We start from the raw sequence: 144,179 nt of genomic DNA on the forward strand, positions 1-144,179 counted from the left end.
GTTACCACACTGTGTCAACTACTCATGAACCAATGACATGCCACCACCACCCATGAAGAATTCCTTCTAGAGTTGTGGTGTATTTCATCCTGATAGTGCAATAGATTCCATTTTGGCCATTAAATTTAAGTCATTAGTCACAAAAGCTAATGTATACATGCTGACAAAAAAACAGATGTATCATAGTATGAATCCTTCAGTTTTACATCTCCTATGGAGTAGAATCCTAGTTTATCTGACAAAAAGGCTGAAAGTATAGAAAGTATAATTAAAATCATGGTTTATAAAAATAGCTAATAAAAGTTATCATTGCATGATCACATTAATTTATTTATTCAATAAATTTTGTCATTTATATTAAATTCTAAAGTTACAGATGTATTAAGTGTTTCTGAAGGAATCTTTTCTTACTGAGCACTTAAAATCCTACAGGGGATTGACCTTTTATGTTTAAATACCAAAGATGTTCATGTTAACCTTGTGAAAACAAATACACAAATACTGAACAATTTCCGAGAATCTGGCATCTGGAAAGAGCATTTCAGAAGTTCTGATTTATTTTTCAGTGAAAGAAAGAGATTATAAAGAAAGATTTAGAAAAGTATATGACTGGTTTTTTTTTCTTCCACAATTGTAGACTTTTACTGAAGCTCCCTTAATAGAACATTGGTAAAACATGTTCCACTGATTCTTGTACTAGTTATCTGAAGAACAGTACATTTAAAAAGATATTGGAGTTTGTCAGTCCTTATAACAATCAGATAATAATCAAACCCAACAAAAGAGAAATGTGACAAAAATAGTACAAGAAATAAAATAGTCATTCTGGGCTGGAGCGATAGCACAGCCGGTAGGCGTTTGCCTTGCACACGGCCGACCCGGGTTCGATTCCCAGCATCCCATATGGTTCCCCGAGCACCACCAGGAGAAATTCCTGAGTGCAGAGCCAGGAGTAATCCCTGAGCATCGCCGGGTGTGACCCAAAAAGCAAAAATAATAATAAAATAAAACAGTCATTCCACAAGCCAACTATCTTCAATAATCATTTAATTTAAAACATTTAAACGTTAAGAATGTAAGAAGTAAAACAATAATGCTCAATTTAATTGCCACAATAAATAACTCACAGTGCAGTTTTAAAGATAGGAACTGTTGATATTGTTTCAAAACAGCGTTGACAAAATTAAAGATTCTCTTAAGGAACTTCAATCTGTTGTTATGTAGGATAAATTGTATTGAGAAACCATCATAGGATTACAAACTATGAGTTCACATCACTGTGGTACTTAGTTTACTCACAGAATGAGTAACCTTAGAAGCCTCCCAGCTGTTTCCTTTCTACCCTCTATGTGCAAAATGAAGAAAAGGGCCAGGGAGATGGAGTGATGGAGCTTTGCATTCAGAAGGTCTGGGTTCTATCTCTAGTACCACATGGTCCCTAGAGCATTGCCAAGAGTGTCAACCAAACAACCAGAGTCAGAAAAACCTTTGAGCACTGCTGAGTGTGATCAAAAAATAATATAAGGTTGATCTATACGATTCTCGTGGCTCTTTGTAGAATCAATAAAAACAATAAAACTTGTGAACTCTCTGGTGTTCTATGAACTGAACTCAAAGCAGTATTTGAATAGGGATTCTTTAAAAAGTCAAAATAGCCTTGGAAAGTGTTACTCAAAAGAATGTCTCTTTTTATTTTAGCCACCTCCTAGTGCAAAAATTCCATCTATATAATAGTTGGCAGGTGGTTTTCAGTGTTTTCTTGCAAATCTCAAGTGATGAGGAGCTCACTCTATCAAAGGTTATCACTTCATTCATTGTTGGGAAGCTCTCATTCTTTTCTTTGGCTTTTAGGTGGAAGTAAATTTTGCTCATTGTTATCTGTGTTGGGCTGGAGTGATAGTACAGCGGGTAGGGCGTTTGCCTTGCATGCAGCCAACATGGCCGACCCAAGTTCGATTCCTCCACCCCTCTCGGAGAGCCCGGCAAGCTACCGAGAGTAACTCGCCCGCATGGCAGAGCCTGGCAAGCTCCCTGTGATGTATTCGATATGCCAAACATAGTAACAACAAGTCTCAAAATGGAGATGTTACTGGGCCCGCTCAAGCAAATCGATGAACAACGGGAGGACCATGACCGTGACTGTTATCTGTGTGAAATTACATTGAAGAACTCCAATTTTTCACCTCAACCTAGTCCCTCTCAGTTAAAATTTCTAAAGCATTTCTAACTACTTTCTGAAAAGTGTTTTTGAGCACCTTTGCCACCTTGAACTTAATATTGATATAGGTGCATCTGCAAATGCATCAGTGCCTGTAGAACAGTCACCAGGATCTCCTTCCTATCGGCATTAGAGCATGACCCCCAGCTCCTTCTTCTCAATCAAAAATCATGACTTCCCAGTATTTGGACCCCATAAGTTAGCCTGGGGAAATGAACTGGTGACCTCTGTTGGTCGCTACTCACAAGCTGGTGGGAAGTAAAGTACCCTACTTTCCAGGGGAACTCACTATCCGTGTGGAAATACTGGCAATTTCTTTCGTTCAGCAGAAGGGTTCGTGAATTCTCATGGATTCGAAATGTCTCCAGTTCCTGAAGCTACACAGTTCTACGATCTCCCCTAAGTCAACAAGCAAATAAGTGTATACTGCTTAGCAGTTCCAAGGTATTCAGTTCCTCAGCCCCTCCCCACACTGTCTAGACTCAAGCTTGCATCATAAGGAGGGCAAAGGTCTTCAAATTCCTTTGGATCAGATATTTCCTCTTTGGATTATAGATCTTATCCCTATTCCGAAGTTGTAGAATACACCCTGTCTGCCTTATCACAGAGCTATTTTGCTGTGCATTTGCCTGCACATGCACTCACACAGTCGTGCACACACACACACACACACACACACACACACACACACACACACACACAGTCATTTTCTAATTCTATCCCTTTGCTGACCATACTGATTTAAGAATTGGCTGTAACGTCTCTTCATGACCTCATACGGACTGAATTTTTCTTCATAGAGTTTCTGAGAGCAAAGCTTTAATTCAAACCTCCTGTGTCTCTTAATACACTCTTAGCTTAAAGGACAAAATATTACCACCAAAACTCTGTCGACTAAGATAAGATGTGGGGAAAGCAGGCACAAGGACCTTCCAGCCCTCTAAAATATTCCTTTTCATCCATCTGGCCTTGGGAGCAGGACCAAACAGATTCAAGGCCAATCGTTGTCTGAGTAGGCCTGTAATTTCTTTTTTTCTTTTTTCTTTTTAGTATCATATCAAACACCAATCTCATCACCATTACACCTTCCCACCACCAAATTTGGGCTTCCATCCCAAGCCCTGATCCCTGTCCCAAAACACAATAGAAATAACATATTTTGTATTGTTTGTTATGAAAAACCACTGAAAATGCTCCAAAAAAGTGTCCATAGAGGAAACAGTGTGAAGATTGTTCTATTTTGGCAGGAGCCATTAAGACATTCTTTAGGATATCACTATGTTGTTAAAGATTGAGTGATGTGAGCTTTTGTATATATATATATATATATATATATATATATATATATGAAAATATGTATAGCACTGCAGCACTGTCCTTTTGTTGTTTATCGATTTGCTCGAGCGGGCACCAGTAATGTCTCCATTGTGAGACTTGTTACTGTTTTTGGCATATTGAATATGTCACGGGTATGACATGGACTCTGGACTCTGCGCCAGGCTGTTTCACTATGGGCGCCCCAGAGAGAGGTGGGTGAGATTCTTCCCCACCCAAAGGGACCCAGCCCCAGCAGCCTAAAATCTCCAGAACCCAACTACTGCCACTGCTCTAGGCAGCTCCCCACATGTTTTGGCCAAGCCTAGCGCATGAGTGAATGTATTCCTGGACCGTACTGCTGAGACACCTCATAAGACACTCCCTACCCATTCTCCATATGTACCACGCCACATTTGATGTGGTGCAAATAGTAGGCAAAAAATCATAGAGGAAAAAATATATATGCATATATACATATTTTGGGTTGGAGCAATAGCACAGCGGGGAAGGTTGTTTGTCTTGCATGCCACTGACCCAGGTTCAATTCCTCTGCCCGTCTTGGAAAGCCCGGCAAGCTACTGAGAATATTCTGCCCGCATGGCAAAGCCTGGCAAGCTACCCGTGACGTATTCAATATGCCAAACACAGTAACAACAAGTCTCAAAATGGAGATGTTACTGGGCCCGCTCGAGCAAATTGATGAACAATGGGAGGACAGTGAACAGTGGACATTGTCTGTTATGGCCTTTGATTCTGTTGAGACTGAAACGGTCATCGAAGCCCTAGCCAAACAGGGCGTTCAAACTCAATACATCAGCATTCTCCATGAGCTGTATTATGGATTCACTACCAGGATCTCACCATTCTACAAGGAAATGATCATTGACATAAAGAGAGGGGTTCTGCAGGGTGATACCATTTCACTGAAACTCTTCAGTGCCACCCCTGAGAACATCATGTGACAACTGGAATGGGAAGAAATGGGAGTGAAGATAGATGGTCGGCAACTACACCACCTCCGCTTCACTAATGGCATCGTTCTAATAATAACACCAAACATTAGCCAAGCAGCACAAATGCTGGCCAACTTTGACCGTGAGTGTGGAAAGATCTGACTTCAGCTGAATCTCAACAGGACAATGTTCATGAGATACGGACTAGATCCTTACGTTCCATTTTCTCTCAACAGAAAGAGCATCTCCAAATGCAGCAGCTATGTCTACCTGGTTCCAGAACTCCACATGAGGAATGACCTGGCACCTGAGCTGCACAGGAGGAAGAGAGCAGCGTGGAATGCCTTCAAGAGTGTCAAAGAAGTTGTTAAGAGGACGAAGAACCTCTGGCTCTGGGCACATCTTTTCAACTCCACTGTTCTTCCTGCACTAACATAAGCCTCAGAGACCTGGGCCCTACGAAAATGCTATTTGGGTATCCCAAAGAGGAATCACAAGAGCTATGCTTGGAATATCACATTTCACTCAAGTGAGAGAAGGAATCCAGAGTTCTGACTTCCGTCAATGATTGAGAATAAGGGATACTGTCTCGTTTGCCAAGGCGTTGAAAATCAGATGGGCCAGACATGTAATACGATTTAGAGACGACCACTGGACTAGCGCTGTTACCGACTGGATTCCACGGGATGTCAAAGGGACGGGTGGCCACCCACCTACAAGATGGTCGGACCACTTTGTCAAAACCCTGAATGAAAGGTTTGAGGCTCTTTGTGTTCCTGGAGAGAGAAGATGCCATTGGGCTACACTAGCACACAACAGGGATGAATGAAGACATTTCTGGCACCCATTTGAACAATTAGATCAACGGGATGACAAGTGATACAAGTGATTGTCTGTTATGAAGAACTGTTGAACATGCTTAGAAGAAAGTGTTCATATAGGAAACAGTGTGAAGATTGTTTTATTTCGTCAGGAGCCATTAAGACATTCTATAGGATATCTCTAACATGTTGTTAATGTTTGGGTGATGTGAGCTTTTGTATATATATCTGAAAATATGTATCTATTCATACATATATTTCCCTCTATGATTTGTTGCCTACTGTCTGAACCCCATCACTTAGGGTGTGGTAATTCTGGAAAATGGGTAGGGAGTGTCTTATTATGTGTCGTGCAGCTGCAAAAGCAATATTGCAACTATTTTTAAGAAGAAATCTCTTCTAGACAACAGAAAAGCAAAAAAATCAAACAAACAAACAACAATAATAACAAAACCATTTTCTAAGTTCCCACTATTTTTGGGGTAGTTTTCTAGAATTTCCTTTTTTTCCATTTTCTAAAGAAATTCACTTATTAAGTATTTTATTAATAAGCTTTTAATAACCTTAGTTTATTAATAAATTTAGCCTAGGTCTCTGAGATGAAGCTAAGAAAAAATTCTAAGATGAATTCCCTGTTCCACTAGTAAAAATGCAAATTCTAAGATGAATTCCCTGTTCCACTAGTAAAAATGCAGAACGGCACTGACTATAGCCCTTACACACAGCAGTGCTGTAAGCATTAGGTGTCACCTCTCTCATCCTGTGGCCCCTCCCCCTCTACTTCACAGCATTTCTTATGTGCATTTCTTTTTCTTTTTTTTTTAAATTTTTATTAGTGAAACACCATGAGGTACAGTTGTAGACTTACAAATTTTTGTGCTTGGGTTTCAGTTATACAATGATACAGTACCCATCCCTCCACCAGTGCCCATTCTCCATCGTTTACATTTTTTAAAAAAATTTTTCTTAGTAAAACACCATGAGGTACAGTTGTAGGTTTACAAATTTTTGTGCTTGGGTTTCAATTATACAATGATCAAACACCCATCATCCCTCCACCAGTGCCCATTTTCCACCACCACGGGTCCCAGTATCCCTTCCACCCCCCATCCCCCCATCCCCCATCCCACCCTGCCTCTGTGGCAGCATATTCCCTTTTGTTCTCTCTCTTTTTTTTGGGTGTTGTTTTCAAAAAAGGCATTGAGTGGCAATCATGTTTTCTTAAGTGACTTTACCATACCTTATAGTATTAATGGAAGCTTTTGTAAGAAAATATCTGGGAACAAAAATTGTGCCATCTTTTCTTCCTCCATGAACTTCAAGTCCAGCTTTTTTTTTTTTTACCTAATTCAATTAAAAAATATTTGTGTAGTTGAATAAAACTGAATTGAGGATGAGGGAGGCAATTTTTATTGCAGAGACAGGCTCACTCTTGCCAATTCATACAAATCTTTCAAGTTCTTAAATAATGAGCTGTTAACTTCCTTAGTTGCTAAGCCTTTTGGGAAGGAAGAAATGAGCTGCAACAAGCAAGTACCTGCTTCAGTTCATCAGAGGAGGAAGGACCTTCTTTCAGACATGACAAGTTCCCCAAATATGCAGTGTTAATTCCAATAGTGTGTGTGAATTCAGCACAACTTGCAGTTGCATCAGTATGTGCAACTCAGGAACAAAGAGGCATCCTAACCCAAAGGTAACAGACCAGAATGTATTAGAACACCACAAAAGCAACTTAATATTAATAGTATAGGGCTTTTGCAAAAGGAAATATTTTGCTTGGAAATCTTTTATCACATGCCATGTTTTTACTTAAAACAGCGGTAGGGTGTTTGCCTTTCGCGTAGCCAGCCTGGCCGAGCCGGGTTCGATTCCTCCACCCCTCTCAGAGACCTTGGCAAGCTACCGAGAGTATCTTACCCGCATGGCAAAGCCTGGCTAGCTACCCGTAATGTATTCAATATGCCAAACACAGTAACAACAAGTCTCAAAATGGATATGTTACTGGGCCCACTTCAGCAATTCGATGAACAACGGGAGAATAGTGTTTAGACCGTATTTGGACAGTGTCCAGTTAGTCTGTATTTGTTGTATGCCAGCTGGTCAAATAATTAAATAAGTAACCCAAGACATTGTGTTCATTCCACCATTGCTGTATCATTTTGTTCCCTATATATATATATATATATATATATATATATATATATACATATATATATATCTTTTAAATTCCTGAAAAGAAACACACACAATTATTTTATATAAAAAGGGCAAGCCCTTTCCTCTCTCTTCAAGACATGCTTGAAAGCCATAATGATAATCCAGACATTAAGAAGAGCAAACAAATTTGAAGATATTAGAATTCTGTCTTGTCCTCTCTAAATGACTGAGAAAAGGAGTGGCTTTAGGATATGTAAACTCAAAGCTGGGAGATAGTGCAGCAGCTGGGTCACACAGATGCTCATTCCATCCCCAGCACAACAAGATCTACTGAACATTCCCAACTGCACCCGTGGAAGCCACTGAGCACTGCAAACATGCCCAGGTAGGCCCCAGCACCACAGGGTCCAAGTAGTCTGACATCTTCAGACCCTCATAATGAACCACTAACAGGGTTGGTCAATTCATCAGTGGCACCCAAGTGCTTTCTGAGTACCATTTGGGAGTCCACCCCTAAGAAAATGAACAATATGCAAAATACTAGGGGAACAAAAGAAAGGGAGTATTTTATTCATTGTATAAGAATACATTATACATCGGACTGGAGTGATAGCCCAGAGGGTAGGGTATTTGCCTTGCACGCGGACGACCCCGGTTCGATTCCTCCGCCCCTCTCAGAGAGCCTGGCAAATAACCGAGAGTATCTCCCCGGCACACCAAAGCCTGGCAAGCTCCCCATGACATACTCGATATGCGAAAAATAGTAATAAGTCTCACAATGGACATTGGGCCTGCTTGAGCAAATAGATGAGCAATGGGAGGACAGTGCTACAGTGCTATAAGAACACAGGGAATTCAAGCTTGCATGATGTGGTAGATATTAAATTTGAAATGACAGAAGCTATATGTGTGAGTGATCATTTTCGGGGAAAACTCAAATATAGGGAGACTAAGGGAAAGTTTGCAGAAGTTGGCTTAAAGGTGATAAGGGAGCCCTAGGAAACAAATGACAAGGCCGTAACTAATCTGGCAAGGACATGGAAGGTGCTGGAGAAGAAGGGCTAAGGACGTGTGAGGGGTCAAGGATGTTCCCTTTTCTTTAGACCTGCATGACAGATTGGATAGGATTGGCACCACTGAAAAAGAACACAGAGTCAGTAAGAGGGGTGAGGAGAGAACGACATAGAAATTCTAGCAGTGTAAGACTGCTTCCAGTTTTCCGGAAAGCAGAAAGCAGTGCCATCTGCTGATAATGGAGAAGTGACCATGTGCTAGGACTTTAAGAATGACGAAGGTTAACCGTGGCAAATGAATTTAGAGGAATTGCTGACCAAAGACTACACAAAGCGTGAAGGGCAGAACTGAAGAGTAAGCAAGGAATGCAGAACACATATTGTCAGGATATTATGATTTTCTCCAGCAGTGCCACATGTCCAGCTGTCGGGAGAGAACTGAACATGGTGAAAATAGAGATAGATACACACTAATGGATATAAATATATACAAATAAATATATAGACATTAATATCAATAAATATATAAAGTAAATATATGATTGTATATAATATATGTACTTTGTAAAGCATGATGATTAGTTGAGATATAGCATATTAAGATTACTAAACTTTTTAAAATTTATTTATTGAATCACTGTGGGAAAAGTTACAAAGCTTTCAGGTTTAAGTCTCAGTCATGCAATTATCAAACACATTTCCCTTCACCAATACTTATTTTTCACCACCAAGAACCCCAATAACCTCCCCCAGCCCTCCCAATACCTGTGAGGCAGATGAATTCTAGTTAACACTCTATCTACTTTGATTAGATTCATTGTTTCGACAAAAGATGCACCATTATTATTTAGAGTTTACACCCCCAAATCAGACATGCTGAAAAGGCATAGTGAAATAATTTGTTTTCTACAGCTGGTTACAAGAATCAAATGATGTCGCGGCTGCGCGGTTTTGGATTTCTGGTTTTTTACTTATTAAGCCTGGAAGTATTTCTGTTGAGAGTCAGATAATTATGAGATTGGTTTCTGTGGCTATGGAACCATGGCCCTGCTGGAGAGCCGCTTGTGGGGGCAACTCCTGACTTCAGTAGGGCATGAAGGACGAGCTGGGAATGCCGCCCTTCCCATGAGGTTTCAGTCGCCCCGTCACGACCAGCTCATACCTGGCTTTCCATAAAGCTCCGAAGCGGCTGCTATCTTTCTTTCCAGAGGGAAAAAGGTGAAAAGGAGCAACACCCTTTCCCCTCTGGGCAGGCATGGTGGCGTGGATTAAGGCATAGTCCATTCACTTTTCTGCTGCAAGCTGCCGGGCTTTGCATTAAGTCCTTGTGTTTCTGGAGCCATGGCTGTGCCGGTAAGAGCCACTCATGGGGGGCAACTCGTGACCTCGGCAGGGTGTAAAGGACGAGAAGATTACTAAACATTTGACTGAGATCACTAGGTTAGTATCAATCTAGAAGAGACACTTATATTGGGGTGCAGTTTTTCCCCAACCTGCCCAGACACGTTGCTCACTAGGTCTGGGCAGACATGAGTCGAAGGATGACGGGCTTCTGGAGAAACCACTCTGGGAGACAGCTGATGACCTTTTACTTTATTGACAAATATACACTTATTTTATGGAGGGTCTTGGCTCAAGAGGATGGTCTAATTACATAAAGTGTTAGCAGTACTGTCCTATCACCCTTCCAACTCTGCTTTGCCCCAGCCCAGTTCCAATTAGGGCTGGATGCTGCAGTTAGGAATGACTCGCTAAGTGTAGGTGACAATTCCCAGAGGGGGGTGGGTGAGACTCAAGGTTGGGTACCTGGTGCTTCTCAAATGTGCCCAGACACTCCTGTCTGGGTTGCTATGCAGGGACAGGTCTTATCTGCTCTGACACCTGTTGTCATGCTCCACATACACTTACAATAATTAATGTGAGAAATACTTGAGGTAGAATGGATGTGGAAAAGGAAAATTAGCCAAAAGAGAAGAGGATCTTTGCAAATATATGGTTCTGACCTCCACCAATATTATTTGAGATTTTATGAAGTCAACAATAAAGCAAGAAGTTTGTTTTGTTCCATGGTTCTTTTTAAAAAAATTTATTTGCCTGTCTAAATGTGTAATTGAATCTTACAAAAAAAATGCTGTTATAACATTCTAAGAGAGAATATGTTAGGGCAGATAAAATTATAGACTTTGGTAAATCAACTTAAAAAGTTCAATCTCTGACCTGTAATCCAAGGGCAAAGATTTGCCATTGCTTAGACTACCATATAGTGGGTGGCATGGTAGAATGACGAGGTGAACTAGAAGTTTTGTAAGGATACTGCTGATTGGTCTTGGGCACTTTGATGGCAATAGGGTGCATTAACTGCACATTAATATCATGAAAGTTAATACAACCAAAACCAAGTACCTAATCTATAAAAACAAATCCCAAATCTTTTATGGCAGAGCAGTGTGATCTCCATCAATTACCAAATCTTCATCAGTAAAATGAAAAAAATTTTTACCTTACTTTACTTATAGTTGAAAGACTCAAATAGATTAATTGATAAGAAGAATTGAAAAAACTGTTAGAGACATATTAAATATTGGATAAGCCCTGATGTCATTTTTATTTAAACTTAACCCAAATTTTACTATCTTAAAAATCATCGTATTAGGTTGGAGCGATGGTACAGAGGGTAGGATATTTGCTTTGCATGTGGCCAACCTGGGTTAAATTCCTGCCATATATGTATCACTGTATCACTGTCCTCCCGTTGTTCATCGGTTTACATGAGCGGGCCCAGTTACATTGTGAGACTTGTTACTGTGTTTGGCATATCGAATACGTCATGGGTAGCTTGCCAGGCTTTGCCATGTGGGCATGATACTCTTGGTAGCTTGCCGGACTCTCTGAGAAGGGTGGAGGAATCAAACTCCGGATATATATTATCGTGTCATATTTTAATTTTATGTTTAATTATTACTTTATTAACTTATCTTTGGCTTACAATACTAAAATCTAATTTATTCTCTTGGGGTTGGGGAAGCCCACAAACTCAGGGGGATCTGGAAGTTACTTCTGGCAGTGGTTAGCCTACCAAGCCTGATGGCTTAATGTTTGAACTGACATTGCTTTACCCTTGGACTTTCAGTGTGACAGGCCATCAGAGTCACTTCAGCAGTACTTAGGGGCCTCCAGGTCAAACTCAGGTGTTATAAATGGAAGAATGGGTTTCGTGTTGCATCAGGGCTTGAATTCATGACCCTGCAATGCAAGGCATTCACTCCTGACCACAGTGTTTCCTCTTCAGTTTCATGTTTTCTTTCTTTCTTTTTTTTCCTTTTGGGGTCACACTCAGTGATGCAGAGGGGTTACTCCTGGCTCATGCACTCAGGAATTACTCCTGGCAGTGCTCAGGGGACCATATAGGATGCTGGGAATTGAACCCTGGTTGGCCGCATGCAAGGCAAACGCCCTACCCGCTGTGCTATTGCTCCAGCCCCATTATTTCTTAATGTAATAACTGAGATTATTGATTTGGGGACATCTTTGCTATCCAATACATTCAGCTATATAAATTTCTTCCTTGACATTCCATTATGCATATACATGCTTTGATATGTAGTTTTGTTATATAAATCCAGTTTTTATTAAACCACCATGAGATACATATATATCCATTTTTGCCTAATTTAAACTCCCTTTGTACTTTTTCTTTGACTCATAGTTTATCTAGAAATATTTTCATGCCTATGACAATATTTGTTATAGAATCTTATTGAATAAAAATGGTCCACTAAATTATTTGCTTGCATGGCAAAGCAGATTAATCCTTATAATTATTTTACTTTCCTTCTCACCTTCAGGGGTGATTTGTGCTATCAGAAGATTCAGATATTTCTCATTAGTTCTAGTTAAATAATGTTGATAATTCTATTACATAGAAATTATTAGGGGCCGTAGTGATAGCACAGTGGGTAGGGAGTTTGCCTTGCATGAGACCCACCAGGGTTCGATCCCCGGTATCCTATATGGTCCCCCGAGCACTGCCAGGAGTAATTTCTGAATGTAGAGCCAGGAGTAACCCCTGAGCATCACTGGGTGTGACCCAAAAAGCAAAAAAAAAATTTATTATAATAAAATGAGGGAGGAAACTTAATAAAATTATATGTCTTTCCAGAATCATGGAGATGGGACCCAAATTCTAGGCTACAAAATAGATTATACCATATTCTTCAAGTCATTTTCATTTCTTTCCCAGACTACCACTGGCTTGAGTCTGCCCTGTTCCTTTAGGTTCTGCTGCAGTCATTGCATTCGTTCCCACATGTAAGCTACATATAATTATAGCCAAATTTGCCTTTTATATAAAGTTGTTAAAACCTAAGGAAACTGAAAGCATAGTTTAGTTCTTTCTTTCTTTCTTCCTTCCTTTCTTTCTTTCTTTCTTTCTTTCTTTCTTTCTTTTTGTCTGTCTGTCTTTCTTTCTTTCTTTCCTCTTTTTGGGTCACATCCGGGGTTACTCCTGGCTCTGCACTCAGGAGTTACTCCTGGCAGTGCTCAGAGGACCATATGAGATGCTGGGAATCGAACCCAGGTTGGCTGCAGGCAAGGCAAACACCCTACCCGCTGTGCTATTACTCCAGTTCTTTTTCTTGAAACTATAAATTGGCAGAAAAAAATTTAAAGTTCTCATAACTATAATACGAATTTATAATTTTGTAGAACTTTAGAAAATAATAGAAATATGGAGATAAAAACTAACATAATTCAACAAAAGTGAGGGGTGAAAGAGTGGGAGCAAGGGTAAAGGTGGTATAAAAAACATACAATTCCTGTTATGTAATAAGTTCTGAGGTTATAATGTTCAGCATGAAATCTACTCTTTTCAAAGCTCTCATCACAAAAAATATTTTTGACTATGTACAGTGACAGATATCAGCTGAACTTAAATAACAATCATTTTGTGATAGGTAAAATACCTATTTGTAAGAATAAATAAAAGCATTTCTATTGCACACCAACAACTATAATATTATGTCATATGTCAATATTATATCCATTAGACTTTCATAAAAATGTTTAAGAAACCTGACTACTGTTCTACAATTAGTAATCTTCTTCCTCTTATTCTTTATGTTTTCATGCATTTTAGTAATAAATTAAAGCAATAGCTCATCTTCTACTTTTCTGGTTATTTAAAAACATTATGATCATATCATATCTCAACTTCATATCATATACTCAAAGTATAGGAATTTATACTTTATCATTTCACAATTTTGAACTATTGCAATGTTTCAAAATTGCAACACATTATACATTGAAAGAATACATTAGCATTGAAGATTTAATTCACTTCTCTGATAATTTTGAGAAATAATTCCAAGAATGAAAATTAATAAATCAAAATACATGAATATGTATGTTTTACTTTTCTTTTGCTCTCCTAAAAACTATCAAAAATATAACAGTAGGTTCAGTCCACAGACTCAGGAGACAACCCTGCTTAAGGTCTTACAAACTTCAAAGAAATGTGTTGGTGAAATAGGTTCATTTAAGTTATAGACAAAATTCATTTCCTTTTTCAGAGTTCTAGATGACCACAACCATCTTCAAGTCAGCAATGGTAGGTTGAATCCCTGTTGAGTCTTTTAAAATTTCAGCTAAAAACATTTTCTGATTTTAGAATATTACACCTCAGAGACTGGCAACATCCAAAAGAACAAAAGCAATCAGTGTTGGCGTGGACGTGGGGAGAAAGGAACCCTCCTACACTGCTGGTGAGAATGCCGACTGGTTCTGCCTTTTTGGAAAACAGTATGGATGCTTCTCAAAAAATTAGAAATTGAGCTCCCATTTGACCCAGTAATACCACTCATATCCCGGAGAGGCAAAAATGTATAGTCAAAATGACATCTGTACTTGAATGTTCATTGCAACACTGTTTACAATAGCCAGGATCTGGAAAAAACCCAAGTGCCCAAGAACAGATGACTGGTTAAAGAAACTTTGGTACATATACATAATGAAATACTATGCAGCTGTTAGAAAAGATGAAGTCACGAACTTTGCATATAAGTGGATCAACATGGGAAGTATCATGTTAAGTGAAATGAGTCAAAAACAGAGACATTAATAGCACAGTGGGTAGGGCATTTGTCTTGCACATGGCCAACCCAGGTTCGATTCCCAGCATCCCATATGGTCCCCTGAGCACCGCCAGGGGTGATTACTGAGTGTAGAGCCAGGAGTAACCTCTGTGCATCGCTGGGTGTGCCCCAAAAAACAAAAAATAAAAAGAGAGACAGACATAGAAAGATTGCACTCATCTGTGGAATATAACTATAATAGAATGGGAGACTAGCACCCAAGAACAGTAAAGATAAATACCAGGTTTGCTCCATGGCTTGGAAGCTGGCCTCCCATGCTAGAGGAAAAGGCAGCTCAGATAGAGAAGGGAACACCAGGTAAAGTGTGGTTGGAGGATAGCTTGGGATAGGAGATGCACGTTGAAAGTAGACTATAGATCTAACACGATGGCCACGCAAACCACAACACCTCAAAGGAGAGAGAGAACAAAAGGGAATGCCTTGCCACAGAGGCGGGGTTGGTGCGGGTATCGTGTGGGGGTGGGGTGGGGTGGGAGGGATACTGGGACCATTGGTGATGGAAAATGGGCACTGGTGGAGGTATGGGTACTTGATCATTGTATGACAGAAACACAAGCACGAAAGTTTGTAAGTCTGAAACTGTACCTCACGGTGATTCACTAATAATTTTTTTTTAAAAAGAAGCTTTGTAATGAGATTATTTATGACAATCCGCTGAACCAAGATTCTGCCACCAGCATTGAATGAGAATGCTCAGTTCCCCACACCTGCCTACACAGAATATTTTCCTTTCTTTAATTTAGTGATCTAACAGAAAAAAAAAAAACTGTTGTATTTAGTGTTTTTCCTTACATGTCTTTGATTCACAATGAAGTCAAACTCTTGTAAACACTCATTTTTCTTCTGTGATATCAAATTCATTTCCATTCTTTTATTTTATTCTTAGTATTTTCCTTATTGGTTTACATTTCTCTTTATATATTAATACTGGGTTCCTCTGTTACTCTATTGGAACAGAGGAACCCAGGTACGTGAAAGCCAGAACTGAGATCTCCAAGCCTGCTCGGATTGGGACCAGGCCTCCTCCACTCGGATCCCCAGGCTGTCTTCACAGGGGCCCCTTGGAGGTCCCTGCATGAAGGAACCGGAAGAGGAATCCAGGTATGCGGGGTGCATGGCTGAGATCTCCAGGCCTGCTCGGATCGGGACTGGGACCCCTCCACCCAGATCCCTCGTTTTCCAGTAGGTTGGCAGTCACACCCACAAACTGCCCCCAAAGCCATGTAATCTCATCAAAGGCCAAGATCCAGAGACTATAAAACAAAGCTCCTGAAAGAGAGCAATGGATTTTCTCCCGCTCAGAGAGCCCGGCAAGCTACTCGTGACATATTCGCTATGCCAGAAAACAGTAACAATAACAGGCCTCATTCCTCTGACCCTGAAAGAGCTTCCAGTACACCATTGGGTATGCTAGCACGTGATAGGAACAAATGGAGACGTTCTGGTGCCTGCTCAAGTCAATGAACAATGGGACGACAAGTGACAAGTGATACAAGTGATATTTATACTACATTAGTTTGTGTTCAAACTAGCTTAGTCTTTAAGGAACAGAATTATTTTCCACAATTGTAGAATGTTTGTGTGTTCATTACCACTGCTGTCTTGCCCCCCCCACCCCGTGCTTACGTTCACATGCAGATATCAAACAGGGCCTCTGAAGTTGGTTAAGTCTCAGTTTTCATATTGTATTTTGTCATTTTGATGTGTGTGTGTGTGTGTGTCTGTGTGTGTGTGTAAAGTTTCTGTATTTAGCTTTTTGGTTTAAGGTTCCTCATCATCATCTTTGAGATAATTAAATGTATTTGATTTTAAGATTTGCTCCAGAGCAAGTCTTACAACTGCACATGAAAGAAAATGGAACCAACAGAATATGGGTTTATGATGGTAAATAAAAACCAAATGAATTGATTTCTCTTGCCTTGCCTTTATATACCTGTAGCAGGGGTTAGAAAGATAAAGTTTATTACAGGTAGCCAGAAAGAGGTGTTTACATTCTGAGACTAATGGTACTAGGCCTCATAACCAAGATTCAAGTAGACTTAGAAATGTTGTTTCAAATCAAATATATTTATAAAAACAAGAACCAGATAAGTACAAATAAAGCTAACTTTAAAAAAATGGAAAAGAAAGGAGAAACACCCTTCAAGTTTGAAAATCTAGTCATTCATTAATTACAACAATGCCATTCCAATTAATCTTATCCTAGTAAGTCTTGAACTACAAAATTTCAAGCTGTGAAGATCTGATCCAAGAAATACTGCGACAGATGCATACAAATGGATTTAAGACACATTTAAGAAAATGGGTAGGCATTCCCATAGAGAAGTAAACTATGTTCATAATCTGATAAGTGACACATACACAGAACACATAAAGAGTTCTGAGAAATTTGTAATGAAAAGACAAGCTAATTTTAAAAATTAGAGCAAAGAATTTGAATAGACACTTGAAAAAAGAGATGAACAAATGATCACATGAAACACTCTAGCACTAATTTTTAGAAATAGAAATGAAAATCAAAATGAGATATTTCACACACATTAAAAACAAATAACAACGCTATATTTCTAAGAATGTGGAGCAAGCAAAACTCTTATTTTCCCAGTAAAAACAAAGTGGTAGAACCTCTTTGCTTGATGTTTACCACTTTAGGGAAATTTTACTTAAGACTGATAAGAAGCATCAATATTGTAAAATAAAGATATAGAAGATTTGGAGCAGAGGAAAACATCAAGGTGTTTTGCCATAAAGAGAACTATTTCTTCTATATTGTTTCAGGGAATGGTATGCATATGTGACATAAAATAAACATAATTTAGGTTTATTTATTTTGCCAAAAATAAAACAGCTTTTTTGAATTAGTTGTTGATTCAAGTTAGATATCAAGAATAATGGTGAAAATTGGACTATTACTAGTATAAAAAAGTATTTAGATGTAAAATTTTATAAAAATAACTCAGACCTTTTTATAAGACATCAGTCATTTGAATAATTCATTTATTATATATGAATATACACTTTCTGTAATAAAAAAGCCTTCTCATACACTGAACCACCTTATAAATGAAATAAGAAAATAAAATTTTCATCTGCTTACAAATGGGGTTGAATTAACTAGTACAATATACCCTATGTATATCTGACCTGCAGTCAATGTATATTCCAATCCTGAAAATAGCAATGAGGAAAAAAAATGGTGCTTTCTTATTTGGCACTTGTATTGCTCTTGAATGTTGATATAATTACAGACTTGATATTTTCAAGTTAGTCATTCAAAATATATACAGCTCTTACAGTTCTCCATTTTCATTAATGTTTTATATTTACATTTAAATACATTTAGATGATATATTTTTAACCCTCAGAAGTTATTCTCACTTTCTATTTTGATACACCTTCCAATGATTGAAATTGGAAAAACACCTTAAATACGCTATTTATCATTTTTTCCCAGTAAGAAGTAACTCAAAAGCTATGAAAGTTTCTAGTAATGCTCAATATCTATAACAAAGTGCACCAGTATCATGCCTCTAGAAAATAATACATAAAACATATTTTCTAAGGCACATTTCAGAAAATCTATTAAATATTATTTAGTATTGTTATACTTATATACTTGTGCTTTAAACTTAGTTTTGCTAAATATTTACTATACAACAAAATCCTTGCTGTTTTTTTTTTTTGGAGGGGGGATTACACCCAGTGATGTTTGTGATGCTCAGTGATTACTTCTTGCTCAAGGATCACTCCTGGCAGTGTTTGGGGACTATAAAGGATGCTGGGAGTTGAATCCAGGTTGCCTGTGTAAAACACAAGTACCTTATTACGTACTATCTCTATTAGCCCTTGCTATTTTTTTTAAGTAGAAAATTCCAGAAATTCTAGATTCAGAGTCCAGAGTGCTAACCATTACATCATTGGGACCTTTGGCTAAACTCCAGAAATTCTTAGCAGAAACTAATTTTAAGGCCATTTTATATGTTACAGAAGTGAGGATGAATGATAGTTTGCCTTTCTTTGTAGGTCTGGAACTCTTGTTTTCACGTGGAGCCACTCAATATTGTGTAGTTCAAGCAAATGAATGTCAGCAAACATAATTTTAAAGTCATTAAGAAATGCTAGATAAAAGGAAAAATCTTAGTATTGGTAATTATTTTTAAATAAGGACGTGAGTTCTATTTTTCTTATAGGTGATTATATTATTGTAAACATTGTAGAGCACCACTGAACTCTCTGTAACTTAGGTTTTAAATTTGAGATATCCCCAATAGACAGATATATACAAGTGGATGTTGTGGCTAATCAACTTGACTCCCTGCCCCCACCCCTAATAGAATAAATGTATTGACTGTGAAGAGAGAAACCACACACATAAAAATAAAAATCAATGTACCATACTTTAAAATTCAGATGACTACATAATAAGATTATATACATAACATAAGTAAATCACAGTTTCCTGCACTGAATGTTTATCAAAAATGTACCAAACAAATACGGGGTAGTTTATGTTCACATGAATCGTGGTCTTCAAAAAATTTTGATTGATAATGGAAGACGAGAGGGAGAGCATTGTTCAATGACAGAAATTGACAAGAGGACTAAAAATACCAAACAACTGCTCCCAGAACAAGCAGTTCAGCTATAAATGTTATTTTCGTTGTTGCTCTGTAATTTAAATAAAGCCCCTCTCTCTATGTTTAACAAAAGATTTTAACATGTATATTTTTTTAATGAAATCACTAAGACAATCTAACAAAGAAGATGCACAAACTCTTCCTTTACCATTGACATTAAAACTGTCCTTTCATGGACAGTTTAAGATGTATTTTTCTTTTGTCACTGAATAGATGTAGAGTATTTGGTCTGAGCTTAGAAAGAATTAAGTGGTGATTACTTTGCTATCAGGGCATTTTTAGTTGATATTTTAAGAGTACAAATATTCTTCTTCTCTCTCTTTTTTTTTGGTGGGGGGAAGTGGTAACTATTACATATGGTTATCCTTTTCTTTATGCTGTACAGAATAAAAACATATCATCTCACGCTACTCTAGTAAAACCGGGTAAAAATATGCACCACAGTTTTTAAAGTCATGAGCAGAGTTCTTGACAAAAATGATTTTTTTCTTATGCAGGTAGCTGGTGATCTTACTAGTAAACAGATGTCTTTGGGATCTTTCTGTTATTTCCTATGAATAACATTTCAGCAAAGAAAATGCAAATGTCTTTTGCAGCATAAATTCCAACCATTTTCAATAGAAAAAGAAAAGTATTTTTTCTTGGTTAGTGATGCCCGTTGGAACTTGGGGGATCATAAATCCAGTCCATTATAATGAGTCCCATGCTTCCAATCATGAAGATGATTCCAACCACAAGAAAAATGAAAGCCTGTAATTCAGACAGAATTTGTTAGGGAACACAGAAATCATTCTTTAAGTACAGTTTATTTTAATGTTGTTTATCTGAGGCAAAAATTTGAGTTTTTGTATTGAATTGCATAAACTTTAAAGCTCTAAAATTTTCAGTCAACTTAGAAACTCCCGTGGGGATAAAAGACGCATACAAAGAAGAGAGAGAGTCAAAATAATCAAAACAGAATAATGATTAATTGATTTGGCACATCCAAATGATAGAATGCCCTACGGTCATTAAAAATCATATGACAAGAGATTCAGCATACTGTACATGCCCTGCATGTAGATGATACTGGGCATCACATGATCCCCTGTGAACCACCCAGTGTGGCTCCTGTGTGGTCCACTACTGGGGTAGCCCAAGGGCAATCCTTGGCACTGAAGGGTCAAAGCTAGATGATATCTTCAGTCCTTACATTAAACTATTAACCCCAAGGTCTCCTGACCACCATTTGGGAGACCATCATCCCCCAGCCCCCCCCCAAAAAAAAACCACATACATAACAAGAAAAGGCTTAATGGACTAGAAAATACTTAAAATCTTCTAGGTGAAAAGGGTATGCCATAAATAATATCTGACATTACAAAAAAAACCCAAAATAAATGCTAAATATATGCTCATATACTATAATAAAAACTAAGTGTGCATATATATATATGTGTGTGTGGGGGGGCGGTATTTTATATTTAATATTTTCCATAACATTCCAGTATTATAACACTGGAAAGGATCTTATACATTATTACACAGACCAACATAATTCTATTTATGAGGTGCAACCATTATTATTTTATTAATTATTTTTAAAAGCAGATATTTTTAGTTAGTTTTACGTATGGTTGCAAACTGGGTTCAACCATGTGATGCCCGAGCATCACCAGGAGTAATTCCTTAGCACAGAGTCGGGAGCATGTCCTAGCACTACTGGGCATGACTCCCCAAACAGACAAAAAAAATCAAGAAAAATTAATTGCATAGCATGTAAATTTGGGGCAAGGTGATTAGAGAAGTTACTGACACCAAACTGTTCGGGAGTCCCTGAACATTATCAAGAGGCAAATGACTTTCAGGTAAATTTGAAATTAACTCAGTCAGGAACAGTCTTTTTAAATCTTAGTATAAGGTTTTATTAAGCAGTCACTGATAATGTATAATTATTAGAAAATCTTAATTATTTCTAGTATATGCTCTTTAGTAAAATTATGTAAAACGAATATACCATGTAGTTTAATATGACTATAATTTATATCCGGAGTAGTTAACTGGAAGATAAATGGCTTTATTCTATATTTTAATTCACACCAGGGACATCAAGGTATCACGGAACCACTGTAGCACTGTAGCACTGTCCTCCCATTGTTCATAGATTTGCTCGAGCGGGCACCAGTAACATCTCACAAAAAATTGTGAGACTTATTGTTACTGTTTTTGGCATATCAAATACACCATGGGGAGCTTTGTAGGCTTTGCTGTGTGGGTGAGATACTCTCAGTAGCTTGCTGAACTCTCCAAGAGGGGTGGAGGAATCGAACCCGGGTTGGCCATGTGCAAGGCAAATGCCTTACCCACTGTGCTCCAGCCCATCATGGAAATGAAAGGAAAATATTTTCTTTTGGTCTTGCAAAACTAACTTATAAAACAAAAAAATCTTTGTTTTATATACTTCCAGGGAGTCTAATTCCTTCTGCATAATTTCCAATAATAAATAGCACAGAAATACTTGGTAATGAAAACTAACAATTAAAATCTATTAGGTAAGAAGGACTCAAGACAAGATATTTGAAGGAAAAAATTCTGACTTCTTCAGCTATCATAAATTCAACTCCTTTTTCATCTTTTGTTTCTGGTTCTTGTTCATCAATTCAATTTTTCCTGTAATCAGAATATTTCTAATTTATGCTAACTAGTCAAAGGACAACTCATAGGGCCAGCGGGATAGTATGTGAGCGAGCTCTTTCACATGGCCAATCCCAGTTTGATTTCTGGCACCACACAAGATCCTCTAGGTCCCAAACACCTTCAAGAATAATTCATGAGCACAGATCTAGGAGCAGAAACTCATCATAGCTGAGTGAGACCTTACAAATAACAATAGGAACACCAAAACACAAGGAATCACTTATAATGAAGAAAATTCAAAGTCTTACTTACCCCAATCTTTTGGGGTGATCGAAAAGATTCTTTCTTGACAAGTTTAATATAAAAAGCTGCTGGAAGTATGAAAATCAACATGGTAGCAGAAGAAGCCCCTGAGGAGAGAAACACGGGACAGGAAGATGTTTTATTTAGCAATTCTAACTCATCAGGGCAGAAATTTAGAGAACACATGCTTTTTAAAGAACCCAAATATAAAGGAATCCTACTCCTAGCACTAAGAGCACCGTAAACTCATCTTGGCTGTTTACTCATAGAGGATGGTAACTTGGCGCTGTGTAATCCCATCAATGGCCAAGACTCAGAGACTATAAAACCCAGATCCTGGAAGTGTGCGGCTGCATTTGCAGCTGCGCGACATCTTATTATCTTATTCCCACTTTGGACAACCTGGCAGGCTACCGAATGTAACCTGCCCACACAGCAGAGTCTGGCAAACTCCCCGTGGCATACCCAATACGCCAAATACCAGTAACAATGATGGGTCTCATTCTCCTAACCCTGAAAGAGCCTTGAATATGGAATCTCAGGGCTAGGACGAAGGAGATGTTACTGGGGCTTGTTCAAGGCAATCGATGAACAACAGGATGGTCGTGATCGTGATCGTGATGGTGACGTAGCACTGTTCTCCCGTTGTTCATTGATTTGCTCAAGCGGGCCCAGTAACATCTCCATCATGAGACTTGTTGTTACTATGTTTGGCATATCGAATACGTCACGGGTAGCTTGCCAGGCTTTGCCGTGCGGGCAAGATACTCTTGGTAGCTTGCCAGGCTCTCCGAGAGGGGCGGAGGAATCGAACTTGGGTTGTCGGTTGCATAGGCCGCGTGCAAGGCAAATGCCCTATCCGCTGTGCTATTGCTCCCGCCCTTATAGAGGATATCTGTATATAAAACTAAAGTATACTTGAAATCATAGTTATATACTAAGTACATCTAAAATAAACAAATAAAAGACAATATTAATGTTTACAGGAAATTAGTTACATAAATTCATTTGTTATTTTTTGAGGGGGGCACACCCAGCTATGCTCAGGGCTTACTCCTAGCTCTGTGCTCAGAGATCACTCTTGATAAGCTCAGAGGACCAGGTGGAGTGCCAGGGATCATACCAGGGTCTGCCATGTGCAGAGCAAGCACCCTACCTACTGTACTAGCTCTCCAGCCCTGTTATATAAATAAATTCTAATAAAGCTGAACTCATCATGGATACCTTCCCCATTTCTAACTTTTCATGTTGCTTATAACTCACATTTATTTTGTAATTAAAAATTTTTAAATTCAATAACTCAAACAAGTAGGATAAAGGTTTAAATATATTAATAAACAGGCTTTACAGGCTTTACAAAAATCAAACCTCCATCTCCAAAGACACCCTTTAAAGCTTAGCTGGTACTCATAGACTTGAGGGCATCTTGTTGTCAATGATATTTTTCTTATTCTTTTGTTCCCGTTATTTTTACACAGGATTAAGATTGAAATCAATTTCAAAGCATATAATTGTTCTCATTGGATGAGGCAGCCTTAAAGGTAGCTTTTAGTGGTGACATTTTCTCAAGTTATCCAGGAAGGAGGAATAGTGACCAACTGGAGTCCATTTAGTTTAACAAAAATTCTGTGAGCTTGAGAAGGACCAAGGATCTGTGAACTCCAAGTACTGGCTCCATGTCTAAAGTTTAAGGATATAAAGGATATATTTACTGTGTCGATAATAAATGCCTTTCTGACACTTACCTATGAATCCAAAGATGTATTTTATAGTTGGCACGAGGATGACCAAAACATTATTTACTACGATAATTATGAGTGCAATCAGAAAATGTCTTATCCAGCTAAAAGGTCTTTTTGGAAATAACAGTGTGATCACTGATGTACGAATCTGCAAGAAAGTTCAAAGGTATGGTCACAGCTTTGTTACTTATCTATTATCTCAAGAATCTTCATAATTTTTCTTTCCATTTTTCTCCCAGAAAAGATTTTGATGCTGATTTTTATGTTTTTATTGTGTTAAAGTGCACATGGCATACAACTTACCATTATAACCATTGTAAGTGCCAGTATAATTTCAAAGCCAGTATAATTTCAAAGTTTGCACATTGTACAAACTTAGATGGTGATTTTTTGGTTTGAAAGTGTTCAGTTTTCTTTATAATACATTTTAAGCTTCCTTTCCAATTAAATTTTTCTTTAAAAATAATCTCGTCAAAAAAATGTAAAAGTAAAATATATAATTCAGATACATCATTAAACTCTTGTTGATTTCAAATTATGTCTCATCAAACAGGATTAATTAATAAGGAAAAAGCCTGAGTTTATTTACACTTACTAATGAATAAGAGTTTTATAAATCTGCTTATTAATTTTGTACTTGTTTAACATTTTTGTCACCTATTATTTAAGAAAAAAATAGCATTTTTGTTTTTTTCTCTTTTCTATTTAAATGATTAATACATAAGGGTCAAGAACAGAGCCTAAATCTTAACATTCCTCAGTTTCTGGTGTAATGTTTTGCAGACAGTAGTCACTCAGTAAATGTTGGATTACACTGAATAGGGAAGTCTTTTTCTTCTCTCTTAGGTCCTTGATAGATTTCAGCTGTTTCAGCAGCTAAACTAAGTTGGTGAAAGGTCAGAAGAGGCTCCACTGCTCAAGTTACTCTGATGTAATGTAATAAAAAGATCCTTGTGGACAGAGGGAAGGAATGTTTCTATTTGAACAGCTTAAGGAAGTTGAAAATACTCTTATCACTGGAATCTTTTGAAGGACACTTCTGACTTAATGGAATTAGTCTATTCTAAGTGAACACTTCAGTTAAGTTAGGACTTCAAATTTTCAGAAATGCTGAGATTGACTTTTGCTTTAAATTTTTTACACCAAAAGTCTCTTCATGGTATACATGAGGGAACTCATTTAAAAGAAAATGTAAAATATATTTTGAAATACATGAATGGCAATAACTCTGAGCTAAATTGCTTGCAGTTTCTAATGTAACATTCCTTTCATACTACTCCACTAAAAATTAAAGCCATCTGTTTAGGTTTAAAAAGCAATTTCATATCCAAAATGACAAATCAGATAGTATCTGGAAATGGTTTAAGAATGACTAAAAGATTTTAAGAATTGCAATCATAAAAAATTATGAAACTCACTCTGGAAAATAGAAGTAAATGGTTTGATTTTATTTTCCATAGTAGTGTATAAATTCTACATTATGACCAGCAAATAGTGATAATTTCATTGCTAAAATGTTCTGATTCGTAAGTTTAAAATTAGATCTCTATGGAACAATGTAGTGTTTAAGAATTTGTATGTCTAGCAGTGCTAAATTTATGGAATAAACAAAGTAGAACAAACAAATAGGCAGGTTATTTCCTGGTAGAGCTACATTTTTTGCGTCCTTTGTTAAAATAATGTATTTAATTCACTATACTGAAAGAGAAGCATTCCTTTATCTACAGAAACTCTGAACGTAGAGTTTTCAAAGAAACCAAGGTTTATTCTAATGGGGCAAGAGTTCAGAAAGTTTACAGGAACCAAGTCTGGAGCAAAGGATTAATGCTCATTACTTGTAGAAAATTAGGAAGAACTAAATTGAAACAGAACAGAAGACATAAAGATTTGCCAATGCATTAATGAAGCAGCAACAAGATAACAGGAGGCTGTAAACTGATCATATTAGTGATGGTAGAAATGATTTAGAAGAACATTTTCTGGTCCTATTATATTAAAAATATGTCATAAGGAAAGCACCTGACACACAAATGTCCTCAACAATACTATTTATCTAGAACAGGAAAGAGGCAACAATGACTTATTCCCCACAAAGAATATTTTACTCTTCCAGATAATCACAATTTTATTGCCCCCACACTGGTAATCTAGAAATGTGGACCAGCTGCTATGGGTAGAGGCCGACTTCAGCAACATATATGACTTTTGACACAGAATATCTCTTACAACGTTTTGTTCACAGCTCTAAAAAAGTGTTTACTACTCCCAGAGAGCATGTTTTGAATAAGAACCCTTTAGGGGTTGCTGTACTCTGATGTGGAGACCAACTGTGAAAGGCAGAATGTGGAGGCAGTGTGGAAGCTTGGGCTCTGGAATTGAGAGAAAAGGTCATTCTTTTATTGCTTAGGAGCGAATCGGTTTTATTTTGTATGACTGCTCTTAACAAACATATGGGATATACCTACAGACCACTACTGTATTCTAGACCCTAGCAACATATGCCATATACCTATATTTATGTCTACATAGACTTCAGAACAGGAGATCTGAAGGCAACATAAGAGGTATGTATTATTTAACGTGGTGAAATAGAAACACCTGGAGAAACTGAGAGATTACTTTTTAAAAGGTGTGGCAAGTAAAACGTCAATTTCTGTAATGTTTGTTATTTGGCCATACCCAGCAGTGCTCAGGACTTACTCGGGTTTGCATTCAAGAATTACTCCTGTTGGATTTTGGGGACCCTCTTGGTTGCCAGGAGTGGAAACTGAGAGAGCTGCAGGCAAGGCAAATGCCCTACCCTATGCGGTGCTATCAGTCTGGCCGTGTCAACCTGTAGTTTATTGATTATCCCACTAGTATTTTTGGTTTTCTGTTTTTCATTATGATATGTGTACTTTACTGCAGACATACAAGGAAACACAAGTTGAAATTAGAGTAGGAATTCTGGGAAAGAGGTACGTTTCACAATATATACTCCAGCCACCAGAGAAAAATCTAGGGTCTTGTTCACTTATTTTATTCATTTGTTCGCCAAACATTTCAAGCAGTTATGTGCTTTTCATTAAGAGGAAAAAAATCTAAGCAGAGGAATAAATGAAAGTAAATGGAGTAATCAGGGGGAAAACTATCTAATCAACATATATTAACAAAACCTTTCTCATCTCCTGTGCTCCTAAGAGTTCAGTTATCATTTTTGTGGGTATGAATATACAAAATGGATCTTAAATTGATATATTTAATTGTAGGCTAGGTTTCATTTGTTTTATTATTTACATGTGGGAACATTGAGACAAAATAAACAAACTTCTTATTGGTCACAAATTTATTAATTCAAAGACACCTGTAGGGAGAGTCATAACTGTAATTCATTGTTTAACTGAAAATACTGACTCTACATTGGAAGAAACAGATTAACAAAAACACCACTATTTTAATCATGTTAGGGAAATGTCTGAATTTAGTCTCTCAGAAGTTGATTAGAATAAAGAAGTTGGACTACTTTCATGTCATCTATTATATTCACAGAAGCTGGATTCATTTAGCCCAAATCCTCACCCAAACTGAAATTCATGATAAATGTCAAAGAGGAACAATGTATGCTTTTGCTAGCAAAGGCATTTCCTATGTCTTGCTAAAAGGCAATATTCACATGACCACTTTTCTGTATAAATACTGTTCAGCACATCATGTGGCAATCATTGTGCACACAATGTATATTCCTACCTCTATGGACCTCTAATGGGGAAAGGTAAGCATTTAGACCATGACAATATGACACTGTGACATTGTAAGGTGAAAGACACACTGCAGAATATCTCATACTGATACTGAATGAAAGTGCTTAATAAATAACATTTTTCTTTTCTTTTTTTTTTGTTTTGGTTTTTGGGTCACACCCAAAGATGCTCAGGGGTTACTCCTGGCTCATGCACTCAGGAATTGCTCCTGGTGGTGCTCGGGGAACCATATGGGATGCTGGGAATCGAACCTGTGTTGGTCATGTTGGCTGTGTGCAAGGCAAACGCCCTACCTGCTGTGCTATTGCTCCAGCCCCAATAAATAACATTTTTCATGAAACTTTGTTCTAATGGGAAATTTTGGTTCAAATGGGTATCTATTAGCAGATGTTTACAAACTATCCCTGTTCCTGATTTTCAGATTTATACCAGTTCCTTAACTATCATGAAGGGAAAGGATTCTTAGGCAGTGATGTGGATTTTTAAAAACTGAGGTGAAAGGACTATCCATAACTGAAAGCTTCTCATTCTCTCTCCCTGATCCTCAAACTGTTGTTACTGCTTTAATTCAATAGTTACCAGCTTGCAATGTGGTCACAGTTACATCTATTTATGTCTGGGGACAACCAGAAAGCATTACAGTGAGGACTTTAGAGTAAAAAAATAGAGCAACACATGACAAATTTCCTCAAGAAAATGCTTTTGTTCAGTAATGATGTAGTACTGTAGCACTGTCCTCCCGTTGTTCACCGATTTGCTCGAGCGGGCACCAGTAACATCTCACAAATTATGAGACTTGCTGTTACTGTTTTTGGCGTATTGAATACGTCACAGGGAGCTTGCCAGGCTTTGCCATGCGGGTGAGATACTCTCGGTAGCTTGCCGGGCTCTCCGAGAGGGGTGCAGGAATCGAACCTGGGTCGGCCGCATGCAAGGCAAACGCCATACCCTCAGTGCTATCACTCCAGCCCAGTAATGATGTGAATGTACCAAATTTTGTTAATGATATATTTACACACACAAAAAAAGGATGGCTCCAAATATTATTTTCTAGTGATTCAGTTGGCTTCTGACTACCACTATCTTCTGCCTTGTACTCAAGATGGAACTGAATTTAGACTAACATGGTCACGGTCCTCCCGTTGTTCATCAATTTGCTCGAGCGGGCCCAGTAACATCTCCATTGTGAGACTTGGTTGTTACTGTGTTTGGCATATTGAATATGTCACGGGTAGCTTGCCAGGCTTTACCATGCGGGGGAGATACTTTCTGTAGCTTGCTGGGCTCTCATAGAGGGGCAGAGGAATCGAACTCGGGTTGGCCATGTTGGCTGTGTGCAAGGCAAATACCCTACCCACTGTGCTATCTCTCTAGCCCTTAGACTAACATATGTCCATATAATTTAAAATGCTGTCAAGATGCTGTCAGAAACGAGACATCATTTAAGAGTAAAATAGTTTCCATAGTGATAGGGATCTAATTTCATGCTCTCATGAAAAAGGACACGATTCCTCCGCCCCTCTCGGAGAGCCCGGCAAGCTACCGAGAGTATTCGATATGCCAGACACAGTAACAACAAAGTCTCCAATGGAGACATTACTGGGCCCGCTCGAGCAAATCGATGATGAAAAAGGACAGTGTCCCAATAATCTTACAGCTCACATGTTGCATTTAAAGAGACCACAGTGTCATTATATGTCTTCATGCTGGGCCCAGTATAAAATATTTTGTACTGAACAGTTTTGGTTATTGCTTACTTACTTTCATCTGTAAAATGAATGAATAAAAGCAGTGTTTAGGAAAGAAGAGTTGGCAGGAGAATACAGACCAATGTGTTTCAAAAGGAGGTAGTTTAAGTTCATGCAGCCCAAGCTCTACCAACTCTACTCTGGGATGATAGAATGTCTGATGTCAAACAGTTAGCCCCGGTCTGAATCTAGTAAAGGGAATGTGTCATGAAGGAAACATATGTCTAATTATTCTACAAAGAAATTGTTGTAGGGGCTGGAGAGAAAGTACAGCAGATAGGTCATTTGCCTTGGAGGCAGCGAACCAGCTTTGACCCTTGGCATCCCATATGGTTCCTGGAGCATTGCCAGAAGTAATACCTGAACACTGCCAGCTGTACCCCCTCTTCAAAAAAGAAATTTATTATAGTGTTTGAAGCCAGAGTGATTAGAGTGCATCATTGCACATGGAAACCGGATTCAATCCCTGGCATCACGTATGGTGCCCCAAACCCACCAAGAGTGATCACTGAATACAGATGCAGGAGTAAGACCTGAGCACTGCGAGGCATGGTCTCCAAACAAAAAAACAAACAAAAAGAAATTTTTTATAGTTCATAACTTTCTTAGTATGATTTTCCTTCTCAATAGACTTCAATGTGACAAATTAATAAAGCAAAATGGGGGAAAATCAAAATATTTTTTAATATGTGATAAAGATGCAGCATGGTTTAAGAGTTAATACATGTTGCCTTTCAAATTTCAGCAGTTAAATAAAGTCTTATTTATTTTTTATGAAAATTATTTATTTATTTTAACTTTTTATTAAAGGCTGGAGCGATAGCACAGCGGGTAGGGCGTTCGCCTTACAAGCGGCCAACATGGCCGACCCGAGTTCGATTCCTCCGCCCCTCTCGGAGAGCCCGGCAAGCTACCGAGAGTATTCGATATGCCAGACACAGTAACAACAAAGTCTCCAATGGAGACGTTACTGGGCCCGCTCGAGCAAAACGACGATCAACGGGAGGGCCTTTACCTTTTACCTTTTATTAAAGAACTGTGATTTATAAAGCTACTGACAGCTGAGTTTTAAGCATATAATATGTACACCAACCACACCATCAGCATCAACTTCCTTCCACCAGTGGACCCGTTAATCCCTCCACACCTGTCAACGTGACAAGCACACAACAAAGTTTCAGTGGTTGCAGCTTAGATCTCACGTATTCAGTTTTGTTGAGTCTGTTTTTTTTTTTGACATATAACTATACTTACTCATTCATATCACCAGTATAGCTGAAGCCCTGATGCCTGTTCACCCACTACTTCCTTTTTCTTCTCCCCTTAATTTATTTCCCCTCTGTCCTTGTCCTCTCTAAACACTGGGGTCAGGGTGATCTAAGCACCCCCCTTTTTACTATGGTATATTTCCTCATCCAGTATTCTATGTACCACAGACAAGTCAGATGGTGTTTGTTGTTCTTCTGGCTTCCTTCACTCAGCAAGATAATTCCTATTTATTTCTATTAGTCTGCAAGATAGAAGTTCAAGTACTGCTTTTTGATTTGAATTTAGAAATAAGTTTGGGGGGTAGGATGTAGCTCAAGACTAGAATATTCTGTCTTTCAGATGTGAGGACCTGGGTTTGATCCCATCATCACATGCAAAAATTAATTTAATTAATTAATTTTGACCTCTAGAGTTGAAAAATAAATACCTATACATTTTTGATTCTTTATTTTTTCCTTTCCTTCTATGTTTTTAAACTCTATCATCATCTGAATGTGTATGTTATATCTGCATGTTAACTGGTCATTTTTAGGTGACTCTAAAATGCTCTATCAGGAAAATAATGTCTCTGGGCATTGTAATTATAAACTCCGATTACAATTAAATCCAAGCAAGTCAGGAGTTGAGTGCTAACGTGTGAGTGCTAATGTGACGTTGTGCAGGATTCTTTCACAAAGTTTTGTATACTTACTGGGAAGAGGACAATGGGGACAGTTAGTGTTACTGCCACAAGGACTGCCAGGCGCACCATGAGCAGAGGCGTGTCAAATGTGTACACTTTGCTGTAAGCATGAAGTAACTCATCTTCAACTTCTCCTACAAAAAGAAAGGAGAGGATGGGTATAATTAAAATTGTCAATTTGGCACTCTTTGCCTTTATACCAATTTGTGAAGGGAACATTATGCACAGTGGAAACACCCAAGTCTGGGAATCCAGATACTTCTTTTTCTAGACATTGCCATTATTTTCCTTTCAACTTACTATGTTGTGTGAGCCCTAGTCAAGTGAATAAAAGACCCTTAACACTTACAAACTTGCAGGAACCAATAAAATTGCCGAGACACTTCTCAAGCTCATTGCAATGAAATGAACCCATTTCTAAGCATAATCTCTGCTATAGAAATATCCCACAATAACGACAGACAGGTGTCCTAACCAAAAGGCATGAAATGAAAGGTCCAAGCTCTTCCAGTCTTTTCATTACATCCTGCTACCCCCAATCTCTTCCTCTCATCTGCCCAATGAGCCCTTACAAAAATCTTTATGAATTCAGTATGAAAACCTTAAGACAAAAGATGATGGTTAACACTTTTTGAGAACTTCCCATTTCCTCCTGGGCAATATTCAGGGACCAACACGCCACTTCTTATGACCCTTGACTTGGCGGCTCTGGGGTAACAGTAACCACCCAGGAAATGTTTAGGGGAACTCAGAGCTATATCTGGCAGATCTAAAAGGTGGGAAAAGAAAGCAAGAGTATGTTCCAGCTCATTGAGCAATATCTTGGCCCCCTGCTAACATTTCAGGCTCAATAATTATGACTTCATGTGGCACTGACAAACAGAGTTTTGGATTTTAAAAGAATCTTTTGCCTATAGAACACTATGAAGCTGTTAGAAAAGATAAAGTCATGAAATTTGCTTCAACATAGATGGACATAAGTATTATGCTGAGTGAAATGAGTCTGAGGGAGAGGGGCACACATAGAATGATTGCACTCATTTTGGGATATAAGAAACAAAACAAAACATAGTATGTGAATAATGCCCAAGGCAATAGAAACAAGGACTGGGAAGACTGGCTATGGTAGGAAGCTTGCCACCACAGGGGAGATGGAGTGTTATTAGGACAGAAAAGGAACCACATGACAATGACAGTTGGAAGTGACCACTTGGAACAAGAACGGAATGCTGAAAAGGAGGTAAAGTGATATGCATGATACCCTTTGAAAACACAATGCCTACATGGAAAATAAGATATGAGGAAGAGAGAAGAAAAGTGTCTGCCATGGAGGCAGGCATTAGGGAAAGGGCAAAGGGCCAGTGTGTGGGAAGAAAACGAGTGAGATTTGTTGTGGGAAATGTGCACTGACGAAAGGACAGGTTTTGGGGCATTGCCTGGCTGAAACTCAATCATAGATAACTTTGTAACTGTGTATCTCATGGTGACTTTATAAAGAACTTTTTAAAAAATTCTTTTGTCTTACAGAACTTATCAGTAAAAATCACATGAGCAGTTGAATTGCTATGATTATATGGCTTCCCAATGAATACTGCTTTAAGATTTAAGATGCTAATTCCAAATGCCAATCAAATATAACAAAATCCAAGCAAGTGGTGCTTCCACAAGCTCTTCTGAAGATAGAGGCTTATGCAAAAGAATACATTTATGTTAATAAATGATTGTTATGAACAAATAAAAAATATTAGGTCAATGTTTTATGGCCTGAAATATGCCCATAATCGCATATTTCATAGAAAAAGTAACAATTCTTCTTTTGTATCCCATTTATCCCATTAAGCTGCCAGAGTGAACTATTTCAGACTTAATCTAATGTGACCATCATCTGTTTAGTTGTACGTTCCCAGGTAGAAAGAATGTCTGTCCTGCAGTTCTCTTTTCTTAGAAAATGATTCAGTATTACAGAATAAAATGAGATCAACCAGGAAATCTGCCTTATGCTTCAAATCATCAAATTCAACTTAGTATTTTTTCTGCAATTTGCTTGGTAGCATGTTCTTTCATCAAAAGTCAAATATTCCCATTGTTTTCAACCTAATATGACTGGAGTTGAACCAAAGAAACATACTAACTCCCCCTCTGTAGGATATCATTCAAGTTTGAGGTGTTTAAAAATATACAATGTGTTTTTATAACAAATTAGGCTGGTTCAACTACCAGTTTCTTAGGTGAAGCCTATTAAATGAGTACATCTGTCTATCACAGCTCACAGAGGGCCATTACAGCAATTTTAACTCCCAAATTAATGATCACTGAGGTAGAATTTGCATGGAGAATGATTTTGACAGTGACCTACCATAGAAGGTTAGGTAACCGAACAGGCCAGCAAGCAGGTACATGATGAGCATTCCTGAGATGGAAACATTAGACACTGTTTGCATCTTCCTCCGGGACCGGCTAGAAAAAAATTTTTTAAAAAGAACCCTGAGCTTTCTTTTTTTCTAACTTATCGCCTTTTTCACAATATAAAAATAATGAAAACATGTATGCTTGTGTTGATTATTATAAAGCCACTTTCCTAGTGCAGCTATAGTATTTATTTAATCTTATCTTAGTCATAAAGGAATTATAATATGGAATTTTTTTAAAAATTACTTCTTCAATATTAGTAATCATTTGCCTAGAAGAGAACCAAGTTGTTTGGTGTTGATAAGTAAATTTGCCTGCTGAGTATTTAACAATTAAATTTACATAAAAATCAAATTGGTTCTACTACTAATTTAGAAAGCTTTTCATGGTTCATGAAATGTGGATTTAACAAGGATAAGAATCTGCTAGAAACATCAAAACACTACTCCTTGAAGTTCAGATTACCAGCTAGCCTAATAATATTAGTTAGGAAACTTCTGAAAACCATTCTAGAGGATGTTTAGCAATTGTCAAGTACTTAGTACTTGTGGTTTTCTGTGGTAGTCAAAAACATCATAATTGTGATTATTCGAAAATTATAAGGTAAGTCAGAATTTATGAGAAGCTCTTGATATTTAGTGAGAATGAATACAGTATTGTCTGAGTTAAAGAAAATGCAAATTATTTTATAACGACCCCCTTATGACTTAAGAAGAAAGCTGCTATGTTGAGCTCAGACCCACTTCATTCCCCAAAAGATGTCAAAAACCTCAAAGGGAAACAAATATTGATGAATCACAGACTACAAGCTAGAATACATATTAAATAATAAAGGCCAGGTATTGGAACAAATTGGTGATAAATTTATTGTGGAGAAGTGTTAGAGTCTGACCAATGGTTTCAATCAGTGGTGCATAATCGTAATCATCATAATCATAATCTTTGGTCTTAATCATTCAGATAAAAGTCTTCAAAATTTAAACTTTCCTTACTTCCCCAAGTTCATGTAGCTATTGGCTCCTCCTCCACCTACTTTAAACCCTGCACCTGAACCCAGAGGATATAAGATTAGTAAAGTAAAATTTGATAGTGCCAAGGCTGGTTCACACCTTGTTGGTCGAACCACACTACAAATGAGTAGCACAAATTTTGTGTAAAGAGAAAGCTATGAAATATGCTTCCGTATGAAACTCCGTTTTAACATATTAGCACATTTTTTAAAGCAAATCAGAATGCTAAACTGATGGCTGCCTTACTCTTTAAGTTCACTGTAGATGGGAAGGACTTCAGGGTGGCATACAAAAGCAAAGGCTAGGATAGGAATTGTATAGGCCGTCTGAAAAACAGAGACAACGTGTTTAGCATTCCAACAAAGATGTCAATCCCAGCTCAGCTCAGTTTATGACAAAAACTCAGTGGCCACGGTTACTTACTCACCCGGTAATTGAATATAAAGTACTTGGGTTGACACTTGTCATCATCATTTGCTTCAAACTCTATTCCACTGCCATGAAAGGAGCTCTTGGCCTGGTTCTCATCTATCCCTGCAGGATTCTGGTGGGTGTAATCCAGCATGAAGTTCACACCACTACTCTCAGAATTGTTAGGTAACATTACCAAGTGCTTCGGAAGTGTATTGTTGAATGTCACATTTCCAGCATGGTGATCCAGAATAGGGAGAGGGCAGGGTATTTGAAATTTCTTGTAAATAACCTAGATTTAGTGATTTTAAAAAATAAAAGCAAACAAACAAATGCAAAAATCAGCTTTTGAGGAAAAATATGAAAAATTCCTATGTGTAGTTTGTGAGGTGGTTTTAGGAGTCTCTGCTAGGGATTTCTTCAGATTAATTTAAAATGGAAACTCTTAAGCCTATCTTAAGGAAAGAGGAGGAACTATGGTTGATAATCTTATGCCTTATTAACAGCAAAAGAGTATTTTGCATAAGTTTATCCCAAGGTTTATTTGCTATCTATGAGAAAGCTGATCATATATTTAATTTCTTCAAACTAATGATAGTATTTGTCACAAAAGTATATGGCAATTCTTTGCTTTTGTTGGGAAATACCATACAAATTTTTGTATCCATGGTATTATAAAAAATTATTCCTTTGGAAAGCAGAAAGGGTTGGTGAAATTTCTTCTTTTATTCCACCATGGTTATCTTTTGTTCATGGGCATAATATAGGATGATTCATATGAATATGGCAAATTCTATAGTCTGGTTATTTACTTTCTGAGACACCTATTAATTGTATTTCATTTTTTGGATAAAATGAAAGGAATTATTCACAGCTCTGTGTTTAAGAGTCATTCCTAGTGGTACTTGAGAGACCTTATGTAGTGTTGGGAATCTAATTTGGGTTAGCCATATGCAGTCAAGCACGTCACCCATATTATCTCTCTGTCCTTAGCAGTCTTATCTTTATTGAAACAAATCACAAGCCCACTGGAAATCTTTCTTTTTATCTACTCTGTTAAATATAAGATTATTGTCCTCTTGCTTTATATGAAATGATACTTTAGTCAAAATATGTCTCCACTGTTCCTAGAATATACTTCATGAAGTTGTCTTGATATTCTAGCTAAACAAATTTTAAACTCATGGCAACTCCTATTCCAAATTAGAACATAAGAAAGTTGCTTGTAAGGCAGTAACTATTTCATGCTAGTAAAATACTTGAATAAAAACAAAGACACTAATCCAGGCACTATAAGAACCTCATGCACACTAAGCTACACAGATTAAGTCAAAAAATCACTTACCACACTGACAAAAAACACCATGCAGGTAAGAGAAAATCCGCTGGTATAACCAAGGTAACCTAGCAGTTAGCAAGGAAATTCCAAAAGGTGAATATGGTGTGAACAATCAGATTGCCTTTTAGAACATGAAATTTAAAAAATTTAAATTTGATTTTACCTAAACTTTTAAGAAGAGAAAGTGGAAGAATGACTCCGATAGACACAAATATGATGAGGTAGTTGCCATTGAGGTACCATTCTCTACAGAAGAATGAGAAATGAGGATGTTAAGATCCAAAGAGGTAGCTGGACAAGTCACAACATCACAGGGAACACCAAAAACCTACCCGGTATTTTCTTCAAGTCCCATGAATGCTCTAATTACTTCAGGTAGTTCATATTTAATGATAAAGAGATAGCTTGACATTGCTAAAATGGAAAATGCCATATGTTAGTGGTGCACATAGCACAAAAGTCACAGGCAAGCCGTCAGAAGAGTCGGTATGTGGAACATCCTTACACAGTAAGGCGAGACAGAAACTGAAACCACTCACAGTGTTTCCTACTGCTTCCAAGTTCTTTTCAAAGATAGACTTCTGGCTCTTGTATTGACTCTTTGCTAAACACAGCTCTGAGGTTTTCAATAATGAGGCAGTGACAGAGCTTTTCCCTCATGAATGATAAATCATCGTGATCTATACCAAGTGGGTCTGTCTCAGTGTGGGCCTAGGATTCATTCAGCAACAAAAGGAATGGCTCAGAAAGGAAGCAGAATTGCAAGGTCTAGCTGAATCAACTCTTATTTCTCTCCGACTTTCCCCAGTTGGGTGCCATTTTAAATCTCTGTGATCTCCCTGAAGGGCACACAAAGTTTCAGATACCAGTTGTTTAAATGGAGCCATCCTGTAGAAGAATAAAAGAGCTATCTTTTCTCACTGTCAATCCACGTCCTCCAGTATTCCCATATCTTGGCAACATAAAAAAAAAACCTGTCCAAGGTAGCCAAATTTTTCCATTTATACAAAAAGTAGTATGTATGTAATCTTATACTCTTTTGAAAATCTGATGAAATTTAGAAACTCCATGGAAAAACGCATAACATAAAAATTTTGCCTACAATTGTAAGGATTTCTACAATACTTCATCTCTAAATCTTCTACTTAGTGAAGTAGAATGCCTACTTAAAAATTAAAAAAATCAAACTAGTGAATTTTGCGTTAGCAATTTTAATGATATTCTACATGATTCTGGTGAATTTTTGCTGATACTCAAAACAAGTACCTAAGTTATAAATTAAACATAATAATAGCTTTAAGGGGGGTGGAGAGATAGTATAGCGGGTAGAGCATTTGCCTTGCACATGGCCGACCCAGGTTTGATTCCCAGCATCCCATATGGTCTCCTGAGCACCACCAGGAGTAACTTCTGAGTGCAGAGCCAGGAGTAACCCCTGTGCATCGCTGGGTGTGACCTCCCAAAAAAGCAAAATAAATAAATAATAAATAAAAATGTCTCCTTAACTTCAAATACACAAGTAGTAGTAGAATACACATTCTTGGTTTCTGCACACTACTCTATTTATCTGAAAAGCCCCATATAAAGGGAAGATGTTCATTATTATCTTTGTTTTCAGATGAAAACAGAAAAATTTTACAAACTTTAAATGCCCAAGAAAAGGAGAGACCCTATCTAAAATATATTACCTGATTTAGGACTTGTATTTTTCTATATTATAAAGTGAAATGATTTTAATAACACTTGGTGTGCCTCCTGTAAATATTATTTGGTTAATATTTACAAAGACTTTGGCCAAAGCTAAGTTTTACAGAGTGTAAACAGAGAAGATATTTCTGATTAACTGGCTCAGTGAGGCGCCATTTGATGTTAGAGCTATTAATTGCTGACTTTCAATGATGTCACCACTGTTAATGTGTTTGGTCTTTGAACATTCAGAATGGTCCAGACGTGTCTGGGAAATGTCAACAATATCCTGCTAATGTTGAAATATCTCTGGCAAATGTTAATTTTTAGGAGATTGAAAAAAAATATATATGTTCTAAATGTGGAATTGCTAAATACAGAACTACAAGTGATTTTCCTTATGCCAAAATAACCAGCAGTTATGTAGAATAATTTAAGTAAGAGCTATCTCCAGGGATACTTATAAAATTTTGCCTTCTTCCCTAAAGCTCCACTTCTAATGCATGTGCAGCTTGATGTAGAGACCACTTCATGGTTTATTTCATATGTGAAAGCATAATAATAGTGAACATTGTGAAATTTGAACAATAGATGATCGCTCTCAATCTATTCAATTTAGGAATCTGTGTGTGGGAGAGAGAGAGAGAGAGAGAGAGAGAGAGAGAGAGAGAGAGAGAGTGTATTTCATGAGTCTGAAGAAGTATACTAGGTGAAAATTGAAGTAGTTCTATGAAACTCCAAGACGTTAAATATTGATAAGGATTAAAACTGGAACCAAATATAAAGCACTGCATTCAATAGACGATATAGAAATTATTCTCTTTTCGCCCTAACCCAATAAATGAAATTATTCTACTCTTCTAAATACCATTCAAGATTATAGTCTTAATCTATGGAAACAAATAAAAATCACAAAGTACAAATGAATTTTATTTATCTGGTTATCAATAAGTCATCAGAATCAATTGTGGTTTGATAAAGGTTCTTAAAACAATTGTTGCATTCCAAAAATCCTATATAATTCTAGATATTTTATTAAAAAATGGTTACTTCTTGCACATTCCCTATGCAATTTTTTCATTGCTCTTTGTTTATACTAGCAAAAAACTAGAAAAATTCAACATTTGTATTAAGGGATTTTCTAAATAATTTATCATACAATACAAATTTGAAAACCAGTAAAAATAATAATATGAGTATGTTTTACGGCATTTTGTTGAATGAAAGAATAAGGCATAAATTGGTATATATCATTTATACCAATAATCCCTAAGCTCCTTGCTCAGAGATCACTCGTAAAGGAGCTCATAGAACCATATGCGGTGTTTGGAATCAAATCTGGGTTAGCTGCATACAAGGCAAGAGCTCTACCTGCTGTACTATCACTCTGACCCTAGTATTTCTTTCTAAGGGTGGCTTACAAAAATAAATATATAAAAATAAATTTATCTCTCTTAGTTTACACAATTAAATTTTAAAAGTAACATTAAAAAATAGGATGGCTCCAAAGACATTGCTATTAATTGTGAAACTGATTAGGAAGCATGTACCAAACCCATATTATGTCCCATGTTCTTATTTAATCTTTACAATGACCTTATGTGTATGGACAGTGACAATGACTCTCACTAAAAAATTAAACTCAGCAGTAAAGTTATTTTCCAAGGTTAAAGGTTAAAGTTATTTTCCAACAGCAGAAGAGAGATTTAAGAAGCATGTCAAAGAAAAAGTGGGCAGAAGTTAGTAGTTGATTGAATAACCAAGTTTAGAATGACACCCAGTTTTCTGGCCTAAGTACTAGATCTTCATTGTGTTATTTATTGTGAGAAGAGAACAGCAAGCTTGTGACTCAATTGGTGAGGGAGTAAGTGACACACTGCAGGATATAGTATGGTTCATGCAGAGGACACACCAGTGTGAGATCTGAAATATGGGTCTACTTGTCTAATGAGACTAAATGACACAATAAGATAATAAGATCACAGGGAGACTAGTGTGCTAACATATCACCTGTGACATTATTAAAACACATGTTTCTAGACTCTACTTTAGAAATGGTAGTGAAATAGGAATTATAAATTTATAGAATCAAGGAATCTGTGGATTATAATGTTTCTTATGCCTCGCCAAATTTTTGTGTTGCCACAATTGTAAATACTCTTCAGTGAACTGGTTCTATCTAGGCTGTGACTCAAGAACCACAAAATTTTTCTATTCCTTCTCAGAAAACTGATTTTTAATTTTATGGAGTTAAGTCAAGGCATATAAAACACCTACTATTCTGGAAGTGACAGAAACAGATGCTTTAATTTTTCAAATCTTTTAAAATGTATTGAGTGTTTTTTAGAAAATGTAAGTAGTCTATTGAAAGCTTTATCTCCTTACCTCCAATATTCTGCAATATAATGGAAGAAAAAGCTCCAATTTTCCCAGGCCATCCAAATGCTTTTTCCCCTAATTTTTCGTAAATTAAAGACCCTAGAGCCAAAGAAATATAACGGTTAAAACGGTTGATTTAATGAGTAAAATATTTCTGATATAATTCTACACTGGAGACTCAAACATGTAAATAAACACTATGTGAAAATTATAAAAACAAATGATGCAATCTCAAAACCAATACAAAATAGGCTAAAATGTTCTCCAAACAGCAAGCAATAGCTCCATTCATCTTAGCTCCACACAGAAAGGCAAAACTGGTATTTATATCATCAACCAAAAATCTTTTTCTATTTGGCTTGAAGCTGGGCCAGCTCACTTTCACTCCTCTCACCCAAAGAGCTAAAAACACTGAGAGCCTGTGTCATTGGGCTTAGAAGAAAATGAGGCACTGGCTTGACTAACACAATCCTATAGTTATAGACTAAAGACTGAAACATGCTTTCAAAAATGTGAAATAGAAAGTCAAGTTCAGGGAATAGCGTACCTCCTTCCTTCGCAGTCTTTAGCAAAAGGTGAACGGAATAGAGTGATAATATTGCCACAGTAAGCAGCATGATTCTGTGAAGGGAACAGAAAGTAAAAAATAAAGTCTCTATAATAAATAAAACAAGAGAATGTCAGATGAAACAATAAATGATCATAATGTTCTTTTCAGTCATTAACTTTCAGAAGGGCTGGAGTGATAGCACAGTGGGTAGGGCATTTGTCTTGCGCACAGCTGACCCGGGTTCGATTCCTTCATCCCTCTTGGAGAGCCCAGCAAGCTACTGAGAGTATCCCGCCCACACAGCAGAGTCTGGCAAGCTACCCATGGTGTATCCGATATACCAAAAACAGTAACAAGTCTCACAATGGAGATGTTACTGGTGCCCACTAGAGCAAATCGATGAACAATGGGAGGACAGTTCTATAGTGTGGTGTTATCTTTCAGAAATATGTGAATTTTGAGAAAACTGAGAAACTCACTTGAGAACTTCACATATTCATATTGCTAGAATTTTATTTGCTGAACTTTACAAGACCCACTATTTTTTTTTCCCCTGTATTTTATTTTATTTTTTTTAAAGTTGTAGATTTACAATTTTTTGTGCTTTGGTTTCAATTATACAATGATCAGATACCCATCCCTCCACCAGTGCCCATTTTCCACCACCATGGATAATATCCCTCCCACCCCCATCCCCCCATCCCCCCGTCTCTGTGGCAGGGCAATCCCCTGTGTTCTCTCTCTCCTTTTGGGTGTTGTGGTCTGCAAAAGAGGCATTGAGTGGCAAACATGTTCAGTCCATAGTCTACTTTCGACATGCATCTCCCCTCCTGGGAGGATCCTCCAAACATCCTTTATTTGGTGCTCCCTTCTCTATCTGAATAGCCCTTTCCTCTAGGATACCCGGCTGGCCTCTAAGTTATGGAGTAATCCTCCTGGTGCTGATCTCAGCTATTCTTGGGTATTAATCTCATACTTTGTTACTTTATATCCCCCAGATGAATGCAATCTTTCTATGTCTATCCCTCTCTTTCTGACTCATTTCGCTTAGCATGATACTTTCCATATTGTACCACTTGTATGTAAATTTCATGACTTCATCTTTTCTAAGAGCTACATAGTACTCCATTGTGTAGATGTACCAAAGTTTCTTTAACCAGTCATCTGTTCTTGGGCATTCAGGTTTCTTCCAGTTTCTGGCTATTGTAAAGAGGGCTGCAATGAACAAACAAGTGCAGATGTCACTTCGACTATACATTTTTGCCTCTCTGGGATATATTCCCAGGAGTGGTATTGCTGGGTCAAATGGGAGCTCAATTTCTAATTTTTTGAGAATCATCCATACTGTTTTCCAGAAGGGCTGAACCAGTGGACATTCCCACCAACAGTGAAGGAGTGTCCCTTTCTCGCCACATCCACGCCAGCATCGGTTGCTTTTGTTCTTTTGAATTTGGGCCAGTCTCTGAGGTGTGAGATGGTATCTCATTGTGGTTTTGATCTGCATCTCCCTGATGATTAATGATGTAGAGCATATTCTCATGTGCTTTTTTGCCATTCGGATTTCTTCTTTGAGAAAGTTTCTGTTCATTTCATTGCCCCATTTTTGGATGGGGTTGGATGTTTTCTTCTTGTGGAGTTTAACCAGTATTTTGTATATCCTGGATATCAACCCCTTGTCAGATGTGTATTCGGTGAATATCCTTTCCCATTCTGTAGACTGTCTTTGTATTTTGGTCACTGTTTCTTTGGAGGTGCAGAAGCTTCTTAGTTTAAGATAGTCCCATTTATCTATCTCTGTTTTCACTTGCTCGGCCAGTGGCGTGGCATCTTTGAAGATACCATTAGCTTCAATGTCATGGAGGGTTTTGCCAACTTTATCTTCAGTGTACCTTATGGTTTCTGAAGACCCACTATTATAACATTGCATTATAACATTTTAAAATATTATCCCGGCAAGCTACCGAGAGTATTCGATATGCCAGACACAGTAACAACAAAGTCTCCAATGGAGACGTTACTGGGCCCGCTCGAGCAAATCGATGATCAACGGGAGGGCCTTTACCTTACCTTTACCTTATCCAGTAATAGAATTTATAACTTAGAAGTTAAACTCATGGCAAAATCAGAAAATATTATGTCTACTTGTTCAGCATAGGGTATAAGTACCCCATGTTGACACAATAATGATGTTTATAACTGAAACACAATATTGATGTTTATAACTGAAAAAAATGATTCAATGACCTGACTAAGCATAAACTTAGAAAGCATGTGGAATTTGAGCTTCACTACTACTGAACCTCAACATCAGATAACAAAATACTTTGCAAACCAGAGGGTCAGGCAATTACCAGTGTAATAGAGAAAACAGAAAGATAAGAATCAGGATTGAGTACAAGAAAGTGTGCCTTTGCAATCACAAAGAAATATTTATAGTTTAGAAATCCCCCACATATCCACATACATGTTTTATTTCTTCATGGATGAAGTGATTGATGTTTCTCCAGAATCAAGAACTGGAGAGCAAAATTATAGCACAAATTAAAGAGAAAATATAGAATGCAAAAATAAAGAACAATATCAAACTTTATCTGAAGATTTTTTTGATTAAACTGTCAGAGTTATCAAAATTTTCTCCCACAATTACACACATTTTTTCCCACAAGTACAAACTTATTTGGATATTCCCAAGTAAATCAGTACTTCAAATATATATTTGGACCATGAATTATAATTTTATAATAACTGTAGCTATACTGTGCCCTGAGTTCTCACAAAATATATTTACCAGAATCGTCTAATTAGCGGCATTTGTTATTATATTTTTTCCATAAACTCTGTGGTTTCCATACTTTAAAGAAGTATATAACTCAAGTTAAATCATTCTGTATCCTACAAAAAGTATGAGGCTTCTCTGTATTTGAAAAATATTCTTGATTTGGAAAAAATTACTAAAAGAAAATCATGAAGTGCATTGTCACTTACTATGCATTTACAGATAGCTGAGTTGACTTTGTAGTGACTTGGAAAAAAAACACATGCCATAATGTCTAGGAAATTAATTTTTCCAATTTAAGTTATTCTGCTAAACGTTTATAGACTTGAAGTAAGGTTGTTGGTTTCAAAAATGTAATTTTTTTCTTCTATAAAAATGAGTTGTATGGGCTGGAGCGATAGCACAGCGGTAGGGCGTTTGCCTTGCAGGCAGCCAACATGGCCAACCCGAGTTCGATACCTCCGCCCCTCTCAGAGAGCCCGGTGAGCTACCTAGAGTATCTCGCCTGCACGGCAGAGCCTGGCAAGCTATCCGTGATATATTCAATATGCCAACCACAGTAACAACAAAGTCTCCGATGGAGATGTTACTGGGCCCGCTCGAGAAAATCGATGAACAACGGGAGGACAGTGACAGTGACAGTGACAAAAATGAGTTGTATGCTATAATATTGCAGAAAGTCTTCTTTTCTGTTCATCAGTGACCTCTGATAACTTGCTAATTAATTTTAATGGTATTGTAAGTAATAAAAGGCAATCTTTTTATCTTAAAGATGGTAGATATTTAAAAATTATAAATAAAGTATATGCAAAAGCCTTTCTAGCCATTAAATCTTAGAATGAAAAAAATTATTTATCTCAAACTAAAAATTAAAATTGATCTAAAAATCCTTATGTCTGGAAAATATTATGCCCAAAAAAGTTCAATTCAAAATACCAAAAGAATATAAATATGTATAATTCTGCTAGAACCTTCACATTCAAATAGCTGTGTGATAATCTAATATTGTTCAGTGTATATATACTATATATTTATCATAGAGATGTAGTACTTTTAGATAATTCCATAACTCTCTAGCATTGCATTAGAGTTTGTATTCTCTATCAAAACTAATATCTGACTACCATTAGACTTGAAGAATCCCATTGCAAAACTGTGTTTTGGAAGATAAATAGACATCTGTGGTTATCTCTCACACATAGCAGCATTTGTCCTCCAGGTTGTATTCTACCCATATTCACTGTTCCAGGCATACTGATAGGTTTAGAAAATTAGACATTCAGTGATCAAAATCAGCATGGCGGGCCTTGGCACTCAGACAGCTGGTAGGGCACTTGCCTTGACATGGTCAACCTGGATTCAATGTCTTATTTGTCTCCCAAGCCTGCCAAGGAGAGCTCTCTGAGTGCAGACTCAGGAGTTAGCCCTTACTACTGCACGGTGTGGCCCAATAAGCAACAAATAATTAAATAAATACATTTTAAAAATTAAAAAAATAGCATGACCTCTACTCTTTGAAGTCTAACAAGGTAGGTAGTCATGAAGTAAATGAATCAGACAATTGTAATAAAGTATTAAAACTAAGATGAGTTCAGAATTAATATTTTCCAGTCAGATTAGAGACTCAGTAGCACTAAGAGGTGTCTAAGATAAGCTGCAAAGAGCTTAGCTTATAGATAAAGAAGAAAAGGAAGAAGATACCAAGACCATGTGTGAATATCCTATAGCAAAAGGCACCTGATCCCTTCGTGAGATGGAGACAAGGCCAGTGTTGCCCCGTTTTTCAGGCCAGGGTGAGAGATAGGACCTGTCTAGAATGAATGGATTACTTCTCCTAAGAGTGTTATAAAATCGTATTTACTTCTGGAAAATACCTTTGTGATAAGCAAATGCTAAATTATTTTAGGCACTCATTAGCAATATATTATTTGTTTTCCATGAATAGATTCCCATATAAGCAAATGCTAAATTATTTTAGGCACTCATTGGCAATATATTATTTGTTTTCCCTGAATAGATTCCCATATGACCCAGTGATACCATTTCTTGGCATCTCTTCCCCAAACACACAATCATTTATTTGAAAAGATGTATGCCTACATTTGTTCATCACAGCTGTTAGTATAATAGCCAAGATATGGTAAAAACCTAACTCTAAATGGATGAAACACGATACAGTCTGAAGAAGGACAACAATCATGCCAGTTGCCAGGGCACAGATGGAACTAGAGGATATCATGTTGAGTGAAGTTATTCAGTAAAAAAAGAGGTAGATACGTGTTGATGTAGGATAACGATACTGAATGGTCTCTTTTAGACATACTAGTTAAAGATATACAGCCAGGTAGCAACAAAGGGACAATGGCAAAAGAACTGGAGAGGTGATTGATCCACAGACGGAATTAGCAAAGGCGGGACTGGGGAAATTTTGTAAATGAGAGCCATCTGGGATCTTGTGGAGGAAATAGTTACTCTGGTGGTGGATATGGTGTTGAAATTATATATGCATAAAATTATCATTAAAACTATTGTAAATCACAGATATCAATAAAGATTAAAATAGTTTTAAAAATTCATTCCCCTGGACTGTTGGGGTCTCTCCAGCACATTAGGTCATTGAGAACATAAACTTTCTACTATGTGGCTAAGAATGTTTAGTTGAACAGACACCATGATTAGGCATATACTCCTATTGTTCTTCAAGCCGCTGATTCATCTAACAAGCAAAAGAAATATACTAATCATTCAGATTATTCCTATTTATAAAGGACAAATTTCATACTTCTAATGGAAAGAATACCAGGCATACACAGGCTTCAAACAAAATGTAGATATGTCCATCCACTTACACAAAAAGTATGATTCCTGTATTGGCCATGGCGTAGGACAAGCCCAAGATTCCACTGCCCATGATGGCATTGCTCAAATTGAATGAAGACATTCCAAAGGAGGTGTGTCCGGGATGCTTAAAGAAAAGAGAGTTCCAATATAAGCAAATATTTGCAAAGAATGAGCTTATTTTGATTATTTTTATTCTTGAATACATTATCTTTTATAGTGTTTACAATCTAAATATGAAAAACTAAGATAATTTCAAGGTAAATAAAAGCCATTTCTTAGCCTTAATAAAAGCATACAGTTTTCAATGGAATGTGTGCTTGGTTTCAGCAGTGGTCTCAGTAAAATTTAGAAATGTAGGTCAAAAAAGTTAAAGCAGGGAAAGTATGTGTGATTGTAGATTGCATTTGGGTTAGAACGATTTTTCAAAAAAACAAATAATTTCATAAATGATTTATGCAGCCATATGGCGAACAGGAAAAACAAGCCCTTATTCCCGTAAGGGCCTGAATAAACAGAGAATATGCTGATCAAGGCTTGGAAAATTTCAGTCAAATTGTTTTCCCACAGAGACTGAGGTAGATCAGACACCCTCAAGTCGTGTTTACTGCCTGGAAGCAGAGACTCACTTACATGTTCATCATCATGATCTGCCAGCTTCTTTTCCCCAAAAAATCCATTTGTCAGGAATTTCTGACTTTCAGCATCATCATTGGCAAATTGACTGAATACACATACAGAAAGAAAAACAAGAAAGGAAAAACACTGAAGTAAATGCTCTGGATTGTGTCTATGTTTCAGGTGATCTTAGAAACTAAACTAGGGGAGGAAAAACAACACTTCACAAACATTTTTTTTCCTTCTCCTATTAACTAGCACTAATTCCAAACCAATGACAGAGCTACATTTATGACTATAGTTTGGGAGGGAAGAAGGTAATTGCAAAGGAAGAAAATATTTTTGTTGGATTTTTGTTAAGCATTATTTCTTCTCACTTTGACTGTGTAAGAAATAAAATGATAAAGGACTGATTTTGTTCCTATTCAGAGCACCTTCCAAAAAAGAGTGCAGGTCCCTGACTGACTTTCCACAATTGTGATCAAATAATTTTATTAGTTCAGCAAATATTTATTACAATCCAGGCACAGTGATCCTCATCAATCTTGAAAGTGACTTTCATATCTCCATGCTAGAAATAAATGATTACACGACCTCTTCAGAAAAGTGAAGTATTGTGCCCACATCCACCAGTCTCTAAGATCAGTGTCACCCATGGCACCATTGAAGTCCTAGCCAAGGACTGACAACTGGCATTTTCTTATTCTTTTTTTCCTTCCACTTATTTACACACACTTCCCTTGCTGGGAAATTCAATGGCAGCTCTGTGTTGTATTTGGTTGTTTTCATATGTGGGTATGTACTTCAATTACTCTGAAAATGTACCCGGGTTATGAAACAGTAAACAGAATTACAAAAACATCAATGAACCCAGTTAATTAGGAGAAAAGTTGGGAGAGAAGCAACACTGAAATGTCACTATACTACTCATGGCAAGTTTTGATTAGGGCCTGCATAGGTCAGTCTGAAGCTATATACTTTCTTCCCATTCTGGTGGGCTCCAGAAGTACTTGCTGAGAGCTTTGAGACCACAATCTAGTATCAGCAACATTTCTAAAAGGCTTGGTTATGGAGTTTTACTGTCACTACTACATTTGGACACTTTAAAAAATTGCATACATTTTCTTTTGTTATTTGGAGGGTTCAATATGTTCATGCTCGTTGAAAGTGCCCTCTTATTAGATAGTAATATAGATAGTAATTTGGGGATATTTATTTCATGATAAAGTGTGATAAAGTAACAATCAGAAATAAAAAGTGACTCCTGAAAGATCTGACTGCCACACCCACATACCACAACCACTGCCATGTAAGCTCATCTGTCAGCCCATTTTTATAGACTCACGATTAAATCTAAGAAGAGATCAACTAGGTTCAAAAATTCAACACAGGTCTTCTGACTGAAAACTCCGGGGTGACCTTGTGGGGTTAGGGACAAGTAGAGTAAACTTCTACCCTATCAACCTCCTAGCAGCCACACTCATACCCCCATAGTGGCCGCCATGCCAATGGCCCAACTCAAATGCCTCACAATTAAGCTCTGCAGTGATACCAAACTGCCCAAAATTTCAAGAACACTCATCTTCAGGATCAGATCTCTGGAACCTTCTCAGAGTGTGGCTTTCAGAAACTCTTGCAGCCACACTGACATTCCACAACCCCTGCCATTAACTTCATGGTCCAGTTTAATATTCTGGAGTTTCTGGAGTGTGTAGCCACATATGTGGCTGCTTAACACCTCCAAATTCCACAATACTGAACATCCCAGTAAGAACACACCAAATTATATGAGAAGGTAACATAGAAGTCAACTAAGCTCAATAAACAAAATAAGGCTTAACTAACAATAAACAGCTTAGTAAACCCTCAGATAAGGACTTAATGACCCCAGGACCTCCTATAGTATCTCTCCAATCCCCTGAAAATATGGTGTTTTTTGATAAAGAGGGATGACAAGGTTACTTTCTGAGATTAAACAACAACACAACATATAGATAGACCCAAACAAAACTTCAGAATTTTATGTACTTTTCTATAGCCCAAAAAGTGGGGATCCATAGTGGAAATAAGGCATTTCCCACTATTCTCCTTCTGTAGCTCGCAGGAAACATGACTCTCTCTCTGATGCACTGTCTTTTATGTCTGTGTTCCAGCATCCTTTTTGCCTTTTGTTTTAATATTCTGTAATGAATGTGCTTTCTATATGGATACTATGATGCTTAGAGTTGACATCAGACAGTAAGATGAAGTAGAGGAAGTTATCATCTGGATTTAAATTATTCAGTGTCAAACATTCTATTTCAACCTTAATGATCTAGAATCCTCTATTCCACGAATAATTTGTAATGTGAATGCAAATATTTTCAAAAATTCATCTTCATGTGCTTATTTAAGCACGAGAGACATTGTTATTAGCATTCCAAGATTTTTAAATTTCATAAGAAATGTCCCAGAGTCTAAAATGTTTGATACAAAACTCAGAATGCATAAAAGACACATTTGATCAAAAATTCCCTTCTGAGTATCCATTGCCATTCATAATTTGTGTTATTTAGCATAGCACTGTAGCATTGTCCTCCTGATGTTCATCGATGTGCTTGAGCGGGTCCAGTAACATCCCTATTGTGAGACTTGATGTTACTGTGTTTGGCATATCAAATACGTCACGGGGAGCTTGCCAGGCTTTGCATGTAGGTAAGATACTCTCGGTACCTTGCCGGGCTCTCCTATTGTGGAAAATTTATTTATTTATTTATTTATTTATTTATTTATTAAGTAGTGTTATTAACCTACTACATGCCAAACACTGTGATCTGTGCTGGGGTCACAGAGATCATTAGCTGATAGTAATAACATAATGGACGTCTGGATGGGGAGCGGGTACGAAAAGGAGAGGGCTCATCACTTTCACCTGGGGAGGTTTCATAGGAGATTTGAATTAGAGCTGCTTCTTGAAGGGTGACTGGTGTCAAAAGAGAAAAAGGGGCAAGAAAGAGTGACATGAACAGGCAGTATTCCAAATTCCCAGCACAGAGGAGAGAGATAATAGGGACTGACAATGATAATGGTTAGGAAGAGGATACAAAAAGGAACAAAATAAATGGTGCTGGCAAGATGGTACAGTGGGTAAGGTGGTTGCCTTGCACATGACTGACATGTGTTCAACAGTCAGCACCTCTTATGATCCTCTCAGTACCACCAGAAGTGATCTCTTAGCAGAGTCAGGAGTAAGACCTGAGCAGGTGTGACCCAGCATGCCCCCGCTCCCCAAAAAGAAGTAGGACAGAAAAAATAGGTCACCGATAGTATGAAGGACCTTTCAGGCAAAACAATGTATAGTATATTTTTAATTTTTTGTGGAAAATTTTAGTCACCATCAAGTTACAACTTTATACATGATTACATTTCAATCATACAATGTTTTTAATTTTTATGTTATAAGTAATACGGAAGAGCTAAAAGTCTTTACCAAGCAATAAACTAATTGTAAAAGATTACTATTTCAGGAATGTATAGTGGTAGTTGGAGAAGAGTAAGATATAAGATAGACGATAACACAGGACTGTTTCATTAGACAGGTGAAAGATGATGAAGGCCTGAAGTAAAAGAGTGATAGTCTGGATACAGAGAAGAGGGGAGAATTGTAAGATTAAGATGGATATAATTAAACATTTACCATGTAGTTCAGGGAAGGATATGAGTCAAAACTAACAGTGGATCTTTTGGGTGAGCTTCTGAGTGCTAATAGTGACTTTCACCTTGATAAGGATTTCTGCAGGAAGGTTTATATAGGGAATTATAAGAGGTCAAAATTAAATATTTTACGTTTGATTTTATAAATGAGGCAATTAAGACACAAATTATGAAGCAGAGACATCAACTAAGCCTAAGATTTAAGATCTGTTTGAAAGATATATCCTATGTTCAGCAGATGAGACAATGATAGCTTTGAGTTTGTTCTTAGGACAATCTGGCAGAGCAAAGAATCTTAATGGCACTCTAGAAATGAGCAAAATTTAAAGGGAATCTGAGAAGGAAAAGTTAAAGGAATGATAGGCTAATATAATTTAAATTATTTCATATTACAAATGAAACAAGAACACAATGACCTCAATTCTAATTAGTTACCCAAATAATTAACAAGTGATAATGATATAATTTAGGAAGTTTATAAATTACCATCAATGCCACCATCACATCAAACACATAATAAATTCAATTTTCTGGAAAAACCAAGAATGACAATGTTGTCTTCCATGTTAATTACCATCTTATTCTTTTTCCCAAGGAGCCTAGGTATTCTTAACTCCATACCTGTTTATTGCTGCCTTTGGTGAGCTTCCCAGCCTCGTGTAGTTATCCCGAACACTTTCTCCGCTGATGCTCTCTCCATCGGGTTCAATGTTGACGTTTCTCAGTTCCAAGGGATCCATTTTGGTCGTCCGCTCTTCTGTGTCCACACACAAAATTCTTCAGTGCAAACAGTACACTGTACCTGCAGTTTAAGTCTCTTCTACTTTGCGTTGCTGTTCAGAACACTTTGTTCTATAATCACAAAACAAAATAATTCATTATAAATTTTAATTAGGTAAATAAATATTAATCAAATACATATTTGTATGTTCTCTGGATAAAAACATGGAAGTGAAGCAAACTGAGAACATCACCTAAATATGTCTAGAAAGTTTCTGTTGCTGAATTTAAAAAACGGAGAATAAAAGAGAATGAAAATTATTAATAAATTGCCAATTCATCTCTTATTTCTAGAATGCGTGTGTGTATATATATATGTATATATATATATATATACACACACATATGTACATATATACAAGGCAGGTATTCTGCTAGTTGTTGAAAAAATAATCTTAAAATGTCACTTAAGTCTTTAAGAAGTAGTTACATGATTTTAAAAAGAAAGTAAAAGTAAAAGTAAGTAAAGGCCCTCCCGTTGATCATCGATTTGCTCGAGCGGGCCCAGTAACGTCTCCATTGGAGACTTTGTTGTTACTGTGTTTGGCATATCGAATACGTCACGGGGAGCTTGCCGGGCTCTGCCGTGCTGGTGAGATATTCTCAGTAGCTTGCCGGGCTCTCCGAGAGGGGCGGAGGAATCGAACTCGGGTCGGCCATGTTGGCTGCATGCAAGGCAAACGCCCTACCGCTGTGCTAACTTGAAATAATTAGCTGACAAGGGAAGAACTGTCAAGGCAGCTTGTGTAGCTTCTGTACTAGTAGAAACATTATCTTGCTTCTGGGCTACTTTGCTTTTTGGTCAGGAAAGCATTAACACCACCAAAATGATTGATAACTTGTGAGACAAGATAGAATCAGGCTTAGGGAGTCAGTTTTCAGGTACTTGGAGAGTCGAGTCAAAGTTATCAACAAGAAGTATTGTTGTATAAAGTAACAAAATAGGAGACTAACACCCAAGAATGGCCAAGATTAGTACCAGGAATTTTACTCCATGGCTTGGAGGCCAACCACACATGCTAGGGAAAAAGGGAGCTCAGATAGAGAAGGGAACACCAAATAAAAGTGTTGGGAGGATCCTCCCAGGATGGGGGAAGCATGCTGAAAGTAGACTACAGACCAAACATGATTGTCACCCATTGCCTCTTTTGCAAACCACAATACCCAATAAGAGAGAGAGAGAACAAAAGGGAATGCCCTGCCACAGAGGCAGGGTGGGATGGGAGATGGGGGATGGGAGGGATACTGGGATCTGTGCTGGTGGGAAATGGGCACTGGTGGAGGGATGGGTATTTGATCATTGTATAATTGAAACCCAAGCACAAAAATTTGTAAATCTACAACTGTACCTCATGATGTCTCACTCATTAAAAAAAAAAGTATTGTTGTGTCTTGGAACGAGCATCATGTTATTTTACTTTTTAACCCAATTTTTCCTCAGAATTATAAAATTAAAAGGATGGAACTCTTTGGGTGCAAAAAATTATAAGTTTATTATATACAACTGATGCAATTCCTTCTGAAATTTTCATGTTAGATTTTATTCATACCTTCTAGTGGAAGAAACACACCTGAATATTGAGAAAAACACACCTACTCTTAAGAGGCATTTCTGAAATGTGCACTACCCATTTGGTAAGACAATAAATGAAAAATGTAATAAGAAAACTGTTTTAGAACTCATAAAATCCATACATCTTCTGACAAATATGAAACAACTGCATGGAAAAAATATTAAAAAATAAGAAAGTGTTAAGTGTGATTAGCTTTCCATGGAAATGAACCAAAAGGAATATTACAAATAAAAATGAAATCATTAAATAAAGTAAATTCAGCAAAGAAGTTTAAGGAACTAGAAGATAGGTCTGTGGAAATTAAACAACATCACAAAGAAATAGAAGAAAGAAAGAAGGAAAGAATTAAAGAAAAAAGAGAAAGAAAAAAGAAAGAAGAAAGGAAAGAAAAAATAAAGAATTCAATGTTTAAACATGGTCTGCTAGTTATTGTTTGTTATATGAGGGAATTGTGAAGTAAGGGAGAGACAAGATAGAAATACAAAATGGCGGGGGGAGTGTTCAAAACTGGGGAAAAAAAGTTCTCAAGATTAAAATAAACGGTTTGCAAATTTTAAAGTAAAAACCATATATTTGCCACCAGAAAGAAGTGAGACATGTTTAGGGTTAAAATAAATAATAGAAACTTGTATCAGTTAAGGAAAAGTATTCGTAACGCCCGCCTGTCCTTCGCCAACTATAAGACCAAGATGACTGCCCTCCGACGTCCTGATGGATCCATCACATCCTCCAGAACGGCAATGGAGAAGATTATCCATGACTTCTACTCAAATCTCTTCGATAGCCATGTCCACTTGCCGACATACCAAATTCCACAGGATGGGTATGTCGTTCCCAACGTTCTCCCTTCCGAAATCCGACACGCCATTTCGTCAGTAAAGAAGCAAACAGCACCCGGCCCAGACAAGGTCAGACCTGAACACCTGAAGAACCTGCCGTCAGTACTCATCAATACACTGGCTCGGCTCTTCACTCGCTACCTGTCTGAATGCAAGGTTCCATCTCAATGGAAAACCAGCAGGACCGTACTACTGTTCAAGAAGGGAGACATCCATGACATTGGCAACTATCGCCCGATCTGCCTATTGTCTGTCATCTACAAGTTGTTCACTCGAGTCATCCTGAATAGGATTGGCAGAACACTAGATGAAGGACAACCATGTGAGCAAGCAGGGTTCCGCAAAGGATTCAGCACCATCGACCATATCCACACGATAACCAAACTCATTGAGGTTTCTCAGGAGTTCAAGATGCCGCTCTGCTTAACGTTCATTGATTTAAAGAAGGCCTTTGATTCTGTTGAGACGGAAGCGGTCATTGAAGCCCTAGCCAATCAGGGCATTCAAGCCCAATACATCAGGATCCTCCGTGAGCTGTATTGCGGATTCACTACCAGGATCTCACCATTCTACAAAGAAGTGATCGTTGATGTCAAGAGAGGGGTGCGGCAGGGTGATACCATTTCACCAAAACTCTTCAGTGCCACCCTCGAGAACATCATGCGACGACTGGAATGGGAAGGAATGGGAGTGAAGATAGATGGTCGGCAACTACACCACCTCTGCTTTGCTGATGACATTGTTTTAATAACACCAAACATCAGCCAAGCGGCACAAATGCTGGCCGACTTTGACCGTGAGTGTGGAAAGGTAGGACTACAGCTGAATCTTACGAAGACAATGTTTATGAGAAACAGCCTTGTTCCTGACGCCCCATTCGCTCTCAATGGAACGACCATCTCCGAATGCAACAGCTATGTGTACCTAGGTCGAGAGGTCAACATGACAAATGACCTGGCACCCGAGCTGCGCAGGAGGAAGAGAGCGGCTTGGAACGCCTTCAAGAACGTCGAAGAAATAGCTAAGAGGACGAAGAACCTCCGGCTCCGGGCACATCTCTTTGATTCCACTGTTCTTCCTGCATTAACATATGCCTCAGAGACCTGGGCCCTACGCAAACAAGATGAGAACGCCATTCAGGTCTCCCAAAGAAGAATAGAAAGAGCTATGCTTGGAATATCACGTTTCACTCAAATGAGAGAACGAATCCGGAGTTCTGACATCCGTCGACGATCAAGGATCAGGGACGCTGTCTCATTTGCCAAGGTGTCTAAAATCAGATGGGCTGGTCACGTAATGAGATTTAAAGACGACCGTTGGACTAGAGCTGTTACTGATTGGATTCCACGGGATGTCAAGAGACCGCGTGGCCGCCCACCTACCAGATGGTCAGACTTCTTTGTCAAGGTCATGAACGATCGGTTTGAGGCCCTCCATGTTCCCGGAGCGAAAAGATGCCATTGGGCTACACTAGCACGCGACAGGGACAAATGGAGACGTTACTGGCGCCCGCTCGAGCAAATCGACGACTAACGGGAAGTTAAGTGATTAAGTGATTATCAGTTAAGTATAAAGGCTCCTTTCCCATCACACACCATCATTTTCACTCCTCACCAGTGACCACTTAGGACAGTTTAACCTTTGCACTTAAAGCTACTCATTCTGAATTTAAATTACTCACAAAAAGTTCTCTGACTTGGTTTATCAATTTTAGATTAGTACATATGAAAGATGAGAGAATCGCATGTTTCTCTTCACCCTTTCTCCCCTGCATACCACTAATGTGTTAATGACATTTACAATGCTAAGGTTCATAGATTTTCATCTAATTCTGTTAAAGCAACGAAAGCTTTCTATGTTTTTCTGTAGGTTATCTAGAAATACTGAAAACCCACAGCAATACACGGTGATTGTAGGAACAGTATATGCCCCCCACAAACCAAGAATATTATGAGTAGATGATAATTGAAATACATTCCTATATTTCTAAAAGTTTCATGCTCTTTTACTTTTAACATGGCCCTCTCCTTACTCTCTAGCTCTCTCAGCTGTGAAAATTTCTTGAATGACATTCCATGTTCTATCTTCAATTCATGTTGCATTCTGTGACGGATAGACCTCCTCAGGATGTCCAGGATAGATCTTCCCAAGACAGGTCCCTTGGGCATGTGGACTATTTCAAGTTAAGTTATTGTCCAAAGTTAGGATTTTTACTAGAAACAATCTATTTTGATAAATCTACATGGAAGGGAAAACATTTATTTATAGAGCACCTAGTATGAGTCATATGAGTTTCTTTTAAATGTGAATTCTCGGGGCTGGGATGATAGCACAGAGGGTAGGGCATCTGCCTTGCACACAGCCTGACCTGGGTTTGATTCCCAGCATCCCATATGGTCCCTGGCCAGGAGTAATTTCTAAGTGCATGAGCTGGGAGTAACTCCTGAGCATCGCAGGGTGTGACCCAAAGAGCAAAAAAAAAAAAAAACAAAAGTGAATTCTCCTGTTCCTTATTTTAAACCCCCATCCTATCCCTTAGCTCAGAATAAATATTCTCATTGTGCCTTATTTACTGCTGAATCTACTAATTCCATGTAGATTCTGCCTAGATACGTAATAATTATTTTTCCTTTTATTGATCTTCCTGACTTTAATTATTGACTAGATTAATCTCAGGAGAACCTAAAGGGATGGGAGAATTTTTTCTCTGCTCCTACAGTGTTGAAATATCATACAGAGTAACTTTTTTCATGTGTTTATGTTTGTAAATAATATTTCTGAGGCATTTTATATACAAAAATGCCTCTATTTTACTTTCTAATTTTGTTGATTATTTGAAGTCTAGATTGGAAATACATTCTTCATAATATTTAAGATATGGTCTTAACTTCTACACTCCACCAATGAAAGAATCTCATTTCTTTGAAAATTTTTCTTCTAAAGTATTTTAGCATTTTTCTCCTCTGAAATTTCTCCAAGATGCACCCAGAGCAAACAATTTTTAAAAAGCATCTTGTTCATCACTTCTCGGTCTTTGGGCTAAGATCAAGTGTAAAATGCATCTCGTTCAGCATGTGGGAGACCTTTAATAAAAAGACATATCTTCTTACTAGAAAAATATTCTCTACTTTAAAAAACGTTTTCACAGGCTGGAAAGATAGTATATGAGGGAAACACTTGCCCTGCATTGGACTAACTGCTTCACCAGCATTGCATATGGTACCCTGAATACCACCAGAAATGATCTCTGGGCACAAAACCTAGGGTAAGCGACTGTCTGATGTGACCACTCTCCCAAAATTGTTTTCTATCCTGTGTTTACTCCCTCCAAAAGGTTTATTAATTAGCTATTGGCCACCTTACTCTATATTGCTTAATTTCTCTATTTTCCATCTCTTGCTCTTACTCTTTAATGGCCAGGTCTATTTCATGAAATTATATTCCTAATAACAGATTTTGTCATCAACTGTATAATATATATTAAGAAAGATATATTAGCTGTTCCATCCTGGTTCCTAGCACAAAAGTCCTAGCATAATACAGTAAGTTAATATTTGAATTTTGTCTTCAATTCCTGAAATACTTTGGGATGACAAAGATGAAAAGACAAACTTTTGTTACTCAATGGCACCTAAGTTTATGTACTTAAGTAACTTTTGGAAAGTCCCTAAGTATTGGGGGTTGGTTGCCAGGGAAATCAACCATGGAGATTAGAGTGTTGGAACTTTCTCCAAACTCCCTGGAGAGGGATTGAGATTGAGTTAACCACTATTAACCAATGAGTTAATACTGATGCCTCCATTAAAAAATTTCAGTCAAAGAGACTGGAAAATCAGAAATTTGCCAGGACACTCATACACCAGGAATGAGAAAGTCCATGCTCCTTACCAATCTCTTGCCCTTAGTATGTTTGCCATCTGGCTGTCCCTGAGTTGTAACCTTTTAATAAACCAGTTAGTAAATAAACGTTTTCCTAAGTTTTGTAAGCACTTCTAGCAAATTATTGAATCACAGGAGGTTGTGAAACCTTTGATTTATAGCCAATGAGAAGCACAAGTGATCTGAACTTGTGATTTCATCTGGTTTGTTTGTGGAGGTGGGAGAGAGAGGTATGAGGGGGTGGGCATTTGAAAGAATGTAGTCTTGTGGGACTGATGTTCTCTTCAGCTATAACCAGATTTTTCAATCTGTCAAGTAATTTTTCACACTCATGCTTTTAATTTCTAATAATTTTTTTCTTACCTCATTTTTCACTTACTTTTATTTTATAATGAAATATTCTCTCAATTTTTTCGAAGAGAATTGTTTGAAAATTTTTTTTTCTTTTAGGGTCATACCCAGCTATGCACAGGGGTTACTCCTAGCTCATGCACTAAGGAATTACTCCTGGCGGTGCTCGGGGGACCAGATGGGATGCTGGGAATTGAACCCGTGTCAGCCGCATGCAAGGCAAACGCCCTACCTGCTGTGTTATCATTCCAGCCCGATTGGAAATTTTTTATCTTATTTTTAAAATTTATTTTTCTTTGAGGGGGAGTTGGGCCACATCCAACAGCGTTCAGGGAAAACTCCTGGCTCTGCTCTCAGGGATCACTCCTGGAGTGGCCCAGGAATTCTTAGGTGATTTCAGCGACTGCACCTGGCTCACCAGGTGCAAAGCAAGCATCTTACTCACTGTACTATCCTTGGCTCCACTGGAAATTTTTAAAAATCCTTTTAGTCCCTAAATTATACTTTTATAGTTATTCTAATTATTAATTTTTCCCTTTACTGTTCATATTGATGCTTTTCCTCAAATTTTTAGTGATTTTAGTAGTCTGCTTATGTTCATAAAGGAAGCATGTTGATAATACACAGGGTTTCTCTGAAATTGTACAGACCCATTTTACTAATGATTTGTTCCTTTGTAAGTTCCGTGTGACTTCTCTGCAGTCCCTCTGCAGGAAGCATATGGAGAAGCCCTCCAAGAGTTTCCTCCGAGGGCAAAATGCTGTGAAGTCCAAGGTCAAATGCTATTCTAGAGCCATTCTCAAACTTCTTTACAGACTAGGTCACAGCATGGGCCATAGGCTAAAAATGGCGGCCAACCAAAGAAAGTTGTCTGAAGTTCAAAGTCCCTGGTTTCTTGGTGAATATCTGTACATTCATGATCCATGATTTCTTTGTACATGCTGTCTAAACTTCTGCAGGACGTTCTTCTGATTCCTTCTCTTTTGAAGATTCAACCCCTGAGTATTTTCTGGATTCTAGGAACCTGAAAGAACTTCTATTTATTTTTGACATTTCTATTTGGGAGTGAGGATTGTCCCCCAAGTAATGGTTGGAGGCTCTGGATTACTCCTGTTGATTCTTGACCAGCTGGGAAGAAGAATACCCTACTCAGAGCCAATGGTGCTAGGGCCACGGGGGTAACCCAGGTGGTGCTCAGGGTCATCAGGACAACACCTGATGGTGTTCAAGGGGGTATGAGGTGCAAGAGTTTAAACTTGGGACCTGCAGTTACCAGGTTGAGCTATCTTCCTGGACTATTAGTATTAATTTTTTTTTTGCAATTTTGCCCATTTATTTTTTTAAAAGTATAGTTTTGTTTGAGGCTTTATTGCTTGAACTACTCAAGGTTTACTCTTAAGTTGTCCCACCCCACCCCGTATTTCATCTATTTCCAAGATTCATATGCCAAGGACACCTTACAAGAGTTTTCTGATGCCCCCAGACCTATTTATTTAGTCGGATATCTGAAGCATATCTAATGCTTGCAAATATCAGAGAAAGTTTAAATTCAAATCTGTCCAATATCTAACTTGTGGCAAATTCTTATCCTTCCAATGTTTCCTAACTAGATAATGTTATCAACCTTTATACATCTACTAACACCTAAAGCACATCAATAGTCTGCTACAAATTATTTTCTAACCACTTCCTTTATATCCAGTCCATCATGGTTTTGTTGACCTTACAACAATCTGAAGTATTTCTTAAATTATTCTCTTTCCATTTTTTTCACCATTACTATTGTCTGAGCAACCATCATTTCTTACGCTCTCAAATGCAATAATCATAACTGATGTCCTCTCTTGTCTTCACTTCCTTAAATTTATTTTCCACATAATACTCAGAACTTTCTGAAAAAAAACTCTATATCATACCATTTATTTGCTTAAAGTCCTTTAATGTCTTTATTCTTTAAATTATCAACATGCTCACAAGGTTTTACATGTATCCAACTCTCCTCGAATCATCTACTTTTATTCATTTATTTAAATTAAATTTTTAAAATCGAATCACTATGAGATACAGTTACAAAGCTGTCCATGATCTGGTTTCAGTCATATAATATTTCAACATCCATCTCTCCATCAGTGTACATTTTCCACCCCTAGTTTCCCTCCCTCAACCTCCGCTCCAGTGCCCCCACCCGCCCCCCACCCCACACACACACGCAGACACCAGCCTGCCTCTATGGCAGGCACTTTTCTTCTTTGTCTGCCTCTGCCTTTGTCTGCCTCTGTCCCTCTGTCTCTATGTCTCTGTCTCTGTCTGTATCTCTCTCTCTCTCTCTCTCTCTCTCTCTCTCTCTCTCTCTCTCTCTCTCCTCCCCCACCCCCGTTCTTTTGGGCATTATGGTTTGCAATACAAGTACTGAGAGGTTATCATGTTAGTTCCTTTACCTACTTTCAGCATTTCAGGACATGGTTCTTACCCAGAGTGATCATTTCCAACTATCATTGTCATATCATAGTGGTCCCTTCTATATTCCAATTGCCTCCCGTTCACCCCAGCACTTGAGGCAGGCTTCCAACCATGGACCAATCATCCTGGCCCTTGTTCCTACTGTCCTTGGGTATTATTTTCATACTATGTTGTTTTTATATCACACAAATAAGTGCAATCATTCAATGTCTATCCTTCTCCTTCTGACTCATTTCACTCTGCATGATACTCTCCATGTCTATCCATTTATAAGAAAATTTCATGCCTTTATTTTTCCTAGCAGCTGCACAGTATTTCATTGTGTAGATGTACCATAGTTTCTTTAACCAGTTATCTGTTCTCTGGCACTCGTACTGTTTGCCAGATTCTGACTATTTTGAATAGGGCTGCAATGAACACAGAAGCGCAGATGGCATTTCAGGTGCATGGTTTTACCCCCGGGGGAAATTTGAAGCTGAAAGAAACACATTTGAAATCCAGTGCAAACACAGATTCAAAATAAAAGACTGAAAAACAATTCTTCAAGCAAAAAACCTCCTCAACAAAGCCCAGGTGTTTATACTCGTATCAGTTGACATAGACTTCAGGATAAAGACGGTTATAAGAGACAGTGAGGACCATTTCTTAATGACGAAGAAACCTTACATCAAGAAAAACCCATGGTCCAAAGAGTATATACAGCATATGAGGGGCCAGCAAAATACTTAAATCAACTTCAACAGACTTGAAGGAAGACATCAATAAGAACAATTGCTGGAGATTTCAACACTGCTTTATCACCTCTCGATAGACTAAAGACTAGACTACAGACCAGCAAGGGAATTCTTTAGTTGAGGGGGAAAAGTGGAAGAAAGGGGGGTTTCTTTCTTATGTACACATATAGAAGTCACTGTCCCTGTCATTGTCCTCCCATTGTTCATCGATTTTGCTCGCGCGCCAGTAACGTCTCCATCGTGAGACTTGTTGTTACTGTCTTTGACATATAGAATACAGCATGGGGAGCTTGCCAGGCTTTGCCGTGCGGGTAGGATATTCTCAGTAGCTTGCTGGGCTCTCCGAGAGGGACACAGGAATCAAACCCGGGTCGGCCACATACAAGGCAAATGCCCTGCCTGCTGTGCTTTTTGCTCCCCAAGCACCGCCAGGAGTAATTCCTGAGTTCAGAGCTGTGAGTAACTCCTGAGCATCGCTGGGTGTGACCCAAAAAGAAAAAAAATTAGAACACTTTGAGAAGCAATATTCTTCATTATTTGCCTACAGAACAAAGTACATACTCGGAAGCATTGCTTCATAATGCTTCATAATTTAATCACATGGTTATTCACATGATTATGCTTCAATGTGGAAATATTTTACAGATGCTTTCTATTCATTCAACAAACATTAAAAATAAAAGTCATAACTATAAAAGCTAAAGCATGAATAAGACAAAATTCCTGCACCGAATGAAGTCTTTTTTAGTAGAAAATTCTATTAAATAGACCATTGTAGTATAACATAGCTTACATTTTTGCTTTCTCCTCCCAATAAATGCAAACGATGAACCACTGCACAAGTAGGTTGCAAAGAACAATGCTGGAAAACACTTTAATTAAAATGTTATGGTAAAAATATGTTATAGAAAGATAATTTTCATTGGCACAGATTCTTCTGCTGCTCCTTATCTTAGTCCATTCACCCAACTACATGTAAGAGTAATCCAATAGTATCTTGACACTTCCCCGTCTCTATCCTAAATTTCCTACCCAAATCCAATCTATTTGCAAGACTGTTTGTTCTTCTTTCAATGCATATTTAATATTATCCCTTTCTTTCTCCTTGTGCACTATTATTCTAAATGACCGCCTGCTACAGGCCCTAAAGTGATTTTTTCATTTTTTAGAATAAAGTCAAATTTCCTAAAATGCTGTGAACTCTACATACATTAATCGACATGGAGCTTTGTAATCCCGTGCTGAATCACACATTTCCTTATTTAATGAAAATATTTCTATTCTCTCCACAATTGCCAGTTTAGAAACTTTAACTCTGTTCCACCTTCCTGAAATGTTTTTTCTTGCATTCTAAATTCAGGAATCACCCAAAGTTAAATAATTGGAAAAACTTTAAATGTTATGTGATCCAAGATGCCCACACCCCATTATATTCTTTTCTTTTTTATTCTATTTTTAATTGAATAACTGTGTGATACACAGTTACAAAGTTTTTCATGATTGGATTTCAGTTCAAAACGTCCAACACCCATCCCTTCACCAGAGTGCAATTCCCACCACGAATGTTCCTAGTTTTCCTCTTGCCATCATGACCCACCCTGCCTCTGTGGCAAGCATCTCTCTCTCTCTCTCTCTCTCTCTCTCTCACACACACACACACACACACACACACACACACACACACACACACACTTCTGGGCATTATGGTTTACAACACAGGTACTGAAAGGTAATCACGTATATTCCTTTACCTCCTTTCAGCACTCAGTTCCTGTACAGAGCGACCATTTCCAACTATCATTGTTATAGTGATCCCTTTTCTATCCCAGCTGCCTCTTCCCCCCACCCCACTACCTACTTGTGGGAAGCTTCCAGCCATGGACCAGTTCTTCTGGGCCTCATTTCTACAGTCCTTGAGTAGTAGTATCATGCTTTGTTTTTTATATCCCACAAATGAGTGCAATCATTCTGTGCCAGTCCCGCTCTTTTTGACTCCATTATATTCTCTTCTACCATGTTTTTCTCACCCACTTTATAGTTATATTTTTAGCTGTGTGATTATTTCTTAATAACCATCTTTTCCATTAGGCAGAAATATTCATGAAGGTAAGAAAAGTGATAGATATTTATATTATACACATTCTTATTATCACGATAAGATAATCGTGCTATCTTATCTTTGTGACTGCTGATACATTTTACTGAGACCAATGCAACACTTCACAATTCCCTTTATAGATCTAAGTGTACATTTTGTTAGGATAATATTTTAAAGTTTAACAGAAATATTCCTCTTTGGTTAGTAAGAGAAAGAATATCTTTGTTGTATAATGTTCAAAATTCTTCTAAAAGAAAAGTCAATTTTAGTTTTTATAGTCTAGTCTTTCCAATGAAGTTAAATTTCTCTGGGATTCACAGATATTATTGCTTCGATTTTCTCATTTATGAAGAAGGAAAATCAATACTGAAACAATGATATTTAGAATGTCATAATATTTTGAAGTCTTCAGTACATTTACTAAGTAACACCTACATGTCCTAATAGTAGCTGATTCCCTATAACAAAATTCTAGCCATTATACTCTGTGTCCTGTTCTCTGGCCGGCTACAAAAAACTAAATGGAAAATTTTTAAATGCATTGTTTCTTATATTTTACTTATGTAGCTTAACTTGAGAGTAAAGCACAAGTGAAAAGCACAAGTGTCTCTTAATCAAGACAGAAGTTATGAATGCCTACTCATTGTAAACAATTATTTCACCTGAAAAATGTAAGCGAAGGGAGCTAACATTTTCAGAACATTTTCCCCATCATCTCTATCTGTCTTGTTTTTCATACTAACCCAGTTCTGACAAATATACTCTGAAACCTAGGATAAGACATAAAATACTTTCATTCACCAACAATTCTCTTATTGAGCAAGTCATGAATAGGTAATAGTGCAGCTTCAGAAAGTCAAATTAGGAGGACCAGGGCGATAACTCAAAGGGTTGAAATATGTAATTTTCACGTGTTAGAGGCCTTGAGTTCAATCTTTGGCACCTGGTCTTACCTCTACCACCACCAGGAACATATTCGGTGGCCCCCAACACCAGTGGGGTGACCTTAGTTGTCCCCAGGACCACTTGGACCTACACTGAATCAACCTGCACAGTGAGTTGAGTATTCCTGGTAGTGACCTCGAGGCCCTTTGAAAAATTGCTTGTTTTAGGAACTGATTTAAATCCATAGATAGACTGCATCTTGTATAGATGAACAAAGCTTTGAAAATAATATATTAATTTTATATTTAAACTCCCTTAAATAATTTCCCCCACAACTCCATTCTTGTTATTGATGGTAGCATTAACAAGTCATGTCTATGGCAAGATTTCCCACAGAAAATAATTCTCATGAAGGCATTTATTTTCATTTAATATGAGTTTCAATTTCAAAATGACTCCCATATTTACTTAACTCGTTCCTACTGCTGTTGCTAATATTTCATCATTTCCATTGCTTTCTTCTACTCCCATATAGTTTAGCACCAGAAAAATTAATATAAAGCCCATGCTAAGAATATTAGCTTATATGTTTCCTAGTATAAGTAAAAGTAGTCATTTGGACTCTTGTCTTGAGCACAGACTTTTTGGGTTCAATTCCCTGTATCCCATATGTTCCCCTGACCTGTCGAAAGTAAACCCTGAGCACCACTGAGTGTGACCCCAAAACGAAACCAAAACAATATATATCTTGAATTTTGGATGCAATAAACTTCTATTATTTTATAATAGATAGAACCCAGAGTTACTTTTTGTTCTTCTCTTTGTAAGTTCCCTTTGAAAAAGTCACATATGTGTTTAAAATTATTTTTATTACGCACAAAGTTAAAGAAAACTTGAGTTTAACTCTCAAAACTACATTTCACAGGGGCTGGAGCAATAACACAGCAGGTAGAGCATTTGCCTTGCACACGGCCGACGCAGGTTCAATTCCCAGCATCCCATAGGGGTGATTCCTGAGTGCAGAGCCAGGAGTAACCCCTGTGCATCGCTGGGTGTGACCCAAAAAGAAAAAGAAAATAAAACCTACATTTCACAGTGCATACATAACAGTTAAATGCAGTATTATAAACTCTTTCAAGAAATTCCCCAAACATTATTTAAATATCAAATTTAAATAACGAGAAGTTCTTGGACCATAAAACAAATGCCAGTTTCTTTTTTAAATATCAGTTTAAATATTTTTGCTGAGTAACAAAACTCTTGCATTTGCTATGACTTTAGAGTTTATTTATTTTTTATTTTTTCAAGTGCTAAAGCCTGGCACTGGCGACCTGTTGATGTGATTAGACATTCTGAGCACTGGGGTCACAGGATAAAAAGAGCTGAGGCCCAGGCTTGTTACTTGAGAGTTTACATAAAATCACCAACTTCTCTGTAGAGTCCCCCAATTATGGAGATACTGAAATTGAGAATTATTCTTCTTGCCCGTGTAACAGATTTCAATAATACAGTTCTTTTTAGATGACTTAGATTTTTAGATTCAAAATCTAAAACTTTGCTTATAATCCTATTCAATTTCCCAGAATAATTGATTCTAAAAATCCTTTGCCAAAATGGTCACACTGAAAGGACATAACAGTTTAACTTTTGATATTTATGTAATCAAATCTCTAAACTTTTATATCTGTGCAATCATATGATACTACTTCTTTCATTAGTCTTTTTGTGAACATTTCTTTAAGATGAAAAAATATTTTAATGTTATAATACCAAAACTGCGATTTTACATTTTATTTTTTCCTAAAATAAACTATGTTATATCTTTACTATATATTAACCAGGAGGTTCAAATAACTAAATATTTGTTATCTTCAGTTTTGCAATGTTTCCCTTTCCTATTATCCACTGTCCCAAGCTTATGCTTAGATCTAAAATTATCTGCAAAAGAAAACTGCAAGCAGGATCCGGTTAATTCAATGTCTTATACGATATGAACTGAGCATTTTTAAAAATAGGAAACAATTATTCAATTAGTATTTTCAAGCATTTTAGTTAGCACTGAATAAACTCAAAATCATAAAATGAGGAAAGAAAGCATTATTTGAACAATGCAAATATTTATGGAAAGCAGCTTTACCTTAATTGTTTATCCAGTCCTGTGCAATCTTTCCAGAATTGTTTGGAATGGCAGGTCCCTGTAACAGAGCTGATTTATATGAACCTTTGGGGATTTAGACAATGATTTAAAGACCAGTGGGAGTGAACAGGACAAGCCAATCGCCACCAGCACTTTGCCTCAACACCTTCCTCTGTCCAACTTGCGTCAGCTTTTTTTCAAAAAAAGAGAGAAAAGCTAAATCGGTTTACTGTTGTAGATTTGGATTAAATATCGGTTACACCAGTTTCTATTTGCTTTTAGAATTTTGGCTTTCACACAACAAAATACTCACTGAAAATTTTATCTTGATTGTTGTTGTTTCACATCAAGATTCTATAAGTTAATTAATCTAGAAAGATAACTTCCCCAGAAACTTTATGAACAAGGTAAGTGTAAAATAGTAAGGTAAAATGAAATAAAACTGTTTGATAAAACCTGTGATCAATTAATTGTAAACACCACCACCAATCTTATCTAATAAAATTTAATAGAAAGTGAGCAATGTAGTGTCAAACTTTTTTTTTTCTTGAATTGTTGAAGTCTTCAGAGAAAATACTACTGAATCCCAGACTTCCAAATGACTCCAAGTTTCTCAAAATGCCATAAGATTGGAGAGCATAGGAAGGGTATGATGGGGAGAATAGGGGGGGTGGGAGGGATACTGGGGTCAGTGGTGGTGGAAAATGGGCACTGGTGGAGGGATGGGTACTCGATCATTGTATAAATGAAACCCAAGCACAAAAATTTGTTAGTTTACAACTGTACCTCAGGGTATTTCACTAATAAAAATTTAAAAAATAAAAGTATTACTCACCACTATCATTCCCGAAGTAGTGAGATCAACAAGTACAGAGCTGGAGTTCACATGGAATTTCTAAACAGATACTTTCTAACCATTCAAAAACCTGACTTAGTTTTCCAAATGTTAGATAAAGGATTAAATTAACTGCAAGTAATTTATTCTATTATAAATATGTATCCATTTGACTTACCATTCTGAAAGTGAGGAGAGGAAAACAGATTAGAAAATCAGTCCAGAATTAATGGTTCTTTTAAATATTTATAACTTGAATTAACAATCTGATAACCAATCAGGAGAAGTGCTTGATTACAACAGTTCAGTGAATTCCTGATTTTTATTTTTTTTTAAAAAAGCCAACTTACCATTGCACTTGAGTAAGAATTGCTCTTATGTTCATGCAAGACATTAAACAAAAAGTGCAGTTATCCATTTCTTGTTTCCTTTTTTAAATGTACCCATTTGTCTAATAACAAACATTGTATATTGCCTTTTTTTGTCTTTAGTTATCTTATCACCTATTTTTCAATTATCCTATCATCTTGTCTTTCATTAGATGAAAAACATTAGAGTGTAGGGAAAAGTATAATAGCATGTTTTCATTAAGAAGAAATTTAGAATATTTATTTTCAAATCAATTTCATAACTTGTCATATATTCAGTTTAAAATTTCCTTCTGTTTGCAAAGTTAGCAGATGAGTATAAGAACAGGCAAGCAAAAATTTTCAATAATTGTTAGAAAATCAATTATTTATATTCTGGTAAAGTTTCAGTTAAAAGTAAGCTGACACATATATACTTAATATGTGTATGTCATCATATGATATCAAAATAGGGTGGAGGTACATTTACAAATGCCTAAGGATTTTCTTCTCTTAATATTTTTATTGTGGTTTTACTCTTGGGTTTTATACTATAATTATGAATTTTTCATAAATACTAAACAATTCCAACAAATTAATGTTTAGCTAAAATAGAAAGCACCCATAAAAGTCTTCTCAAGGGTCTCCTCATATTTCTTCTGTACTTAGTTAAACTGCAAAATTTTACTCAATATTTTCCTTAAACTGGGGCCAAGGAGTCAGTATAGGGTTAGGAACTCATTTCATTGATTTCTAAAGGAGAATTATCCTCCGGCCCCAACATCAAAGACCAGTTAGTCAAATAATTTGGGGAATGAACCCTCACGATGTGAGCTCTGCTTTGGAAGTCCCCCAAAAGACATTTTCTAGAAACTATTCAAAGATAAAATATCATCACATAAAAACTAATTCGATAAAGACTAGTCGACTTAAAATAGTTTAGGAATCTGTTTTTAAATATTTATCTAAATATTTGACACATTTAGGCATACCAAGTTAATGAAAAAGTAATTAGTCTGGTCTTGGAAAATTCAAAGTAACTTTTCTTTCATAAAGAAAAATTAAATGTTTACTTTATTGTTTGCAATATTTCTGAAAATCATACCATGATATAATTTTATATACATTGGCTAACAGATCAATGTTCTTCTGGGTTTAGAAACATGTCAACTGTGACATATTCACGTGAAAAATTCCTATGTGTGTCACCAACAACAGGTTTATGAGACATAATCTTTCACTTTGTGATGTATGTAAAATATACCTACATAATAGGACATCTGGGTTTCTAAATTGTAATGATAACAATTAATATCACAGAATTGTACAATATGGCCCCAAACTTCAGATGAAGAGTTCCCAAGGGTTGAGCCATGAAAGGTTTCAGGAGGCCTGTAGAAAGTGAGGAGATTAGTAGGACCTTGGTACAGGTACAACTCTGAGAGAAGTGGGAAAAGCATCTTGGATGAAAAAAAAATGTAGACATGATAAGCCCATATTCTAATGACCATGAAGTCCAATAATAATGCAGTGCAACCTTTCTGAAGCCAAATAACAGATGAGATAGTTGAGAGATAATTCAGAGTGTAAGTGCAGGGGTACCGGAGTGATAGCAAGTAGAATTCATGTCTTGCACACAGCTGACTTGGGTTGAATTCTTGACACCCCTGTTGTCCCCTAATTTCACAAGGAGTAATCTCTGAGCCAGGAGTAACCTCTGAGTGCCGCCAAAAGTGGTCCCCCAAAAAATCAGTCTGAATGCAGGAATTCAGATTTTTATAATGATATATCTTAAACGTGTGTGAAGTAAATGATGAAATCGGCAAGAAAGAAATGCAGGTGGAATGATCAGGTCAAGATGGGGTAAAGACAAAAAAAAAAAAACCAAAACCATGTGAAGTAATTGACTAATGATTTGGTAGTATCTGCCTGTCTGAGAATTATGGGAAAATGCAAAGCTGAGGAAACATTTAAATTGGGGCTATAGTTAGAGCAATGCTTTTGTATTACTGTTTCTATTTATCACCTTCATTCATTCCTAATTTATGCTATAAATCTTATATAATTATTATAGGAAGAACAGTAATTTTTGTTTTGCTTTGCTTTAATTTTTAAAAAAATGAATCATAGTGATGTACACAGTTACAAAGCTGTTCATGATTGAATTTCAGTCATATAGTGTTCCATCATCCATCCTTTCACCAGTGTATATTTCCCACCACCAGTGGTCCCAGTTTCTCTCCTGCCCCCTCTCTGCCTGCCTCTATGGCATGCACTTTTCTTCTCTCTTTGTCTCTTTACCTCTCTCTGTCCCTCTTTCTCCCCTTTTGGGCCTTATGATTTGCAACACAATATATTTTTAATAAAATATTATTTTTTAAAAAGAGGAGAAGAATGTGGATTGATTGATAACTTCTTCATATTAAGCACCCCTTACATCGATTTGCAGCCACTATTTTCAAATAACATAATGAAGGTCTCATATATATCCTAGAGGAATGTTATCTGTTGAAAGAACAAAAATTGTGATTTAAAGGGAGACAACCAAAGCAGGGAAAAGGCTGAAGTGATAGTGATAGCATAGAGGATAGCAGTCAGGAGCGTTGCCTTGCATAAATGGCCAACCTGGGTTCAATTCCCCAGAATCTCTTCTGGTTCCCGAAGCCTTGCCATAAGTGATTCCTGGGATCAGAACCAGGAGTAAGCCCTGACAGGTGCCCCAAAACCTAAAATATGGGAAGGGAGGAGAATCTCAAATAGTGACTATGTATTGACCTAGTATCTTTCTCACCTGTGTTCAAGATCGCTGGTTAGCATGTTTAAAATTTGCATCTTAAACAGTAACTTCAAAGTCAACGTTACCTGCTTCTAAACATTTTGTGCTGCTTTTCTCTCTGTATTCATTTGCTTTGCATTGCTGCCATTTCAATTTCTCTTCAGCCATCTTCTGTTTTACTTGCTTTTGTATCTTTTCACAATTTCTATCCCACACATTTATGTCTATTCTACAAGAATAGTTGTCTTTTGCCATTTTCAAATTTTAGATTGATGAGCCCAAAGCTTAATAAATTAGGTCAAGTCCACAGATGGTCTATTTGTTCTCATCCCTCAATCAGTGTCAATGCTTCCAGATACCTATAACGCTTCTGTAATACATGGCAGCATTATCAAAGAGTTTTTCAATGATTTTATTTAATTAACACTTTAACACACATGCAATACAATTATGATAGCATAGAGGATAGCATCATCTGCGTCATCTGATGATACTTTCATTCATTCATTCATTCATCCTGTTATTCGTCGATTGCCTCGAGCAGGCCCCAGTAACGTCTCCTTTCATCCTAGCCCTGAGATTATATTCAAGGTTCTTTAGGAGAATGAGACCCATCATTGTCACTGGTATTTGGCATATTGGGTACGCCATGGGGAGTTTGCCAGACTCTGCCCTGTGGGCAGGCTACATTTGATAGCCTGCAAGTTTGTCCAAAGTAGAAATGAGATAATAAGATGTCATAAAAAGATGTCCTGATAAGATGTCCCGCGGCTGCGAATGCGGCCGTGCGGTTCCAGGAGCTGAATTTTATAGTCTCTGAGTCTTGGCCGCTGATGGGATTATACGGCGCCAGGGGGCCAGGTGGTGGGTATGACCCCCGCCTACTGGAATTTGGAGGATCTGGGTGGAGGATGCTCAACTCCAATCTGAGTAGGCTTGGAGATCTCGGCCCCAGAACCCGCGTGGCTTTGTCCCTCTGCCAGTACCTTCATGTGTGCGGAGAGTGGTCTCGGCATGGTGGTGGCTGGTCCTGGTGGTTGATACTTTCATAAAGTCTAAATTTGCGACCCTCTAAAATTTCGAGATCTTCCCAAATTAAAAGGTACCAAAGATATTGCCAGACCAGGAGAAACCTGCTTTTCTGTTATAAAAAAAAGTCCGTGAACAAGAGAAGTGCAATGACTCATATCTTCTAGAGGAGTTGCTTAATTACTACCAGCCTAAACCACTTTTATAGTTGTACAATGTACAATTTTGGAAATATCTGAATAGTCAGCTGCTGCATTTCAAAATGAACAAACAAGTGTAGCACAGATTGACGAATTTATGACCTAGTCACAAACCTAAGTTAAAAAATTCTTTGAGCCTCAGCTGACAGAAAAATAAGAGTTAAGACAGCTCACTTTGTTGATGACATTTTGTTCTCAGCCTTTCACCTTTCAAGCAACTCAAATCCTTCTGAATATTTCACTTCTTGATCCAAACCGAAGAAATGCTACAGAAAAGAGGGCATTATAACTATATCCTTTGCTTCTGTCCAGCAGATACAGCATGGTGGATAAGAACAGATCTGTGAAGCTAAGGGCTGACTGCAAATTCAACCATGTATTAAAATAAAATAAAATAAAATAAAATATCAAATGTTTGCTCGAGCAGGCCCAGTAACGTCTCCAACCATTGGAGACTTTGTTGTTACTGTGTTTGGCATATCGAATACGTCACGGGGAGCTTGCCAGGCTCTGCCGTGCGGGTGAGATACTCTCGGTAGCTTGCCGGGCTCTCCGAGAGGGGCGGAGGAATCGAACTCGGGTCGGCCGTGTTGGCTGCCTGCAAGGCAAACTCCCTACCGCTGTGCTATCGCTTCGACCCATAATAAATACCAGATAGCAGATTAAATGTTATGTCGGAGCTTTTGAAAGCTTGCTTTCAAGAATAATTTCTATTTGTTAACATATCTGCTTGGGAAAATAGCACCACTGAGAGATATATAGTTATGATAATTATAACAACATTTCCTAAATGTCTAAATCATCTTGTTAAAGTTCTTCGTACCAAATGCAATGTTAATATAGTGCTAGATTGAGCTGACTGCCATTCCAAATAATGGCAATGATATAAAAATTCACATTTGTATAAGAATTTCCATTACTCTATTTTTTCAGATCCCTACCCTTCCCTTTCCTTTAAAAGCAAACTCCTTTACCAGAACAATTTCTATGCATTTTGATTTTGCAATTTGATCAATGATTGGACTTTGTAATCCTGGTGTCATCAAGCTTGAATTTGGACTCTCAGTTGTTTCTCATGCTGTGACTCAATAGGTTGTGTGGCTAGACTGGGAAGGGACTGAGGTCACAGGAGGCAAAGAGCATTGGGGAAGAATTTAAATGGAAGGTGATAGCCCAAACCTATGGTCTAAAAGAATTTCTGTGCTGAAAACACATAGGCTACGATAGGCCTTTTCAATATTCTGTCTAGATAGCCGAAATAAGGAATACGTGTCTGCTACAAAAGAATCTTCAGAGGAATTTGAACAGAAGGAAATGCATAATATACCATCATGCTAACATTTCCTAATATACTTGTCAGTAAGCGTAGGGAAGGATTTTCAGAGTCTGGGGCTCCTTAGTTAGTGAGAAAGCAGACTTCTGCTTGAGGAACTCATCCATGCTGCTGAGCGGCAAGCAAGTATAGAGTTGGTCACAGAGCAATCGGAACTCTCCACAGGATGATTACTAACTGATGACTTGGCCTTTGCTACAAGGTAGCAGGACCCAGGATGGCAAGATTAACTGAGCTCTTTGTATCTGATTGGCTGCTTTAGAAATTACAGTTCCTGACCTGTTGAGTGTAAAGTTGATAGCACCGATTTTCCTTTAAATGTAAGAATACTAGCTCAGAAAAAAAAGTAACTATTATGACCTCATTCAGCAGGCCAGCAGAAGACTGAGGGCATTTGGGCAAACAGAGTATCTAGGTTTGGGCAAATGATTTAGGTTTGAGGATGCATGTTAGATCACCACCCACCCCTCGTATTTAGATAACTTGTAAATATTTTCTTCCTGTTTTTATTTGTTTGGGGGCCACACCCAGCGTTGCTCAAGGCATACTCCTGTCTCTGCAATCAGGGAATTCCTCCCTGTGAAGTTCGGGGGCCATATGGAGAGTTGGGGGTCTCCTGCTTGCTGTACTATCACTAGCATATCTTCCCATTTTGTTTTGTTTTTACTTCATGATTAATATTAGGCAATGCATGGTCTATGATTGGTACTGGAGCGATAGCACAGCAGTAGGGCGTTTGCCTTGCACGCAGCCAACATGGCCGACCCGAGTTTGATTCCTCCGCCCCTCTTGGAGAGCCCGGCAAGCTACCGAGAGTATCTCGCCCACACGGCAGAGCCTGGCAAGCCGCCCGTGACGTATTCGATATGCCAAACACAGTAACAACAAAAGTCTCCAATGGAGACATTACTGGGCCCACTGAAGCATGTGTAACCAAAACCTTTATTTAGAACTTATTGATAAAGTTGCAATAAGATATACTTTAATAATTATTCTATTTATGGATCCTGGATTAAAATACAATAGCTCCTATGGTGGCAAAATCTCGAACTATTTGTATAGAAGTAATTCCTTTATACATAACTGCCACTGTAGACTATTAGGATGTAATTAATAATCATGTATTCAAATGAGCAAGGCACAAAATTTCATTATGATAGAAATCCTGTATTAGTTTTTCTCAAACCTGACTTACTTTAACATTATATAAGTTTCAGTTGTACATACTCATATAATAACATCTGTATGCTACACTATCTTCATTACCAAAAGTTTAACTTCCTTTCATCATAGTATACTTGGCCCTGTTTATTCAAGGCCCCTTCACTCCCCCTTTTCCATCATCCAATACTTTACTTGCATTGTATATGCGTTTGGTTTTGTTTGTTCATTCAACTATTCATACATGAGTTAATTAAAAAAAATATACATATGTATATACATATGCACGAATACAAAGGAGAAAGCCTGAGAAGTACTGAAATGTGAATAGAAGTCATTTTCAGATCGTGTAATGTGTACAGTTTTTTGATTTTTTCGTACCTGCATTTGTCAACTAAGTGTTAATAGGCATGTTTCAGGGCTGCGAGATAGTACAGGAGCAAGGCACTTGCCTTACACATGGCTGGTCATCATTCAATCCCTGGCACTATAGATGGTCTACCAAGCATGACCAGGAGTAAGCCCTGCCCGTCACCATGTGCCAAACAACAACAACAACAACAACAAAAAAAAAACAATGAAAAGGTATGTAAATACACTATGAGAGCAATTTAAAAAATTACTATGCTTTTGTCTAATGTATGGAGTACAAATATTTTTGCCCATAATTTGTGTTTCTTTTGTCATACAGAAACTTTTTAAATTAATATAATGTCATTAGTTTACTTTTATTTGCTGTTGTTGTCTTTGCCCATAGAATCCTATAATTGAAAACACCTTTGAGATCTCAGTGTAGGGACATTCTGCCTATGTTTCCACAGTACGATTTATGCATTCTAATCTAATATCAAGTTCTTTGATGCACATAGAATCGCCTTTTTTGAAGGTATGAAAAAAGATCTAACATCTTTTTGCATATGGTTATACCAACCTCACTTGTCCTAGAGACTATCTTTATTCCACTTGTACCCAGCATCTTTGTAGAAAATAATTTGGTTTTAGATTTGAGGATTTGTCTCTGGGTTCCCAATTCTAATCCATTTGTCAGAGTCTGTCATTGTTCTAGTACCATGCTGTTTTGATTGCTATAGTTTTACAGCATAGTTTCAAGTGAGATAATGCCATACCTCCAAATTTCTATTTCTCAGTCACTTTGTCTCATCATGGTATTTTATGATTATACATAAACTTTATTAGTGATCATTTTAAGTCCTTGAAAAACATCATTGGAATTTTTGAAGAGGCTGCATTAAATTTATGTAATAATTTAGGTAGGATAGTCATAGTGACAATGTTGATTCTTCCATTCCATTAACAGGAAATATTTCTCCATTTCCTCGGGTCTTTTGCTACATCTTTCATAAATAACACAGTTTTCACAATAAAGGTACTTTACAAATCTTTTGCTAAGTTGATTTTTAGGTACTTGATGTTATTGAATGGGATAATATTTGGGATCTACTCCTTCTAGTTCACTTATTTGCATATAGGAAAGTAACCAATTTTTTTGTGTGTGGACTTTGTATTCTGCTACTTTGTTGTATTGGTTTATTATTTAAGTGGGCATTTCAGTGGAATTTTTCGGGTACCTTATGAGTATTATCATGACTTATTTTCCAATTTGTGTCCTTTTGATTTCCTTATCTTGCCTAATTCTTATTATAAGGAGTTTTAGCATGTTACTGAATGAAAGTGGGTAGTGAAAATCCTTGCCTGGCTGAGTTGGAGGAGGAGAACTTCAGACTTTGATGGAGGGAAGTTGACACCAGTTGTGAATTGGTGTTGGAAAATTCTATGACCTAAAGTCTACAGTGAGCATAACTGTAAAGCACAGTACCTAAATTAAAAAAAAATTGTCAAAACAGCAGTACTGTTTTAATAAAATTTACCAATGAATAATTTATGCTAATAAAACATTAAAAGCAAAACCAGCAAAATAAGAGTTTCAGTAACTATAAGTAGGTTATTAAATATAGTACTGAATACTAATAGCTTAAATTGATAATATTAATAAATAGCAATGTTAGTAAGAAAACATTATTAACAACATAAGTAGGAGTTCATCTTTTAAGTTTTGCAACAATTGTTACTCAGTGCCAGACAGGAGCCATGAGTGAAATCTCTATTTTTAGTGGGTGTATTTTGAGTGCTTGACTAACAACAATTTAAAAAAATTCTCTATTATGGAGGACAGAGAAGGAAAGAAATCAAGGGGGGAAGAAGAGAATGCGGAGTAATGGGTGAACAGGCATCAGGGTTTTAGTTAGACTGGTGACATGGATGAGTGGTATAGACATATATCCAAAACACACACTCAACAAAACAAAACATGAGATCTTAGCTGCAACCACTGAAACTTTGTAATGTGCCTGTCAAGTTGACAGGAGGGGAGAGGACAGAAGCTGAGGTGGGGATGGAGTATAAGGACACTCGGGGAGGGAAGTTAACACTAGTGGTGGGATTGGTGTTGAAACAGTATATGCCTAAAACTCACTATCAATAGCTTTGAAAATCACAGTTCTTTTTAAATCAAATTTAAATTTTTTTAAATCCTCTATTCTAAATTGGCATTTATATTTTATTCTGCTCAGAAAGAATACATTTTACTCCCACCAGCAAGGATTTCTCCAATAGATATCAAAATATTAAGAAAAATATTTTAAAATATGCTTGGAACTTCAATGTTTCTCATAATGCTACGAGATGATCTCTTTCTAGCAGAATATAATAAGAAATTTATTCATTTCACAAATATTACTGTATACCTACATGCTGGGTTGGCGTGATAGCACAACACGCGGCTGACCCAGCCGACCTGGGTTCGATTGCTCCACCCCTCTCAGAGAGTCCAGCAAACTACGGAGAGTATCTCGCCCACACAGCAAATACTGGCAAGCACCCCGTGAGGTATTTGATATGCCAAACACAGTAACAAGTCTCACAATGAAGACGTTACTGGACCAGCTTGAGCAAAACAATGAACAATGGGAGGTCAGTGCTACAGGACAGTGCTACCTATAGACTAGGGCCTAAGAAATCCCCACACCGTTCTCAAGCCCTGACTTTTCAAGGAAATCCATTAAGCAGGTCAGGTTGCTGCTATGTGAAGATGCTCCTGGGAACTGAGCGCAAAGAGAAATAGGACACCTAGTTTGGCTGGACAAAGAGTGCTGGACAGGAAAATATGACAGTTGGGATAAAACTCAAATAAACATAATTTTGACACAGACAATAGATGGGGCAATGGGCTGCATTCACAGGGACAGACATTGATGACAAGGATAAAAGAAGCGAGTCCTGGCTGCTTGATGTCCTTGGAATGCTGAGAAATAGAACCAGAATTGGGAGGATGATAGTCTATGCCTTTTTCCAGTTTAGTTCAAATTCGTTCATAAAAAGAACCCCCTAGTTGTACCAAAATTTCAGATGCGTGAAGAAAATGTGATTTATTGGTCTTTGTGCTATACACAGCAAACAGTAACACGAGCTGGGTAGCAAAAGGCAACCCCTGCCATTATCTTGTCCTTGGAGAAATATTTAGGGGGGTTGGGCTTCTGCTTTGTATTTGGACCATCAAGCTTGCTGAATTGTAGCTTGGCTAAGAAGAGAAAAATACAGTTCTATGGGGGCTGAGAGATTGTACAGGGGTTAAGGCACTTGTATCATGCAGATCTCAGCTCAACTCCAGCACAACATAAGGTGATCTAAGCATTCCAGGAATAATCCCTGTGCACTGAGTCAGGAGTAAGCCCTTGAAAGTGCAACCCAACTCCTCCAGATTCATGTTCATGACATATTCATATTCAACAGATTCAGATTCATGAGACACGCTGTTTTATAATAATACAAAATATATGAAATGGGAGCTAATTAAAAGTCTTATAGAAATTGGATGCTTAAGTATGTAAATACTCTATCTTGTTCACCCTAGATAATTAAAGATTTTTTTCAGTTATAATCTATAGTTTTACATCTTTGAACATATATTAATAATTTAAAATACATCTAGGGGCTGGGTATGTGCTTCAAATGATAGAACAGAGACTTGCATATTTTGGGCCCTGAGTATATTCACAGCACTTAAAAAAAATTTAAGATTGAGTCTTAAATAAATTATATAAATTATATAATTATAACATTATTAATGGTTCAACTTTCAATATCTATAGTCTCTAATTCTTTTGTTTGTTTTGGGGCCACACGCAGTGGTGCTTAGGGTATACTGTGGACTTTGTGCAAGAATCACTCTTGGCAGTGGTCAGGGGACCATATATTGTTCCTGGAATCAAACAGGGATCTGTCACCTCGAAGGCAAGCACCTTATCCACTGCACTATCTCCCTGGCACCAGTATGAGGTGATAAGTAACAGTTGGAAGATTTGATGTTAGCTTTTGCTGAGGAAACTCAGAGAAGCATTAAATTCTCCTGCCTTATCAACCCATGTCTCTTTTTGTCTTTGAATGGTCTTTATTCATCACTTTTATCTATGTTAAAGGCTTCTGATTTGGCTTAACATGCTCTTCCCTTTATGACGATAACACTTAGGAAAAAATTTTGATTCAGAATATCTGGTTTTAAATTGTAACAGTGAAACTATCAAGTAGGTAAACTCTTTGGGCCCTCACGTTCTGCTTTATAGGAGGTCTGTTAATTCCTTGTGTCACATGACAATAGGACATTGCAGACATTATTTTAAATTTTATTTAGAATTAAAGAAATTATACATTAAAATACACACTAAAATTACTATAGCTGACTTTTAAAAACTGGTTGAATAATTCCTTTCTGTCCCCTTCCTCCCTCCCTCCCTCCCTCCCTCCCTCCCTTCCTTCCTTCCTTCCTTCCTTCCTTCCTTCCTTCCTTCTTTCCTTCCTTCCTTCCTCTTTTAGTCACTCTTGAGACTACAAAACTTCAAAATGAAAATAGGTGATATTTACACTTTACACAGTGGTTAAAAATGTACACACTTTACCATTTGTGGTCCAATATAAATTAAACATAAAAATCCCAATTCTAATTATTTTTTTAAAAATCTTAAAAGAATTTTATTTAATTCTCTCTGTCGCTTTAAACATAATATACAAACACAATATAGTGTCTTCATTTAAAACATAATATACATGTTTTAAATTAAGTATTATATTGTATATGAATAAAGAGAGGTCTGTTTCCCTGTATCTATTTTTACATTCTTTTTTTTTTTGTTGATTTGTTTTGTTTTATTAGTGAAACACCATGAGGTACAGTTGTAGACTTACAAGTTGTTGTGCTTGGGTTTCTGTTATACAATTGATCGAGTACCATAGTCTTTTTCCCTTGTTCAAAGAATTTCAGCCTTTATCCTTCATTCATAAGCTCTGTTCCTAGAAACTCATTGTTTCATCACGAGAAAAATTTCAAACTCTTGTCAAATATACAGTTATATTTGGAAATGGATAAAATTGAGTCCAAATTCAAGAATTCAGATCTGATTCCTCTCTCACTGCCTACTAGCAGACACTTTAAACAAGGTAGACAATCCCTCCCTGCTATGCCGATTGTAAATGCTGCTGTTGTGCATACGTGTTGTACTAACACATTTGTATACACATGTGCCCTTCTAGACCTTGAAGCTCCCCAGAGAAGACCCCATAACGGTATTCAGATAGATTCAGGATAATATGGTGAATCAATTGTGGAGCTCCACTGCCTTTTATTTACGTTTTGTTTTGGTTTGGGGGCCACAAATGGCCATGCTCAGGGGTGATTCCTGGCTCTGAACTAAAAAATCACTTCTGGCAGGTTCTGGAGACCATAAGAGATCCCAAGAATAAAACCTGGTGCATGCCAGGCAAGCACCCTGCCGCTGTACTAGTGTTCTGGCCCCATCCACCGGCTCATTTTAAATCTGGTTTCTATCAACAAGCTTGGGAAGTTCTTTGTCACTTTGAACCTTGGTTTTCTGATCATAACTAGGAGATAAAAACTGTACCCACATCCAAGCTATCTTAAGGATAAACTAGTATTTAAAGAGCATGCAGAAGATTTTTTTGGCACATAGTCAATCTTTATACTTTTGTTAAATATGTATATTTGAAGAAATGTTTCTAATATCAAAACTTTTTAAAATACATTTTAAAATGTTAACAATTTTTAAAAACTATTTTGAAGTTTCTTTTAAACAACAATTCAAATATCATGTAAGTTTTTTGCAACCCAGTTTTTTATTTAGAACCAAATCTAATAAAAATATAAAACAAGGTTATTGTGAAATGACAAAATAATGAATATGCAAAGCAAATTTATATTTTATTACTGATTATTTATAAGACTAATGTGCATAAATTTTATCATAAAATCAAGTTAATTATAATACCACTTGGTGTTGGTTTCAATATATTTTCAGAAAGTGTTCTGTTACTGATTATTAGACACTATTTCATTTGTTAAACTAGATCAGCACCACTGAAAAGCTAGAAAACAGCTCATTTCGACCCTGACCCATGGAATTTCAGAAAACAACCTCGTAATAAGACTCAGTTTGCAATATGTGTTTGTTTAACATTGATCAACCTGTGAAGCTGAACAGTACCATGGTACATATTAACCCCTGAACCTGTCCTTAGAGTCAGTGTTTAGACATGCAAATATACTGAGAAATTGGGGAGAGTTGATTTGGCTTTGATTTTTTTCTTTAAGGGGGGAACAGGAGATATTGACAAAATATGAAAAGTGGGTCACAAGACAGAGGTTTCCCAACTGGTCTTCAGCAGGAAGCTTGTTACTAGAGGGGGGCTGTGTAGGAATAAGTTATTTTGTAACTTTGGAATTCAAGGTGATTGATTCAATTTTTTTTAAAAAGATGTTTTCTGAATGTTAAAGTAAATTATCTACATCTTACTTAAATTCTAGGATTTGAAGTAACTAACATGTCAACACTAATCCTCACAATGACCAGACACATAGTATTGATCTAATCATAATGAGTACATTTGAATACATATTTTTAATTATTATGAACCATCGTATGGATGCACTTGCCTCCTGAGAGGTAGCTTCTTCCAAAAACTGGGCTCTAGAACTGCCATCTTAATATCTCTTAAGTAGAAGGAATTTTTACAAAAATGTGTGTATGCTACTTACCATCATGTGAGGCAAATCTGTTTAATTTCTTAGAATTTCTTAGAATTTGAGTAAAAATCTAAAAAGATGTAATGTCAAATACTTTGTTATGTCTTGCTCAATTCATTTTTATTAGATTTAGAAATGAGAAAATGCATTTGCAGGTGTTTTCAAACAAAAACTTCTATAGAAATTTAAAACAATATTATTGTTTTTATAAGACATACTATTTGGCAAACATTCCAGTTTACTTCACCTGTTCAGTGCATGAGTAATAAATGAGACTAAATATAATGTTGTCCTCCCATTGTTCATCGATTTGAGCAGGCCCAGTAACGTCTCCATTTTTTTGAGACTTGCTGTTACTGTGTTTGGCATTTTGAATTCGTCAGGGGATCTTTCCAGGCTTTGCCGTGCAGGCAAAATACTCTTGGTAGCTTGTCAGGCTCTCCGAGAGGGGCGGAGGAATAGAACCCGGCTTGGCCAGGCTGTAGTCACTTTTTTAAAATGTTAATAAAATTTAAATAAGATTTCAACTAGTAATTTCTGTTAGTGATATATGAATATCATAACCAAAGTAACAGGACAATTCCTGAAATATTTATCAGTCGGCTTTGGAATTAAACTTGTTGAAGGATTTATCCCAAAAATATGAAATAAAAAATTTTAAACTGGAGTTTATTTCTATTATAACAGAGATCTATAAATATTCAACCATTATTTTTGAGTCAAAAATAATCTATTAAAAATTAGGTTCCTATAAAAATATTCAGTACCATGACTGACTTAAGTGGTTCACTATTTTTAAAATATCCTACCAAAGATAACAATTAATTTTTTTTAATTTCTTTCCTACATCTTGGGCATTGTCTAAGCTTTTTAGATGTATTATTATCTCACGTACAGAAAACTGTGTCCCACTTTATGTAGTCTACGATATAGGTGCACATTTTGTGTCAGTTATTCTAAATAAATTCAGTAATGATTAGATGAGATAATGTAAAGTTTTGAAAGAAAGTTTTTTCTTAAAAACTTCAGGTGAAACTCATGTATTGCTTTTTTTCTGCAAGTTGATTTTAAAAGAAATACATTAGGAAAAACCCTAAATGTGACATATGCATAATGGAACACTGTGCAGAAAAGGTGAAATGTTAAAGTTTACTGCAGCTTAGATAGAACTAGGGCCATCATGTTAAGTGAAATAAATCAGAAGAAGAAGAACAAATACCAGATTATCTCACCTATCTGAGGTATATCAAGAAACAAACCATGGTAATAAATATCCATGAATGAGGTCAAACCTTTAGCCTTTGATCAAAATATAGAAAGTACTAACTAGTAATGGAAGGTTAAAATGAGAGGTAGGGAAAAATGAACTAGAGAAATGTAATTATATTTTTACCAATTAAAATGCGATATATTGTTTGGAATATTTTTACTTCTGTGGATGTAAAAATATTTTATAGATTTGACCATAACTCTGCAATCTATATCTTCAATGTAAGGTACTAAGTACCTAACCTGGAATTCTCCTGTCAAGGATTTTTCAGGAATTTGATCCTTTCCTTTGGTAAGAAATTATTCCACAAGGAGATTTCCCAGTCTCATAGAGCTGCTGCTTCCTTTTCAAAAATGTGACAAATGACAGTATTTTTTAATTTTAAATGTAGGAGTATTGCTATTTATTTAGCCAATGATTAGGCTGACTGAATTGGGCATGAACTCCACTGGACAGTATTTTAGACATTGGAGGGTCTTGAGCAATTTGGTGGTGGTGAAGGTTCATATCATAGCAAAATCATAAACATTAACACTATTGTGACCATGTTATTTAAACTATGGTAAAAATAAACAAAAATAAATAAGATGTAATTATGTGTGCAGTTTTTAAAATCAAAACAACCCCTACAGTTGACTGGTAATCATAGAGAAAGTTGAGCGAGCATCTGGGTGAGTATGCTTATATACATTTTGAAACCTGATTAAAAGAGGATTCCAGGTCAGCCAGGTTGTAGTTGGAAGTAAGCCAGGTGTAGTAAGAGGACATTTCAGCAAACTGTAATTTAAAAAACTCTCAAGGAAACAGGGAAAGAAATGACAATGAGGTGCTATTTCTGTTATATAGAAAAAAAATTATACAGGTTAGACTGAAGATGGAGTTTGAGGATGCCATTTGGAGTTTCAGTAAGACATTTTAAAGGTCATGTGAATCTACAAAGGCTAAAACTATGGGAAATTCTACTGAACAAATGATTTGGTTTTGTCATAAATAAATTGCAAGGGGAAACAGAGGAGGGAGAGTTGAAATTAGAGATTTGACACAAAATTAGTGCGTGGGCCATTTGAATTCTGATTCAAACAAATTGAGATTAATTCAAAACACACAGACAAAAGAAACGACGAGATATTTGTTGCTGAATAGTTGATAATATTAAGGAAATGCTAGTACATCTAACTTCTTAAATAAATTTAAAACAATTCATTTATCAAAATTAGATAATGATGTGATTTGGGGTTCTTTGGGAATCATCAGGTAATGAATGTGGTAGCAGAAATAGGGAGAAACCTGTGAGCGCAGGTGGAATAGACAATAACTGAAGATGGATAAGGACTTCCTCTCATTAAACTATTCTTTTATGAAAGGTAAACTGGAACATTTACCCTTCACAATTTAGAACTACTGCTTACATTTTTCTTGACATTCATTCCAACAATTATAAAGTAGAAGATTGCTTCAACTAATCAAAAATTTCTCTAATACTATTTTGAGTTTTGCCATTTTAGGTGAAGTTAATGATAAGTCAGTCATTCTAAAACAATAAAAATCAAATTATGCTCAACAAAACATGACATTTAAAAACAGTCATTTATTCTAATTCTTTGTAAATCAGTCATCTATGGAAGGTATAATTTTCCCCTTAACCAGAACATATATTTCAAATCTGCCAAAGTTTTTCTATATCCTTAGCCAGAAAAGTATAGATCTGATTTTCCCCTTCTTTTGTGCTAATGAAAAGCATATCCATCAGCATGTCTGCACTTCACCCAATTTTTTATTAGTTCTGTGCTGAAGGAGATCATACTCAGTGGTACTGAAAATCAATCTCAGAGCCTCACCCTGATGTATGTGTTCTATTACTGAATTTTATTTTCTGCCCACAATTTTTTTCTCATAATAATGTTTATTATGTTTGTTATGAGAAATAATAAACATTATTATTTTATTAATAAAATAATAAAAATAATAAAATTAATAAAATAATGGAGCGATAGCACAGCGGGTAGGGCGTTCGCCTTACAAGCGGCCAACATGGCCGACCCGAGTTCGATTCCTCCGCCCCTCTCGGAGAGCCCGGCAAGCTACCGAGAGTATTCGATATGCCAGACACAGTAACAACAAAGTCTCCAATGGAGACGTTACTGGGCCCGCTCGAGCAAATCGACGATCAACGGAAGGGCCTTTACCTTTACCTTTAATAATGTTTATTATTGCTTTCATTTTAATTCTTACGTTGAATAACTTTTTAAAAAATATTTTTTAATTTAATTTGAATCCCAATGAGATACATACATAGTTACAAAATTGTTCATGATTGGGTTTCATTCACACAATGTTCCAACAGCCATCCCTTCACCAGTGTACATTTCCCACCACCAATGTCCCCAGTTTCCCTCCCCTTGGCAGGCACTTTTCTCATATCTCTCTCTCCCCTTCTTCCCTCTCTCTTTCTCTCCCTCCCTCTGTCTCTCTGTCTTTGTCTCTCTGTCTTTGTCTCTCTCTCTCTCTCTCTCTCTCTCTCTCTCTCTCTCTCTCTCTCTCTCTCTCCTCTCCCTTTACTTTGGGCCTTATGGTTTACAATACAGATACTGAAAGTTTATCAAGTATATATCTTTATCTACGTTCAACACTGAGTTTCTGTCCAAAATGATCATTTTCAACTATTATTGTCATAACTGGTCTCTATTCTTACTGCCTTTTGCCCAACCCCACCCCCCCCCACACACACACACTCTTTTCTGGCAAGATTCTAACCACTTACCAGTCCCCCTGACCCCAGTTTTCCCTCTTAAAATGATGTGGTGGGTAACCTATACACATATAGAATTACACTCACTTAACAAAGCAATTAAGGTGCAGTTTCAGGAACAAGATAAACATAGAATCCCCATGTGACTGTGCCCTTTATAATAAACTCAACTACCTTGATATTCATTTGAAGGTTTTTTTAAGTGCATATTTGAGTTCAAATGTATTTTTTAAAATTCAAACACTAAGGGGAAAACAAAAACAAAGTTCAAAATGGGCCTGAGAGATATTACAGCAAGAAAGGTAACATCTTATACGTGGTCAACCTGGCTTGCATCCCTGGTACCACTTTGGTGTTCTAAGCACTCCCGGGAGTAAACCCTGAACACAGCCAGGTGTGAACCTCAAAAATGTTCACAAAAGGGGTTTAAGTGAGGCATGTCTGTAAAGTAAAGGCTGATCATGGTTGTGCCTTTGATTTAACTGAAATTATGCCTCAGAAAAATATCAACCAATATTAACCAATTTATCAGGGGGATAATAGAAAGACTGAAAATTTCCTATTATATTAACTAACAGTATATTCACTGAATTTTTCACTTTCTATGACAATGTATTATATTTATAACTGGCAATTTAAAGCTATTTTAATTACTCTTTGAATCTAGTGTCAAGCATTTGTTCCTGTCTTTGTTATTATTTGATTACCACTTTGGACATTTGTTATTTTCTTACCTTTTCTATTCATATCCCCACATATGAAGTGAAATCATTTTGTATCTTTTGCTCTCCTTGTGAATAACTTCACTCGGTATGGTACTCTCTAGAAACATCCACACAGCAGCAAATTATATGATTTTATCTTTTCTACAGTCAAGTAATATTCAACTGCGTAATGTACCATAGGTTACTTATTCAGTCATGTGCTCTTGGATACTTGAGTTTTTCCAAATTTTGGCTATTGTGAGTAGAACTGCAATGAACATAAGAGTAGGAAGCTTACCCCAGCAGAGGTATACAGAGGAGATGCTACTTACAAGGTGAATATTGGGACAATGATGGAGCAGAAAAGACACAGCTTGAGGCTGTGATCCTGAAATGTTTTACAGATGAAACCCTACCATTCTGTATTGTAAATCACGGAGTCTAAAAATGAAATTTAAATAAAAAAATAAAACCTTTGTTAGGAATTTCTACTAGGTTTAATAAAGAAAGAATCTTTGTTTCACAGCAATTAAGAATCTCCCAAGAACAACTCTCAGTCCAGATGAACCCACTGGTGAGTTCTAGCAAATGCTCAAAGAAGATTTAACTGCCTTTACTCATTAAGATCTCCCAAGATATCCAAGAAACAAGGATCTTTACAAATATCTTTATTTCTTTATTGAGTCACCATGAGACACAGTTACAAAGGTTTCATATTTGAGTTTCAGTCGTACAGTGATTGAACACCCATCCCTCCACCAGTGTAAACTTTCTACCACCAGTGTCCCCAGTATCCCTCCCCCCGCCATCTCTCCCCTCCCCTAGCCTTTATGACAGATAATTTCCTTCTTACTCTCTCTCTCTCTACTTTGGGGCATTATGGTTTGTAATACAGATACTGAGAGATCATCATGTTTGATCCTTTATCTTCTTTCAGCACATATCTCCCATCTTGAGAAATCCCTCCAACCATCATTGCCTTAGTGATCCTTTCCTTATCCCAGCTGCTTTCTCCTCCAGGTCATAAGGCAGGCTTCGAACTGTGGTAAAATATTCCTGGCCCTTGTCTCTATTGTCCTGAGTATTAGTCTCATATTATGCTATTTTATAATTAAACTATCTTTACACTAATACCTAAAGCATTCAGAGACACTTCCAGGAAAGAAAATTTCAATCAATCTCACTTATGAATATTGATGCAAAAATACTTAACAAAATCTTATTTAACCAAATCCTTCAACATAACAAAAATATCATGCACCTTAATCAAGTAGGATTCATCTCAGAGATGCAAGGTGATTTGATTCAACATCTGCAAATTAAATAACATAACATATCATGTTGGTAAAAAGAAAGATAAAAATCATGTAATCATATCAATTGATGTAGAAAAAGCCTTTGAGAAGATCCAACATCCATTCATGATAAAAATTATGAACAATTTAGGGGTGGAAGGAACCTTCCTCAAGAGAAGAATGGTGGCGATCTACAACAAGCCCACAGCCGGTAACATCCTTAATGGTAAAAACCTAAAGAGTTCCCTCTGAGATCATGTACAAGGCAAGAATGTCCACGCTCTCCCTCTAATTCAAATAGTATTAGAATCCTGACTTCTGCAATCAGGCAAAAAAAGACCAAAGGGATGCAAATTGGAAAAGAACTAAAATTATCACTATTTGCAAATGACATTATTATATACATAGAAGACCCTAAGGAGTACACACAAAAAAAGGTCCTAGGAACAATAAATCAATTCAACAAAGTGTCTGGCTACAAAGTCAATGCAAAAAATTAAGGTCACATTCTTATACAAAGAGAATGAATCAGAAAAAAAAGAAATCAAGAAGTCTATCCCATTAAAAATAGTATGCAAAAACATCAACTATCTAGGAACCAGCTTAACAAAAGTCATGGGAGATCTATACCATAATAACACTGAATCACTTAAGAAAGAGATAGAAGACCTTAGGAAATGGAAAATTATTCCATACTCATGGATTGGAACAATCAATATTATTAAAAGATAGCACAGCGAGTAGGGTGTTTGCCTTGCACACGGCCAACCCGGGTTCTATTCCTCCATCCCTCTCAGAGAGCCCAGCAAGCTACCGAGAGTATCCCACCAGCACAGCAGAGCCTGGCAAGCTCCCCGGGGAGTATTCGATATGCCAAAAACAGTAACAACAAGTCTCACAATGGAGACGTTACTGGTGCCCGCTCAAGCAAATCGATGAACAATGGGACTCCAGTGCTATAGTCCTACAGTGCTACCCAAACTAGACTATTATATGGATTCAATGCAATCCCCGTCCATATGCAGACAGTATTCTTAAAGGATCTAGAAAGGTCAATAAAAAAGTTTGTATGGAATTATTAAAAAAAAAAAAGACAGTGACTAGCCAAAGAAATACTGAAAAGTAAGAATTTGGTGGGTATTTCATTAGCTGATTTGGAATTGTATTATAAAGCTACAGTGATAAAAACTACGTGGTACTGGAATGAGGCTAGGCCCACTGATCAATGTGTCAGAATCGAATACCCAAGGACAAAACCCCATATATATGGACAGCTAATTTTCAATAAGGGAGCTGAGAACATGAAATGGAGTAAAGATAGCCTCTTCAACCAATGGTTCTGGGAAAACTGGATAACTATGTGTATGAAATTAAGGCTGGATCCATATATAACACCTAATACCAATTCAAAGTGGATCAAAGACCATGAGATCCAACCAGAAGCTACAAATTTTTTTTTTACAAATTTCAAATTTTTACAAATTACAAATTTTTTTTACAAATTTCACTGAGGAAAATACAGACAGAGCGCTTCAAGACGGGGCCCTCAAAAGCATCTTCAGTGATCTGATAACACTGTCAAAAGCAACAAAATAAAAAATAAACAAATGGGACTACAAAAAACTAAAGAATTTCTGCATGGCAAAGTAAACACGGGCTAAAACTAAAAAACAGATTACTGAATGGAAAAATATTTGCATTCAATACATCAGATAAAGGTTTGATATCCAGGATATATAAGGTTCTCACCAAGATCAACAACAACAACAGCAACAAATCAAAACTCCTATCAAAGAATGGGAGAGGAAATGAATAGACACATCTCAGAGGAAGACAGATGGATGGCAGTAGGCATATGAAAAATGCTCAGAATCACTTGTCATCATAATCAAGAGAAATCCAAAATCCAAATCAAGACAATGAGATACCATCTTACTCCTATGAGAATGATACATATCAAGAATAGTAGAAACAATTTGTATTGGCAGGGATGTGGTGAAAAAAGAACTCTCATCCACTGCTTGTGGGAAGTTGTCTGGTACATGCCCTATGGAAAAAAATACGGAGAGTTCTCATTAAATTTAGAATTGAATGTCCATATTACCCAGCAATTCAACTTTAGAGCATCTAACCCCAGGACATAAAAACAATCTCTCAAAAGGTTATATGCACACCATTAATTATTCTTGTACTCAGTACAACAGCTAAGATAAGTAATTGACCTAGATATCCAACAACAAATGAAAAGATTATGAAGATGTTTTATATATGTATATACATATACATGGGATCATATGAAAAATGTAAATAGAGCTTTATATTTAGTTTCATTCTTTAAAGAGCAAATATCACTTACATATTATGAAATTATTTGTATTGCTTATGTTGATATAGTACATAGGTATTTTTGTTTTACTTTCTTCCAGAAAAGATCTACTTATTTTCTTTAAAGCAGAAATTCAAAAAACAAACAAACCCACCTATGGCCCTTAAAGGTATAATGCTTGTATGGCTGGGAGATGCTCAATGGTTAAGATCAATGCCTAACATGTACCCCACCATGTTCAACTTCCAGCACCACATGGTCCCCCAAGTATCACTAGGTATAGTCCTGGATACTGCTCCCCAAACCTGAGCACCTCTAGATAGCACCAGTATCAAGTCCAGCACCATCAGGCTTGAGCAGTGTCACATTCTTGGATTCATGGATTAAACTGATTACCCAGTTAACTAATCCCTGATGGGACCGCCAGAACTTCTGGGCACCAGTAGAGAGCCCTGCCCACCCAAAGTAAATCACAATGCCCGCATTGTTGGGAGCAACTGCCTGTGTTACATTTCATATCAGACCTCCCTGATGGCTTTTATCATTAGTCAAGTAAGTAAGTAAACAATATCATACAGGAGAGGAAAATGAGTCAGTGGACTTATTGTTCAGGTCCCTGATTTACAGCCAAGCATGCACTCCTTCAAGATTACGGGGCAGAGGTTACCTGGCCTACCATATACTGTGGAACCTATGGTCCACACACAGGAAATAATGGCACCAAAGAACTCAGGCCATACCCAGAGTGGACATAAAATAAAATAAATCATAATGACAGAATGATGACATTTTATTCTATTTTAAATGACTCAGAAAACAGATTTGCTTCTACAAATAATTGTAAATACTTTTAGCTTTGACGTTCCTTTATATAATTAGCACACCCTACTTATATTCCATTCTCTAGGATGGTTTGTGATATTTAAAATTTTTTCCTTTTAAGGAAATCACTAAAACAGAGACTTTGTTCCTTCCATTATATTGAGGCTAACGAGGGTTCCACACTGAATGTTTGTGTTCTTTTGTAAATTGAGTATTAAAGTTCACGGTATGAGACCCGAAAGGCTTAAAGAGAGTATTTTAAACACTTTTAAATCATACTAGATACTTTTCTCTCTGATGGGTACTGACTAAAGAAAGAGGCTGAGTACCCTCAAGGTACGGTTCAAAGGTGATGCATTTTTCTGAGCCAGTTTCGGAAGGGTCTAGTCTTATTCAAATTATGTCCTCACACTTTTCACCTCATAAATATTCTCTATCTCTTTAATCCTACTGAAGCTATAAGTCTATCAAAGATATACGTATATGTATATTTTTGTGATGAGTATATATGTATGTATATATCATTAAATGCAATTTATCAAGCAACTGGACTAATACTATTTGCAAGAAAAAAGACCAATTGCTAAAATTTGAATGAAATCCAAGAGCATTGTAGTGAATAAAAAATATGTCTTGAAAACACAGCATTTATTCTGATACCATTGATGTAACATTCTCAAAATGATGGGGAATATTTAGATTAGGGAGGAACAGGTGTGTACGATGATAAGGGAGCAGTGTAAAGGTGATCTTAGCAGCTATGGAAATACTTTGTTTGTGGCATGGTTGCACAAATATATATGCATGTGATAAAATGATATAAAAATTATTATGCCAGTGTCAATTCTCTGGCCATGTTATTGTATTAAAATGATGTCTAATAGAATCACTAGAACAAAATTGGGGAAAGGTATATGGGGTTCTGTACTATCTTTACAATTTCTTGTAATAGACAATTACTTCAAATTCAAAATGTTAAATATATATTAATAACATGGACTCTTCTGGAAAGCAAGTATAATTAAGTATAGCATAGAAACTGATATTTTAAGTCAGATATACGTTTAAGTGTACTGTTACTAAAGAATTTCTTCAAAAACAAACAGGAGAAAAATGCTAATGAAATATGTTCTTAAGTCTATAATAAAGTCACTCCTTTTATGCAATGGCCTGAACTATTTGGTTGCTTTTCAGGCATTCACAAAGGCTGAAAGCAAGCATTTCTAAGTATGTCACTTCAACAGTGGAGGTCAGTGTGGTCAAAAAGTTTCCAAGAACATTCTGCATACATATGCCATGTTATTCCCACCTGGAAACAATCCAGCATGTCAGACCATAACATGTGTAGTCCCGTGCAGTATGCAGACAATTCTTAAAACAGAGACGGTCCCCTGAGCGTTGTTCCTTAATGAACACTTCCCTCTGCCCTATTTTTTTACAGTTCTTTGCCACCTCTCCCCAATTCATTGCACTCACTCCCGTGGTCCATCTAAATGAAGTTTCATGAAAAATAGGCAAACCTGTGAGCAGTGAAGTGTCCCCAAAGCGCAGTCTCCTGAGATCCTCCCTGAGAGCCAGGGCCCAGTTCATTCTCCTGTTGGCCTACACATGCCCCAAGGGCTGTGCAGGACACAAGTGTCACCCAAGAGCCATCAGCTCCCAGCAGCCACTGGAGATGCTTCTGAGTGTCCTGCAGCACTGCAAACAGAGGGAAGCCTGGCCAGCTGTTGGCCTACGTTTCCTCTTGGAGAATTGCAACTTTTTCCTTCTTTTTTTTCTTTAACATTTTTATAGGACCATGAGTGTACCTAGTGTTATCATTTTATGCCAAAACAAAGAACAAAGTCCTATCCTGAGGAGTACGCCATGCAAAAAGCGTGAATGACGCAAGGCAAAATGACAGGACAAACACTGGGTGGGGAGAAAAAAACTGTACTGGTGAAAGGTAAGGGAGAATCAACAAGACTTTAAAAGATAGATTAAATTAGGATCTGAAATCTCAAAGCAGCAGACAGAAATAATAATTCCCAAGTATAAATAGTATTGATAAAATTTTTGAAGTGTTTATCATAGACCATTATCCTTGTACTAATTCTAGAAGGTAAGAAATATAAATCGCATCAAATTGGAAAATAAGGTTACTTTTAATTGTTGACAAAGCATTCTTCAATGCTTTAGCAGTCCAACCACAATTCTTGGTGCTTTACGGATATAAACTCATTTAACTCTCACAACATCCTTATGAAAAACAGGAACTGTTTCCTTCATTTTGCAGATAAAGTAAAATAAGTGGTCAGGGTAAGTAACCTGCTCAAATTAACTTAGGTAGAAACTGGGAAAACCAATATTTGCACCCAAGAAGTTCAGATGATTCAGCCATGATCTGTCTCCAGGAAGCTCTCCTCCAGTCAATCTCCTGAGCCTGAGCTAAATTGTGTGAAAGATATGGGAAATAAATAGTTTAATTTGATTTTGAAATGTTTGCCTGGGTTATAATGAGGCAAAAATTCACTTTACAAAGATCTTTAATATTGCAGTGCAAATTATGTTTGTTTGAAGATTAAATCCTACTTTAAAAAATAGAAATGTCCAGAGACATCGTACAGGAAGTGAGGTATTTGCCTCTCATGTGGCCAATACAGTTCATTCTTGGCCCCTTTTTGGTTCTCTGAACTCTACCAAGGGTTTCTTCTGAGCACATAACTAGGAAAAGACTATGAGCACTGCAATGTCATAGTCTGCAGCCCAATTCCACTTAAAATAATGTAAAATAAAATAAAATGAGAGTCTTTCCATCTTTTATTCTGTGCATATTGTACAACCATAACAAGCACTGTGAAGGCAGCAAGGTCACAGCAATAAAAAAGAGTTAAAAAAATTTTAAAAAACAACGTTACTGGAGAAAATTATCATTTTAATGATACATCAGATTTTTGGGGAGCAATAATCTCAAATAGTCAACAGGAAATGAGAGACTTTCATTCTTCTATAAGAAAGGAGATTATTCTAGTCTGGACTATCCTGTATGACTATTATTTAACCCTTTGCTCATTTCTTCTCCTCTGTTTCCTTTATTTTAATTCTGACAATTGGAAGAAAACATGATAATAAAGAACATTTAGTAAAGACATTTTGTATCTCAAAAGTGTTCTGGGAATTGGAGAGATAGAACAAGAATCAAGGTATTTGCCTTGCAACTGGCTTAACTGGGTTAATCCTCAGAAGGACATATGGTTCCCTGAGTGCTGTCAAGAGTAAGCCTTCAGCACCACTGAGTATGGTCAAAACTAGCCTGTTTTTAAAATTCTTTGAGTAGCAGAAAAAAATATAGCAATCAGTAATAATACCTGCCACATACTGGGTAATTGCTATGATCAGGCATGATTATAAATATTTTACATTTATTAACTTATTTTATACTCATAACACTCCTCTGAGGTAGATATTATTATGACTTATTTTTAGAGTGGAATAAACTGATGTTCAGAAATATTAGAAATATGCCCAAATTACTAAGAAGTGGAAGGACATATTACTAATAAGTGGATGATTTGATCTATTAACTAAAATTGAGTTTCTGGTTATTTGTAGCTTGCATTAATCCTTCAATTTCCATTCCTATTAACAAGATAACAAAGAAAAAAATCTCTGCACTAGATGATGCAGATGCCTGCAGACCTCTGAGTCTGGAATGAAAAACAGGTATTAAAAGGTCTATATAAAAAGAAGATGCATTGGAGTTATCCTGTTTTCAAGGGTCAGAATCTTAGCTGGCATAAGCATTTGCTTTGGAGATAGGATGACATTTGCAGTGGTCATTCCAGTCTCCATCTCAGGTTACTTTTATATACATATTTACTTCCCGACTTCCTTTATAGCACACTTAAATTTTAAAAAATAAAATTGAACAAAGAAGTAGATCTTCCTCCCCATGCTCCTCTAGAAGACATAGAAGAATATTTGTTTGGATTTTTATATGATTATATAGAGATTGCATCTATAGTGAAGACAGAATTATACCCTTGGGAAAAATAATGTGGTTTTCCCACATAAGGGATAATAAAATCTACTATTTCCATGTGAGTATAACTTATTAAACCATAGCATTATAAGGCTTTAAAAAAAAGCGTACAGTTCTTTAGGACCATAATTAAGTGATAAAATAATAAAAAAACTGTATTGCTAATTCCTGTATTCAATCATTTGTTCCCTGCTAGCACAGTTCTATTTAGAAATTGATGGGTGTGGCAGAACTATGGCACATTTGCAGAATAGAGTGTGCAAGGGCTCCTAGGTCACACATCCTTGCATTTGCCACTTCCCGGTATCCAATTCTTCTATTACCAAAGTGCTAAGTACATCTCACCAGCTACTTTTCCTAACTAGGTCTCTCTGTTGAACATATGCTCTCACGTTGTCCACTTTTTGTGGGTTTTAAAAAAGCAATCTCTGGGCTGGAGCAATAGCACAGCAGGTAGGGAGTTTGCCTTGCACGCAGCCGACCCGGGTTCGATTCCCAGCATCCCATATGGTCCCCCAAGCACCGCCAGGAGTAATTCCTGAGTGCAGAGCCAGGAGTAATCCCTGAGCATGGGTTGGGTGTGACCCAAAAAGCAAAAAAAATAATAATAATAATTAAAAATAAATTTAAAAAAATAAAAAAGCAATCTCAGGTATGACCACAATTTGAAATGTGCTCTGACCCCTTTCCAAAGCCAGGTTCCTTGACAGAGTACTCAAATCTGATTTTTCCTTAGACCTCAACAAAGTTAGTATAACTGATTATTCATTTTTTCCTCTACAAGAATAATTCATTTCAATAATCATTCATGATAAAACAATAAAATGTGGAATGAAGGAATTTTCCTCAAGATAGTTAAAGCCATTTGCTCACAGCAAACATCAAACCCAACAGTGAAAAACTGGGTCTTACCTCTAGGATCAGATCAAGACAAGCTTCTCACTCTCATCACTATCATTAATTTAGTACTTGAAGCCCTTGTCATGACAGTTAGGCAAGAGAGCGATAGTAAGGGCATTAAGATTTGAAAAACAGTTGAATTATCACTATTTACAGATAGCCTGATACTATACTTCAAAAAACCCTAAAGGCTCTACATAAAAAGTTCCCAGAAATAATAGACTTGTACAATAAAGTGGCAGATACAAAATCAGTGCACAGAAGTATATAAACATTTTATATACAATTATTATTATTATTATATACAAATAATAAAACAAATGAGATAAAAAATACCCAAGACATTTTCAAGAGATATAGATTGAACACTGTTGAAATTTATATGGATCTCTTCATGTTTAAGAATTATGGTATTATAATTCATTAATTGTATTCATAATTATGATGTATTACAGTGATCTGTTCATTTCTCTGTAAGAGCAGGATTTGATCTATCTGGACAACTGCTATAGTCTCAGTGCTTTGTATGTACTTTTAATTCAGACCCCTTTTAAGAACTAAATAAAAATCAAATGAAAAAGAAAAGAAAACAGATTATATCAGACCTGAATCTATAAATTACATTGAGGAAAACATAGGTAGAACACTTTATAGCACTGAAGCAAAAAATATTTTCAGTGAGTCAATTCCACTGACCAAACTAACTGAAGAAAAGATAAACAAATGAGACTACATTAAAACAAGAAACTTCTGAACCACAAAAAAAGGGATAAAAATAAACAGAAGTAAAAACAGACTAGGGTAGAATATTAGTCCACAATTCATCTAATATTAATATCCAAAACATAGAAAGCACCAGTAGAACTTTCGATGAAAAAATAAAAACAGGAAACCAACCCCCATCAATAAGTGGAGGGAAGAAATGAACAAAAATATCCTCGAGGAAGACATACAAATGATCAAAAGTTATATGAAAAAATGCTCTGTAACCTTCATTATCAGGGAAATGCAAATCAAAACATAAGCGATGTATCATCTCACACAGGTGAGATTGGCACATGTCACAAAGGGGGTGCGGGTGGGGAGTGTTGGCAAGGATAAAGGGGAAAAACATCACTGCTGATGAGAATCTCAACTGGGTCCACCGCTTTTTTAATTTGCATTGCATGCTGCCAGCCCGGTCAACCCGAGTTCGATTCCTCTGCCCCTCTCAGAGAGCCTGGCAAGCTACCAAGGGTATCTCGCCAGCGCGGCAAAGTCTGACAAGCTCCCCGTGACATATTCGATATGCCAAACACAGTAACAACAAGTCTCATAATGGAGACATTACTGGGCCCACTCAAGCAAATCGATGAACAATGAGAGGACAGTGCTACAGTGGACCCTTCTCAAAAAGCTGGGATTGAGTTTCCATATGATCCAGAATTCCCCTTCTTGGCATCTATGCCAAAGACCCAAAAATTCTATTCAGAAGAGACATTCCCACTCCTATGTTCATTGCAGCACTGTTCACAATACCCAGTATCTAGAATCCAAGGTCCAGGAACAAACAACTAGATCAAGAAACTTTGGTACATCTGAAATACTATTATTTGGTACATGATGGAATACTGTTCAGCTATAAGAAAAGACAAAATCATGCAATTTTCTGCTCCTTGGATGTATTTTGAGATTATCATGCTGAGTGAAGTTAGCTTAAGGATCAGAGCAGACACATATGATCTCACCATATGCAGTATTAAAGAAACATAGTAGGGGGCTAACAAATGCCCAAAGGCAAAAAAAAAAAACTGAGAAGTGGTCTTCAGTAGAAAGCTCACCATGTGAAAGAGTGGGTTGGGGGCATATGGGGACGGTGGTGGAGGAAGCTGCAAACAAGTGTCTGAAATAAAATTAAAATTAATTTTAAGAGCAGTTATAAAATTGAGTAGAGGGGTTTTGAATGGTCAGATGCCACAACAGGTAGCGGATATGGTGAAAACTACTCACAAATAGATGTATAAAGCTAAGGTTAATATGATTAAGCAATGATAAACCAATGAAAATGAAAATATGTTGATATATTATTTAACATATTACTATTTACCTCTATCGAATATTTATTCATTAAATAGTTAGTATATATCAAAGTGATTGGTTTGCATAGGTAAAAGAGTATAATATTTTTAATAGTGTAGTTAGAAAATGTTAGTAAGTTAGCACAAAAGATAGGGGAAAAGAATGAACTGATCCATTGATATCTCAGAAACTCAGCAAAAATGAAAAATGTGGCATAAAAAGAAAAACATTTAACGCAGTGGTCCACAACCTAGTATATTTATTATCCTCTAAAATTTGGTAAATTGACGGGTAACCAAAGGCATATGTCTTTTACTTGAAAAGTTCAGTAATAGCACTTCAAAGATTCAAAGTTCAGTCTGTAACTGTATGGGCATGTATTTAGCTTTGTCAGGATAAAGTTAGTCTGTATTAGACCAAGAAGTGAGTTTTGGGTTCCTAAAAGCCATCTGTCAGTGCTGTCCATGATCAAGTGCAAAATGAATTGCTTATTTGTAATGAAGAATATTAAATGCTCAGCTCTGGTGGTGTGCACATGTGTTAACTTTATACATCAAAACCACATAATTAATATTATTTCTAACTACATTACCTAAATTCCAATAAACATAGCTACTTTTTTAAAAAATAAGAATGATTAAATCTTTTCAGTTAGATGTTCAGTTGCAGAACAAGTATTTCCTGGGATCCTGTTCTAAAATGAGAGAGCAAGGCAATGGTGAAATGAGGAGACAGCTTGTCTGCTTCTTTGGTAGCTTAACCTGGGGAAGACAGGGACAGGGAGAGGCAGATTCTATCCTCAGTACCACATTTGGTTCCTTGAACCCCAAAAGCAATCCCTGAATTTAGAGCCCAGAGTAATCCCTGAGCATAGCCGGGTGTGAGAAATGAAGGGAGGGAGGGCGGGCGGGAGGGAGGGAGGGAGGGAGGAGATAAAGAAAGAAAAAGAGAAAGAGGAAGGAGAAAGAAAGAAAGGAAGGAAGGAAGAAAGGAAGGAAGGAAGGAAGGAAGGAAGGAAGGAAGGAAGGAAGGAAGGAAGGAAGGGAGAGAGAGAAGGAAGAGAGAAGGAAGAGAGAAGGAAGATTGTGCAAGGGAGACACTCTGTTGGAGGATGTGGTATTGAAGCACTGTACACATGAAACCCTATAATTAACAGTATTATAATTCATGGTGTGTAAAATTTAAAATATTAATTTAAGAAAAAAAATGATTGGGGTAGGAGCGATAGCACAGTGTTAGGGTGTTTGCCTTGCACATGGCTGACCCTGGTTCAATTCCAAGCATCCCATATGGTCCCCCGAGCACCACCAAGAGTAATTCCTGAGTGCATGAGCCAGGAGTGACCCCTGTGCATCGACAGGTGTGACCCAAAAAGCAAAAAAAAAAAAAAAAACCCCAACAAACCAAAAAACAAAAAAGGAAGAAAAGAATGATTAAATAGGTATAGGGACTAAGAAAACTAGGGAAGGGAGGACAGGAAAGAATAATGGTGGGTGGATCTTGAAAGACTGATTGAGGAATTGGAGAAGTAGCTCTGCAACTGGAAAACAATACCTTCAATAGTGTTGCAAACCTAATACCTCAATAAAATGAGTAAGTATTCCTGCAGCCTAGGAAATCCTAGTTCTCCTGGCATAAATTCACCCCAATTTAGTTTCCTGCCTCTGAGCTCAGAGTATCCAGTCATTTGGAAAGTTCAATTATTCTCTTCAGAGTCTCTGTTCTTACAAGCTTCTACCTAGAACATGAATTTTCTCTAGGTTCACTCATGTTGAGTCTATAGGGGTGTGCACTGACATTATCACATACTTCTCTTATTTCAAATATTCCCAAGGTCACAAATTCTTTAAAGACACGGTTGAAACCAAAAGAAAATAAGGACAGAAAGAAACTATGAAATACTCCCTATCCCCAGTCCATACAGAAACCCCCATTTTCACAAAAGCTAAGGCCTATAAAGGTCTATAAGGTCTATAATAGTTGAAACAAACCCAAACTATTACCCTAGGTATGGATGAGCTCTGAAAATTGTGGTCTCTATTAGAAGTGCAGTACCTCTATTTACAAAAGATTTAGTCACGGTGACTGTGTCTGCATTGCCCGAAAGCAAATAAAGGTGAGTGTAGGAAACCAGGAGATCCATCCACAGTAGAAGCCAGCAAATAGTTCTCGCTCATTTTCTTTTTTAAAAAACAAAATAATTTTTATATAAAGAACTGTGATTTACGAAGTTATTTAGAGTTGAGTTTTAGGCATATAATATTTCTCTTTTCTTTTTCGCTTTTTTTTTTTCTGGTGATGCACAGAGGTTACCCCTGGCTCATGCACTCAGGAATTACTCCTGGCAGTGCTCGGGGGATCATATGGGATGCTGCGAATAGAACCCGGGTCGGCTGTGTGCAAAGCAAACACCCTACAGGTTGTGCTATCGCTCCGGCCCCCAAGGCATATAATATTTCAACACCAATCCTACTGGTATAGGCTTCCTTCCACCAGTGTTCCCATACTCTCAAAACCCCAACCCCGTTCCCTCATTACCTCCCTTTCTCATTCCCCACTGCCTCACCCCCATTTCTTTTCTCCTCTGCCCTTTTTTCTCTGGGTCAAGGGCGATCTGGGCATCCCCTTTTTGATAAATCATGCAATGTGCTGCAACCTGGATGGAATTAGGGAAGATCTAGTTTTCCTAAGGTGAGAAGTTGCTGCACTTTCTCCTACAACAAAGAAAGCACTGGAGATTAGTGGGGTAGAGAACCCAATGACTGAACACTCCTGTGAAAAGTGAGGGGTCATGTCTGCTTGAACGGGTCTCAGCAACCATTCACCTTTAAGACCTTCATCCCTCTACTCTATTTCAGGTAAATGGATGGATGAATCAAAAGACAGATGGGTAGATGTATGGATGGATAGATAGATGTATGGTTAGAAAGAAAGAAAAAGAGAAAGGAAGAAAGGAAGGAAGGAGGGGAGGAAGGGATGAAAGGAGGGAGGGAGGGAGGGAGGGAGGCAGGAAGGAAGGAAGGAAGGAAGGAAGGAAGGAAGGAAGGAAGGAAGGAAGGAAGGAAGGAGGGCGGGCATGCGGGCGGGCAGGTGGGCAGGCGGGCGGGCAGGCAGGCACCTTTGCGGTTAGGAACTGGCTTCAACGGGCCTAAGCCAGAAAGCAGCTGGTAGGGCTGGATCCCCGTACCCCATATATATCCTCCCTCTCACCGGAGCATGCCTGGAGTGACCCCTGAGCAAGGAGCGAGTAAGTAAGCCCTGAATACCGAGCCTGCCAGGAGTGATATCTGAGCACAGTGCCGGAAGCCTGAGCATCCCCGGGTGTGGCCCAAGAGACAGGCAGGCAGACAGACAAACCACCCTCCTTCATTCATTGCTGGCCCCGTCTAAAGATTCGGTGGGACACCGCGCCTTCTGAACGCCCACCCTAGGCCAGTCTCGCCTAGCCACTGTCCCCTGACAGTCGCACCCACGCGCCAGCCTGCCGGGCTGGGACCCCTGGGTTACTCCACCCGCTTCTCCTCCAACCGAGTCAGCTCCGGGAGAGCATCTCCTTCCTGGGCAGTTCCTGGGGCACGGGACAACGCTCTCCCCGCGTCTCCACTTAAGACCAAACCGGGGGCTCTGGGGTACCTTGGCGCTATGGTGCAGCGCCGGCCAGTGCAGTCTGGAGGGCGGCCCCGAGTTCCAGGACACAGGTGGGTATTCCCTGCCCACCCCCTGCCCGGTCCCTGGGGCTCTGGTCCCCAGCTCCCGTCCCTTCTCTTCTACACTGGTCAGTCCTCTGCTTGTTGCTTCCTCCCACAAACGCCCCCAGGTTCCCCTCTCTCGCCTCTCTCTGTCCTGCAGGGGGTCTTCCCCTGGCGTCCTCGCTTAGGTCCCCAGCATCTTAGCCGGGGCCTCCCTCCGACCGCCGGCTGCGGGGTCGGCGCGGCCCGGTGGACCCTGGCCGGCCCCCGGGAAGGCCGCTGGCCTCTTCCCCGCGCCGGCTGCCAGGGAGGCGGGTTATTTTTAAGTCCTGCACCCCGTGTCCCCGGCGACTCGGGTAACACCTGGCCCGCACGATCCGGCAGCCTCGTGGGGTCGCTCGACGGGAAACCGGCACAGCCAGCGAGGGGGCAGGTGGTCTCCGGAGAGCGAACCCCAACTCCAAGGGACCCCCCGAGTGCGGGCCACCCCCCGCGCGCCGCCCCTGCGTGGGGAACCCGAGCCAAGCGCGACCCCCACCCCCCGAGCCCGGCTCTACTGCCCGCAGCCCACTCCCGACAGCGACCACCCAAACCGCTATCCAGGGGGTGGGAATCGGGGCGAGCCGCCGGTTAGGAAGGGCCCAGATGCCCAGCTGCAGCCCGGGTCCGAGCCCCGCGGCCACGTGCGCATCTCCCGGGCACACGCCCACGCGGACTGTCACCCCAGCCACCGCCGCGCCGAGAGTTTGGACGCGGACAAGCCTGAGTTAAGAGCAGCGGAAACTTCACTCACCTCCTCTCCTTCCTCTCTTCCTCGGGGAACGGCGGGGAGGGCTGGCTCCAGGGACCCTCCTTTCTTCGCTTTGCGCCCTCCAGAGAGTGGAAATTTCCGCCCTGCGGTAGCGGACAGCATCCCCGGCGTCGCGTTTCGGGCGGACCCTCCCTCCCAGCCCGGCGGCCAATCAGAGCGCGGCAACCTGAGCCGCTCCCGAAAGCATCCTCCCAGGTGCGTCCGTCGGGTCTCCCGGGTCCCGAAAGGTGAAGCAGGGGAGCTGCAAGCCCCTGGCTCGTCTCTTCCCAATTCCCCCAATGTCTGTGTCTCAATATAATAGGTGATCTCTATTACCGGGGTCCAGAAGTGACATTTTTTTCTCTCTCCGTTTCTGTGAGGACGATTGAAGCTTTCATGGGTTGGATCTCCCCTAGAAGTAGGAAAACATGTCTAACATTTCTGTCTGTGTGTGTGACAAATATTTAGCGAATTTTTAGTTGTGTATAATATTATTTGGGGCATTAATATCTTCATTTCCTTGGAAAAAATCTTTTTTAAAATGTCCATGCTAATGGATCGTGAACTCTTGTGACATGGATCATTTTAGCACCTAATGGTCTAAGTATCTAGTCTTTTTTTGTTTTATTGAATCACTGTGAGATTAACAATTTCAAAGTTCTTCATGATGGCGTTTCAGTCATAGGATTCTCCAGTACCAGTGTACCGTTTCCCACCACCAATATCCCCAGTTTCCACCCCGCCACCCACCTTCTCCACGGCCCTCCTCCCCCCACCCGAGCCTGTCTCTATGGCAGCCACTTCTCTCTCTCTCTCTCTCTCTCTCTCTCTCTCTTTCTCTCTCTCTCTCTCTCTCTCTCTCTCTCTCTCTATCTATCTATATATGTCATCTAACATTTTGAAATCTGTAAAAGACTGTTTTTGGATGGTGACCTTAGGCACCCTACAAGTTTGGAAATATCAAAACTGAACTTTGCATAAAGGGGGAAAATAAACATGAGAAGGGGCAGAAACGCAAAAATATGTCATTCAAAGTTAAATTTTTAATGCAATAGCAAGGCAGGAGATAATTTGCTTAAATATGGTAGGGATCTTTGTGGTAGATTCGTCTGAAATTCATATTTGATCATGATCCTAAATATATATGAAGAAGAAATTAAAATACATAGTATGACTTTATTGATTTGCTCAAGCAGGCCCAGTAATGTCTCCATTTTGAGACTCGTTTTTACTGTGTGGGGAGATATTCTCGGTAGCTTGCCGGGCTCTCTGAGAGGGGTAGAGGAATTGAACTCGGCTTGGCCAGGCTGGCTGCATGCAAGGCAAATGCCCTACCGCTGTGCTAGAGCGATTTCAAGGGTTGGAATGATAGCACAGCGGTAGGGCGTTTGCCTTGCACGCAGCCAACTTGGCCCACCCGAGTTTGATTCCTCCTCCTCTCTCGGAGAGCCCGGCAAGCTACCGAGAGTATCTCGCCCACAAGGCAAAGCCTGGCAAGCTACCCATGATGTATTTGATATGCCAAACACAGTGACAACAAATCTCATGATAGAGACATTACTGGGCCCGCTCGAGCAAATTGATGAACAACGGGAGGACAGTGATACAGTGATGGTATGATTTCAATGCTTCCTATTAAATATACTATCTAGCATGTTAAGTAAAACTGCCTATTATTAAAACTGCTTTTCGATGTTAACTAAATTCTCATTTCAAAGAAGGCCAGTGAAATAAATTAATACTCAGCAGGTCCTTGTATTTTGTACTTATTTGTCATTCTTTGGGTGAAGGGAAAGATATTTTCCATGGAGATCTGTCTGCACAGTTTTGCAAAGTTATGAGGCAATGCAAGTTATATTATGAATTCTCACATGCCAAAATTACCTTTATTCAAAATGTAAGTTCCACTATTTGTTCATGCCGTAAAAAGTCTAGAGCCATCTCATTTTACACTTTCTGTTAACCAAACAACAATAGAATCTTAGCACTTTAAGAAACCAGGTGAGAACAATAAAAATCTACCCAGGTAATTTGTAATAGTTAGAAACATTAAAACTCAGACATTAGCATAACATAAAATAACACTTGCATATTAAACTATCCAAAAGCACAAATCCAATATCAAATTCAATAAATAACTTCCCTGAAACTATCATTTATAACTGAAAATAAATAAGTAGCAAATATGTATGTGAAAATGATAAGCAGAAATGCATATTTGGAATATTTATAAAAATCAATTATCTCATGGGCTGGAGCGATAGCACAGTGGTAAGGCATTTGCCTTGCATGCAGCTGGCCCGGCCAAGCCAGGTTCGATTCCTCCACCCCTCTCAGAGAGCCCGGCAAGCTACCAAGAGTATCTCGCCCGCATGGCAAGCTACCCTTGACGTATTCAATATGCCAAAGACAGTAACAAGTCTCACAATGGAGACATTACTGGGCCCTCTGGAGCAAATCGATGAACAATGGGAGGACAGTGCTACAGTGCTACAATTATCTCATATCTGACTATGTGTTTATTTATAAAAATTAGTTATCTCATATATGACCAAATATGATACACCTCTTAGTTTGTCATAAGAAATTTTCATTTTGTGAAATTAGACCACAACAGAATAATTTTTGAGTTCCTTTAGGCTTATTAAAACTATATTATCTTTCACAATCATACTTCACCAATTTTTATTTTATAAATATGTCTTATTTTTAATATGACTAAAATGTAAATATTGACTGGGCTGTAATACAAGAGGCAATAAATCAAGATAGATTAATATTTTTCTATTTTGAGCCTGAGATTTTATTTTTTTTAATAAAAATGCATCCCAGAGAAAACACAAATGAGGATGGCATCAAAGAAATCCTAAGACAGAAATTTTGAATAATTGCTCAAAATTTTTATATATTGCTTATTTACTCAATTTTTGGCATTTATATTTTAGCTATGCAAAAAATATTTTTAAAATGGTTCTGCCTAATTATTAGACACGCACTCATCCATGAGCTATAAATATGAATCGGATTGTGGGTTTAAGTAAAATAAATGGCATTTATAAATAAAGCAACTGGGGCTGGAGAGATAGTACAGTGGGTAGGGCATTTGCCTTGCACGCAGCTGACCCGGGTTTGATCCCCAGCATCCCATACAGTCCCCCGAGCACCAATAGGAGTAATTCCTGAGTGCATGAGCCCAGAGTAACACTGTGCATCGCCGAGTGTGACTCAAAAAGCAAAAACATAAAATTATAAATAAAGCAAGAAAGTTCTGAAAAAAGTTGGGGGGGGGGGTTGTAGTTATTTTGTCTAACTAGAGGTTTAGAAGATCCCAAAGCAATATCTAGGATGTAGTGAGATGCTGTGAGTGAAATGCAAAGGAGAGTTTGAGAATAAGAAGAGATAGCCACAAAGAAAGAGAGCTGCTTTTCTCCTGTCTGGCTTGCCCTGATACTGTCCATGAAGTGAATACTTAAGGAAGTTCACAATCACGATCAGGATCATCCTGTTGTTCGTGGATTGCCTCGAGCAGACCCCAGTGATGTCTCCTTCGTCCTAGCCCTGAGGCTCTGAAAAGTGCCACATTCAAGGCTCTTTCAGGGTTAGGAATGAGACCCATCATTGTTACTGGTATTTGGCATATTGGGTACGCCACGGAGAGTTTGCCAGACTCTGCCGTGTGGGCAGGTTACATTCGGTGGCCTGCCAGGTTCAAAAGCAAGAATGAGATAATAAGGCATTCGCGGCCACGCGCTTCCGGGAGTTAGGTTTTATAGTCTCTGGCTCTTGGCCGTTGAAGGGATTACACAGCGCTGGGGGCCAGTTGGTGGGTGTGACCCCCCGCCTACTGGAAGATGGAGGATCTGGGTGGAGGATGCTCAGCCCCGATTCCAGCAGGCTTGGAGATCTCAGCCCCGGGACCCGCATGCCTTTGTTCCTCCGCCAGTACCTTCATGCATGTGGAGAATGGTCTCAGCATGGTTGTAGCTGGTTCTGGAGGTTTTCGGCTGCCGGGCCCTGGTGAGGACAGTCAGGCATGGGGTAGGAGACTCTGCTTTGTTCTCTTCCAGGAGCTTGGTGTGATAATCTCTGGATTCTGGCCGTTGTTGGGGTTACATGGCAGTTGGTGGGTGTAACTGTCTAGCTACTGGAAGGTCCAGTCCCAAACCGTGCAGGCTTGGAGATCTCAGCCCTGGGTCCCGCACACCTGGGTTCCTCTGCAGGTTCCTTTATGCATGAGGCTTATTCAAGCGTGTGGAGAGTGGTCTCAGCATGACTTTGGCTGTGTCCCGGAAGTCTTCAGCTGTCGACCCTGGTGAGGACAGTCAGGCACGGGGTAGGAGACTCTGCTTTGTTCTCTTCCGGGAGCTTGGTGTGATAATCTCTGGATCCTGGCCATTGTTGGGGTTACACGGCAGTTGGTGGGTGTCATAACTTAAGGAATTTATGACAGGAAAAAAGGTTGCATGAGCTCCTGCACTGCATGGACACCAAAATCCTGCTAGTCTCACCAAACCCTTCACCAGATTGCAGGCTACATCTGAAAACTCTTTTTATCGACATGGTTTGAGAGCTGGTCTTATCATCTAGATTTTCATGGAGGTGTGAATCTTGGGCTGAGTTTCTTTGCAGAGAAAGTACTTAGTCCAACCTCTGCTTAAGTTCCAGGGTTTGTTTTTTGTTGTTGTTGTTGTTGTTTATCTCAAAGAAAAGAATTTAGGAGAAGATAGTCCATGAAGTATAGTTTTACACAAGAAAATGAAAAGCATCCAAGAAAGATTGTGGGAGAGAGAGAGAGACAGACAGACAGACAGACAGAGACAGAGAGAGGCAGAGAGAGAGAGACAGAAAGAGACAAAGAGAGAGAGACCCTAAGTTAAAGGGAGAAATTTGCAACTATAATAGGGACTCAGGCATCTTTAGAAATGGATTTCCACAAGTTGCTTTGGTAAGGTAATCATATAAGCATATAAGCTCTTTCCAAACTGCCTTGGAGCTTTTTCTACAGATAAGAGCCCAAGAATTCTAGGCAAATTCAGGAAACAACTTTGAACTGTTGTGGTAGTCTTCATTCATAGTCTTGTCAGGACCTTTGGATTCTAAACTTTACGGTTTCAACCAGCTTTAAAATGGCTGCAGGCTGTCCGAAGATTGTTCATTGTCTTCAAACCTTTTTTAATTTTATGACCACTCGATGGAAAGAGAAGAGCAGAAAGACTGAAAGAGACAAAGACAGAGAGTCGGAGACAGAGGCAGAAACTAGAGACAGAAGCAGAGACTAGTGGTTACATAAATCTACCCATCTATCCTCAAAGAGTTTATTTTAAACAAGCGTTTGAAAATTCTGAAGCAGCCCTAACCAGCATCATAAATTTCCCCATATAGTCACACTGTCAAACATATTTTTGATTTGTTGTCAATTATTCTTGGCTATGGATCAGGTAACTTGAGTATGAACTTTAGAGTCTACTTAGTCTAGTCATTTGAATTATTAGTCACAGTCTCTATATCTAAAGAGTGGAGATTGTTTATAGATAATTTGTTTCCCTGACTTAAGTTATTTTAAGATAAACTTGCCTTATGATGCAGAAAAGCAAAATGTTTTAAATTTGGAAGAAAAAAATAAGAGGAAAAAAATAGAATTTACTTCCATTTGACATATCAAATTAAATAAAACTCTCCACCATAAAACTACATTAATACATGGGTCCCAGGAATGACTACTGGTTTGTCATGTGTGCTTATAGATAGAGAAAGTTTAAATAAAAATGTTTTCAAAATGTTATTTTGAACTAAAGCCAGCACTTGACAATAAATAGGTTAACAAATAGGTTACCAAGATACAAACTAGGTTAAAAAAAATAGTGCTTTTAAATTATTGTGGGACTTCTCAGAAGTTCTAATCAATCTTTGATTAACTTTGATGTAGCATGCCTGACCTATATATATGAATGCTTTCTTCAGAGGGTTAGTGTTCAGATTTGATGATTCAAAGCACAGTAATCACTAAGTTTTAGTATAAATGAATGCCCAAGGAAGAAAAACAAGTATTATTTAAATACCCTATGACAGTGCTATGAGCTGTGACTATTTTATGGTTATTATTTTTATTGGGGGCCATACCCTGCAATGCTCAAGGCTTACTCCTGACTCTGTTCTCAGGATTTGCTCCTGGCAATGCTCAGGAAACTATATGTAGAGCCAAGGATTGAAACCAGGTCAGCTGCGTGCAAGGCAAGCACCTTATCCACTGTACTATCGCTCCAGTTTCTATAGCTATTCTCTGAGAAGTGAGAAACTGTGATTTTGCTTGGCTTTTGTATCTTCTTCTCTGATAACCTTAAATATGAATTTTAGGGGGGTCACATCCGGCAATGCACAGGGGTTACTCCTGGCTCTGCACTCAGGAGTTACTCCTGGCGGTGATCAGGGAACTATATGGGATGCTGGGAATCGAACCCAGGTTGGCCGTGTGCAAGGCAAACGCCCTACCCGCTGTGCTATCTCTCCAGCCCCAATATGAATTTTTTTAATTAATAAGCACTCTGGTTAGTAAGATCACTTTAGATTACAAAATACATTATTATATCTTATTACACTTGATTAGCCCCAGAGCGATAGCACAGTGGTAGGGCATTTGCCTTACAAGCAGCCAACATGGCCGACCAGAGTTCCATTCCTCCTCCCCTCTCGGAGAGCCCGGCAAGCTACCGAGAGTACCTCGCTCACACGGTAGAGCCTGGCAAGCTACCCATGTTGTATTCGATATGCCAAACACAGTAACAACAAGTCTCACGATGGAGATGTTACTGGGCCCGCTCGAGCAAATCGATGAACAACGGGAGGACCGTAGACTTGATATTAAGTCAACCATGTAGATATCATTGGTATTATTTTACGCATTTAATGGGAAATAAAAGTGGGATTCCATGAGGTTAAATGACACAGAACCAGTAAATTAAAGATTATACTGTAAATCAAGTTTTCCTACTTCAAATTTAGGTTTTTTTCTTCATAACTCACCATCACTTTTTTGGAACATTTTATATGCCAAGATCGATCACTGCTCTTCTGCCTATAATGTAGCCAATTCTAAATAGTATGTACACTTAGCCATAAAAAATTATTAAATTTAAGTGATTATTGTAAAAGGAATTTTCTCATTTTTAATCATAGTTACATGAGTTTTTATAAACATCTAATATCTATATGGTTATGTTATTTCTATTAATTTTAAATATGACAGAATTAAGTAATATGCAAATCATGTTTACCATTGAGGTTTTTTTTCTAAATAGGTTATGACTTCTTATTGACACAAGGAAAAAGATGAAGATATCAGTGCATATTATCAGGCTCTATCCAGGAAGTGAGAAAGATAGAGTATCTGCCTGTAGCCTAGATAGAAGACTGGGCATTGTGTAGTCTCAGGAAGGTCAGTCTTTACACATCTGTTTTGAAAATGTATACATAGCTACATAAACATATGTAGACAGCTGATAAATTATATATGTAGACAGCTGATGAATCACATCCAGGGCTTCTATCAACCTTCTTAATCTAACATTGATGGTACCAATCTAAATTTTATTAGACTCGTTTGTCTAGTTTGTATTTTATTTCACTTACTGTTCCTCAACTCCTCAGTACCATAGTATTCCAAGAATTTGTACTTGTTAACACAATATTGCCTCTTCCTGGCAGTCCTTTCTACTGATTCTGTCAATTTACCTTTCATTAATCTTTCAAGCTCTAACTCACATGTTGCCTCATAAGTGGAAGTACCTACAATCCTGCCAGCTATTGGTTTTTCGTGATATAATGGGGACACAGGATGGTAAAGAAGTTTTTGAAGGGGTGAGAAACAAAATTCACATGTTGCAGGAATAGAATTTCATATTTACAACTGGAGAAAGACTTCTCTATGGAAAGTACTTTTGATTTTCTTGCTTTGTCTGTTGGTTCTTGTGTTTTACAGTAATGGTGGTTGAACATAGGACCTCACAGATGCAAAGCAAGTACACTACTGTGGAGTTGCGTTCTTGGAGCCGAGTTCTTGATTCTTAAAGTCTTATCAACTTTAGTAAACCCATATGATCATGGGAAGTCGATGTCTGTATTTGAAACAGAATCTGAGCTGATAGGAGAAATAAATATATCTCAGGTGAGACCACTGCCTTACTCAACAATAAGAACAGCTTCCCTTCTCTTTTATCTACTTTTCTCTATTTTTCTCTCCAGAGGCTGGCTAAGTAATGTCTTAAAAATGGGATAAATGCAATATCTTGATTCTAGCTCGTACTTCCACCAGTGAGAAAATTTATATGATATAGACTTCCTGTGAGACATGCTTTATTAAAATAAACAAAGCTGTTTTTCCTTTAGATGATCCTTTAGAAATTTCATATATTACCATACCAACCCCATACTATTTACTTATTGCCTTTGACAGGTTTTTGGAGAGTATGACTTTAAGTGAAATGATGTGGATATAAAATACAAACCTGAACTTCAATTAGTGTACTTTAGTTCAAGGACAACATGAGGTTAAAGAAAATTATTTTATCCAAGAACATGGTTGCTAAGCCTTCTGACTCCTTCTCAGTTTTGCTTAGATCACTAATCACCATATTTTTCTATGATTATTACCTTTACTGTCTGTGAGAAATGATACAGATTTGATACTAAACCCTGATCTAATTATTGAGGTAAGAGAGGAAGAATGTTTTAGTTCAACTTGCCAAAAATATTTCAGGGAGACTGGTGGTGGGGATACAGATACTTAAGATATGCTGTAAATAGGAGAGTATCCGAGTTAGTGTAGGAATGATTGTAAAATGTGAGGACACCAAGTACCTTCATTTGGAGAAGAGTACCATTCAAGAAGCAGAGAGGGGCACCTTTAAAATTCAAACCACTGTCACTGTCACTGTCCTCCCATTGTTCATCGATTTGTTCGAGCGGGCCCAGTAACATCTCCATTTTTGAGACTTTGTTGTTACTGTGTTTGTCATATTGAATACGTCACGGGGAGCTTGCCAGGCTTTGCTGTGTGGGCGAGCTACTCTCGGTAGCTTGCCGGGCTCTATGAGATGGGTGGAGGAATCGAACCCACGTTGGCTGGGTCGATCACATGCAAGGCAAATGCCCTACTGCTGTGCTATCGCTCCAGCCCAAAATTCAAACCAAAAAATGAAAAAATCTATTAAAAGTGGTACATATAGTCAACCCTAAATTTATTCTTAAAGTAATATTGACATATTGCAGCATGTAGCATATTAGGAAAGATGTGTTGCAATATTCTGCAATATTTAGTGTGCAAAGGACAAAGTCACAATCATTGTTTCTGGTGTTGTGAATTTTTCAATGCAACCAATTTTCAGACTAGCATTCTAACTTGTAACATAAAGAAACATCCACCAGATAAACTTGGTCATGCCTAATTAGGGGCATAAACTTGTTTACAAGTTTGTCAAAATGGTTGTGGATATTTGGTTTTCAAGTATTATAATCAAATTGTGACTCTGCCTGTCCTGTGACTATATTATTTGCTACCCTTACTTTGACTTTAAAATCATTCCACTCTTACAGGAGTGATTCTCACTGTGTATGCTCCTCTTGAGACTGACCTTAGAAGAGTGTATTGGATGCAATATGTCTTTATTGTCATACTTTACTACTTCTTTATATTGTCTACTTTCCTCTGGTCATTGAATGCCTGTATGCTGTCCTACTTCTTAATTTTTGTGTGACGAAAACATGTACTCTGTTCAAATAGGAATGTAAATTCCCAGGTATAGTTTCCACCCACTGGACACTACAATAAAACTTCATGGTTAAAAGTTTTTTTTATATCAGAAGTTTTCATAATTTATATTTCAGAAACTTATTTAGGAATTTGATTTTGACATCAGGAATTCAAATAGAATATAAGTTTCTACCAGAAGACTGTAGATTCCAAGAGCTTATTTAGATAGAAGAAAGAAAATAGATACTCACTACCAACTCTGAGTTCATCAGTGACATAAGGTTGAACCACTGGATAAAATATTCCTCTGTGGAAAACTGAAATTAATTTTTCAGAAGGGAAATCAAATGACTACTCTGAGAAAAGAGTTGTTTAAAACGAGAAAGGACTAAACATTTAGGACAAGTGAGCATTTAGACATCACTTAAAAAAACTTATGGCGAGTTTGTTTATAGAACAAGCTTTTAAAAACTTATATCAAGTAACCTCAGGGGTCCTGAGAGGAAAGAAGTATCATCTTTTTCTAGGACTGACCTCCCAATAATTTTTTTTAAATTGATATTAGTCTGATTTGTCTTCAGCGTCTTTTGCCCCATAGAAAGTGGATTTTAGAGAGTTTCCCCAATGTTTTCACATTCTTGTGTTTCTCCATATCAATGGCTGCTCAGAAGAAAGGAACTGAAATTATTAAGCAACATTTTACTAAAAACAAACAACAAACACTGTCCTCCCGTTGTTCATTGATTTGCTCGAGCGGGCCCAGTAGCGACTCCATTTTGAGACTTATCTCCATTTTGAGACTTGTTGTTACTGTGTTTGGCATATTGAATATACTCTAGGTAGCTTGCCAGGCTCTCCGAAAGGGACGGAGGAATTGAACCCGGCTCGGCCGGGCTGGCTGAGTGCAAGGCAAATGCCCTGCCACTGTGCTATCGCTAAACACATGCTAAATAATGTTTAACAAAGGGATGCATTAAATATTTTCTTCCTTAAGACTATAACTTAATCAAAGTTCCATGGAATTAGTATATACGCTTTCCATGTATCTGACCCGGGCTGGAGTGATAGCACAGCGGTAGGACGTTTGCCTTACAAGCGGCCAACATGGCCGACCCGAGTTCAATTCCTCCACCCCTCTCGGAGAGCCCGGCAAGCTACCAAGAGTATCTCGCCCGCACGGCAGAGCCTGGCAAGCTCCCCGTGACATATTCGATATGCCAAATACAGTAACAACAAGTCTCATGATAGAGACGTTACTGGGCCCGCTCAAGCAAATTGATGAACAACAGGAGGACCGTGATGTATCTGATCCAGTTTCTATCTCTGACATCACATCGCCACCTGAACGCACAAGAAGGCAAAGGAGGTCCCTGAGCACCACTAGAATGACTCAGGAAGTCCCCAGAACCCCAGAACCCTCCAGTAGTCTATCTTCCACTAAATTATCAGTTCTGTGCTAGATAGGCCCCCAGGCACTTCCGAGTATTGCTCGGGAGCACTTCCTGCACCAATGAATGGGTATAGTTGAGGGGCCAGGGCAATAGCATCAAGGTCTAGAGTGCATGCTTTGCATGCATGATGTCCAAGCTTAATTCTTGGTACTTCAAGGCCTCTCCAGCACTGATAGATGCAGGATTAGAGGCCCCAAGCACTGCTGATGTGACACTGGTGGGCCACTGCTTGGGGCCTGAGGAGTATCACATTGCCAGCTCTAAGCATTGGGCTTTCTGGCCAAGTTCTCTCAGCTTCTCTGGAAGCAGTTACTTGTTTCCTGAGCATTGCTTGGCAGAAAAGTCCTCAAAATTACTTTGAATTTTTGAAGATGAAAAGAATATTGCTTTTTCTCCTTTTTTCAGCACTGTGATTGAAAATCTGTTCATAGTAGAGTTTCCAACTTAATGTTCTTACATCACACCCATCACCAGAGACTCAGCATTGTTTCACCAGTGTCTCAGAGTCCTCTGCCACCTTCCGACCCCATCCCCCTTTGTGCCAAACTCAATTCTCTAGACTGTCTCTCAGAGTCTTTGGCCATCAGCTAATTGTTGTTCTCTTTCTATTCCTCTTTATATTCCACATAGGACCGAGATTATTCTGTCCCTAACCCTCTGAGATATTTCTCTAGCATGATATCCTTATTTTTCCATCCAGCTTGTAGAAAATTAATGAATCTTATTTTTTCTTATTGCTGAGTAGTATTGCATTATATGTATATATAGATTATGTATATAGTCCATGATACATATGTGTGTATATATGTATCTATGCATGTGTGTGTATATATATATATACATATATATACTTGTTTTGTTTTTGATGAATTTATTTATTTTTACTTTTTAATTAGGGCTGGAGCGATAGCACAGTGGGTAGGGCATTTGCCTTGTACGTGGCCGACCTAGCCAACCCGGGTTCAATTCCTTCAGCTCTCTCAGAGAGCCCAGCAAGCTACCAAGAGTATTTCACCCACATGGCAAAGCCTGGCAAGCTACCCATGACGTATACGATATGCCAAAACACAGTAACAAGTGTCATAATGGGCCACATTACTGGGCCCACTCGAGCAAATCGATGAACAACGGGAGAACAGTGACAGTGACAGGTATAAAGAAGAGTAGTTACTTTCCCTATATTACTGAATTGGTGAGAAATACACTCACAAGTTTGTACACTCTTTACTGAGGTAAAATGAAAATTATTGACTCTATTCTAGAGAAGCAGAGTCAGTAAGATTGGGTTATAACCTTTGCATCTCCATATTAATGACATGACCCAGGTCATTTTAATGCGTGACTAAATTTAAAAACAAATACATTTTCTTTTGACATAATTGGAATAACATCAGATTGGTGTATACCTATTTATAAGGCCCACTTTCACTCCTTCATAGGACCCTCACCTTCTCTTATGGAATGACTTAAGCCTCACCCACATCATTCACATCATTCACATCATTGTGGGTTGTTTTTTTTTTGTTTTTTGTTTTTTGTTTTTTTTTTTTTTTTTTGCTGTTGAATGCTACTTGCTCCAGAATTCATTTCTGTGAACTATAGCCGCACTGAGTCACTGGCAAGGGCGTAGGACTACATGACTGTCTTATAAAGCAGGATTGTTGCATGACCACATGAATTCTAATTTCCCAGAGTACTTGTAGGAAACTTGTTCACCCTATTTCAGGTCTTTCTTGCTCCCCCTAAAACAGAATACTTAATTGACACTTACCCATTAAAGAGAGAGAGATGTGAAGAGCTGTGCTGGGAAGCTTGGAGAGCCAAACACAATAGCTGGAAAGTCTGGGGACATCTAGCCATTGAGGTGTCTTGGGAATCTCAGTGACTTGAGAGTCCCTGGGCATAACATTCCCCTGAACTACATTGAAATTGATTCTGCATGAGGGAAATGAAATGACATTATGAGTAAAGGAATATTAAATACAAGGTTGGACTATGCTAGGAAGCAGTGCACTCATGCTAGAGCCCTCATAAAGAGAAATATGGCCACACTATGATATGTGATAGGAGAAACACCTATCATCTAAACTCTGGGCTGGTTTTCTAGGGTACCATTTGATTATGAGAGAACAAACAAAGATATGAGTCCCACAAGAAAGTAATGAGAGACCTGCTCTTCAAGCCCATGTTTTCCTTGAATTCCTTTGCCTATTTCCATTCTGGAAAAGAACAGTGCTGTTTCCTGAACACACTTCTCCTTCTCTCTCCCCTCAATCTTTCTAAATATGTTTCAATTAAAACCACAATCTTGATTCATAAAAAAGAAAGTTACTATAAATAAAATGGAACTCCCAATTAGTTGCAAAACATCATTATTTTTATTTTCAGTTAGCAAATCCATAGGTTTTTAGCTTGTATAGCCAGTAAAATTAACTTCCTCATTTAATCATAGAAGGAATTAAAAACATAATTTTGTACATAGCTAAGAGAAATACACAAATAAATCAGTTTTAAAAATTTCATATTGTTTTCCAAAAAGGCTGGACCAATCTGCATTCCCACAACGAAGACGAGTTCCTTTATCCCCACATCCACACCAACACCAGGTGCTTTTATTCTTTTGATTGTGTGCCAGTCTCTGTGGTGTGAGATAGTAACTCATTGTTGTTTGATCTGAATCTCCCTGATGATTAGTGATGAAGAGTATTTTTTCATGTGCCTTTTGGACATTTGAATTTCTTCTTGGAAAAACTTTCTGTCATTTCATTGCCCCAATTTTTGATGGGATTGGATGTTTTCTTCTTGTCGAGTTTAACCAGTGCCTTGTGTATCCTTGATATTAACCACTTATCAGACAGATATTGGGTGAATATCTTTTCCCATTTTGTAGACTGTCTTTGTATTCAGGTTATTGCCTTATGAGCTGGGGAAGTAGGCAGCTTGGATAGAAGAGGGATCACTAAGTCAATTGTTGTTGAAGAATTGCTGGAGATGGGAGAGGTGTATTAAAAGTAGATAAAGGACCAAACATGGTGGCCTCCCACTATCTATATTGAAAACCATAATGCCCATCTGTAGGGAGGAAGCGGAAAACTGTCTGTCATAGAGGCAGGGGGAGGGGTGGACAAGGTGGGGGGAGAGAGGGATACTGGGGGCATTGGTAGTGGAAAATGTACACTGGCACAAGGAGGGGTAGTTAGGTCATTGTATGACTGAAATACAAACACAAAAGTTTTATAACTGTAGCTCACGGTGATTCAAGAGAGAGAGACAGAGAGAGACAGAGAGAGACAGAGAGAGAGAGACAGAAAGAGAGAAAATACCAAAATGGCAAATGAATAAAGCTATAGTTTCCAAGCAACAACAAAAACTTTCAGCAGAATCTCAGAAAAAAAGCAGCATGCTGCAGAGATGTTTCTGGACCTTGCACCAGGCTGATTTCACCGGGGTGCCTCAGAATGGAGTAGGTGTTGTCCCTTTGCCTGCCCCAAATGAACCCCGGCCACAAACTTCCTGAACCCAATCGCTGCCATGCTCAAGACCTGTCTTTATAGGCTTGACCCGAGCCCTCCACGCATAATAATTAATCAGCTGAAAAACCCAGGTAAGTGGGCCCAGTGACTGAAAACTCCAGGCCACATGGAGTGAGGAATGGGCCACCACTTCCCATCTACCGCCCTTCTGGTTCCTGGCAGTCACGCCCACAAACTGCCTCCACTTGCTATTTAAGGGCATTAATGGTCATGATCCAGAAAACCAAAAAATGAATCTTGGAAGAAAGCAGTACACCACAGATGACTCCAATTACTTAAATTTTAGAATTCTAGGAGCCCAAAGTCGCACAACAAGGATTATTAAATTAAATTATTAAATTATAATTACAAAGTGAATTATTTAACATTTATTTATGGGACAGTCTTGAGTGGTGGTGGGAAAATTTGAAATAGTGCTGAAAGGTGTAATGGTGGTGGGACTGGTATTAAAATATTAAATGTGGTCTGGAGCAATAGCACAGCGGGTAGAGTGTTTGCCTTGCACGTGGCCGACCCAGGTTCGATTCCCAGCATCCCATATGGTTCCCTGAGCACCGCCAGGGGTAATTCCTGAGTGCAGAGCCAGGAATAACCCCTGTGCATCGCCAGGTGTGACTCAAAAAGTACAAAAAATAAAATAAAATAAAATATTTAATGTAATAAATTATTGTAAAGAACTTTATGAAAGTAAAATTGAAAAATTTAAAACAATTCCAGCATGGAGGTGCTTTTGTAGATTATATATATGATCAGCAATTTGTGTTGTGTAATTTAATTGAATGATAAATAACATGTTTTTAAAATATAAAATTAGGCAAAAGGATAAACTTGTCTGCTGGTTCTTTATCATGCACATTTATGTGGTGTAGAAAGGCATTATTCTTAACTTTAGTATCCTAAGAAAGAAAGATATTTCTGAAGCTGAAGCAAAGCTGAAGATATGGCAAAGCTTGGTAGAGATCCCACTCTGCTTTATTGGAAAGCCTGGCAAGTCTCTCATGACTGTTTCCAATCCAGGATAGTAGACACTTGGCAGTAAACACAAGACAATTGACAATTCCTGCGCTTAGAAAGGTCTATTAAGCTTAAAGTTCTTAAAGATCTATTAAGACAATGAATCTGGTAATAAGAGAAGAGGGAATAACAAGGGATCTCACATCCAAGTTGGTCTTTACCATAGCAATGATAGAAGAAAATCCAAGATAGATTAACCCCTCTCTTTCACACCTGAACTTCTGAAGAAACATACCTTCTTCATGCTTGTAGCTATATTGTTTCCTTGTGAAAAAGCAAGTAAATGCTCCAAAAAGTTAAATTCAGTGATAGAATAATAAATAACTCTTCAGAAATTAACATCAATGTCATATAAATGGGAAGGCTAATGAAAATGAAGTTAAAGTAACTATTACAGAAAAATAAATACCTGAGTGAATGCTAGCACAGAATAAAACATTAATGAAATTAAAAGAAAAGGGTGCATTTTCACAAAAGCTTTCTAACTAATAGAAATATTCCAAAAAAGTCATCTAATTTTTGATAAAGGTGCTGAGAACATAAAATGGTGCCTGCAAACAATGTATTAAAAAATAAAATAAAACTGGATCAGTAGCTCCCACCTTATGAAAAAGTCAATTCAAAGTGGATCAAAGATCTTGATATCAGACCACAATCTATAAAATATTTTGAGGAAAACTTAGAACGTTTTAAGTTCTGGATCTCAAAGTTGTCTTCAATGATACAATGACCCTGGAATAGGTAACAAAATAAAAAATAAAAGGGAATCAAATAAACAAATCAACTTAAAGAGTTTCTGCCTGGCAAAAGAAACACAAGCTAAAACTAGAAGATGGATAACTAAATGAAAGAAAAAAATTTTTGGTCAACACCATCAAAAAAAGTGTTGATATTCAGGATGTATAAAGTACTCACAAAGATCAACAACAAATAATACAAAAACCCCATCAAAAATGGAGTGAGGAAAATAACAGGGATTTCTCTAAGACGAACAGTAAATGTCCAACAGATCCATAAAAAAATGCTCACCATGACTTATTATTAAGGAAATTCAAATCAATATGACAATAAAATAACATCTCACACTAGTGAGAATGGCACATATCAAAAATACTGTAAACCACTGTGTTGGTGGAAATGTGAGAAAAAAATGTCTCATCCACTGATGATGTTTGGTTCAACCCCTTTGTAAAACAGTACGAAAAGTTCTCAGTAAAGTCAGAATTGAACTACTAAACGATCCAGCAATTTTACTTTTGGGTATCTACCCCCAGGACAGAAAAACATTTATTCAAAATGACATCTACACAGCATTATTTATTGCAGCACTCAGCGCAAAAGCTAAGATTTGAAATCAATCTAGATGCCCAAGAACATATTAGTGGATCATGATGATGTGGTATATATTATATATATTGTCACTGTCACTGTCTTTCCACTGTTCATCAATTTGCTCGAGTGGGCATCAGTTAACATCTCCATTGTGAGACTTGTTGCTACTGTTTTTATATTTTATATGTTTAATATATATATATATATGCACACAATGTAATACTATGCAGTTGTAAGGAATGATGAAATGCAATTTGCTTCAACATGTATGAACTAGAAGATACCATGTTAAATGAGGTAAGAAGACAAACACAGAATGGTATAATTATATTTAATGAGGAAACGCAGTGATGCCTAGATCACTGTTGGCCCCAGAGTATAGGAAGGACAAGGAAAAAATTAGAATGAATGGGGAGGGGAGAAGAGATAGATGAGATGCAATGGGGCCAGGGGTCAAGGGGATTCATGTACATCTGTGGTGTTAAGGAATGATAGAACTAAATGTCCAAACCACAAAGTCAACAACACTGAAGACACAAGACCCAAACGTTAATTGTCAAACTTAATAGGTGCCTATTAAGATTGCAGCCTGGGGCTCGGGTGGGCATCAATGGGGGTAAGGGAGGGAATCTGGGATCACTGGTGGAAGAAAATTGATACTGGGGTGGGATAGGTGATGAAAAATTATGTCTTTGCAAACCACAGCACCCAAAAGGAGAGAGAGAACAAAAGGGAATGCCCTGCCACAGAGGCAGAGTGTGATGGGGAGATGGGGGGTGGGAGGGATACTGGGATCAGTGGTGGTGGAGAATGGGCACTGGTGGAGGGATAGGTACTCGATCATTGTATAACTGAAACCCAACACAAAAATTTGTAAGTCTACAACTGTACCTCATGGTGTTTCACTAATAAAAAATTAAAAAAAAACCTAACTATGAATAACTTCGTAACTCACAGCATTCTAATAAAATAAAATTTGGGAAAATATAGCTCATTGCTGAGAATGGCCATCTCTACTAGGAAATACTTGGGTGACATATATTTTATTTATTCAGGGCATACAAATAAATTTTGATTCTGATGAAAATAACCAGAGATACCAAATATAGAAAACACAATGAATGAAATGATATAGGCTTAATCTTAAAATAAAAAGAAATTAAAAATAAAATTCAAATGGAAATAAATAAAATTTTATTTCTCAAATAGAAGAGAATGGAGAAACAAAATTTAGGAATAATGAGAGACACAGTAGTTAGTGAGTCCTGGAGGGAACCCCAGCGCTGGAGATATCTCCAGGCCCCATACCGAATTGATTTTCGGGGTACCCCAGACGAGGCAGGTGCAGTCTCCCCACCTTCACCAGATGGAATACCAGCGACCATGAGCTCACACAAACAGGGCCCAGGTATTTGGGTTTCAGAACTAAATTTGCAAATTGCATGCCAGCAGCAGAGCTGGGCAGTCCCACCCCATCTTCCCATCCACTCTTGAGGCCGAAGGTCACTCCCACTACCTGCCTCTGGATGACATCTTGGCACGCCAAAAACCCAGGCCCAGACACTCCCAATTGAATCCCAAAATGGATTAGCTCCCTACAGAGATGTTTCTGGATCCCAATCATTTACAATATTAGAATTTCAGAAGCATGTGGCCACATAAGCGGCCACGTGACTGCTCGTGATAGATAAAAATGAGCAAAGGAAAATAAATGATCTATCATCTGCCCCTGGAAGGCAGGCTTGAATGTTGGGAAAATTCCAGCAAAACATAATGCCCAAAATTAAAGAGAGCGCATCTGAGAAATTGTCTGCCATGGAGGCTTGGTGAAGACTGGGATGGGGGGCGGGGTTAATAGGGACATTGGTGGTGGAAAGTTTGCACTGATGGAGGGATGAGTGTTCTATCATTGTATGGCTGAATCTCAAACATGAAAAGCTTTGTGACTGTATATCATGGTGGTTCAATAAAACTTTTTTTAATTTAGTAATAATGAAAACACCCTGCAAGAATTATCAGATTCCATCAGAAGAGGTAATATTAGAATAGTGGGAAAATTATAAGGTGAAAGAAAAAAAGGAAAGAATGCTTAGTTAAAGAAATAGTAGTTATAAATTTCCTAATCCTAAGAATTAAACATAAAATTCTGAAAAGCTGATAGACAATTAGATTTCTAAATGTAAAAATATACACCAAGATGTATCATTGCTAAATTACAAAAAGTCAATAATAAAGAAAAATATTAAAGGCTACTAGGGGAAAACAAAGCAACATACAAAGACACCTCAATCATTTAAGCTTTTCAACAGAACCCCTAAGAAATAAATGAAACCCTATTTATTCTTCTAAATAGTGGAAACAGTAAGATATTTAGAAGAAAAAGAATTAGGATATTTAATCATCATGAAAACTATCCAAATCTTAAGGTAGGTAGAAGCAAATGGAAAAAGAAACAACAGAAATATAAAAGCATCATCTATCAACATCAGTACTTGTGAATATTCTGAACTCACCAATCAAGACACAGGGTGGCTAGATGGGTATAAAAGGAGAAGTCATCTAAATCAGGCATACAAAATTCTCACAGCAGCTATAAATAAACATAGACTGAGAGTGAAATACAAGATGTTCTAGACAAAAACTTCAGAAATAGTGGTCATAGTATGCTATCCTCACATCAGACGAAACTTTTTAGTAAAAAGAGGAAAAGAACACAGGGATGTGTTAACCTGTATATTGCGTTTCGTCAACGGTCACAGACAGTTTTACCATCCTCTCCTGAGCTATTTTCCACATAGACCCCTTGGGAAATAAAAGCTGATAGACAGGATCCAGAGATCTACCTCCATGCCACGATTACACTAAGTGGAAGAACACTATTGAAGCATGGCTCATGTCTTTGACCCCTTTAATCCTACCCCCACAGCAACACGACATCTTTTGAGTCTCCCAGAAGCATGCATCCACTAATGTGGCTGTGTGATATTTCCTTCCCTCAGACCTTGCAAAGCTGGATTCTACCAGTAAACTCACAAACTCAGAGTAACTCTGCTGCCCCGAAACACATTTTGCGAATCTTAGAGCGAATCTTTGCGAATCCTTAATGACAAGTCTCACAATGGAGACGTTACTGGGCCCGCTGTAGCAAATCGATGAACAACGGGAGGACAGTGCTACAGTGCTACAGAGCAATCCTAGCACCAATCAAGTACTCCCAAAGAAACTCTCGACGGTAATTGTGGAAGTAAGAACTCATAGAACTCTAAATAACATTGAAAGTCTCTATGAAAGTCCCTTCATACAAAACTAAGAAACTAGATGGGGGCTTGATCAATAGCACAGTTAAGCAGCTGGCCCAGGTTCAATCCTCAGCATCCCATGTGATCCCTGAAGCACTACTAGCAGTAGTTTCTGAGTGCAGATCCATCAGTAACCCCCGAGAATTGCCAGGTGTGGCCACAAAACCAAACCAAAAACCAAACAGTACATTTATAAGGGACTATAAATGATCATTTCTTAATGATCAAAGGGACTATACACCAAAAAAATCATACCCCTAACCACATATGCAGCTAATGAAAGATCTTTAAAATGAGAGACCATCAAAATACATAAAACAAAGGGTAACATACCTGAAGGAATATTATTGACAACATCACAATAGTAGATTCTTCAAGACCGACTTATCAGTGCTGGATAGATCAACTAGACTAAATCTCCACAAAGAAATACTAATTTTGTTTCTTTCTTTCTGTTTGTTTGTTTTTTTCATGACTTTATACTTTTTATTAACAAAATTTAATGTATTACAATAATGAGGATTTTGTACAATGTGCACTAAACTGACAAGTAAGTGTTAGAACAACTGGAGTAGCTGAATACTTCCATAAGTACAGAAACCAAAAGAGTTAAACTACTCATTTGAAATTTCACTCATTAAAACTTCATTTTATAAAAATCTAGCAAATTCTGACCTTGAGCAAGTAAATCCTTAAAGATGACAAATTCATAACTTTTAATAACAAATTCTGAATAAAAATTAAAATAGTCAATAGAGCAGCAGATGCCATCAGTGGTCAGTTCTTTAGCCAGACTTCTTTTTGATGTTCCCTACTACAAAGTTACACTAGAAAAACTAATTTTGAAGGAAGAAGTGGAAGAGGTGGTATTACAAGGCATGAATAGGGCTCTTCATGCCCCAACAGTTGAATACATATTTTTCTCCAGTGCATATGGAACATTCTCTGAGATGCCACATATGGGGTTACAAAACATCTATCCATAAAATCAAAAAGATCAAAATTATATCAATAGCCCTCTCTGACCAGAATGCATTGGCGATGGAATTAGATCACAAAGAGAAATTAGGAAAATGTTCTAATACTTGGAAATGAAATAATTCACTTCTGTACAACAAAGTGGGTGATAGAGAAAATTAGAGAAGAGAGGCCACCAGACTGATAGCACAGTGGGTAGGGAGTTTGCCTTGAACATGGCAGACCTGGATTCAAACCTCAACATCCCATATGGTCTTCCAAGCATCACCAGGAGTTAAAGATCGACAAACCAAATGCTTATTCTTGAAAAAATAATATTGGAAAAGCATTACCAGTATTCACAAAGAAAGAAAGAGAGAGCAGAAGGAAAGAAGGAAGGAAAGGAAAGGAAAGGAAAGAAGGGAGGGAGGGAGGGAGGAAAGGAGGAAGGAGAGAGGGAGAAAAAACCCTAATAAACTGATTTGGAAATGAAACAGGAGAAATAACAACATATACTACAGAAATTCAAAGGATTTTCAGGGGTTACATCAAAAATCTTTATGCAATGAAACTAGCAAACGTAGAAGAAATGTATAGACTTTTGGATGTGGATAACCTTCTATTGTTAAACCAAAAAGTAGAGCACCTTGATCAGACTATGGAAGAAATAATAATTGTAATAAAAATTCTCCCTGAAATTAAAATGCCAGGTCGCAATGGTTTACTACCAAGTTTTTCAGAACCTTTAAAGGCTTGCTCTCAGTCCTTCTATGTCTGTCCCTCTCTTTCTACTCATTTCACTTAGCATGATAATCTCCATGTCTGTCCTTGGGGTTAGTGTTTTACTGTAATCCAGTTTTTTTGAGCGGTTTAGAAGCTGTTATATATATAATAAATTATTAGACTTTTTTGTTTAACACACACACACACACAAACACACAAAGACTTACTCCCAGTTCTTTTCAGACTCTTTCAAAAAGTTGAAGCAACCTAGCTTCGATAAGGCAAATATCACCCTCATACCAAACCAGACTCTCAACAAATAAAAAGTAAAAGAATCATACACCAAGACCAAGTACAATTCAGCTCAGGGTTTCAAAGATGGTTTAACATATACAAGTATGTTAATGTAATACAAATGTAAAAATCAATGTAAAATCAATGTAATGTGGAGTATTAGCTCAAAGGAAAACGAACCCAAATGTTCTTGTCAGCATGTGTAGAGAAAATATTTGACAAGATCCAACATGCATTCGTGATAAAAATGCTCAATAATATGAAATGGGAGAAACTTTCCCTAACAGAGTTAAAAGTATTTCCCACAAGTGACAGAAGACATCTACTAATTAGGGTGAAAAGCTGAAATTCTTCCCTCTAGATCAGGCATAAGACAAGGTTGCTCACTCTCATAACTCCTCTTCAATATAATATTGGAAGTTCTTGCCATAGCAGTTAGGCAAGAAAGAGATAGCAAGGGAATTCAGATGGAAAAGTCAAACTCCCTTTATTTCAAATGATATGATACCATATTTAAAAAACACTAAAAAAATCTACCAAAATAGTTCCTAGTGACAGACTAAAACAATTTCAATGCACAAAAATGCATGCCTTGCCTATATGCAAATAATGATGTAGAATAGAGAAATTGCCTTAAAAAAAATCCCACTCACAATTGGGAAAATTGGAAAATCAAGTACCTAGGAATCAGTTTAACAAAAGAGATGAATGATTTGAATGATTTATATGAAGAAAATTATAAATCACTACTTAAATAAATGTGGACTTGAGAAAATGAAAACACAACCCTTGCTCATGGGTTGGTTGTGTTAACATGGTCAAAAAGAACTACTCTCCAAAAAATTATACAGATTCAATGCAATCTCTGTAAGAATTCTCGTGACATTTTTCAAAGAAATATGTTGAACACTCTTGAAATTCATGTGGCAGAATAATACTCCCCCCCCCCCCACACACACACTCACAATAGCCAAATCAATCCTAGGGAAACATAAGACCACATTCTTTAAAACCGCAATACTACAAAGCAGAACTATTTAAAACAGCAAAGTTTGGGGCTGGAGCAGTAGTATAGAGGGTAGGGCATTTCCCTTGCCCATGATTGACCAGACTCATATGTCCCCCAGGCACAGACAGCATCATTCCTGAGTGCAGAGTCAGGAGCAAGCCCTGAGCATAACTGGATCTGACTCTGCATCTCCTGAAACACACACACACACACACACACACACACACACACACACACACACACACACCACACATGCATGCACGCACACACAGAGCAATATACTGGAATAAAAACAAACCATCAAATCAATAGAATAGAACTAAAATTTCACAGAAAGACCCTAAGATATACGGTCAGTTGATCTTTGACAAAGGAGCAAAAAGTATGAAGTGGAGTGGGAAAAATTCTTCACCAAGTGGCTCTGGGAAAACTGGTTCGAGGAGGAGGAGGAGGAGGAGGAGGAGGAGGAGGAGGAGGAGGAGAAGAAGAAGAAGAAGAAGAAGAAGAAGAAGAAGAAGAAGAAGAAGAAGAAGAAGAAGAAGAAGAAGAAGAAGAATTCTGACATTTTTCAAACCCCATGCATCAAAGTCAAATAAAAAGAAAAATAAATTACAAACTTCGATATCACACCAAATCCAAAAGGGACATAGAATAAAATATAAGCAAGAACTCTCTGTGACACTGAAGCTAGAGGCATTTTTTAGAATGAAAAGCTACTAACAAAGCAAGTGGGTGTAAAGATAAGCAAATGCAATACTGAATTAAGAAGCTTCTGCACCTCAAAAGAAAGAATCACCAGAATATAAAAATGGCCCACAGGATGGGAGAAGTTATTGACCTGATAAAGGCTATTATCCAAGATATATAAAACAGATAGAATTTTGCAGGAAAAAAATCACCCAACCCCATTTAAAAAATGGGAAGAAGAGATGAACAGAAATTTCCTCAAAGAAGAAATCCAAATGTCCAGAAGGCATATGAAAATTATTCTATACGTTTCAATTTATATATTAAAATATAACATATATTCTATATGAATATTCTATATCATGCAAATGCAAATCAAAACAACAATGAGATAAAACCTCACACCAGACAGAGAGAGAGACACACTAATCAAAAAGAACAACTGATATTGACATGAATGTGGGAAATAGAGACACTCATTCACTGCCATTAGTATTGCAAACCGGTCCAGTCATTTTGAAAGATAATACAGATAAGCCTCAAACACTAGGAATTCAACATCTATGGACCCAGAAATTCCATTCCTGAAAATAGATCCCAAGGGCCAAAAAGCACAATGCAAAAAAGTACAAAAAACACTTGCGCTCCTATGTTCATTGCAGCTCTATTCACATGGCCAAAATCTGGGAACAGTCATGTGACTAAGAAAAGGTACCTTAATAAAGAAATTGTGGTACACATACACAAGGGAATACTACTCAGCTATAAGAAAATACAAAAACATGCAATTTTCCACTATTTGCATAGAACTGGAGGATATCATGACGTACGAATTCCAGAAGTGGAACAGGGATCAAATGATCTCTCCTATGTGGGATATAAAGAAGCAAAGAAAGGGGATAAGAAATGTTCGAAGGCAATGGAACCTAATGGTCTACAGAAGTAAGCTTACCATGGCAGTGTGATGAGAATGAAGGATGTTTTAGTGGAGAATTCTGAAATAGTGTGGAGAGAAGCCCACACTGGTGTAGGGTATGGTGTTGGGATGTTGTAAGCATGAAATATTATTATTTCTGTAAATCATGGTGACTCAAACAACAGGTTTTTTTTAAAGAAACAAAAATAACTATTTCATATCTGCACTGTCCTGTATCACTGTTGTCAAGTTGTTCATTGATTTTATTGAGTGGGCACGAGTAACATCTCCATTGTGAGATTTCTTACTGTTTTTGGCATATCAAATATGCCACGGGGAGCTAGACAGGCTCTAAAGTGCAGGCGGGATACTTTCAGTAGCCTGCAGGGCTCTCTGAGAGGGATGAAGGAATCGAACTTGAGTTGGCCACATGCAAGGCAAATGCCCTACTTGCTGTGCTATTGCTATACCTGGGAAAAGAGTAGGAAGCTTTAAGCGTTCAAGTAAGTTCTTTTTTTCTGTTTTTTTTTTATTAGTGGAACACATGAGGTACAGTTGTAGACTTGCAAATTTTTATACTTGGGTTTCAATTAAACAATGATCGAGTACCCATACTTCCACCAGTGCCCATTCTACACCACCAATGATCCCAGTATCCCTCCCCGCCGCCCATCCCACCATCCCACCTTGCCTCCATGGCAGGGCATTCCCTTTTGTTCTCTCTCTCCTTTAGGGTGCTGTGGGTTGCAAAAGAGGCATTGAGTGGCAATAATATTCAGTCTATAGTCTACTTTCAGCATGCATCTCCCATCCCGGGAGGATCCTCCCAACACACTTTACTTGGTGTTCCCTTCTCTGTCTGAGCTACCCTTCCCCCTAGCATGTGAGGCTGGCCTTCAAGCCATGGAGTGAACCTCCTGGTACTTATCTCAACTATTCTTAGGTGATAGTCTCCTATTTTGTTACTTTGTATTCCCCAGATGAATGCAATCTTTCTATGTCTGTCCCTCTCTTTCTGACTCACTTCACTTTATGTTTTTTATGATACTTTCCATGAAGTACCACTTATATGTAACTTTCATCTTTTCTAACAGCTGCACAGTACTCCATTGTGTAGCTGTACCAAAGTTTCTTGGTATCAGCCACAGCATGCTTAAGACCACTCTCCACATGTTCGGATGAACCTCACGCATGAAGAAACCATCAGAGGAAACCAGGTGTGGGGGACCCAGGGCATAGATCTCCAAGCCTGCTCAGATTGGGACTGGGGCCTCCTCCACCAAGATCCCCCGTCTTCCAGTATGTAGGCGTTACACCCACCAACTGCCCCCAGTGCTGTGTAATCCCATCAATGGCCAAGACCCAGAGACTATAAAACCTTGCTCCTGGAAGAGATTATTGCAGAGTCTCCTGCCTCTGCATCTGGCTGTCCTCACCAGGGCCCCTTGGAGGATGGTGGGTTGAGTTTCCCTCCCCACCCTGAGCAGAGCCCCGGCAGCTGAAGACATCCGATTCCAGCCACAGCCATGTTTAAGACCAGAGACTTTAAAACCCAACTCCTGGAAGTATGCAACCGCATTTGCGGCCTTGTGTCATCTTATTATCTAGTTCTTACTCTGGAGAACCTGGCAGGCTACCAAAAGTGTCCTGCCCACACAACAGAGTCTGGCAAACTCCCCGTGGTGTATGCAATATGCTAAAAACCAGTAACAATGATGAGTCTCATTCTCCTGACCCTGAAATAGCCTCGAATGTGCTACTTTTTAAAATCTCAGGGCTAGGATGAAGGAGATGTTACTGGGGCCTGCTCAAGGCAATCGATGAACAACAGGATAACAGTGATACAGTGATACCAAAGGTTCTTTAACCAGTCATCTGTTCTCGGGCACTCAGGTATTTTCCCAGATTTTGGCTATTGTGAACAGTGCAGCAATGAACATAGAAGTGCAGATGTTATTTCGACTATACTTCTTTGCCTTTGGTATTGCTGGGTCAAATGAGAGCTCAATTTCTAGTTTTTTGAGAATCGTCCATACTGTTTTCCAAAAGGACTGAACCAGTCGGCATTCCCACCAGAAGTGAAGTCCCTTTCTCCCCACATCCACGCCAACACCAGTTGCTTTTGTTCTTTTGGATGTGGGCCAGTCTCTGTGGTATGAGATGATATGTTGTTGTTTGTTCTGCATCTCCCTGATGATTAGTGATGTAGAACATTTTCTCAAATGCCTTTTTGCCATTCAGATTTCTTCTTTGAGAAAGTTTCTGTTCTTCTTTGAGAAAGTTTTGTTGCCCCATTTTTTGATAGGGTTGGATGTTTTCTTCTTGTGGAGTTCAACCAGTACTTTTTATATCCTTGATATCAAAATACCCTTATCGGATGGGTATTCGGTGAATATACTTTCTCATTCTGTAGATTGTCTTTGTATTCTGGTTACTGTATCTTTTGAGGTGCAGAAGCTTCTTAATTTAAGATAGTCCCATTTGTTTATCTCTGTTTCCACTTGGTTGGTCAGTGGAGTGTCGTCTTTGAAGATACCATTAGCCTCAATATTGTGGAGGACTTTGCTGACCTTGTCTTCAATGAACCTTATGGATTTTGATGTTGAGGTCTTTAATCCATTTTGATCTGACTTTTGTGCATGGTGTTAGGTCGAGGTCTAAGCCCATTTTTTTGCATGTTGTTGTCTAGTTATGTCGGCACCATTTGTTGAAGAGGCTCTTCTTGCTCCACTTCATATTTCTTGCTTCCTTATCAAAGATTAGATGTTCATACATTTGGATTTGTGTGTACGGATATTCCACCCTGTTCCATTGGTCTGGGGCCTTGCCTTTGTTCCAGTACCATGCTGTTTTAATTATTACTACTTTGTAGTAGAGTTTGAGGTTGGGGGTGGTAATATTTCCCCACGTCTTTTTCCCAAGAATTGCTTTAACTATTCGTGGGTATTTGTTGTTCCGTATGAATTTCAGGAGTCCTTGATCGATTTCTTTGAAGAATTTCATGGGTATCCTTAGAGGGATCGTATTGACTCCATATAATGCTTTGGGGAGTATTGCCACTTAGACAATGTTAATTCTTCCTATCAACGATCAGGGGATATGCTTCCATTTCCTCGTGTCCTCTTTTATTTTATGGAGTAGCATTTTGTAGTTTTCATTGTAGGGGTCCTTTACCTCTTTAGTTAGGCTGCTTCTGAGGTATTTGATTTTTAGGGGCAAAATTGTGAATGGGATTGTGTGTGTGTGTGTGTGTATGTGTGTGTGACTTTCCTCTTTCTCATTATTTGCGAGTAGGAAGGCCATGGATTCTTGGGCATTAATTTTATAGCCTGCTACTTTACTGTACAAGTCTATTGCTTCTAGGAGTTCTTGATAGAGGATTTAGGATTCTCAAGAAATAGTATCATATCATCTGCAAATAGTGAGAGCTTGATTTCTTCCTTTCCTATCTAGATGCCTTTAATTTCTGTTTTTTGCCTAATCGCTATTGCAAGTACTTCCAGTAATATATTGAACAGAAGTGGTGATAGTGGGAATCCTTGTCTTGTCTCTGATCTTAGAGGAAAGGCCCTTAGCTTTTACCCTTTGAGAATAATGCTTGCCATGGGATTGTCGTAGATGGCTTTGACTATCTTGCGGAAAATTCCTTCAAAACCCATTTTGGTGAGAGTTTTCATCATAAACAGGTGCTGGATCTTGTCAAAAGCTAACTCTGCATCTATTGATATGATCATATGGTTTTTATCTTTTGTGTTGATTGATGTCCAAATGTTAAAGCATCCTTGCATCCCCGGGATGAATCCCACTTGGTCGTGGTGTATGATATTTTTGATCAGCTGTTGGATTCTATTTGCTAATATTTTGTTGAGGATCTTCGCATTCGTGTTCATTGGGGATATTGGCCTATAGTTTTCTTTGTTGGGGGTGTCTTTGTTTGCTTTTGGTATTAGGGAGATATGTGCCTCATAGAAGCTGTTTACGAGAGTTCTGTTTTTTTTAATTTCCTGGAAAAACTTGAGAAGAACTGGCAACAGGTCTTTTTTAAACTTTTGGAAGAATTCACTAGTGAATCCATCTGGACCTGGGCTTTTGTTTTTGGAAAAACTTTTGATTGCAGTTTCAATTTCCTTGACATGAATGGGTCTATTTAGGTATTCCAAGTCTTCTTGGTTCAATCTTGGGAGATTATAGGAATCCAGGAATTTATCCATTTTTTTTTAGGTTCTCTTGTTTAGTGGCATACAGACTCCCAAAGTAGTCTCTGATGATCTTTTGAATTTAATTGGTTTCTGTTGTGATGTCCCCCTTTTTTATTTCTGATTCAGTTTATAATGGTTCTCTTTCTTTCTTTGTGAGTCTGCTTGTGGTTTATAAATCTTATTTATTTTCTCAAAGAACCAGCTCTTGGTTTCAATGACTTTTTGGATTCTTTTTTTGGGTTTCCATGTGGTTAATTTCTGCTTTAAGTTTTATTATTTCTTTCCTTTGGTCAAGTTTGAATTCCTTTTGTTGGTCTTTTTCTAAGATCTTGAGCTGGGAGGTCAGGTTATCTATATAGGCCCTTTCTTCCTTCCTTAGCAATGCTTGCAATGCTATAAATTTTCTTCTTAACACAGCTTTAGCTGTGTCCCATAGGTTATGTGCCTACAGACTAGTCACTAAGGTCAGTGCTGTAATATAGCTGTATTACTGCTTATCACCTGTTCTAGATTCTATTGTACTGCAGAAACTCTTAGTTGGGGATATCCAGAACCATACTTAGAAAAACCACACTTCTACCAGAATATGTATGGGTTAGACTCCTGGGCAGAAAGCAGAGTTCACCCAGGCCTGATTCTTATTCTCTCAACTTAGCCTCTAGTCCTTCTACTGTAATGACAGAAAGGGGAATGGAGGCATAGGGAAAGGAGCTGGATTTCTCAACTCCTGGCATGGTGACTTTCAAAACTACAAGATGGGCTTTTCATGAACACATGTTACTTGAATCCCTATACTTTAGCACTGAGGATAATACACATATTTCCTATAAATTGTAGACCACGTTATACATATCAAATTGTTAGTATCCCTTTAAGCTTTATTTTGATTAGACACAAGTCATTTACAAGACCATTCATATTTATTTTCAGGAATCAAGTGTTGCTATATCACAAGAGTACCAGCTCCCATCCACAATTGTCTCTAGATGCAACCCTATTTACTCTCTCACTAAAACTCAGTCCCACAGACAGACTCTTGTGGTCTGTTATCATTAGCTATCATTTATTTTATTAATTTGTTTCTTTATATTCCATATATGAGTGAAATAATTTTATATTTTCCTTCCTTACTCTGGCTCACTTTCCTCATTTATGTAATAACCTCTGTCTCTAATCAAATTGCAACAAATCAGAACTTTTTTAAAAAATTTTCATTTGTGAAACACTATGAGGCACAGTTGTAGACTTACAAACTTTTGTGCTTGGGTTTCAGTTACACATTGATTGAGTACCCATCCCTCCTCCAGTACCTATTCCCCACCACCAATGCTCCCAGCATCCCTCCCACCTCTCCAGCCCCCATCCCACCCCACCCCTGTGGCAGGGCATTCCCTTTTGTTCTCTCTCTCCTTTTGGGTGCTGTGGTTTGCAAAAGAGGCATTGGGTGGCAATCATGTTCGGTCTATAGTCTACTTTCAGCATGCATCTCTCATCCTGGGAGGATTCTCCCAGCACCCTTTACTTGGTGCTCCCCTCTCTATCCAAATCAGAACTTTTTTTATTCATTTATCTTTTCTGGGCACTTGAGTTATTTCTGAATCTTGACTATTGTGAATATCACTTCAATGAACAGAGTAATGCAAAGATCTTTTCACATTATTGCTTTTTGTGTTCTTGGCATAGATGGTGAAAAGTAGAATTGCATATAAAATAATTGTTCTTTTGTTTTTTAAGAAATCTCCATAGTTCTTTTTATAGTAGCTGAGCCAGATGAATTAGCACCAGAGTGAACAAAGTTTCCTTTATACCACATCTCTATCAATACTTGCTATTTATAGTCTCTTTGGTTTATGCCTATCTCATTGGAAAGGTAAAATATCATTGTTTTATACTAAGTAATGAAGAACACTTTTTTATATGTTTTATGTCTTCTTTAAGTAGGTCTGCTCAGCTTTTCTCACTTTTTCAAGGTATTGATAATATTTGTTAATTTTTATGAGTGCTTTATAAAAAGTGCATGCTAGCCCTTTGACAGGTGTGTAGTGAAATATATTTTTTCACACTCAGTAGGGTGTCTTTTTATTGTAAAAGACATCTTTTCCTTCACAGCGCAGAAACTTTTTCATTTAATATAGTTCCATTTATTTTGTCTTCTGCTTTCTTACTGTAGTTAAATCAGTGAAAATGCCGCTGCAGATAATTATCATGAAGAGTTCTGCATGTTTTTCTTAAAGGATTATGTAAGTTCATTTATTTAATCTATTTTGAATTAACTTTTGTGTTCAGTACAAAATCAGGACGAAGGTACTTTGTGTGTGTGTATGTGCGTGTGTGTGTCTGTGTATGTGTGTGTGTGTGTGTGAACAGTTTTTCTACCAGCAATTGTTGAAGAAGCTTTTTTTGTCTCACTTCATGGCCTAACTCTTCTGCACCATGTAGTTTTGATTTATAATATAATTAAAATAAAGATAAGTAAAGCTCCTAAATCTTCTTCCCCCTAGATTGCTTTAGCTATCCGGAGAGTTTCATTACTTCACATATAATTTAGTATATCTTGTTCTATGTTCCTGGGCTGGAGCTATAACACAGCGGCAGTGAGTTTGCCTTGCACTCAGTTGGCCGGCCAACACACCCGGATTCGATTCCTCAACCCCTCTCAGAGAGCCCAGCAAGCTACTGAGAGTATCCCGCCCACACAGCAAAGCCTGGCAAGCTCCCCATGAGGTATTCAATATGCCAAACACAGTAATGAGTCTCACAATGAAGACATTACTGGGCCTGCTCAAGCAAATCAATGAACAACGGGAGGACAGTGCTACAGTGCTACAGTTAGATGTTCCTAAGGAATGCCATAGGACTTTCAATAGCCACTACATTAAATTTTTATAGTGCCTTGGGTGACTAGATCATTTAAGCAATATTTTTTCCAATCCATGAATTAGCAGTGTTTTCATTTTCATGTAACTTCTATTTCTTTTAATGATAATGTATAGTTTTATTTGGATGTATTTTACATCCTTTATTAAGTTGATTCCCAAGACAGATTTATTGATGCATTTTTGAATGGTATTTTAAAAATTCTTTTTCTTTGACTTCATTGTTTGCATATAGAAATAAAATGAATATCTAATGTCTGAGTATTATTTTTTTAATTGACACCTTTTTGCATAGGTTTATTCTTTCTAGGAGGCTTATGTTTGTTGTTTGGGAGGCAATACTCAGTGGTTCTCAACATCTAGTACTGACTCAATATTCGGGGAACCATGCAGATTTGGGGGACTGAATCCTGACTTTCTGTATGCAATGATGCATTTTCTCCAGCCCTGTGAGCTATCTCCTTAAATCTCTAGGAATGTTTTGGTGGCACATTTAGAGTTTTCTTTGCTTATTTATGGATGTCATCATGTCATCATAAAATAGTGGTACTTTGATTTTTCATTTTCAAATTTGAATCTACAAATTTTCTCCTTCTTACCTAATTGCTATGGCATAATCTTCCAATTTCATGTTCCAATGCCTGATTTTAGAGGAAAGTCTTCCATTTTGTTCAACAATATTTAACACAGAGGACCTTTGCATCTGTGATCAAGAGGTATATTGTTTTAAAATTTTATTTTTTAGTTATGTATTTGTTACCTCAACAATATTCTTCAGATATACAGTTATAGAGGTTGACCCTCAACTAATGACAGAAATGTCAAAATGCTTAGACCATTTTGAATATTGTGGTGAGAATTAGGCAAAATTACTACTCATATAGTTAAATGTATACTCTGTTGGAACTATTTCTATAAAAGAAATGATTTTAAAATAATGCAAGAATCTTGAATGATAATTCCAAGAACAGTCCAGTATGCTTGTCTGAGAAACAGTCAAAAATGTTTTACTTTTAACTGAATTACTTAAACTCTCTGAAGTTTCTCCTAAAAGTGAGAAGCATGTGAAGAAACACTCAAGAAAATCTGTATCAGTAAGTATAGAAGAAATCTGTGTCACTTTCTGTCCCTCTATCTGACTCAGTATAATGGAAACTCTACTCTGGAATTTATGACTAAGAAAATAAGCTTCCCTCTTTCCTCTACCATGGTTAGCAGATACAATTTCTCACTGAGAGACAGATTAATCTCACCTGTCATCATTTCAAACTCTAGGTTGCAGAGACAACGTTCCTTATGAGTACAACTACGAGGTTAGGGTTTCCTGGCCTCCATCTAGATTTTTTTTATAAGACAGATATTTACTGGAGGTAGGGAAGAAGGATACTGGGTTTTGATTGCCCTAATATCAATTGTCTCGTGGAAAGTAAATAATTCCACACACAGAGAGGCATGTGGAGACCAAAATTATTACCTCTAGTCAGGACAATTCCCATAAAATAGAAATGACATTCAGAAAGAAGGGAAGGATATATCCGCTCTTAGTCCCAAACAAAGGCTCATTTTTCTTTTTTTTTCTTTTTTTAAAAATTTTATTCATTTATTTATTTATTTATTTATTTATTTATTTTTATTAGTGAAACACCATGAGGTACATTTGTAGACTTACAAATTTTTGTGCTTGGGTTTCAGTCATACTATGATCAAGTACCCATCCCTCCACCAGTACCCATTCTCCACACCCACCAATCCCAGTATCCCTTCCTCCCCCACATCCCCCCATCCCACCCTGCCTCTGTGGAAGGGCACTCCCTTTTGTTCTCTCTCTCCTTTTGGGTGCTGTGGTTTGCAAAAGAGACATTGGGTGGCAATCATGTTCGGTCTATAGTCTACTTTCAGCATGCATCTCCCATCCTGGGCGGATCTTCTCAACACCATTTATTTGGTGCTCCCTTCTCTATCTAAGCTGCCTTTACCCCTAGAGTGTGCGGCTGGCCACCAAGCCATGGAGTGAACCTCCTGGTACTTATCACAGCTATTCTTGGATGTTAGTCCCTTATTTTGTTACTTTATGTTCCCCAGGTGAAAGCAATCTTTCTATGTCTGTCCCTCTCTTTCTGGCTCATTTCGCTTAGCATGATATTTTCCATGTAGTACCATTTGTATATAAATTTCATGACTTTATTTTTTCTAACAGCTACAGAGTACTCCATTGTGCAGATGTATCAAAGTTTCTTTAACCAGTCATTGTTCTTGGGCACTCAGGTTTTTTCCATATTCTAGCTATTGTAAACAGTGCTGCAGTAAACAAACAAGTGCAGATGTCATTTCGACTATATTTTTTGCCTCTCCTGGGTATATTCCCAGGAGTGGTATTGCTGGGTCAAATGAGAACACAATTTCTAGTTTTTTGAGAATCGTCCATACTGTTTTCCAAAAGGGTTGAACCAACTGGCATTCCCACCAGCAGTGAAGGAGGGTCCCTTTCTCACCACATCCTTGCCACCACAGGTTGCTTTTGTTCTTTTGGATGTGGGCTAGTCTCTGTGGTGTGAAATGATATCTCATTGTTGTTTTGATCTCTCCCTGGTGATTAATGATGTAGAGCATTTTCTCATGTGCCTTTTAGCCATTCGGATTTCTTCTTTGAGAAATTCTGTTCATTGTGTCACCCCATTTTTTGATGGGGTTGGATGTTTTCTTCTTGTGGAGTTCAACCAGTACTTTGTATATCCTTGATATCAAACCATTGTCGGATATGTATTCGGCAAATATCCTTTCCCATTCTGTAGACTGTCTTTGCATTTTGGTCACTGTTTCTTTTGAGGTGCAGAAGCTTCTTAGTTTAAGATAGTCCCATTTGTCTATCTCTGTTTTCACTTGCTTGGCCAGTGGCATGACATCTTTGAAGATATCATTAGCTTCAATGTCATGGAGGGTTTTGCCAACTTTGTCTTCAATGTACCTTATGTATTCCGGTCTGATGTTGAGGTCTTTAATCCATTTTGATCTTACCTTTGTACATGGTGTTAGGCATAGATCTGAGCCCAGTTTTTTGCATGTAGCCATCCAGTTTTGCCAGCACCATTTGTTAAAAAGGCTCTCCTTACTCCACTTCACATTTCTTGCTTCTTTATCAAAGATTAGATGATCATATGTTTGATGGGAAATGTCAGTATATTCAATCCTGTTCCATAGGTCTGCAGCTCTGCCTTTTTTCCCCAGTACCATGCTGTTTTAATTATTACTGCTTTGTAGTAGAGCTTGAAGTTAGGGAGGTTGATTCCTCCCATTTTCCTTTTCCCCAGAATTGCTTTAGCTATTCATGGGGGCTTATTGTTCCATATAAATTTCAGGAGTGCTTGCTCCATTTCTTTGAAGAATGTCATGAGTATCGTAATAGGGATCGCATAGAATTTGTATAGTGCTTTAGGAAGTATTGCCATTTCGACAATGTTAATTCTCCCCATCCATGAGCAGGGGATATTTTATTTTTCCATTTTCTCATGTCCTCTTTTATTTTCCGAAGCAGCATTTTGTAGTTTTCTTTGTACAGGTCCTTTACTTCCTTAGTTATGTTAATTCCTAGGTAGTTGATTTTCTGGTGTACAATTGTGAACGGGATTGTTTTCTTCATGTCATTTTCTTCTCTCTCACTATTTGCGTATAGGAAAGCCCTGGACTTTTGGGTACTGATTTTATAGCCTGCAACTTTACTATACAAGTCTATCATTTCTAGGGGTTTCTTGGTGGAAAAAGTGGCCTGATTGCCTGCCCGGCGGTGGGTGTCCCAAAGGCTCATTTTTTCTTAGAAAATTAGAGAACTTATTTTATTTGAATCAGACTTTAGGAATGTTTAACAACAAATACTTTTAAACACTGTGGAGGTTTTGCTGGGAAAATTTAAGAAAAGACTTTTAATTAAGAAAATAAAAACACAAAAACTATGGGGTTGGAGCAATAGCACAGCGGGTAGGGTGTTTGCCTTGCACGCGGCCAACCCAGGTTCTATTCCAAGCATCCCATATGGTCCCCTGAGCACTGCCAGGGGTGATTCCTGAGTGCAAAGCCAGGAGTAACCCCTGTGCATCGCTGAGCGTGACCCAAAAAGAAAAAAACCACAAAAGCTAGATGAAGTAAAAGCTATATGAGAGCGAAAAGTGAAATTGTAGGCAGACCAGTTAGTTATCAAGAGTGACAGGGAAATAGGCAGCTTCTAAGGTCAGAGAAATCTTCAAACTGGCTTCAAATACTACCTTTGCAAAGAAGGCTGCATTTAATTACATCACTGTATCACTGTCATCCCGTTGTTTGTTGATTTACTTGAGCAGGTGCCAGTAATGTCCTAGCCCTGAGATTTTATCAGCCTCTCCTTACTCATCTTTCCCAGTGATTGGAGGCTCTTTCAGGGTCAGGGGAATGAGACCTGTTATTGTTAATGGTTTTGGCATATCGAATATGCCACGGGGAGCTTGTCAGACTCTACGGGCTCTATGTGCAGGCAGGGTACTCTAGGTAGCTTGCCAGGCTCTCCAAGATATATATATATATATATATATATATATATATATATATATGTATACTAATTGTGGAAAATGGGTAGGAAGTGTCTATTGATGTGTTGTGTGGCCCTTCTGGGCTGCACAGTCTGGAAAGTGGCCTGGAATGTGGCGGCGGTTGGGTAGTGGAGGTCAGCTGGGTCCCTTGGGCGGAAAGGGCTCTCGCCTGTCCCCCTCTGGGGCCCCCGAGTGAAAACAGCCTGGCTCGGAGTCACTTAATTAGATCACTCTACACAATAATATATGCTCCAGCATACTGTCAAAAAAATAGTGCAATCTACATAATGAAATATTATGCAGCTGTCAGGAAGAACAAGTCATGATATTTGCCTATAAATGGATGAACATTAAGAGTATCATCCTGAGTGAAATGAATCAGAAGGAAAGGGACAGATACAGAATCACTGAATTCATTTTTCATATATATATATATATATATATATATATATATATTAGAAGAAGAATATCTACAGCCAGGAAATACAGGGGATAGGAGGACTGGTCAATGGTTGAAACTAACCACAAGTGTGCCAAGGACTGAGGGTAGGTAAAATAGAAAAGAGGTCACTATACAATAATAGCCAGAAATGATCACTCTGGACAAGGGATATTCTTGATGATCTTTCAGTATCAATATTGCAAACCACAATGTCTAAAAGGAGAGAGGGGGTAGGGGGAAGAGAGAGAGAGCCACGAACGTCCCCCTTCCCACGAGGTTTTAGTCGCCCCATCACTACCAGCTCATACCTGGCTTTCCACAAAGCTCCCAAGAGGCTGCCATAACATCATTTTAATTCATGATGATGTCTCATGAAGTAAAGATTGTTAACAGATTTTTTTAAAAAATATTGTAATGTATTAAATGAAGATCCTGACAACAAAGGGTAAAAGAACAACAATTAATTCAATAGATAAGTTCAAAATAAAATATAAACTAAATGAAGTTTATTTCAACTGACCAAAGAAGGAATTTTTGAATGTTGAGATAAATAGATTTTGCACTATCAGGAACTGAGAGAAAAAACCTTTAAGCAATAGAACTTCAGAGAAACATGGTATACTAAACATGGAAACGTATATATGATGGGAGTACAGAGATAAAGGGGAGAGAGAAGAAAATACTTAAATAATTTCTGAAATCTTACCTATCTAGTGAAATACATTTACTTTTATATCTAAAAAACTCAACAAATATCAAGGAAGATAGCACAAGGATATACATACTTATAAACATCATATTAAAATTTTTTAGAGTGACAGACAACCTATGACAGCAGCAATAAAAACTACTCAGTATGAGAAAACTCGTAACATTAATGGTCATTAACAACAATAGAAGTGATAAAGCAATAGAATGGCACATTCAAAGTTTTTAAAAGATGAAAACAAGAATTATATGATCATAAAAGATATTTTTCTCAAAAATAAAGATATAATATTTATTTTATTATATTAGTTTATTATTTTATTATCTACTGCCACTGTCACTGTCCTCCCATTGTTCATGGATTTTCTCGAGCAGTCCCAGTAATGTCTCCAGTGTGAAACTTTGTTGTTACTATGTTTGGCATATCAAATAAGTCATGGGTAGCTTGCCAGGCTTTGCCCTGCTGGCGAGATGCTCTCGGTAGCTTGCCAGGCTCTCCAAGAGGGGTAGAGGAATCGAACTCGGGTCGGCCATGTTGGCTGCGTGTAAGGCAAATGCCCTACCCGCTGTGCTATATTTTTCCGAAAAATTTTAGTCTGTTCTGAAAAATTCTAGAACTTCCTCCAAAAGTAAAACCAAGAATTATCTTATGACCAACAAATTTTTCTCCTACAAAAACATATGCACACCCAAGATTTGTGCACTGATCATCAGAGTATCATTATTCATTTATAAAACACAAAACAAAGAAAGTCTTAAAAACTAATTTTAGATAGTAATCATAATATAGTGTATACAAATGTCGAAGAAGGAAGTTATGCACTTAATTTACTCAATTTTATAAACCAGTGTTACCTAATCAAAAAATAAAATATTTCTCATAGAAGTAGTGATATCACTAGAAGTAGTGATGTATGTTGAAATACAGATGAAGCCTAAAAACATCATATCAAATATAAGAAATTTCTATGTCTCTTTATCGCTGAATCTCTCTCCTTCTCACCCTTCCCAAATCCATAAATATATAGCAGCCACACATCATTTTCCACATGCCCTGTCCAAAATAGACAATTGTACAGAAAGAAAGCAGTTTGGTAGTTGCATTGCCCGGGTGTAGGGGATGAGGATATGGGAGAAATGAAGAATGGTTGCTATTGAGAATGGGTTCTTTGTCAAAGGGAGGTGATCTAAATGTTACCTCAATAAAAATAAATATTTAAGTACTATAATTAAATGATACTAGGGACTTTATTTGTAGCTCAAGCAAATAATGTTTTTCAATTCTTGTTTTTGTTATTGCAAAATAATAATAGATTTTAAAGGGTTTTTTTTATGGCCTCTATCATACTGGGATTTGCTACTAAAGTATAAGAATAATCTTTTGAAGTTCATCTTATTAAGCCAAACACAAATATTCCCAAGGGGCTCCCTAGAAATATCTCTAGTTCTTAATTTTCCCTTTCAGTTTTGCTATTTTTTTCTGGTCAAAATTATATTGGCTTAGTCATTATTTCCTGGACTTATGTTGCTATTGGACTGGAACAATAGCACAGCATGTAGGGAGTTTGCTTTGCACGCAGCTGACCCAGGTTTGATTCCTCCGTCCCTCTCGGAGACACTGGCAAGCTACCGAGAGTATCCTGCCGGCAGGTAGAGCCTAGCAAGCTCCCTGTGCATATTCAATATGCCAAAACAGTAACAACAAGTCTCACAATGGAGACATTACTGGTGCCTGCTTGAGCGAATCAATGAACAATGGGACGACAGTGCTACAGTGCTACAGTGCCTGTTGCTATTATTGCATTATAAAATATTTTATACAAAAATTTAAAAGGACTCATGCATTGTCACTTAAACAAATACCAGTATCTTACATACTTTGAAGTTTTATTAAATAGATAAAACATTTTAAATTCATTTGAGGCCATATTCATACAAAGGTTTAATTAGGCTTCTTGCTAATATTTTAAAATTTCATTAGGAGAAATTTTATGTCAAGATATAACTCTTTCTGGCTCTGCTGAACTGAGGAAGCCCCTGCATTCACCTACCTCTCTAATTCAGGACACACCCCTACAGAACCATAATGCTGATGCTGACTTCTTGCAGCTCTGGTCCTTTTCCCGTTATCCCTGTATTGTGACTTCTTTCTGGACTCAATGGACCAGAAAGTCATAACTGCTACCTGTCTCTCCAACTTAACACTGCACGAATGCTAATGTGTCCACAAGACATTTCCAGAACTCTACACATTGTTGATTTTGATATTTTTACCTCAAACACCTCTATAGTAACTTTATGCAAATGAGAATATTAGATAATCACTTGCATGACCACTGAAATTGCATCTGAGGGACACATAAGTTGTTAGCGTAACGGATTATTAGGAGTAATAACTTTCTGAAAAATATTGAACAGGACGTATCTCAGATGATCTGAGAATCACAGCACCCTCAAATCTTTTAGAACCATGGGGAAGCAAAGGAACTTTCCAGGCCTGGCAGACAGGGACACTACTACTGGCCAATCATTACGCTCAAATGAAGCCTCAGCTTCATTGGTGAGAAACGTAAATCAGTGTTTCATGCAATGACCATGGAAATAAAAGCAAACTCTGATAGAAAACTTCAACCACCTCCAAGATAAACTGATCTAGGGTATCAAAGGGTCCATACAAATTTAATTAAAAGGGTTTAAATAAGATAATAGACAGCCACAGCAATAGATTTTAACATGTGAAGGACCATATCAGTAATACTGAAGACAAAATAGTAGACATCACCAATGATGAAGTGAGAAAAGAAACCAATGGAAGAGATTGTAAGATATGTGATAAATAAAAGCCTGGGGAATTATCTTCATATCATAATAATAGCAGAAATAAAGGGAAAGAAGAAAGGGGAATTATAACTGATGGAAGAAATAACAATTGAGAATTTTCTTGACTTCTGGAGAGAGGCTCCCGCACAGATTCAAGAGATTCAAAAAGTACCAAACAAAATACCGCAAGCAAAACAATGCCAAGACATAGTATTCAAAATGTTAAAATCAAAGACAGACTATTCAAAGCAGCAAGAGAGAAAATAACACTCAAGTACAAGGGAAACAGCAGCAGAACTTCCATAAAATATCTTAGCAGCCAGGCAAGAGTGGAATGACATATTTAAAGTAGTAAACAAAACAACACCCATCCTAGAGTCTACTACCCTAAAAAGCTATTATTTAGACTTGAGGGAGGGATAAGAGCCTTTCCAGATAAATAGGAGATGGTAGCATTTGCAACAAGGAAAGCAATCCTGCAAGAAATACTGAAAGGCAGCTTATATAAAAAAAAACAATAGACTTGCAAAACCAACTTGATTCCACACATACACCATATTGGCAACACAGCCCTTTGTATTATTAAGCTCTCAATGTCAATAGGCTAAGCTCCCCTATAAAAAAGGCATAGAGTAGCTGGATGGATCAGAAAAGAAAGTCCATCCTTTTGCTGCATATGGAAACACATTAAACTCACAGGATAAATGCAGATTTAGAGTGAAACATTGAAAAACAATAAAACAAGTCAATGGATGACCAGAAAAAGTTAGGACAGCCAAACTTTTGTCAGGAAAATAGAATTTAATAAAAAGAAAGTAATTAGAGACAGTGACAGAAACTACTTATTAGTTAAGGGAGTAGTAGATCAAGAAAATATCATAACATTTATGCACCAAATGAAAACTCAGCAAAGTTCAAAAAGTTTCTCACAGACTAAAGTCACACACTGAAGGAAGCACAATGGTAGTGGGAGACATTAACATTCTAGTTTTTCCACTAGACATACCAACTAGAGGGAATATCAGTGAAAAAACAAAATCCTTAAATGATGCTCTAAAAGACCTGGACGTTGGTCATATACAGGGTCCCCTTATTCCTCCCGAACAAGAATACATATTCTTCTATAGTGTACATGAGATATTTTCCAAGTTAAATAACAAAGATCATTAAAAGGGAGTTATTCAAACATACCTAAGTTTACAAATATGTAAATTGTACAAAGTAACTTCTCAGACCATAATGCCATACAAGTGGAAATTAGATGGGGAAAGATGTTGGGGGGAAGTTCCAACACTTGAAAGCTGAACCAAACACTGTTAAACAACAGCTAGAGCAACTTGGAAATCAAGGAAGAAATAAAAAGAAAACAAAGACAGTGAAAAGACAAG

General features: G+C 37.7%; 1 protein-coding gene and 1 pseudogene across 3 annotated transcripts; one reads left to right on the top strand and one right to left on the bottom strand.

The window, feature by feature from the left end:
- Positions 1-17,611: 17,611 nt before the first annotated feature.
- Positions 17,612-92,497, bottom strand: SLC38A4 (solute carrier family 38 member 4). 3 transcript variants are annotated; one of them, XM_056117826.1, is made up of 16 exons: positions 92,293-92,497; positions 51,699-51,929; positions 47,400-47,490; positions 46,778-46,893; positions 41,150-41,223; positions 40,609-40,701; positions 36,870-36,951; positions 36,701-36,783; positions 36,544-36,602; positions 35,215-35,490; positions 35,034-35,113; positions 33,725-33,825; positions 31,378-31,502; positions 23,933-24,077; positions 22,197-22,294; positions 17,612-20,018 (listed from the first exon to the last, which is right to left on the bottom strand). In XM_056117826.1, the coding sequence occupies exons 2-16, from the start codon at positions 51,815-51,817 to the stop codon at positions 19,914-19,916; spliced, it is 1,647 nt and encodes a 548-aa protein (XP_055973801.1). In that variant the 5' UTR covers positions 51,818-51,929; positions 92,293-92,497; the 3' UTR covers positions 17,612-19,913. The 3 variants fall into 3 exon arrangements, with proteins under 3 accessions (XP_055973801.1, XP_055973800.1, XP_055973802.1); XM_056117825.1 differs by lacking the exon at positions 92,293-92,497 and adding an exon at positions 66,815-66,925; XM_056117827.1 differs by lacking the exon at positions 92,293-92,497 and adding an exon at positions 62,488-62,566.
- A 49,944-nt stretch (positions 92,498-142,441) lies between these two features.
- LOC130027133 (rho guanine nucleotide exchange factor 2-like) overlaps positions 142,442-144,179 on the top strand; it is a 15,592-nt pseudogene continuing 13,854 nt past the window's right edge.

This window comes from Sorex fumeus, unplaced genomic scaffold, assembly GCF_029834395.1.
Source record: "Sorex fumeus unplaced genomic scaffold, SorFum_2.1 ptg000036l, whole genome shotgun sequence".
Lineage (NCBI taxonomy): Eukaryota > Metazoa > Chordata > Mammalia > Eulipotyphla > Soricidae > Sorex > Sorex fumeus.

Coding starts and splice junctions, on each gene's coding strand:
- SLC38A4 (XM_056117826.1), bottom strand. CDS start 51,817: ATGGATCCCTTGGAACTGAGAAACGTCAACATTGAACCCGATGGAGAG. Junction 36,952..40,608: donor TATATTGCAGAATATTGGAG/GTAAGGAGATAA, acceptor TTTCCATTTTAG/CAATGTCAAGCTATCTCTTT. Junction 35,114..35,214: donor ACTTTATATTCAATTACCGG/GTGAGTAAGTAA, acceptor TCTGTTTTTCAG/ACGGCCTATACAATTCCTAT.